Below are 144,179 nucleotides of genomic sequence, written 5' to 3'. Positions count from 1 at the left end.
TCCATGAGGGTCCAGAATAATACAAAAATATAATCATGATATTGAAGTCTCAGGAAAATGAAAATTATACTCTTAATAAGGTGGCTAGAGAAGCCTGCTTTAGTGGGTAATGTTTTTATAGTTCAACTCTAGATTGGATAGCAGTTGGGATTATAGAACAGCGAAGACGATTTTGGAAAGTCTTATTTTCAGCACCTTGGCAACCTCAAAGCTTCATAATAACAAAGATTTTGTTATTGTGAAAAATGATGTTTTTTCACACACTTTCCACCTTTTAAGAGCTACATGTATATTTCTCAAGTAATTTTCTCTGGTCATGAAAAAAATTCTACATTTGAATTGTGTTTACTCACAGCTTTTGTCTCTATTGCTTACATTTGTTTAATGTTTTTTATGTAAAATCCACGCTTTAAAATCTTTTTCCTGTGCTTGTCCACATTGTACACGTCCTAAAATTGAAAAATGGAAGTGGTGTATAAATCAGAATATCTGAGCTTCAGAGTCAGGGAGCAAACATTTTGTTTCTTATCTAAGGATTACCTATTTATTTCTTTAAGTATCATCACATTTAGGAATTTGTCTTTTTATTGAAAGTTAAATCAGTTGGGCTTCAAGATATTTGTTAGTTCATACAGCAATCTATAAATTACAAGTTAGAGAGGTCAGATATCAAAATTTGCTCATGTTTTGGTGATGGTCAAGAATGATGACTTGGATTCAACTCAATGTTGCTTTTATTCTTATTTATTCTAAAAGTAGCTAATAAGTGCAAAGAATTGATATCGGATAAAGAGGTAAATGAGTGGGCATGAGAACCATTACTTCCTTTGTGTTCCCATGGGAACACATCTAATGCTGCTGGTCTTGGCAGCCTGGATGGAGGGAGATGTCCAGAAGGTCAAAGGAGTATAGCACCATGTCCATTATATCCTGGGTATATCAACACCCAGAAATAACTGATAAAGCAATCAATCTACTACTCAGAATGCTACCTAGGCTGCATACCCAGGCTCCAAGACGAAATGTTTGCCATGCCGACACTGCACAGTCTCCTCTTACCTGCATCTATAAGTTAGGACCCAAGAATGCTTTATTTATGTCACTGATGACTCTTTACAGGCAAGTCTAGCCAAGGCTTTCCATCACAAGCAACTAATTATTTCTCCTTTCTCAGATACTGATTCTCAAGAAAAAGGAGTAAAAATGGATCACTATGAAGTAGAGTATGTCAGTTTGATTTATTTTTGCCTTTGTTTCCCTTGCCTTTGGAATTAGATTTAAAGCATCATCACTAACATAAATTTCAAAGCACTTACCATCTATGTTTTCTTCTGGGAATTTTACAATTTCAGGTCTTACATTCATGTCTTTCATCTATTTTGAGTTAATTTTTGTTTATGGTGTAAGATAGTGATCCAGCTTCATTCTTTTGCATGAAGTCACCCCTTTTTCCAAATACCATTCATTGAAGAGACTGTCCTTTCCCCTTTGTACATTCTTGGCTCCTTTGTTGTAAATTAATCTGTCATATAAGGATGGGCTCTTTCTTCTGTTCATTTGATCTGTGGGCCTATTTCTATGCCAACATCCATACTATTTTCATCACTATAGCTTTGTGGTATAGTTTGAAAATTGGAAACCTCCAGGTTTATTCTTCTTTCACAAGATTGTTTTAGGCTATTGAGGTCTTTTGTGGTTCCATACAAATATTATAATTACTTGTTCTAGTTCTATGAAAACTGCCACTGGGATTTTGATAGGGAATGCATTTAATTTGTAGATTGCTTTGGGTAGTTTGGACATTTTAACAATGTTGATTCTTCTAATCCATGAACATGAAATATCTTTCCATTTATTTGCGTCTTTAATTTCTTCTATCACTGTCTCATAGTTTTCAAACTAAAAAGTTCATCAGAGCAAAGGCCACTAATAAAATGAAAAGGTAATCTACTGAATGAGGGAAGATATTTGCAAATCACAGTAAAGGGTTAATACCTAAAATATATAAAGAATTCATACAGTTCAACAACAGCAACAAAACAAACAACCCAATTAAAAAGTGGGCAGAGGATCTTAATAACCATGAAGAAGACAAATAGATAAAGACAATAGACAAAGAAGAAGACAAATAGACAAAGAAGACATATAGATGGCCAAAAGGCCCATAGAAAGATGTTCAACACCACTAATTATCAGGGAAACACAAATCAAAACCATAATGAGCTATCACCCCACACTTTTTTGAATGGCTATTATCGAAAAGACAGAAATTACAAGCATTAGAGAGGATATGGAGAAAAAGAAACTTAAATTGGTACAGCCACTATGGAAAACTGGATGGAAATTGCTCAAAAAATTAAGAATAAAACTATCATATGATTCAACTATTCAGTTATGGATATTTAACCAAAGAATACAAAAACACTAATTCAAAAAATATATACATACCCTTATGCTCACTGCAGCATTATTTACAAGAGCCAAGATATGGAGACAACCTAAGTGTCCATCAGTGGATGAATGGATGAAGAAGATGTGATATATATGTGGTATATATGTGTGTATACTGGAATACCACTCAGTAATAAAAAAAAAAGGAAATCTTGCCATTTGCAGCAACATGGATGGAACTTGAAGGTATTCTGCTAAGTAAAGCAAATCAAACAGAGAAAGAAAAATACTATATGATTTCATTTACATGTGAAATCTAAAAAACCAACCAAACCACGCCCTCCCAAAAACAAAAAAAAACAAAAAAAAAATCATAGATACAGAAGTCAGATTGGTGGTTATCATAGAAGAAGGGGGCTAAAGAGTGGGTAAAATGGGCAAAATAGTCCAAGTGATTGGTGATGAATTATAACTAGACCTATTATGGTGATCACTTTATACTGTATATGAATATCAAATTATGATGTTATATATCTGAAATTTATATAATGTTATATATAAATTTCACTTCAATTTTAAAAAGTAGAGTATGACAGTTTTCTCTTAAATATTCTGCATTTTGTATCATCCCTAGTTCCTTTAACTTGGTGGTATGAAGGCAAATCTAAGATTTGATTCTGGAATTCATCAAGTAAACACTCTATCTTCTTCATTTGAGTAGAACATTGTTTCTTTAACCATAAGCTGAAACTACCTTTTATCTACAGAAGAATGGAAACACATACTCATGTCTGCTGCTCAAGGTTTAATGGCAACATTTTTAGTAGTAACCACAAAATGGATCACAACCCAAAAGTGGAAAATGTTTAGGAAGCATTGTTTCAGATATATGTTATATTCCAAACAGAAGGCTTATTTGTCTGGCTTATGGACAGGGCCCAGTATTGAGTTCCCATCCAAAGGAACTGTGCCAAAAACTAGGATTTAGGACTCAGAAATCAAGTGAAACTAACCTATTTAGACTGAAATTCTATCTCACAGGGCTGAGGGGTTTTGAATAGGCTAATCCAGCAAAGCAATTTTCATAAATACCAGTGGTTTCATCTCAACGTTTCTATCTTTATGTGAGTTTGAAGCAATGTCAAATTGTAACTAAATGAAACTGGATATTAAAGCATGAAATGTAAAAGCTTTTATCAAAAATGACTTAAAGTGTTCATGGAATAAAGAGAAATTTGACATTCAGTTATATCTTTGAGATGTCCTAAAAAATATACAATTTTCTCTCAACCACCAAGCATAGGACCTAGCCTAAAAGAACATAACGGAATATAAACACATTTCTAAAACTGTTCATCTGCAATCTCACAGACATTTTGATTGATAATAAAGCTAAGTTCTGTCTTGCAAATAGGAAGACTGTAACCCTTCTAGCTTGAATAACGGAGGTGTACAATCTATCGGGATCATGGCAAAAATGATTGTGATGGACACCGAGGCTCCTTCCACAGTTTGGCTATTTGTGGACATTGCTGCTATAAACATTGGAGTGCAGGTGTTCTGCCGTTTCACTGCATCTGTATCTTTGGGGTAAATCCCCAGCAGTGCAATTGCTGGGTCATAGGGCAGATCTATTTTTAACTCTTTGAGGAACCTCCACACAGTTTTCCAGAGTGGCTGCACCAGTTCACATTCCCATTAGAAATGACACATACCCACCATTTGCTTCAACATGGATGGAACTGGAGGGTATTATGTTGAGTGAAGTAAGTTGATCAGAGAAGGACAAACATTATATGGTCACATTCATTTGGGGAATATAAAAAATAGTGCAAGGGAATAAAGGGGAAAGGAGAGAAAATGAGTGGGAAATATCAGAGAGGGAGAAAGAACATGAGAGACCCCTAACTCTGGGAAACAAACAAGGGGTGGTGGAAAGGGAGGTGGGGGGGATGGGGTGACTGGGTGAGGGGCACTGAGGGGGGCACTTGACAAGATGAGCACTGGCTGATATGCTCTATGTTGGCAGATCGAACTCCAATAAAAAATATACAAAAAATAATAAAAAATAAAAAACAAATGGTGATGAGCTGGCATACTTTATGATAAGTGATAAAAATAACCCATAGCTTACTCCTAGGGCCTAAAACAAGTAAAAAGAAAGAAAAAGAAAAAAGAAAACTTCCCTAGTGAAAAGGAGTTAATTGGTCTGCAGAGAAAATTATTATGGCTACAGGGGTTGAACTCCATGTGGGAATAGAGAATGCAATATATTAGTTATTAGTTATTGTCAAATGTTTCCGTTCTTGAACTGGCTTTGGAATAAACAAACACAGTTTTAAATCTCATTCTATGATTTATAGGTATGTGATCAGGAACTATATCCTCTCTGAGCCCATATTTCTGCTTAGATCTATAAAAAAAAAAAAAGCACTGAAATCTGTGGGGTTCTGTAAGGAGAACATTAGGTAAAATAGTAAAGGCCTAAATTAGTGTCTGGTCCATTATAGATGCTCATTACAAAGAAGCTGTTACTATTTTTCTTACTATTTATTTAAATCTTGCAGTGTTAGAGACAACACAAAGAAATAGACTGATAAGCAGCGTTCAGGTCAGCATAGTTTTATTATTTCATTCCTGTCTGAAAAAAATAACATTTAATGGTTCTGTATAGAACCTGCAAGAGCCTGTAAGTTAAACTTCAGTCATCCCCACCCTGGCATCCACCACAGAGCTCCTCTACCCTGATGTCCTGCGTACCTATTCCAAAAATGCCGCCCCTACAGGTTTCTCCAGTAGACTGGACCTTGGAAAATGTCTTCCTCATCTTCTCCGTATTCCAGCTTTCCCCCACAGATCAGCTGCTCTCACCAAAACAAAGGCAGTTTCAGTGGGCTCTCCGCCAAATGCATGAGCAAGGAGGACTTCCTTTTCCAGTGTGAGAACTGCAAGCCAGCACATCATACTGCAGCTCACGGCCCTATAGGATGGTTCTGGATTTTCTACCACAAACATCCCTTTTCCTATAATTGTCACCAAGGGTATCACTAAACTTCATCTCAGTTTCAGGGCCCAAATAAAATATTCATTGTATTCAATGTCAAAATCATGCTGGTGACAACTTGGTAGAAAACATAATTAAAGTACAGTGCAAATGTAGCCACTCTGTCTCTAGTATCCTATGAAAGTGCCACAGACTTAAAGAAATCTTGCATGGTTCAGGCTGGATGTTAGGATCTCTCTCTCTCTTTTTTAAGGTTTTACTTATTTATTCATGAGAGATACAGAGAAAGAGAGAAACAGAGACACAGGCAGAGGGAGAAGCAGGCTCCATGCAGGGAGTCTGATGTGGGACTCGATCCCGGGATTCCAGGATCACGCTCTGGGCCAAAGGCAGGAGCTAAACCGTTGAGCCACCCAGGGGTCCCCTGGATGCTAGGATCTCTTATGGTAATAAATAAATTCCTGAGGTTAAGCTATTTCCTATGTGCAAGTTGCTATGTTCCACACCACTGGTTATCCCTAAGTGAACTGTGAATTACAACAAACTCTACATACAGGAATCAAATTGTTAGGGCTCCAATCTGCATCTACTGCCTGAAATTCCAGGTGAGAACTTGTCTTTCCAAATCTGTTTTATCATATCTAAAACCAATGTATTAACAGTATTGATTTCAAAGCATTATCAAAGGCATTTTAATGAAATGATGTATATAGAGCATCTGATAGAGTCACTATGCACTAGAAGGCAGAGGAATGATTTAATAATTCTTTAATAATGTTATTACTAGAATAATAGTCTATTAAACACTGTGTTAGTACATGAAATATGTACTACACTGTCCAAAGTGCCACCACAAACTTAGCCAAGGTTAAGAATGTCTGTATAGAATATGAATATATATATGTACATATATATATTCCTATATGTAAATGAATATATATTTATTTATATACATATATAAATGTGTGTATATATATATATATATATATATACACATTTTATACAGTTATTTATGAAAAATACAGGGAAGGTAGGACAATCACACATACCAAACTATAGAATTGTGGTAGTTGGTTTGGGATGCTCTAACAGGATACCACAGACTGGGTGGCTTAAAAAACAGACCTTTATCTCTCATGGTTCTAGAGGGTGGGAAGTCAAAGACCAAGGTGTTGGAAAATCTGATTCTTGGTGAGGACTCTTCCTGACTTGCAAAGGGCCGCCTTCTGCATCTTCACGTGACAGAAAGAGATGGAGACAGAGAGCTAGGAGCTCTGGTCTTTCTTCTGAGAACACTAATCCCATCATGACCCATCTAAACCTACTATCTCCCAAAGGCTCCACCCCCAAATACCACCATGTTGGGGATTAGGCCTTCAGCATATAAATTTTGGAGGAACACAAACATTCAGTACATAACATGTATGCTGAAAAGTCCATTTGCTCTGAATTGTTTCTATGGCAGCTTTTGGGCTGCAGAAAAGTAAAATGATCAAGCTAGGGATCCACTCTCATTTCTTTCAAAGGCTAAGCATGAAGAAATATGCAAATAAAATAAGAGTAGATATGGAGACAAAAGGTGGCACTAAGAAATGGAGAGGAAAAAGAGGAAAACAAAGTTAGGAGATTGTTTGCACATTAAGAAACACAGTAGGACAGGGGTGCCTGGGTGGCTCAGTCCATTAAGTGTCTGCCTTGGGCTCAAGGTCATGATTCCAGGTCCTGGGACGGAGCCCCACCTCCAGCTCCCTGCTCAGTAGGAAGCCTGCTTCTCCCTCTCCCCACCGCCCTCCCCCGACCCCATGCTCTCTCTTGCTCTCTCAAATAAATAAAAATCTTTAAAAAAAAAAAGAAACATGGTAGGATTCAATATGACTTGCTAGCTAAAGGCTCAGACTTGAAGAGAACTTTCAAGCAGACACCCCACAGAATTCTTCCTATTCTGAAAAGGAGTTCATTATCTTAGTATCAGATAATTATATTTGGATATCTATAAAGATACATTTATAACAATCAAAATAAATGCAATTGACCTAAGTCTGACAGATTCTAGAAAGGTTTGCCTTTCTCTTTTCACCAAATCTGATCTGCCTGAAATACTCTCACATCAGGATTATTCTGTTTAGACAAGGCTCTCAGACCTTTTAAGGTACCTTTGTTTCAACCAGTAACTTTAGCAAAAGCTATACTCACACCCAGGCTCTGTACCTATTAGCACTAGAGACAGTGCACTGAACTCTATATGCTTTAACTTATCTGAATAATGAGGTTATAAATACTTAGCTCAGGGGACCGTGAGAATTTCTTAAAGTCTATGAATATGAAATAAGGTGCACACTCTAAAGTTACGCCAGTTACTAAGTCCAAATACCCCTGGAATAGGTGACACTTGAAACAGCCCTTATTCTTTTAGGCAGAGGCAATATACAAGGCAGATTCTTTTGTCAGAGCAGGTTTTCACTGTACATGGCAGCCTGAGCAGGAAGGATTAAGGAGGAGGATGTTAACAAGGGGAAACTGGGACAAAAGACCCCATTATAAGAAGAAATTCCACTGGCTCAGAATTGTGTGTTGGTAAAAGTATACTTTTCCTCTGGGCTCGGATTCTTGGGGTGGGTAGAGAAGAAAAAAAGGAGTAGAAAAAAATTAGACTTGGTTGAGGTCAAGACAGGTCAAGATGTCAGTAGATTTGAAAGGGGACAGATTTCCCACTAGAGTAACATTTTCAAACTGCATGGCCACCTATGTTTACATCACTAACTGCATCAGGGGAAACTCATGGGTTGTTTACATTTCTACTTAAGAAGTTAATCCAGGCCCAGTGTGTGGACTCTATCTTACGGAAATGCTAAAAAATAATGTGGTCCAGTGTGAACTTTTATGTTGTCCTCTAGAACCAGAAAGCATGATTGATCTTGCTTCTATTATAATTCACATGAAGGTTTTTAGCCTTGAAATGACTGTGAGTAATTTGTTCATTTTATTAGTTTTTAAACATATTAATTGGATTTATTATTTTTTAGAATATACTTATTGAATTAGTAATAAGTAGACACTTTTTATAGTCTGGGATACAATTATTAAAGTCCCTTTGGGTCATGGTAAGAGTTGTACAAATCTTACTACTTGTAGAGTTTTTCTGCTTTGTTTTCTGTTTATTTGGGGAAATTTAAGCTACAGAACTAGGCTCTTCTTGTACCACTCATGACTGCAGAGCATTAGGTCTCCAGTTTAAACCTTTTTTATCACTTGAGAGACTTGACTGGAATAATGAGATATTTTTTAAAAACTATGAAATTTCATAAAGTACCTGTAATATATATGCTATCTATTGCAAGAGGAGGTTGGAGGTGGAAAATGAGGAGATAACAGAGATGATGAATAAGTTTCAGGAATTTTAGGCATTCCCAGAATCATTATATATGATAGTGAGCAAGTGATATCAAGTACCATTCCCATCCACCAAAGGAAGCTGATAGTACACTGGTCCCTATATATAGTAGCATTCCATTCAAGACTTCACTGTCTCATCACAAGCTTAGCTAAGAATCCTCTGGCACAATCCAAAGCACATTGAAAGAGTGGAATGCAATTTTTCAGAATAGACATGTTGCTGGTTGAAAATATATACCAGTGGAATACTTTCATGATCAAGTACATCATAGATGGATCAGTAGAGGACAGTTAACTTAAAGGATGTGATTTTTTTAATGAGCTAAAAATTTCTTTCAATAAATTTGCACTGAAGCTTAATGTTAAGAAAAAATGAGTTTCCTTATGAGAAAGCTGAACACATAGGGGAATCCCCAGCCACAAAATTATAGCATAGATAAGGAAAGTTTGTTTTGTTTTGTTTTGTTTTTAAGACTCGACAGTTATTCCAATCAAAGCAAAGATATTAGGATGGAATAAGTAGTTGTCTCCCTTCTGATGTTAAATATTTAAGACAGGAGCAAGGAATTGAAAATAGGAATTTGAGGAGAAAAGTTTCTATTACTTGGGACATTAAGGAACTTCATCCTAGCAATGACCAGTTTCAACATAGGAGAAAATTTTAAAACCGAGCAGGATGACAGAGAGAGGCACCAAATCTCACTGTACAGATAGAATAGAAGGAGCTGGAGCTTGTGAGGGCGCAAGGCAAAGTGGTCAGAGCCTCTGTAAGAAGGTTCACCAGCTCTTCAGAGGTGGGGGTGCAAAATGCAGTAGGACAACAGGGAGCAAGACTGTGTGAAAGAAATTGGCTTCTGGGGTGACTCAACATGGTAGGTGGAAAGTGGTCCGAATGTAGAAGCAGACTTGGCTTTTGGACTTGGAAAGTATCAGATTGCTATAATTGATTTAAAGTAAAAATTACATATTGGGATGGGCTTACAAAAAAGGGGGACTTCATTGCACTTCAGTATGTATTATAAAACCTGCAAATCTGATTTTTAAGACTCTCCATGAGATAGCACGATCACAAGCTCATAATGGAAATGTTTTCTATGGGATGATACAATTGTAGTATCTCTTGGCCAATTTAGAACAAACATACTAAAAACAGCAACATTACTTCAAAGAAATAGAGGATGAAGTTGGAGTGAACATCTTTTCTTACTTTTCTTTTAGAATTTTGTGCTTTTTCATCCTAAGTGTGAGTACATTAGAAAACAAAATTATTTATATGTTTTCCATGTTGATACAATTTACACACACAATTCTCCAAGACAAAAAAAAATATTTCTATGCATTTTTAAAAAGTAGAGACAATGTATTACAATGCTGAAAATTACCTATGAGTAGTATATTAATGGGGTGGGTTTTTGTATGTCTTCTATGTAAATTACTGTATTTTCCAAGTTCTTTGAAACAAACCTTTATTACTTTTATAATCAGAGGAAAGAGAAGTTGTTATAAAAGGAAGTTCTTTTTTAAAACCACTTTATTGAGGTATGATCAAAATACAAAAAGCTGTACTTATAAAATGTACACAATTTCATGAGTTTGGAGATAAGCATACCGCAGTGCATGCCATAAATATATCCATCACCTCCAGAAGTTTCCTCCCACTCTTAAAAGTTCTTTTGCCATATATACTAATTAGCAACTATTTTAAAAATTCCCATTAATCATTAAATATACCCCATAGTTGGAACCCTCTTGCACCATTGGTGGGAATGTGAACTGGTGCAGCCACTCTGGAAAATGGTGTGGAGGTTCCTCAAAGAGTTACAAATAGACCTGCCCTATGACCCAGCAATTGCCCTGCTGGGGATTTACCCCAAAGATACAGATGCAGTGAAACGCCAGGACACCTGCACCCCAATGTTTATAGCAGCAATGTCCACAATAGCCAAACTGTGGAAGGAGCCTCGGTGTCCATCGAAAGATAAATGGATAAAGAAGATGTGGTCTATGTATACAATGGAGTATTACTCAGTCATTAGAAACGACAAATACCCACCATTTGCTTCAACGTGGAGGGACCTGGAGGGTATTGTGCTGAGTGAAAGAAGTCAATCGGAGAAGGACAAACATTATATGGTCTCATTCATTTGGGGAATATAAAATTAGTGAAAGGGAATAAAGGGAAAGGAGAGAAAATGAGTGAAAATATCAGTGAGGGTGAAAAAACATGAGAGACACCTAACTCTGGGAAATGAACAGGGGTGGTGGAAAAGGAAGTGGGTAGGGAGTTGGGGTGACTGGGTGATGAGCACTGAGGGGGGCACTTGGCGGGATGAGCACTGGATGTTATGTTATATGTTGGCAAATTGAACTCCAATAAAAAATTAAAATTAAAAATTAAAAAATAATAAATAAATAAACCCCATAGTTGAATATATTTTAATATCATACCAAGAGAAAGAATATTCTGATTTTTGATCAACAGCAGAATATTCTGTGAAATAAAAGATGGATTTAAATAATCTCTGGGGCACCTGTGTCTCAGCTGGTTAACCATCTAACTCTTGATTTCAGCTCAAGTCATATCTCAAGGGTCCTGAGAGCGAGAACCCCATCAAGAATGAGCCCAGCTGCTGGGCTCCGCACTGAGCATGGAGCCCACTAAAGATTCTCTCTCTCCCACCCCCCTGCTTCTTCCCCTCCCCCACGCATAATCCCCATGCTCTCCATAAACAAAACAAAGAAAGAAAAAGAAATAATCTTTCTTTCTGATTAACCTAATATAGTTAAGAGCTGTTTTGAGTAGGCCTTTGATTCTGTGTTTTAAGTATTCCAGGCCCACTCTCTTCTTAGACTTCAAATCCTGTGCAAGTTATTCTGCATACACATAGCTTTAGTCTATATGCCAGATTTCATTACAGCTTCAAAGATAGTAGTGTGGGCATAGGGTAAACTCAAGGACACCAGAAACAATTTTTCCATAGGTTATATAAATAAGTATTAAGAGAGATTGTTTGGTCTCCTTCTGTATCTTTACATACAGTGCTCTTATAATAAATGCACGCATAATTCAATGCATTTAACTTCATCATACACAGCCCCCCCAAATTTATTATGTTAATAAACACAATTTGATCCTCACTGATTTTAATCAAGCCCCTTGTTTACTTCCCTAACTTTACCCAATCTTGCCGGTAAGTTCCGCTGAGAAGGGATCAGCAAGGTTAAGAACTTTCTCCAAAAGCATTTCGTATTTCTCTGATTACAGAGAAGAGAATAGAACTGGCTGAAGTATGGAGAATGCTTCCACGAGCCCAAATTCATCCTCAAAGGTGTGGTTTAATTCTTCTCTGCTTTGTCACTGCATACCTAGGGAGGATTTAATCCCCAGATCCAGACACATTAACAGCTCCCTAAGCACTCATTCTATATACAGTGTTGGGTCAGTAAAACCTCTTGACACTTCACTCCACGGGTCAGCACTGTGCTTGTTTGCAGTCATGTCTGCACACTGTCCTAAAGGGAAGGACAGCTTATACTCTTCTGAGAAAAATTAAAATTCAAATATAAACAATAGCGGATCAGTTGCACTGTTTTTGGGAGCTATTGCCAAATCCATCTTGCTTTCCAGTTCTAATATGAAATAAGGCTGTGTTAGCGTTTTCCAGAGAAAACGAATATATATATTCTTTATATTTATATATATATAAACTATATTTATATAAAGTTTATGTGTATATATATATATATATACATATAAACTACTGGCTCATGTGACTATGGGGCTGAGAAGGCCTTCAGTCTGTAGTCTGCAGGGTGGAAATGCAGGAAAGCCAGTGGTGTCACTCCAAGGTCTGTGCCAGAGTGTTGCTGGTATAAATTCCAGCCTGAATCTGAAGGCCTGAGAACCAGGACTGCAGAGGTCAGGGGAGATAGCTCAGGTCAGCCAGGCAGAAAGTATGAATCCAATCCAACCTTCCTTTGCCATTCCCCACCACACCCCCCCTCCCCCCCACCAGTTAAGGCCCTCAACAGATTGGACGACACCTACCCACATCAGTGAGGATAATCTGCTTACTGGGTCCATCCATTTAAATGATATTCTCTTCCAGAAACACCCTCATAGACACACTAAAAAACATTTAATCAGATATGGGCATCCCATGGCCCAGTCAAGCTAACAGACAAAATTAACCTCACTAGCGTTTTTTTTTTTTTTAAGATTTTATTTATTTATTCATGACACACACAGAGAAAGAGAGAGAGAGAGGCAGAGACAGAAGCAGGCTCCATGCAGGGAGCCTGACACAGGACTCGATCCTGGGTCTCCAGGATCAGGCCCTGGGCTGAAGATGGCACTAAACCTCTGAACCACCTGGACTGTCCAACCTCATGGGGTGTTATATTAAGCTAAGCTTTTGTTTGAAGGACTAGTTATGAAGAGGTGATGAGCGGGTTTTTTGACTAACTTCTCTTGATTTTTTAAGGAAACCCTGAAATCCTGGCCAGCTGACTTTAGTCTTATTGTTCTCCTCCCATCACAGCAGATGTGCTCCTATCTTTGGGACATTTACTAGCATTCCAGCTGCCTGCACCGCTCTATCTCCAAGGATCCGTAGGGCTAACTCCCTCACCTCCTTTCCATCACTGATCAAAGAGGAGCTTTCCCAAGAGGCCTATGCTGACCTTCCCATGTAAAATCACAACTACCCCTACACCTGATTCCCTTTACTTTGATCTCTTTATTTCTCCATCGTATCTATCACACGTGACATAGCTGTTTCTCATTTACAATCAAAATTTTAAAATTCAGGCCACTTAAGTACAGAATGCCAAGCATCTGGCTCTCTGACCAGATTGGCTGGCTTTTCAATTTTTAACTAAATAGTTGGGGTAGCAGAGTTCTATCCACCTACTTGTTGTGTGTCTGAAAGGTAGGAAGACTTGTAAATCTCAAGAAGGAAAAATACCTTGTCAACTGCCTTGTCTGAAAAAAAGTATAGCACCTGCCAATGTTGCCCAGGATTTTGGAGGCTGCCATCATAAAGTTAATTGAATGAGTATCAGGCTTAATCTACAACAGGCCTATTGACCGCTCCTACATCCTACACCCACAAATCGTAACTAGATTCTATACCTGGCATTCTTGCTGGAAAGGTATTTCTGTGCCATGCTATCGTGGATATATGAACTGTTCAAGTTTAAGTGTACTGGTTAGGAAATAGAGCAGGATGAAGTCTCTTTTCATAGGACTACAGTTTAATTTTTCATATGGAAGGAACACCATCCCCAGAATTATTCTTTTTTAGTACCTGTGAAATTACCAAACATTACCTCAGTGTAAAGGTTTTTGGTGGGTATTTATACAGAACTTCCCTTTTCATTTGAAATAATTAGAGTTGCCAAAGATGTTATCAAAGGATTGCATTTGCTGGTTGTTCATTTTTCAGATGATGACATTTGCTTTAGGGATAACTAAAATATACTGAATAAGCTACTTTAAAATATAGAAAGAAAAAAATATTAAGTATTGCATTCAACCCTTTGCGAGGTAAGTTTAAAAACGTTTAATCAATTAGACAATCAACCTCCTTCCCTTAAAAAAAGACCTGGGGCTTCCAATTCACTGTGCTATGGTCAAATGGAATGCTTTATAGGTAGAACCTCATAAATAGCAACAATTCTCAAACTAAAATCCAGATTTGTTTTTGCAATTTGAGATATTTTGAAAAGACACATTTCTATTTATTTGAAACTTACCTACCTTTAAAGATGTAATCAGATCTCAGTGGTAATATCCAGATCACAAAGAAGACAGTTTAATCTTAGCCTCAAATATATCCTGTAAGCTTCATATTAAACTCTGTCGTGACCGTCAAAACTTGGCACAGTTGCAGAAAAACTCAGCTTTGTAACTTCCCACATAAGCAATATATGCCTAATACATTATTCTGGCTCTCCAGAACTAAGTGTCAAATTACACTTGCAGCTGTTGTTTCGCTGGTAAGTCAACAGCCTCAGGATGATGACATTTAAAACACAGTTGAATTATTAAGATGGAGACTTATCCAGAACAAATGAGATGAACTAAAATGCTTCGGGATGTGGAGTCAGAGGGAGGCAATGGCTCCCATGCTGTTGTCACCACTTTTTCAGCTGCCTAACCTCAATGGAGTTATTTGAGTTTTCTGACCCGAATGTCCCTATCAGGAAAATGAAGAGGATAAAACTTACCTTGTAAGATATTGGGGGACTTAACCGAAATGAGGGAGATAATTCACCTGGCGTGGGAGCAGGGACTTACAGGTTCTCAGGAAGTGGTGACTGTTACACATAGAAGAGGAAGCTGAGACTGATGGGAAGGAACAGAGGAAGAGGCTGGTCAATCAGAATTGAGGCCAGCTTCCTCACCCCTCATGGGGCTCCAGCCGCTTGCCCGTGCAGGCTAGAGCTTCTGAGAAGCCACATGGCACTGAAGTTAAGCACTCCTGCAAGCCTACCTAGCTCAGCACCAAGCATTTGAAGTGCTTTTGATCCTTCCCCACCAAACCGGGAGCATTCATTCTGCATATGATCAGAATACCATGTATTCATGTGGTCTCAGCCATCTGTGGTCAGCCTGGGCATGCCTGCAGAACTCCGTAACAGTTGACTAATGACAAAGCATGTTCCATTTGTCAAGCTGCAGTGATGAAAATACCAATCATGCTCCAGCTTGTAGGATGGCCTCCGACTGTGGAGGTGAACTGCCCCTCCAGGCATACCGACTTCCATCTATCCTCCCTTCAAGCCACCTGGAGAATTCCTACTCATCCTCCACATGTAACACAAATGCTACTTTCTTTCCGTAGCCTTCTCTGACCTCTGTGTCACAGACAATGGTGAAAACTCCACCCATTAGCTCATGATACTGTGCATAGCTCTATTATATGGCACTCCTAGTGCAGTCTTCAAATTACCTGCTTACATAACTGTCAGCCTCTGCAACGGTTGTTAGCTTTTTCTCTTACATCAACTTTAAGGATTGTTTGAAATCTTGGGTTTTGCTCGCTAAAGTGCACATGCACACACAGGTGCACACACACACAAACACACCCCTAAGAGGATTATATACACCTTTAAAAAAAAGTCAATCGTAGGGATTCACCATTGATCCGATGTTAGGAACTCCCATTTCAAGACCTTGTGCATCTCCATTTATGTTTTCCTTGCAAGTCACAGTGACCAACACATTGTAGGCATCTGATAAATGAAGCAACGAGTGAACGAGTAAGCATCTACCTAAAGGAAAGGCAAGATTTTTCCTAGAAGCATACACAAAAAATTCACAACTATTTCAGATAAATCTAGATGTTAGAGAGTCTCTGGAGAAGTTTGGATTGCCTCATGCAAACCTTTCTAGACTTCCTGAACTAACCCTATTTTGATTCTCTTTCTTATGCCGCTGTATAGTGAAAACTATGGTGGAGAGCAAAATTAGTCACACTTGGTTTCTGAAATCCAAGCTACAGCAATTTTTCACAGGGGCACAGGTTAAATGAGGGGAGATTTTTTTCCCCTTTTGGCCTCCTGTTTCTATTATAGACCATTCAAAGGCAAATGGAGATGCATGTGTTTTGCCCTTTTGGGAAAATGGTGAAACCTCATCTACCAGCCTTGCCTTACTCCTCCCATGGCTGTTGCGTGGGGTCACAGCCACAGGCTCCCCACTGAAGGTGGCGAGCACCTAGGAGAAGGCTACCTAAGGATTGTAGGAAAACACTGGGGCATGGTGGGGTATGAAGGGTATTTTGTTCAGCTTCATAATAATGCCCTGCTTCTCACTGCCTGTAAGAGGCACTCATCCTTTCTCATACCTGACAGGGGAGGCTCTCATCTGCCAAAACCTGAGCCTGGCTTCCAAGTGTCAGTGTGGACAACTCCTTGGAGAAGGTGCTTTCCTACCTAGAAAAATTTCTTATTTTGTCATTTCTATGGCATTTCTTTAAGACACATTCTTTCCTCTTCAATCTTTTCACAATATGCCTGCTTGAACAAATCTCAGTTTGTTCAAGAAAAAAGAAATGAGAGCAAGAACAAGATAATCCAGAAGTATTTTTCTTTGAGGGTGCACTTCACCTTCTCCCAGGGGCCACTGGCAAACCACCTCTACCCCTTGTGGAGGAACACGCGTTGGTGAGAACAGCTGCTCCCCAGCCCTCCTGTGAGCAGCTGGAGGTCTCTAGTGGAAATCCAGAGCAATCACAGCCTTCTCAGGTATGCTCCCTATGGCAGACTGGGAGGGTCCTGATAGCTAAAGCCCATGGCCAACAAGAACTGCTGGCAGAGGCCGCTTTCCAAATACATAAATATGCGGGTTGACTAGAATTCCATTGGCCACATGTCTCCAGCTTCAAAGGTCCTTGGGATTTTAGAGAGCTGATTGGGATCAGACTTTGAAGAAAGAACAAAAGGTGAAGCCAGTCCTTGCTTCTTTCTCTTCCTTATCTGCTTGGAAACTGTTTCTAGTTACAAAGGTTATAATTCCAGGAGCTGTGCAAGTATATTACAAAGGTGAGATCTGTTCTGCCACAAATTGGGAGCAGTGTGAGACTATGTAAATTGCCACAAGGGCAGCCTGGTGGCCCAGCAGTTTGGCACCTGCCTTCAGCCCAGGGCGTGATCCTGGAGTCCTGGGATGATCGAGTCCTGGGACGGGCTTCCTGCGTGGAGCCTGCTTCTCCCTCTGCCTGTGTCTCTGCCTTGCCTCTCTCTCTCTCTCTCTCTGTCTCTGTGTGTGTGTGTGTGTGTGTGTCTCATGAACAAATAAATAAATCTAAAAAAGAAATTTAAAAAAAATTGCCACAAATTTGTCAAGAGCAAGAGGCTTGTAAATACCCTCACTCCAGAACAGCAGCATAAGGATGAGAACTTTTCCCTACACACAAGATGCCTAAGTGTTGCAGATTCTCCTTATCAGGCAGCACGACATTTTAACATCTTTTTTATTCTTTTCTGTTTTCAAGTACAGGAGAGCCACATGAGTCTTTTGACAGAGAAAAGACAACCATGAATACATGAAAAAAAAGCCCATTACTGGACTAGCATTCATTTGCGTAGCCAAGTTCCAGTTCAGGGAGAAAGGTGCTCCTCACACATAAGTCAGTGATAGCTTTTAAATCTACCCTTGGCTGTTTGGAAAGAAAGTCTATTCTAATGAATAATGTAAGAGTCTTTCTGTTTTCCGTCTTTGGGGATAGAATGTGATTTACTTCAGTTAAAAAAAAAAAAAAGAAAAAGTAAGTTGGAGACATCTGGCCCACCGGGTGCTGATAAAGTCATGGTGAAGAAAGCGTGGGTAATTTGGAAACCAGGTGGTTTGATCTTGTCAGTTTTGACTGCACTTACCAAATCTAAAACCTGCTCTTGCCCTATAATGGCTGTGGGCCTCGAAAGTGTGGAGATTGGGTTTTGTCACCTCCATTGGCAAGACTGAAGTGTACCACAATAATGAATAAAAGTATATTTCACAGCCTAAATTAGGAAATGAAACCATCCCCTAGAATAGGTAAAGAAAAAACATCAATGAAATGGGAGGATTTTCGTAGCAACCACAGCAACAAATGCCTCTAAGCATTATTCTGGGCTTCAGAATGTTTAGATTCTCTTGAGCCTCCCCTGTAGGCTCCTCCACAATACTGCGTAGTTCTTTTTTTGTGCTACTAACAAGTCTTGTGATTGCCTGTTAAATGTGTATGTTCCTCACTAGAATCCATACTCTGCTGTGTGTGGGAGTGTCAGCCCTGTGTACCTCCATGTCTGGGATGCCTGGTACACTGTAACACTCCTTAAATATTTGTGAACTGCATTCATAGTAAATACATGACCGTAACACACCGATTACCAGAAAGGACACCATCCATTTTAATAGGTAGGCCCCAAAGAAATTTGATCAAACTGTTTATATCAGATCGATGCTTTTATATTCAGGGACCATAAAGGCTAGAAACAAAAGGAGAATGGATTATAGTAGAAATATTTAATGGAAACAGAAAGAAAATAAAAAGAAATTTCCAGGAAATTCCTCATTCTTTTAATGGGCAGATATTATCCATTGCTCCCATCAGTCCATGAAGGAAAAGGTTTCCCCCATTTTTATTTATTTTTTTTAATATTTTATGTATTTATTCATGGAGACATGCAGAGAGAGGCAGAGACACAGACAGAGGGAGAAACAGGCTCCCTCCAGGAGACCTGATGCAGGACTTGATCCCAGGATCCCAGGATCATGACCTGAGCCAAAGGCAGATGCTCAATCACTGAGCCACCCAGGCACCCCTCCCCCATTTTAAAGAAGAGAAGAGACAAAAGGATTTCATGAAGCAAGACCAGTATAATTCTAATCCATGTGACCCAAATAACAAATACAATCATCAAGCTTTATTTAAGGGGGAAGGTGAAGGTAGTTTACATCAGACAAAATGTATTCTCGAAGGGTCTGAAGAACAGGTAGGGTGTGAGATATGGAATAAGGAGGGAATAAAAGGCCTCATTGCAAACAATGGGAAACATGCTGTAGAATGTGCAAGAGAATGCAGCTGTGCTAGATTCTTACTTCAAAACAAGACTTACCCTGGCCACATCCCAGGAAGCTGTGAGAATTTACATCATTATTTGGGAGACCAATGGTCGAAGCTTCCACTGAATCTCGGGAATCAGCATTTTTTATTTTTTTTTTTAGCATTTTTAATTTCAAAGTAAATAAAGACCTGTTAAAATATGAACATAATTACAAATGTATATCTTGTTGCTCTTTGAAGGCAGGCCTGTCCTTCTAGTAAAGACATTTCAATAGATAACTGCAAGTCAGAACTCTTGTGCTCAGAGCCTTGCAAAAACTTTAAGGCTCCCAGAACTAAAGACTCAGCTTAGCCCCACAGGAGTGACACCCCCATCCCATTTCATCTCTACCTCATCACCTTCCACCCTCCTCCACACTTGGTCTGCTCTAGCCCCAACTGGTCTCCTCACAGGTCTTAGAACTTTGTCCACGGGTCACATATCTTTATGTATATACCCACTTTGGTAATCCATCCCTTCCTGTAGGTCTCTTCCTTGGCAACGCTAAAATTGCATACATTCATCCTGCCTCACTCCCCCTAACCCCATCACTTTACCATCTCCTGCCTTGCTATAGGGTTTTCCCCTTAGTGCTCCTCGCTATCTAACATGAGAAGGTTGCTTATTTATCTTGATAATTGTCTCTCTCCCTTACCGAAATGTAAGCTCTGTCAAGGTTGGCATTTGTATAAGTTTTTCTTAGATGTGTGCCTCCCAACAATGCCCAATGCGGTGCTCGAACGTTCTGCTTGAGTGGGTGGCTGCAGCGCAGAGGAACTTGTTGTGTTTCCTTCTCAGAGTCCAGAGAAGCACATGCAGAGGTTGAATTGCATCTCTATACCCCCAGAGGTTCCAGGAGGCAGGAAATTACCTTCCCAGGTTCTGAGATTGCAGGCTTTATGACAAGCTGACACATCCAGGACAAATGAGAGAGCGAGCTTGAGAGGTGTGTTCATTGCAGAAACTTCCTTTATGAAATTTGCTTTTTCACTGCAGACTGAGGCTTTCTAGGAGAACTCCATTATTTTGTCTGAATTAATTTTCACAGCAGACTCCTTATGTGCCCAGAGAGAGCTATATCACTTCTTTCCAATCCATACCAGCTTCTTACGAATGGCCACCACAAGCCCCAGGGTAGGGGCGGGGGGTGGCACACCGATGCGATATCTCAGGTCTAGCTTGGAGGATGACAGAGGTTTGGTAGGGCTGTTGCAGTCATGAGGATGCCCGCCCTGGCAGAGATGGAGAAAGGCCACAGACAAGATTGCCTGCCGAGAATGAGAGAAATCTTGAATGCACTGATGTTTTCGGGGATGGCTTTTCTTTCAGACAAATCTTAAAAACATAATGCTACATTTATCTTTGAAAGTATACATTTAGCCATCTTTATTACCAGCGTGCCTCTTTTGAAGGCTTCTGTTGGATAACAGGAACAAGGACGTTGATATTCATTATCAACCATTTTCCTATCAATGAATTTCTTTATAGCAACTATGGTTTATTTGAAAACCAAAGCTTTTCAAGGGAAGTTTGCTATATTTTAAACAGAGAAATACAATTATTTATGTTTCTTAACTGTTAAATCATCTGTAGGCCTAGCTTAGATATTCATGTTAGAAGAAAAACAAACACATGTTTTTCATATTTAAAATCATTCTTTAAATGGCAATGCACTGGGGCAGCTGGGTGGCTCAGGTGGTTAAGCATCTCAGGGTCATGAGTTTAAGCCCCATGTTGGACTTCATGCTGCATGGAGCCTACTTAAAAAAAAATTAATTAATTAAAAAATATAATAAAACAAGGGCATTGAACATGTAAGTGGTTGTTCTGGCACCTAGGAACTATCTCCAATGCATCAAGTGCTTGAAACATATTGGCTTAATGCATCCATTTTGAAACACCTAGGCTCATTTCAATACTATAAAACCTTCCAAAATTTGAATAATAAAAAAATTATACACCTACCTTTCTGAAATATTTCCTAGTGTCTATGAATATGCTCAAACCTATACTCCCTCAGCCCTTTATACATACCTGCACTGTAGCAATTGGCACATTTTATTTTTTTAATTTTTTTTTAAGATTTTATTTATTCATGAGAGACACAGAGACAGAGAGAGGCAGAGACACAGGCAGATGGAGAAGTACGCTCCTCCACATCAGCAGGTAGCCTGATGTGGGACTCGATCCCGGGACCTCAGGATAATGCCCTGGGCCAAAGGCAGGTGCCAAACTGCCTGAGCCACCCAGGGATCCCCAATTGGCACATTTTAATTATCAATTCCTCCATGTTCTCCTACACTAGAACATAAGCCCTTGAAGTCTCACTCGTCTTTTCTCCCACCCCTGCCCCACCCAGAATTTTACTTGGTAAATTCAATAAATTCATTCTTTTCTTTACTCATTCATTCATTCACCACATAGGGGCTGATATAGGTCAGACACTCTGCTAGAGACTGGGGATATAATGATCAGGACTCCCTGTTGGTCCCAGTTGCTCCCGCAGAGAGCTCAGAACACAGAAGCTGGGTATAAAGGAAGGAAATCAATTATCAAACAATTACCCAAAGGATGAAGTAAGATACACATATTTTTTTTAAGTAAGCACTCATGACTTTAAGATCAAGACTTGAACAGAGATCAACAGTCAGACTCTTAACCAACTGAGCCACCCAGGTGCCCCTAAGATACACACTTCAGAAAAACAATAAAGAGACCAATATATTCTCAAGATTTGGCAAGTCTCCCCAGAAGAAATGGCATTTATACTAAGATCAAAAGTATGGGGATCCCTGGGTGGCGCAGCAGTTTAGTGCCTGCCTTTGGCCCAGGGCGTGATCCTGGAGACCCGGGATCGAATCCCACGTCGGGCTCCCGGTGCATGGAGCCTGCATCTCCCTCTGCCTGTGTCTCTGCCTCTCTCTCTCTCTCTGTGACTATCATAAATAAATAAAGAAAAAATATTTAAAAAAAAAAAAAGTATGGATAGAAGTTAGCCAGGAAGGGCAGTGGGGAAGAGTATTTTAGATAGAGAGAACACCATATAACAAGATCTGGTGTCTCCATGTTCGTGACACAGAGTCTTCTTTAAGATTTGGTAATGAGAAATTCAAATTCCCAGAAATTCTTGGAAATTCCCAAGTCATAAGTATATTTTTAACATAATAGTAAATGACCACAGCACTAAGCAGTGAACAACAAAGAGTAAATCATTTTCAGTGGTAGAGTTGCAACTAGAAGCTTCAAAGGCATTCTGTAACTTCATTCGCACAAAGTGGAACAATCTTGGAAGCTCTATATAAATAGGGCTTAATGAATTTTTCAAAGAATGCCCTTAAGACATTAGGTATTCCTGTTGAGAAACAAAACCAAAGAGAATAAAAGAGAGACCTGCCAAAGAAATCATTACTACAACTATCATTAGAACTTAGGTTTCAGTGGCTCCTATTTGTGAACTCACTCTCCACTTCTCTCTTTAAGTAACTAAGATCCACAAGTGGCTCAGCGCTTCTGCCACTGAGGTAAAATGATCAAAATGCCCAAAGAGCATGAGATGAAAACTACCTGAAATCTATGTTTTTATTTCCATAGGTTTAGAACTTGAAATCATAAAATAGTTTACCAACTGCTGAAGAAGGATTTCCCAGGAAGCTGCAGACAATGTTAGTGCTTAGAAGGACACTAAATGGCTATCCTAGTCATTCATCCACTTAGACACTATCCCAGAGAAAGAGAAATATGCCCTACTTCCAGATTCTTTTATACAGATTCAACAATCTCTCCTGGGAAATAATTCCAACAGTTAAATGGCCTTTGTTGCAAAGAAATGTGGTATTTAGATAAGGTAATATATTTCTCACTAAAATTGTAGTCTCATCCATTCCACCTATTTGGGCAAAGCAGCTTTACTCTGGATGAATGAGCTCAGGTCTTAGCACATTTTAATGCTCGCCTAGCAAAGCCACCAGAAGACACATTAGTCCTGACCACACAGTGCTAGGGAGGAGGGCCTTCCCTGACAGCCACTAGCTTGGAGATTGCAGGTAATGCAAGCCAAATGGAAATGGAAATGCCAGCAAACATTTCTGAAACTTCAAAAGGAGAGAATCAGTAACATTACCCTGTTTCTTCCCCTTATCCTGGAAGTTCTTAGTGGTGTTAGGAGAAGAGTGGGAGAAAAATCAGGTAATAAGGTAAATCATCTAAAGTAATTTGTATGAGTATGCGTACATGTGTACATGTGTGCATGTGCTTTTGCAAATTTGCATGTTTATGCGTTCGTATATGTGTGTATTCACATCTGTTCGCAAGCACACTTGCATGCATCATGTATTTGAGTAATTGTGTATCTGCATATATGTATATGTGCTTGTGTGCATATATATGTATATGTACACATGGTTGTATGTGTAGTTGAGTGTATATGTGTGTGTTTGTGTGTGTGCATATGTATGGATATGTATGTGCAGCAAAGAAGCTGAAGATTGAGGATCTGAAAACAGCAGTAATGACCAAACTAACAGAGGGGAAAACAGAATGACACAGGCTTATAGACTCCAAACCCAAGAAAAAAAAGGTGGTAAAATTTGGAAGGATATTTGGGGAAAACTATGCAAAGACTATTTCTCTAGAGTCAAGAGCTATTGCTCACTTCCCTTTAACAAAGCAAGATAGCCTTCAGCCTTCATAACTATCAATGCCCCTGCCTTGGCCCATGAGGACCCTGCCTGCTTAGACCTTCTAGTTCCCTGAATAGGCTGGGATGGATCTGAGCTGGAAGGAACTCAATGTCAGGTCAAGAACTCAAAGAACTTAAAAAAAAAAAAAAAAAAAAAAAAAACTCAAAGAACTTCATCAAATTCTTGCCACCTTGATTTTGAGGAATAAGTGTATGATTCCTATAGGGGAATTCCAAATTTATAGGATTTACTATTCCAAATTTATAAGATTAAAAAAAGGAGACAACAAACAGCCAAAGATGTCTCACAGATTTTATTTACTGCTCCAGATCAGTAATAAAATGATGGATTGGCCAAATACATTTAGGCTTTATGTTGAAATTTTATTCTTTTTTGAAGCCAAACATTTTTTGGGGAACTGAGATACACTACAGTGTGTGACAATACTATAAACAATTGCAGCTTAATGTTGATAATGATATCACTATTGACATTCAAACAACTTCATGAAAGTATGTGTTGATATGATAGGAGGTTACTGAGCATCTACAATGTATTGGGGAAAACAAGAATAAAACATAATAATCCCTGTCCTTAAGGAGACACAGTTCTGGGAGTCCACAGACCTGTAAACAGATAATTACTAACTAAAGAGCCGAAGCAGCCGTCTGCCTGTGGAAAGCGCAGGGAAGCAGGAAGTGAGAAGGATTGCTTGGGAGGACTAGAGAAGCTGTACAGAGAGGTGCTATTCCACCCATGTCTTTCTTAAAGGATGAATAGAAAAGTGCACAAATGGAAAGGAGTCTTGCATACATATTACCCAACATTATATGTATATAAAACCAGAATTAGTACTATATATATATATTAGAGAACATCAGTATATATAATATATAATACCAATTATATATACATTGTAAATATATAACTCCCTCCCCAAATATTTTAATACCAGTCTACCTTCACTTCATTTATAGCTATTTCTATGTTGTTGCTCCTTATGGTTCTTAATTACTCCCCCTATCGAGCACTTGATGGGATGAGCACTGGGTGTTATTCTATATGTTGGCAAACTGAACACCAATAAAAAATAAATTTATTAAAAAAAAACTAAATAAATAAAATTAAATTAAAAAAAAAATTACTCCCCCTATCTACCCCTACTCCATACTGAAGAGAAAAACAAAATATCAAAGGCATCCTTACTCATGAGAGTATTAATTATAGACAAAAATTATTAGCAGGAAATATAAGCTCTTAATTGGAACATCTCAGAGTTACCACTAAGCCAGCCCCTGCATTTATTTGGAAGCCTGCCCAAAATTCTTAAACTTTTTATGAGAATTCAGCTGAACTATTTGTCAGTCCCTAAATGGATCCACTTTACAGAAAGGGAAAAAGTTCTTGCCCAACTTTTGGATCTACCTGAAATTAAACTGAATTGCAATCTTTGGAGATTGGAGAGCTATTTCAAGCTGCCAGGAAGGAGAAGAATTGCAAGAAAATGCATGGCACACATCTGTGAAGAAACCAGGGGGTCGAGGGCCCCGGTCAAGAGCAGGGTATTCTGTTTGCCGTATCACATGAGCTCCAGTGGGTTTGGCACATCGGTGGAGGGAAAAGAGGCAGCAAGAATGCACTTGTCCAAGAATGGGGGAAAGAGGACATTTGGTGCCATCCCCCTCACACATTTTTGCTCAGCCTTTGCACTTGAAATGCAGTACCTTTCACAGTTGGGAAGAAAGAAAAGCTATGCCAGTGACAAAACTGGAACACTGAGGGAAAATTAATAACACTTTGCACTTCAGGCTTCCTGGGAGGATGTGCCACACATATTAAGTAAGCATGACACAATTTAACAGCAATAGCCTGGCTGGGCTCAAGCTGTTCATTTAAAGTTCCAGGTACTATAAGGAAGAATCAATTTGAGAGAGAGAGAGAGAGAGACTGTAAAGACTTCTGGGGCGAGGGAAGATGAAGAGACACACTCTTTCAGAGAAGAGCTAAAATCAGAAGAGCTCACAAAGAAAGATTCTCCTGTGCACTTAGAGGGCACTCGTGGGGATTCTGAATGGCATTTCAGAGTGGGGAATTTTTGCAGAATTGTGATCACACTGGAGTTAGGGTTTGTACTGGAATTAAGAGGCAAAGAAAGCACTAGAGTAGGTGATGCTGTTTAGGAAAATCTGGACATTTAGCAAATATACATTAAGAGCCTGCAGATTCTGCTGTGCAACATGGTCATTATCCACACAAGCTTCAGTGTGATGCAGACCTAGATTTTCCTTTCTGGCTCTGCCCCTGGCTAACTGTGGGAACCTGGGCCAGTTACCTCCTTTCTGGGAACCTCAGTGTCCTCATATGTCAGATAATGGCACTCATCTCACAGGGAAGTTAGGACAATTAAATTGGGTGGCACATATAAAGAATCTGCTCTAGTGGCTGGCAGATGGCAGTGAATAAAAGCCAAGCTAGACAAGTAGCACTACTTTCCTCTTTGCTGTGTTTGTATTATTTTACTTCTAAGGTGATAGCAGTAGAAGTACAGGTACTATTGGTCAGAGTAATAGTACTCTTCATAGTTAAGAGACCTGCTAACTAGTACTGATAGTACTAGTTATGATACTAGTATGATAGTACTAGTATCTAGTATACTAGTACTAGTATGATAGGTAAGTGGTGACATACTTACCATACTGAGTGGTGACATATTAAGATATTGTATTCTAAGCTTTATCTAAAGTATTTCTTTTAATATTCACACCTCCAATAACAGAAGAGGTTATTTTTCTTTCACTTATGCAGATTATCAGACTTGGAGAGATGAAGGACTTATTTGAAGAAACACAGGGCTAGTAAAATGCTGAGCTCAAATTTAAATCCAGGTCTGTCTTACTCTGAAGCTCAGAACGTCCATTAGGTGATTCTAACTATGAGAAAAAAACACAGCTGGGATTAGTATGGCTTCTGACCAAGGGAGCTCAGAAAGTCTGGACAGAAGAGACAATATTTGAACAGAGTCTTAGAGGATGAAGAGCTTTTTCAGAATGTGGAAGGGCTGGGGGTACCTGGGTGGCTCAGTCAGTTAAGAGTTTGCCTTTGATTCAGGTCATGGTCCCGGGGTCCTGGGATCCAGCCCAGCATTGGGCTCCTTGCTCAATGGGGGCCTGCTTCTCCCTCTCTCTCTCTACCCCTCCCACCGCTTGTGCTCTCTCTCTCTCTCTCTCACATAAATAAAATCTTCAAAAAAAAAAAAAAAAAAAAGATGGAGAAGGATCTCCCAGACAGAAAGAACCACCTCAACAACTAACAACAGCATGTGCCATGTGTGGAGGTCCAGGCCTGTCAGAGGGAGTGGAGTGAGGGCCTTCCAAAGAAGTGTCAAAGCAACCAGCAGAGTGTCACAGGATACTGAATGTGACTCTGCTGCTCTGGAATTGCAGCAGAGATGCAAAAGTCAAGAACACAACAATAGGTAGCATATATCTACAAAGTCTAAAGTAAGGTAAGGTGCTAAATCACCTCAACAAAATTAGAAGAGGACCGTCCCCAGGCCGGTGCTGCCAGAACTAGGTGATGACCCTCTCCAACCATGTAAAAGGTTGATGTTGAAAAGCAATCAAAAGAGACATTTCTTTGGAAAAAATTGTTGAGTATTTTACTTCTCCCTGGATGAAGGTAGAAAAGAGCTGCAGCCTCACTTCAAACATAATATAACAGGGTGAAAAGAGACTAATGGAAAAGTGTGACATGTGCCTCCAGGAATCTGGGGGACACAGGGACTAGTGTTTGATGGATGTTGGAAAAATTCAAAGGTGAAAGACCAGACAGCGAAAAGGGAGAAAGAAAGACTTTGTTCTTTCATAACGAAGAAAAAGAGAGCTGTGTGGGAAGGGAGAGGTTGCTCTACCCATGACATGGCAAAGGGGCTTTTACTCCCCTGTTTCTAGCTGTGGATCCTGGAGAGGAGGGGGGAAAGCCTCTCTGACCCAACCCAAAACAGACTCTTTACAAGAGGAACAGATGAGGATATATTGTGTCCCCTACAGTGAAGAGGTCCCTGAGAAGCCCAGTGGATGAGGTAGACAGCTGTAAGTGGTCAGCAGGTGAGAGTTCCTATTCATAAATTTACTATCTGAGATCGTCACCAGAGGAACTCTGAGGATCCCACAAAAATATCCCCAAGGGAAACAGCCAACAGTAGACAGTCCCTCGTCCAGAGGCAGAAATACAGATGGCAACTGTGGTAACCTCCCTCACGTCTCCCCACTATCTGATTGCTCTTTCTGATGCCTCCATGCCCAAGACCTGCTTTTTAACTGAAGTTTTTAGTTATTGACTAAAACTAGACAACTGGACTTTTTTAATTAAGCGTGTCTTGGAAAGCTCTTCCATCCAGTCTTGGAGAACAATAGTTTTAACAACATGTACAGTGAGAAGCAGTGAGAAAACATGAAGATGCTTTCAGGCATGTGTCCTACTGAGACCAGCTGATGGAGGAAAAATCAACCAGAACTGTAGTAACAATAATAACGACAATAATAAGTCTACACAGATTCTTCACCTATCACAAATTCTCACTCATCCTTTTATCTGGTCTCCTCACCACCCCACAGGGGCTTTGAGTTTTGTCCTTACTCTCTCTTCTTGTTAGGTTCTAGAATCTGGTGAGCCACGTAGATTTTTCTCTTTCATCACACTGGTTTGTTTCTGCCAAATCAGTACTAGTGTTTGAATGGCAGGAAGTAGAAAGTGTTTCTAGGTGAAGGGCTAATCCATGAAATCTGAAAACTAGAGTAGGTCTTTATTTTGAAGGGACATGAATGCCATGCTACTAAGTCCATCTCTCTCTCTCTCTCTCTCTCTCTCTCTCTCTCGAAGAGCTAATGAGATACTGAAGGATTTTAATCTGGGTGGTGACATAGTTATATTTTGGGGTTTTCATCTTTAATTATTTTTGGCAGCAAATGTGGGGAATAGATTGAATGAGGAAGAAACTGGAGATAGGAAAATCAAGAGGTAACCCTGATATAAATAACCTATATATAGTTAATGGAAGAAAAAAGTAAAACTTTCTCATGACCCTTTCTAAAGGCAGGTACTGAAGCGCAGTAAGCACGTAAACACTGGAGGAGCAGACTAATAAATCAAGCTGGATAATCATCTGAAAATAAGGAATTTGATGCCAGCTGAAGACTGTGTATTGATTGATAAATTAGGACTCTGGTTTTCTCACAATCACAAGTTTTATTTTCATGCATTATCCTGGAGTCTTGGATTATAAATGTCATGAGATTTTCTGCCTTGTGGACTTAATTACATGGATCTTCCTGCATGGTTAGGAACGGGAAAATGGCTTCATGTCTCCTAAACATCTGCTGTCCTTAGACAAAAAGAAAATGATCCTGCCCCTCCCTCTCAAGTATTTCTTCTATCTAAATGGCAAATACATTTTTTTTTACAAAGTAGGTTTTTATTATTATTATTATTAAGCAAAATGGTATTTGTATTTCACTTCCAGCCCATCTGGAATTATTGTTTTATTTTACATTAGCTTTACTTTGGTCTTATTATTTTCACAAACATTTTTAAAACTTCTTTGAAAATAACGTTAAATTCTTTGGGGCTTCAGCCAAATGCAATTCCCTGAGACACATCAAAAGAAAAGCTGGACTCACCGAGAACAATTTCCCATTATAAAATACCAAAGTAACAATAAAATTTTTGTTAGAGAAAAGGCATGATAATAGTCTGTGCCAATTTACATACCCTGATTTCTCCTGTAATTAATGTGCCACACATTCCTGCCTCCGTCCCTAAGAGCCATCTGGTCACACACTTGACCCCTTTTCTTTTTTTTTTTTAATTTTTTTTAATTTATTTATGATAGTCACACACACACACACACACACACACACACACACAGAGGCAGAGACACAGGCAGAGGGAGAAGCAGGCTCCATGCACCGGGAGCCCGATGTGGGATTCGATCCCGGGTCTCCAGGATGGTGCCCTGGGCCAAAGGCAGGCACCAAACCACTGCGCCACCCAGGGATCCCTTGACCCCTTTTCATCTCGTTTCTCTAGTCACAAATACTGGAGGACTCAGCCTGTATCTATTTTATTTTGGACATACTCTGTCTTTTCTATCCTTTTCATATCTTCATATCTATTATCAGTTTTTGTCAGAATCATTCCCTCCTAAACACAAGGAATCATTCAAATCATAGCATCCATTTACTGAATGCTTACCATATGCCAGGTGTCACATTCAGGATTTTCATACATTATCTCCATTTATTTGCACAAGTCCAGGATACAGAAATACGATTTCCATTTTACCAATAATAAAACAAACTGAAAGAGGTTAAGTCATCTGCCCAAAGTCATACAACTGATGAATGAGCTTGAAATACCAGAAAACCTTCCAATAGTTAAGAATAGAAATAAATGGGGAAGGGGCACCTGGATGGCTCAGCTGGTTAAGCATCTGCCTTGGCTCAGGTCATGATCCCAGGGGCCTGGGATGGAGCCTAGTATCAGGCTCCCTCCTCAGCAGGAGCTCTGTTTTCCCTCTGCCCCTCTGTTCATGCTCCCTCCCTCTCTCTCTATCAAATAAATAAATATAATATGAAAGAAAGAAAGGAAAGAAGAAAGAAAGATGAAAGAAAGAAAGAAAGAAAGAAAGAAAGAAAGAAAGAAAGAAAGAAAGAAAGAAAGAAAGAAAGAAGAAAGAAAGAAAGAAGAAAGAAAGAAGAAAGAAAGAAAGAAAGAAAGAAAGAAGAAAGAAAGAAAGAAAGAAAGAAAGAAAGAAAGAAAGAAAGAAAGAAAGAAAGAAAGAAAGAAAGAAAGAAAGAGGCACCAGAAAACATAAGCCCCTGGAATTCCACCCTTGAATATTAGGAGTCAGTGATGTTTACCTGGTACCTTCCATCTTTGAAATCATAGAATGCTAATTAGCTTTAGATGAAAAGCTTTTGATTGGGCCCTGGAAACACTAAACCCCCTTCCTGACACTGACTCATTTTGTGTCCTATGCAAGTCACATAACCTTGATGAACCTCATTTTCTTCACTTGCAAAATGGAAATAATAATATGTATGGTACAGGGGTGTTGTGGAGTTTAATTAGCGTTTCTAAGTTACTTTGAGATGATCAGATGAAAGGTGTATTTTAAATTTACAACATTAATTATTATTTTTATTGTACATAATCATTTGAAAATACAAGAAGCTCTTGGATGTTATTTTACCACAACATATATTACAGCACAAGACTTCTGAAAACTGTGCTCTTATGGTTAATGTGTTCTTATGGCTCATTCATAGATTGTTCCCGAAGAAATCAACTTGGGAACAATATGCAAAATAGGGTAACTAACAGAAACAGGGAAAAGTATATCAGGTTGGTATTGGTTTGACCAGTTAGAGTAGACACACCTGTTGAAGTAAACACAGCAGCGGTAGCAATAATTGAAGGAAATGAAGATAGAGCTTGATTGCAAAACAATATAATGGTGCCTCTATTTGAAGTGTGCTTTTCTTGTTAGGAACCCAAAGCAATTTACCAATATTATCTCCATAAAGAGGAGAGCAAAGAGGAGTCCACTTTAAAGACAGATGAATGGAGACTTAGTGACTAAGTGGTTTGCCCAAGGTCACTGAGTCCGTTGCTAGCAGCAAGGCTCAGGCTGTCCTCTTCCTTGATGAGGTCACAGAGTTTCTTACAGGTGGAGCTGGAAATGGAACTCAGATGTTTTGTATCTAATAACTGGGTGATGTTACCTCTCTTCAAACAAATGGGTACAGTCTGAGGATAAAGGCATCTTTAAAGAGTCCTCTGCTATATCTAAATAAAAGCTCTATTTATGCTTAGAGGCTCTAGTGACATTGAATAGGTCTCTCCTTAGATTAACAGCACCTGGGAAAGAATGCCTCCTATTCCGTGGTTTAATTGCTGCAATTTCTGTTTCCATTGGTGATAGTAAAGATCCCAAAGGGGTTTTATTTCTTATGGTGCATTTCCCATCACTGGGGAAAAAATAGGCTTCTACAAAGGGTGATGAAGACCTCAAAACTTGTTCAATGGATTATTTATTTCATATCAGGAAATTTTCGAAATCTTTGATCCCATCCTAAGTCTCAGGAAGCACTAGCGTGTATTTATCTCAGATAAATCAGATCTTAAAACTCAAGTGTCCACTTTTTGGCTTCATAAACATCCTTAATATAATTCTCACATAAGCTTACAAGAAATAGAATATGAGAGAAATGTCCCTGATATTTGACTTGTGTGTCTCACAATATCTGAGACTATTCAACTATCAAAAAATCTCCAAAAATGCCACTACTAGGTTTTATTTTATGTTAACTTGACTGGAGTTATTAGCAAGCATCTTTTACGTGATTAAGATCCATCATGAGATAACATCTGGATGATATTTCTGCAGATCAGTCCAGTATTTCTCACTGATGTTCTGTTTACAAATTTAAGAAATTTCTTTCTTTCTCTTGAAAAATGCATACTATAAATTGTTTCATGCGGAGACTCAGAAAATATAAATACAAAAACAGAGGATAAAAGAAAAAAAGCATGAAGTACCAACTTACTGAAAACTTCCTAGCAAAACAATGTATGAAAAACTTCCCTGATAAGGCCAAACAAACTGGTGAGACAAAGGTGAGATGAGAAATTTGATAAGGTCTAAGAAATTATCACACTGAGGATGTGTTTACTCACTTGCAAGTTGATACAAATAATAACTCTCAAAATTCCTTCAGTTTAATTCTTTATTATTTATTTGGTATATATTATTGTATGCATCTGTAAATATAATTGTGTTGAGTGGCAGTATCTTTAAGCAAAAATCTGTTCCAAACTTTTGAATCATTTTTTTTTGTGTGTGTGTGCAGCATCTAGATCCCAAATGGTGGTTGCCTTACATCTAGAACAGTCTTACAGACCAATTCTACCTGTTTGGATGTATCTGACTCACTCACTCTGGTTCACAGGATTCTAATTAATTAGTGAGGCAAGTTTCTACCCTGCATTATTTATCACACAATCTCCAGCTTTAAGACTTGTATCAACTCTCTGGGCCAAACAATACAACATACAGCAACTTGTGAAGAGTTATTTTCACATAAACTGAGCTTCAAAATAACCAACACCCACACTAGTCTGCAATAGTTAGTCCTCTAATGCCCAACACATCATCAAACAGTAGAGCAATGATATAACTCAGAGCGAATAATCCAATAGCTGCTTTCCCTTGGGATAAGTAAAAAGTATGTTTGGATGACTCTGATTTTCCCATTAATATCGAGGAACCCAGAAAAGGTATTACACATTAAGCTTTTTTAAAAAAGTCTCTTTAACTAAATTTTCTTGGCCAAAAGGATAAGTTGTATTAATTGCCAAACACTCAGAATCTTCCTTCCTTCTGCCAAGTAGCATTGCTTTGGATTTTTCTGTGACAGTCCAGAACAGTGACATCAGCAAATGCTGGCGAGGTTGTGGAGCAACAGGAATTCATTGCTGGTGGGAATTAAAAAAAAAAAAAATGTTCAGCCATGTTGGAAGATAGTTTGATAGTTTTTTATAAAATGAAACATATGTTCCCATGTGATCTGGCAATCATGGTCCTTGGTATTTACCCAAATAAACTGACGACTTATGCCTACACAAAAAACAGCACACAGATGTTTACAGCAGTTTTGTTTATAGTTACCAAAACTTGGAAGCAACCAAGATGCTCTTCAGTCGCTGAATGACAAATAGACTGTGGTATATCCAACAATGGGATAATATTCATTGCTAAAAAGAAATAAGCTATAAGGCCATGAAAAGGAGGAAACTGAAATGCATATTACTAAGTGAAAGAGGCCACTCTGAAAAGGCTACCTAGTATATGATTCCAACAAGATGATGTTCTGAGAAGGCAAACTATGTAGACTTTACAAGGTTCAGCAACTGCCAGGGGTTGGGAGTGAAGGGTGGGATGACTAAACAGGGTACACAGGATTTTAGGACAGTGAAAGTACTGTTTAATACCATAGTGCTGGATACATGTCAATATACATTTCTACAAACCCATAGGATGAACAACCCCAAGAGTGAACCCTCAGCTAAACTACAGACTTTGCATGATGAGAATCTATCCATGTAAATTCATCCATTGTAACAAATGTACCCCTATGAGGGGGAGGATATTGATAATGAGGGAGGCCATGTATATGTGGGGGCAAGAGACATATATGGAAAATCTCTGTGCCTTTCTCTTAATTTGCTGTGAATCTAAAACTCCTCTTTAAAAATAAAGCATTTAAACACATACACGCATATATACTCCTTACTCTATTTAAACTGAGTTAGAGAACCCAGTGGTTGAGAACAGCATAGCAAGGCCAGAATTCAGTCCACATGTATGAGAAACCCAAAAATGTACTAGATGGAATCAGCATGAGCTTCAGTTCCAGAGGAATAATGATGCCACTATGTTGGTAAAATCCTACCTGAAACAGGATGTTCTGTTTTATTCACTTGTCTTAAAAAGTTACTTATGGTGAGTTTGGAAATGGGATACAGGTACCCCAATATGATTTCAAGGGTCCTCATACAAGGTCTGAAATACAATCTGCTCTACCTGCAACATGTTGCGTGGACTGCTTCTAGGAGCTGCAGCTAAGATATTTAAAATTTTGTAAGTAAAGACAACTTTTCTGGGAGGTGATGAAAGTGTACCATATCATCATGAGAGGAGTTAGGGGTGCAGTTGGAATGTATTTGCAATAAAGAACAATGACTGGATTATAACAGGTTGAACAGCAGCAAGCTCTTACGGAGAGGTGTCCTTGGCTTCCTTCCTCATTGATTCAACACAGCCTTCCTAGGTTTCTTGGATAAAGTTGCATAAACCTCATTCTCAACCTTTCTTTCATTTCCTTAATTTCCAAACATGAGTAGAGCCAGGGCCATAAGATGACTGCCTCTTTACTTATAAATGCCCTCCTCCTGGTTCAGAAGATCACACCCAGTTCTACACTAATTCAGCAACTTAAAAGCCAAGCAAAAGGAATCCCAAGCCGATCTCTCTCACTCCCTGCAAATCTGCTTTGGTTCAGCTGGGTGTCCAGTGGACTGAGTCATGTAATTACCCCATGGGAAACAGAGAATGGGACTGCATTTAAATGCCATGGACTGATCCCATAAGCTCCATTATTTATTTTAATAAAACATGGTTGTGCTTGTTTGGTGTTTGTATTTTTTAATAGTAATCAAGATTATATGGACTCTCATTTTCCATGAATGCATCTTAATCATACAGCAAGTGTAATTAATAAGGCAGCCTCTTGCCTCCTGCTCCACCATTTCAGACTAGGAAGGTATTTAAATTGTCTTAGCCTTTATTCCCTCAGCAGACATTAAAACTGGGGCCTGTGTGGCCTCCTACAATGAAAAAACAAAAGGAAACACTTATCATTCTATCACTTGCACGCAATTAAGGATCCTAATATGAAGGTCTCTTGTGACTGTCCACTTGGGTTTATCAAACATAGCTTATAACTCATTCCAACCAAAGCACCGAGAGGCTTAGTCTAAGCCCTACTGTTACATGTGTTCATGATTTAGTGCTATGTGGGCAGAAGCTTTCACTCTCTGAGGACTTCTTGGCTTAGATATTAAATCATGATCAAGCACACACACTGGGTGACATTTTCCTCTTCTTAATTCCCACATAAAACTCCCACTGAAGTGATGGGGAAGATTCGTGTGTGTGGGAGGCTGACTTGGTATTCACATAGGTTCCCAACCAGCAAAGAGGAGCTGCATTTCGTCTGCTCACAATGCATTAATCCATGTCATAATCTCCCCTCCTGGCATCAACGACCCAATTTCAGTTCAGAAACTAGAATGGTAAGTATTGCACAGGCTCCAGAATACAGGCATAGAGCCTCTATTAAAAAACATTTGGCTTTTCTAGAACTTAACAGCACAACTCTATTAATGTGAACCGTGCTCAATATGGCAAATCCTACGCAGCTTGAAAACTCAGTGTTAGAGGAGTTGAAGTCAGCCTGCCCAGCTGACAAGTGACTCAATACTGAAGTTTAATTGTCTTTGCTGTTTGCCAGTAACTGTAAGCCGGTACTTATCTTGGCCTCACTGTGCTGGTTCACCAGCATTTTTCAGTTGGGAAAGTAACTACGTGAACTACAGTGGTTGTGCTAGATGAAAATAGGTGTATTATCATTGGCATTTTGGACAAGCCTTTGGCATTTCATTGCTCTGGCACAGCACACGAGAGCATTACATTGTGTATGAAGAGATCAGCCAAGATGATGAAATGTTGGCTCTCCTCCAAAATTTCAAGTGGTTTACACCCAGTATCGGCTAGGAAGGCATTTGTTCACACATAGGTTGACATTCTCAGCTTAGAAAAGCCTGGGAACTTACCTTCTTTCGCTCACTCATCCACTTTCACACATTTACAAATACAAAACTTGATGTCTGAAACTTATAATGCTTCTAACAAATATAAATCATGAAATAAACTCATAGACTGGAGATGAGTGATTTATATGAGTGAATAAGCTTCAGCATTTGAATTTTGAGTCATGAAATATTGGAGCTTTTGCAAGATAAGAGTGCCAATGAATTTGCAGTTAAGTTTTCAATTTTGTGTATGTTCTTAATATTTCAGAACAAATAAAATCTACAGGTAGTCACCAAACATCATTTCAATCTTTCCACCCACCCTTTCTGCACACAAACCTCCCACCACAGCACTAACAGGTGGAAGAATGATGATGTGTTTTATCTCCCTTAGTTTTCTCTCCTCCCAAGAACTAACTATGAACAGGGAAATGAACTAACAGTGACTGGAAAGAGCCATAAGATCACTGACCCCCTGAGTAATCCAGAGCAAGTTGTCCTTCTCAAGAGGTGGTGGTGGATGAGGAGGATGCTATTTTCTACACAGCCCTTCTTGATTACAAGGAACTCTGTTCTGTGAACAAGCCTGATAACCCATAAGCATTATAGTATGAGAAACCACTTCTGGTGATCAGTGGCCATGGGAAAACCACTTGACACTTTGGACCTCAGTTTCCTCAATAGTAAAAAACAAACAAACAACAAAAAAACTTGGCCTAATTATTTTTAAAGATCCTAATCTATCTGGATTCTCCATGACGACCTTTGGAGTGCCATTCATACAATGACTTCACTATTCTACTTTACTGGAAGAATGAGGGAATTAAATTCTCTCTTGATTTTCTCCTTGATTCTCTACCAATGTGAAAATATATTATTGTCACATGCAACGGTGGAGCAAAGATGGTACTTATGCCTCTATATGCTGCCTTCAGAAAGAGAAATGCATTTTCATTCCAGTCTTTCCACATCACTGAACTCTCTTCGGGCTTTCAGAATCACCAAAGAATATCTCTGATATGACAAATGTATAGAAATATATATGTCATTACTAATAAATGACTGGACAGCACGGTCATTCCCTACCACTCCAGTTCTTTGCACCCATAGAAGATGCCACAGCTATATATTATGTTTGAGGTATTATTTTGTGTGAAGTGAGCTAAGAAGATAATTTTTAGTCTTTAGCAATGCAGAAATGCCTTGATGTTTCTTGTCATGTTCTAGGTTCATAAAGAAAAAAACAGTTATCCACTAAAGGAGAGCATCTCCTCATGATCCTCACCTTACACCCAAGCACAGTCAATGACCACTTAACTGTACTTTTCAAAGAAGTCTTCTTTAACCTTAGGTTAAAGAAGGTTAAAGATGGCCACGAAACAACAGTTGTCTAAAGCCTTTAAGTCCTGATGGGCTTTCTTATCTCCGATCACCAAAGTCTTTTCATTTTCAAAATAAATCATATCTACAATAAGGAAAGAAAACTCATTGCAGGAGACCATTACTATAAAGGAGTAGAATCCTCTAGCACCAAAGAATAACATACTAATTAACATAGGTCAAAGGATCTCAGAACCGCAATAGTAGTTACTTGTTTACACAAGCACTATGTCTTTAGCTCCGGCCAACTTATTCTGTGGCCAAATAAAAACAAGCATTAAATGGCCCACGTTGATTCACGGGCAATATCCTGGACCTGCTGGTTTTCTTTCTCAAGGATGCTTAATTTATTTAGGAATTTTGGCTCCAGACACTTGTTGTTTGGGTGCACTCTGATGCTAACCTCAGTTTTCACCTCTGGATGCAACTAGACACTCAATTCAAGCCTCATTCTACCTTAGATCACTAGGAAAGGGGGAAAGGGGTTTTTCTCAACTAACTCCAGCCCCAGAGCCTACAGCAATGACATATCCTTTGTCTTCTGGTTTGGCAATATCTGACTGGGCCTACTGCCGGGGGGTTGGCCCCTGGGAAACAGTCCACAAGCTATGAGACCAGTCAGCCCATAAAGGCTATAGCTGGCACTGGGCTAAACCTATGGACTCAGTACAAGGCAGAGGCAAGAGTATAGTCTGGCTGAGGATTTATGAACCAGTTATGTCAACTCACCTACTGTGCATTTGGCATATAGTTAAAAAAGAAAAGAAAGTTGTACCTGGGTGGCTCAGTCAGTTGAGCATCTGCCTTCGGCTCAGGTTATGATGCTAGGGTCCTCGGATCGAGCCCTGCATCAGGCTCCACTGCTCAGTGGGGAGACTGCTTCTCCCTCTGACTCTCCTCCTCGCCATACTCAGTATCTACAATAGGAATTGTAGAAAAAAGAAAGAAAAGAAAGGTATCCCAAAGGTAAATGGATTCATATCTGCTCTTTTAGTAAATATTTACCAGCCCAGAAATCACCCAGGAATTGTAGAAAAATATCTGCTCTTTCAGTAAATATTCACCAATCCAGAAATCACCAGGAATTGTAGAAAAAAGAAAGAAAAGAAAAGTATCCCAAAGGTAAACGGATTCATAGCTGCTCTTTTAGTAAATATTTACCAATCCAGAAATATTGGTGGTTCTTAACTTTCATTACACATTGAAACCTGAAGAGTTTTAAAATTACTGATGCCTGGAACCCCACCTACAGATTCTTATTTGTTTAGGAAGCAGCCCAGATACAGGAATATGTAAATACGAAACTCTAGAATTCAATGCTTATCAATACTTAGTTGATTAAGAATCACCTGGTAATCTTGTTAAAATGTATATTTTAACACAGCAGTGAAGACTGAGATTTCACATTTCTAATAAACTTCCAGGTGTTCATGATTCTATTGGATCATGAACAACACTTTGAGCAGCAAGATGGAAACTAATATCTAACACTTCAGAAGCAACTCACCATATTTGCTAAGTTGATTTTTCCATCTGCCTGAGATTGGCTCATAACAACAAAAGCCAGGAAGACCCACTTTCTCCATTCTCTACTGCAGTTTTATGAGCTAAGACACATAAGTTACAGAATTTAGACTCATCCTGACTTATAATTACTGTTACCTACCCATCCTTCTCCATGAGAGCCATCTCACTGTTCCACACTCCATTAGAGAATATCCATAGCAGCAAACCCCCTCACTGCTCCTCCACAAACAGAACATCCACCAAAGCCATGTGGAAATAAACCACAAATATTTATTGTGTAAAGGACTATGGGAAAATGCAAAGCAAGATAAGAAAGACATCATCACTGCCCATACTCCTCACCTAGTGATGAGGCATTTATTTATTTACTAAATAAATAAAGAGCTTACAACTCAAGGTAGAAATGTTCAGTGGTATTGAAGGGCAGTGCTGTGTGAAAAGAGAGCTGAAAAACATTTCTGGGTAATGGAGCATATGGGAGCCTCACACAAGAGAACTCACACAACTCAAGACAGACAGGAAGCGAGCAAATGGGAAGGATCCCAGAACCATCACAGAGAGGATTAAGCCGGCACTACCATAGGACAGAGGCAGGAGAATCAAGGTTGGGACCAAGGATACTGAGAAAACCACTTCCATAGGACTAGAGGGATATCTTTCCACTAGAAAGGTAAAATAGAATTTACTAAATTTTAATATGTTGACGCCTACACTTCTGTAGGGCTGGTACTTGCAATGTGCCGTCGTGTTGAAGAATAAAGGGATACCACAGATATTCATAGCTTTTAAGTCTACACAAATTAGGATTTTGTATAATAATAGGAACACCTACTTGTCATTATGTACTTTCTATATGTCAGGCACTGTTTAAAGTGCTTTATGTTTAAAGACCTAATCAATCCTCACCACAACACTAAAATAGGTATTATTATCATCATTACTAGAACATAAGGTACATATAAAAACAGGGGTTTTATCATTTTGCTTGTTACTATAATCTCCAATGTCAAAACAGTGAACTGAATCAACAAATCCTGATTCTGCTGTTCAGAATGGGAACACAGAGAGATTAAATAATGTGCATTAAGTCAGAGAATCAATAAGCAGCAGAGAGGGACTCACACTCAGGTGGCTCATGACACTCCATCATGCCACAGTGTATCCAGTTTAAGAACAGATCTGAGGAGACAAATTTTAAAAATATGTTTCTATAGCTGATGTCAAAGAAATTACTGCCTATATTTTCTTCTAGTAATTTTATGGTTTCAAGTCTTGCATTTGGGTCTTTAATCCATTTTGAGTTTATTTTTATGTATGGTGTATGAAAGTGGTCATTATATTCTTCTGCAAGTGGTTGTCCAATTTCCCCAAAACTATTTATTGAAGATACTAGAATGTCTTTTCTTCATTGTATATGCTAGTCTCCTTTGTCATAGATAAATCAACCATTTAACTGTGGGTTTTTTTATGGACTCTCTATTCTGTTCCATTCACCTATGTGTCTATTTTGTCCTAGTACCATACTGATTTGATTACTACAGCTTTGTAATATAGTTTAAAATATAGGATTGTGACACCTCCAGCTTTGTTCTTCTTTCTCAAGATTGCTTTGGTTATTTGGGGTCTTTCATGATACCATACACATTTTATGATTATTTTTCTAGGTCTGTGAAAAATGTTGTTGCTATTTTGATAGAGACTGCATTAAATCTGTACACTGCTTTAGATAGCATAGACATTTTTTTTAACAATGCTGGATTGTAGAAATATTTTTCTAGCTCTATCTCCTAAGGCAAGGGAAATAAAAGTAAACTATTGAGACTACACCAAAATAAAAAGCTTTTACATACTGAGAGAGACCATCAACAAATGACAAGGCAACTTACGGAATTAGAGAAGATATTTGCAAATAATATATCCAAGAAGGGATTAATAGTCAAAACATATAAAGAACTTCTACACCTGAATACCAAAAGAACAAATAATCCAATTAAAAATGGGCAGAGGATCTGAATAGACATTTTTCCAAAGAAGACAAAAAGACAGCCAACAGACACATGAAAAGATGCTTAACATCAGCAATTATCAGCAACATACAAATCAAAACCGCAATGAGATATCAAGTTACATCTGTCAGAATGGCTTGAATCAAAGACAGGAAATAATAAGTATTGGTGAGGATGTGAAGAAAAATGAACCCTCCCTCGTGCACTGTTGGTGGAAATGTAAACTGGTGTAGCCACTGTGGAAAACAGTACGGAGGTTCCTCAAAAAATTAAAAATAGAACTACCATATGATCCATTAATTCCACTACTGGATTTTACCCAAAGAAAACAAAAACACTAATTCAAAAAGATATATCCATCCCTATGTTTATTGTAGTATTATTGACAATAGCCAAGATATGACACAAGAAATCCAGGTGTTCATAACTGGATGAATAGATAAAGCTGTGAGATACATAATATGAATATTATATATATATATATGAATATTACTGAGTCATAAAATATGAGAGCATGCCATTTGCAATGACATAGATATACCTAGAGTATATAATGCTAAGTGAAATAAGTCAGACAAAGAAAGACAAATACCATATGACTTCACCCATCTGTGGAATTTAAGAAACAAAACAAACAAATAAATGGAAAGAGACAGAACAACGAAGACAGATTCTTAAATACAGAGAGCAAACTGGTGGTTGTCAGAGGGCAGGGGGTGAAATAGAAAAAGGAGATTAAGATAACAGTTATCATGATGAGTACCGAGCAATGTATAGAATTGCTGAATAATTACATTGAACACTTAAAACTAATATGATGCTCTGTGTTAATTATACTTCAATTAAAAATACATATACATATTATTTAGAGAAAAAGAGTGTGCGTGCAGGGTCGGGGAAGAGGCAGAAGAAGAGGCAGAGAGAGAATCTTAAGCAGGCTCCACACTCAGTGCAGAGCCTGACTCGGGGCTTGATCTCACAACCCTGAGATCATGACCTGAGCCAAAAACCAAGAGTCAGACATTTAACCAATTGAGCCACCCAGGTGCCCCCAAAATGCATATACTTTTAAATAAATAAATACAAATGTTTAAGAAGTAAATAAAACAGATCTTTTAAAATTAACCATCTTTACCATGTTAAGTTTAGTTCTTCCCTCCATGGATATGGCTATAATTAACACACAGCTATAATTAATTCAACAACAAAAGTTCAGTAACAATTGAGTGCGAAGACCTGGATCTAGTACAGAAATGTAAGTTCACAAATGTCAGTTTTCATTCTCGCCATGATGCTAAGTGTATGTGTAAGTGAGCTAAGCAAGGTTCACCATGGGTCAAATCACAAAGCTCATACCTGACTTAGAGGGCTTGAATTCAAGTCCACAGATTCCACTTCTAGTAATTTTTCATCTTAAACCCACCTCTTTAAGATACAAATCTCTCTTTCTTGAATTCCTGACAACTTGCTTATTTATTTAAAACTATTGTTAGGATACTTCGCCATTTCATTCATATCTGAATATACATATTTTATGCCAGTTACCATTATGAGACCTGGGGACAAAGGGCCCAAAATCTAGGCTGGATAACTGATATATTAACAAACAAAAAACAAGATGATGACCCCATAGCATGATCACTGAGGCCCATGAAACAAGCAAGAATTCTTCTTGCAAGATCTGGGAAGGTTTTTCAGGTAACATGTCTAGTGATGCCTTCATAACACCAAAGTGCGGATACATGTGGCTGCCTTCTTTTCCCACACCCCATCTATCCTATGTTCTGGTTACACAATTTAGAGTCCTTCATTTTTCTTAATCTTTAGAGCTTCTGCTCATCCTGGATGCTCTTCAGTTTCTCATCTGCCTGGATCACACTGACTTCTATACAATCATTGTCTCTTTAATGAAGGCCCTCTTGACCACCACAATTATTCCTTCCTTTGCACCCATACAATATCCCATCTCATTCTTATATTTACAGGACACCTATAATATGTTATTTCTCCTATATTGTTACATGTTTGTTTCCTTCTAGAATACTAGCAGTTTCCTACAGTTATAAACTATATATCTGTCATCCTTTTATACTTTATGGCTAGCCTTTGGCTATTCTGGGCTGTTCTTTTAGAGGTAATAGTTTTCAGTGCCTTATTCGTTCACCAATTTCTAAACACACATATAGACTAACTGTCCAAAATTGAAGAGAACAGAGCAGATACATCATAGCAACAGTAGAGTGCGTGTCTGTGATTAACCTAGAGGGTTACAACAGTAAATGAAACATTTATAGGCAGCAGTGTAGGTGAACACTGGCCACTGGTGAAGAAAGTGATAGGGAAATAAACAGTAATCACTCCTGGTATTCATATAGCCCTTTTAGTACCCAAAATTATTTCACATGTTTTATTTTCCTTTATCTTTATAATAATGATATACTGTAGGGAGAGCATATTTCTCTCTCCTAGTTCTCTCAGATGGTAGAACTGAGATATAGCGAGATTGAATAACGTATCTATTGTCTATTTATAACCAAATAAGAACTCAAGTTGGATCTCTTGACTCTAGCCCTATGTCCTTATACTGACATGAATGATAGTATTTTGAGTGCATTTATTTACTTAATATATATGATATATGAAAGGCACCATACTCATTCTGATCCTTGTGTATACAGAAATAAAAGAAAAATTATAACCCTCAAGAAACTTATAGTCCAAAAAGTAAAGGAATGAAATGTATAGTCCAAGGTAAAATATAAGCAGGTAACTATATAATTACACTTCAATGTATTAAGTGTTGATGTTATGTACTAAATGTTTTGTCTCCTCAACCCCCAGAAGAATTCACACGTTAAAACCTAGTCCCCAACAATGATGGTATCTGGACATGGGACATGGGGCCTTTGTGAGGTGATTATGTCATGAGAGTGGAGCCCTTACAAATGGAATCCATGCCCTTATTAAAGAGATCCCAGAAGGCTCCCTCTCCCCTCTCGCTATGTAAGGACACAGCAAGAAGACTGTCATCTATGGACCAGGAAGTCAGTCCTCAAGCAGCTGATGCCTTAATCTTAGTCTTCTCAGCTACCAGAAATTTGAGACATAAATTTCTGTTGTTTATAAGCCACCCAGTCTATGGTATTCTGTTAAAGTAGCTAAACAGACTAATATAGTTAACAGAAAAACATGTTATGAATGTCATAGAGGCTCATTAGAACATTTAACCAGCCAGAGAGTTTGTTAGGCAAGTAGACTGGACACTGAGGATGATGAGAAAGAAAATTTGGTCAGCAAATCTTCCCTGGGAAACCAGTGCTTGAAGAACATGTCCCAGTTGGCTAAAAAAGGAGTGAGGAGTAGGCGAAAGATCATTTGGGAGAGAAACAGCAGAATGTACAAAGGCACAGCCATGTAGAAAAATGGCACATTTTTACTGTAAATTACTCTCGTGTCCAGATCCCTCTTCAATAGAGGACTTGTTAATCCCACTGCTCAGAGAGATGTCAGGTAGCTTTTAGCTGTCAGCACCTTTAAGAAGTGCCTCAGCTGTCTGTAGAGCTTTCACCCAAGATCATGCCCTCTCCTAAGGACACCCATATCCAATATCTCCTCAATGAAGGGGCATAAAAACCTGACCACCTTGGCCCATCTCAAGATGCTTATTAAGGGCCATTTTAGCCCACAAGGTCCCTGTGATGTTGGCTGAGGCTGCAGTTGAGCCTGCATTTTAGCTCCTAATTAAGACATATCTTCCTTCCCAAGATCAGGACCCTGGCTAGGAAAGAACAGGACATTGACATAGCAGATAGGTTATCTAGGTTGTCTAAAGTAGAAGTCCACAAGAATCCTAAATCTTTAGATTCCCAAAACCCTATATAGCTTCTGAAGTGCCCCCTACTATCAACAGCTAATGCACTCCCCTTTTTCAAGAAGAAAATACAGAGGCTTCCCTCTGCAAGATATATCCTGCTTCTCTCAGGATATACCCCTATCTCCAATTCTGGCCACTTGTCTATATAGCTATGGTTAACTTCCAGCATAACCAAGCCAAGGCCATAGGGGGTCTATAAGAAAAGAAAGATAGTATACTTTCCCAGCATACAGGATTTAGAATCCTAACAAGGACTCCAAGAGATAGCACAAAGTCACTTATATGCACCTGGCCATCTACTTTAGGTAGAAAGAGAAGTGATGCAAAATGGGAATATAGATAGACAGACAGACAGATAGATAGATTCATGGACAGTGACAGTTGGCTTGGCAGGCTGATCAGAGTCTGGAAAGAAGAAATATGAGAAAACCAGAGACAAGGAAATCCAGGGTATATGTATGTACATGAACATATGGAAGTGGACACAAATTATAAAATTCTTTGTATCATATGATCAAGCCCACCAGACAGCATTCAACACAGAAGAGGTACTAAACAACCATGGAAATAGAACATTGGAATATCCTTCCAAAGGCACAGCTGAAATTCCAGCTTTGGAATTTCACCAATGACTTACTAGGATGGAGTATCATCCTCTAAGGCTAGTAGACTCTTTGAACGAAAGGCCTTCATATAGGTCATATTCCCAAAAGGATAAATACATGGTTCTAGGTACTAAGAAGTAGGAACAAAAGTGGCTCCATCTCTCATCTTTACCAGTGACCTGTTTGAATCATGTGTGCATCCTTTTTCTGCAATTCTGAGTTCTATGTACATAAGCACCCTGGTTCTCAAAGGGAAAACACTTTGGCTAATGAATACAGTGTAATCCCAATGTATCATAAACTCTGACTGTAGACTGGGTATTCAGGCTCCATGTGCCCAGGGACCAGGTGGCAATAGGAGCAGTAATAGTTTTGGCAGAGTAATTGACCTATCATTAGGTAGTAGGGCTGCTATCTACTTAGTGATCCACTTGGGCACCTCTTAGTCCTCCCTTGCCTAAGTATGATGACAAATGGGCAAGTGCAGAAATTCTGGTTTGAGAAGGACACTGTGACCAGGGGCTGAGACTACTTAAGGCAAAGGGTATGGGATGGGTCATGCCATCAGGTAAGCAACTGAGACCAACAGAAATGCAAGGTGAGAATATATAGAGAATCAATAGTGAAGGCAGGAGGCCATAAGTATAAGTGGTCAGCCTAAGGCCACCTATAGCATTGGGCTATAGTGTGTCTCACTAACGTGCTGTTTATAATTTAACCCAGGGAGAGAAGTCAACAGAATCCTAAAGAGCTGCTTCCTAGATGTATTGAAATTTGCATCTCAATGGAGCAAGGGGCAGGTTCTGGCAGACATTGTGCACCACCCAGATCTCGTTCCTTCCTATTCCAGCTACTTGGAACGTTGCCAGCAGACATCTATCAGCTGTCAGCCCCTCAGGATTGCCTCAGCTTTGGAGAGCCCTCTTGTCTATGGGATGCCCTTGCTAAGGAGGCCCATATCTGATGATTAATTGACGTAAGAATATAGAGATCTGCCATCTTGGCCCAACCCAGAGTAACCCTGAGGGGCCATTCTAGTTCTGGAGATCCCTGTAGAATTGACTGAGGCTTGGGTGTGTGTCTTAGCTCAACATATCCTCCTTTTCAATCCTGTTGTTTTTGCCAGCCCACCAGAATGCTGGTCCCAAGGACACTCCATAATAATTACTCTACCCTCAAAACTCCATTTCGGAATTTCTCTACATAACACACTCAACAATGGATGAGAACATCTAGAAAAATAAACAAATTATAAGTCATTTGAATAGAGGGGAAAAATACTTTTTTTATTGGAATACTTTTTATTTCTGAAAGTAGTATTGTAGTAGGGTATTAAGGCGTCAAGAACAGAATTATTTAATGGAAACAAAGAGGGAGTGAAGCTACCCAAGCTTTGTTCCTCTACTTAGAAGTTCTATCGATATGTAGGGGATGAGGAGTGGCATGGAGGTAACAGAAAAGAGAAAAAATGGCCATGTGACCAACCTTGTATGTTTTGTAGATCTATTGATTGCTCTCATGAAGAAGGCTGCCCTACCACCCAAGTCTCTGGGTTTCTGCCAAAACAAGATTTGGCAAGAGGCTTTTACTTGGTATAGAGAAGAGGTTCCTCTGGGTCAGCTCCGAAGTAAGTCCTGCTATTTAGATAGAAATGACATAAATATGTTCTTTCCTCCCTGCTCATAGCTCTCAGAGGCAGCAATTGACCCAAGAGGCCCCAGAGACTCAGGGAATCACAAGATCATGAATAAGCAAGTGCAGGAAAGAGTGCAGCCACCAGTGCCTTAATAGAGATCACAAATGGCCAAATTTCCAGCCCAAATGACCATAACCTTGGCAGACAAATAGAATTCTGAGGGCAGAAGGAAATCTTCAAATGTTTATGTAATTTTCTACAGGGGAAGAGTTTGCTGATTCTAGGAAGGGCGGGCCCTCCAGGCTAGCCACCACACTCCGGTAATTACTCTGAGCCTTAACACTTTGGAAATTCACCTTTAAAATTTCTCGTCTGAGTTTTAAGGCACAATAGGCAATTCATTCATTTCCTCCCAGCAGACCTGGCACATGTGACTGTCTCCTGAGAAAAACATTTATCACCTCAAGGTGGTCTGCCTGCAACAGCCTTCTCTAATACTTGATTTAGAGGAAGTGAGCCCATATGACTGTCTCAGGAGACTAATCACAAGATTGGGAAATAAAGCATTGTGAATAATTTTTACAATATGCCTTTCAGTGAAGTGCACACACAACTTAGAACCTGGAAAATGTTTTCCTAAATTTTATCATTTTCACTCATTATTTTCATCAAAATTTCTCAGCCAATGGAGTTTCTCTCATTTTGCTAAGATCATCTTTAAACTCATTTCTTTGAAAGCTGAAATTATAATTATTTTCTATTATATAATGCACACCTATCCAAACTCAGGTGGCTCCTACCAAAAGACATATCCTCAATTTGCAAGATAGGATATAGACGCTATATTAGTGCTTAATAGGGACATTCAAGTGGTGGGCCAGGGATTGAGAGAATATGGCTCAGAGCTTTTTCTTTAGAGGCAATAATCCCATTTCTGCCCATCTTCTTTTCATATGATTCTACTGCAGGGCTGCCTCCTGCACAAAGTACTCTTCACCAATTCAATCAACCATCTAGTGTATCTGTTGCTCAAGACAGTTGTTTTTTTTTCTTTTGTCTTAGCACTTAATGGATACTGCCTATCCATGACCATCTCTTCACTTCTTCAAAGATAAGGACCATTCTTCTATGTCTTTCTTATATGAGACTTAGAGTGACTTTCATATATTAAGCACCATATACGTATTGTTGAAGTGAGTCAAAACAATGCAATTGTGTTATAGGAATAGTTCCTCCAAAAGATAGAAGAGTGAAGAAGAGGAAGACAAATTATACTCTGTTTTAAGATAAGATTTAAACTAGCTCTCCAGATTCCTGTCTACTCACTGGCTGTAAGCCATTGGCCTTTACTACAATTTTTTATCTCAAAATTGAATGCTTGTTTTCTATCTATGTTTTTTTAATAGAGATAACATGAAAGATGAAAGTGATATTGTTTGTGAGATGTTCTAAGATCCTTTCACAAAAGTCTTCAGAAATTGTTTCTTTATTGGGAATAAAAATCAGTTTCTCTGAAGGACATTCACATCTACAGAAGCAAATGGAAAGATGCGGTTATGGTGGAGTTGCTGTGTTGATGATAAATCAAATAAGACTGAACTAGACAACATGTTAGGGAAATATAAAAGGCCAGATAAAACAAGAGATTAGCTAAAGAAACTTGTTGCATATCTGTGTAGGTGGGAAGCACACAAACAGCAAAGGGCATCCTGGGGGACAGCAGGAAAGCAGTGCTGAACATTATAGAACAAAGAGAAGCATTCAAGTTAAGAAATACAATAACCATGGAAATTAAAAATGCACAAAGTGAGCCAAGAACAATTCCAAGGAAGCTAAGTGTAGGTGAAGCATCCAGGTGGGACAAAAAAAAAAAAAAAAACTCTGAGAGAAGAAGAAGAGGTAGAGAGAGGCTTAGGTAAACATTAGTCAACTCAGGAGAGTGAGCCCTGCCTATGGAAGACAACGACTGCTGTTCATCTCTCCACCTGCTGAGTTCCTCCCAATAAGGATGCAATATGGAAACCTCTTTTCACGCAAGTCAACTTCACCCAGCCTTTGCAAACAGTGTTAAGTCCTAGAGGGAGACAAGGAAATACCATTCAGCTGTCTTGAGGAAAAGGCAAATAAAGCTACTGCTGATTTTCATAAAAAACAAAATTTATGGTGTCCAGTGGTAGAAATGGAAGAGAAAAACTTGCCTTACCTTGAATTGGAATCCTAGCTAATTATACTTATATGAGGCCCCAAACCCATGTGATGATGACAGTTTCTGCAGGATGTTTTGTCATTTCCATCTGATGGTATGAATCCATTCCTGCCCACTGCATCTCACTGCAACTTGTACTTCCTCTTATCAGTCTGGGCCTGAACCACAAATAAGGCTCAAAAAGCAGGGACCCTCACAGTCTCTCCAAATCCCAGCTTGTTGCTGTTCTCTTAAGCATCGGAGGCATCAGAACCTGGAAGACGGCAGCTAAGGACAGAAAAGAGACTCGAAGGGTTAGATTCTCAAAGGCCCAAGCAAACTCTCCCAATTTTGAACTGCTGAGATATATAAAGAGGTAATGATTTTCCAAAGTTCATGGTAATAAATCTGTGATTACAGAGAGGATCAAAATGAATGACTTTCAACCCCAGGTTCTACATTCTCCTTGGTAAGCCCCTGGGCTTGGCCTACCAGGAATATCTCATGTCATAGAAATGAAAGCATGATGAGACCAGTATCAGGGAATATTTGGTATCCAGTAAACTAAACCCATTACTGACCCATTAGTGTTATGAAGTCTAAGGACACTAAAATACATTTACTTTCCAAAATGGTAGTGTCACTGTGCCTTTATATTTTTGTCCAAATTTTTGTTCCAAGTTATCTGGAATGAGGATCACAGCAGGTAAGGTAATTCACAGACTTATAGTGATATCATTTCATTTGACATGTTTGATAAGTGCTTAAACTAATTGGTGTAAAGTATTTAAAAAGCCAAAAAGGTGAAGAAAAAGAATGGCAAAGTCTAGACTCTGAGATTTGCTATTTAATGTTTTACACAGTGTATAAAACTGATTTTACTTCCTCTTCCCAGATCTGACACCCAGATGGTCCTGAGTTAAGAATCTTAAGCATGTTAACCACACCACACATCAAAGAAACAATTATTCAGTATTACAGGGCTCCTTCCCACTGACTCAGCAAGCTAATTATCCTCACCTATCTCAGGATCCAGCTACTACCAGGTTGAAGGCACAGGAATTAAAGAGGAAAGCATCTAAAAAGTTGACCACCAATGATTTCACTACCTGGAAATACGCCATGTGAAAAGATTTCAAATGTCACAAGCTTCCTGATTTCAATAGATAATAACTTGAATGATTTTGAATAAAGTTATGTTTCCTAATTTCCCATGTACCTCAAAAGAGAGAGCTTCATTATTTTTATTGTTTTTATTTTTTTTGTTGACTGCTTGAAATTGGAATGGAGTTCTCTCTTAAAAATCACATCCTATTCTTTATTAAGGAAGCCTAATTATTGTTTAAATCCTTGGATTTAGAAAATTTAGAGATCAATGAAAAACAAAATATTTTCTTTCTTTTTTTAATCTTTTCACTTATAAAGAAGTTCTGCTCTGAACCTGATTCTGTTGGGCACCACAAGTGCATTCAAAACAATAATCATTAGCACATAAAGTAAAAGCTTAATTTTAATCAATGAATTAGTTTAGTGGAGAATAATTAATTAAAATACCATAAAATGGAAGAGAAGGAAAGAAATACCTTGGGGTATTGATTTAACCTTAGATTCCATTCTCTATAGCAAAAGGATGGAAAACCAATTGCTGGAGGGAGAAAGAAATCATTGTACCTTCAGAACCAGTGTCCATTGCCTGATGTAGTCAGTAAGTACTATAAGAAGAGAAATATGTTTGTTCAGCTTACCAATATATTCTCAGCTCCTCATACATAGTAAATGCTCCAAATTTTTTGAAAGTCTATATATTGTAGACGGTCCCTTTGTCAAGATATTAGCTGTAATTATATTGTAAGTAGTGATACTTCCATATAATACATTTATAACTATGTATCTTATATAGTATGTAATATCTATGTGTATTAATATATAAACCTAAAAAGACAAAAAATATGATTATCTCACTGAATTAAGTAACAATGAATTATATATGTGATAATAGGAATTATCCATTTATCCATTCATTAAATATTTATGTACTATCATGTGTTAGAATCTATTTTCAGTGATAGATTATGGACTTGCCAAAAGCAAAATATGTACAGTTCACAAGACTGAAGTTAGCACATTCTTTCAAATTAGTCTTCTGGAATTGAATTTAAAGCCGTTTAACTGTGTTTGAAATGAGTTATCTCTGAACAAGATTTGGTCTGCTCCATGAACCAATGGTTAGGAAATTCCTAAATTGGACATTTGGGATGAACATTGTAAAGAACATCATCAGAAGGAGAGCTAATGGATTGTGACTCCATTTCCCCAGGAAAGTAGTAAAAAGGCCCTGAAAATAATTGTAACCCTCACACCAGGCAAGAATACCCTCCTGGCAGAGACTCAAAGAGTTATTCCAATTGGGTCATTAAGAAAATACTTAGATCAAAAGTTGCCATTGAAATTGTTCTTTAGAAGAGTTCTGCTGTCAGCAGGAAGAAATGGACCATGAAATGTTTGATGCTTTTGCATTTAAAAATAGAAGGAGTAAAGTACAGGCAGCATGTTGCAGGGGAAGAATTCCACAATACATTTGAACTAGATGACCTGCTAAATCTTTACCATCTCTCATTTCTGTAATTCAACCCTACTGCACTTAAGTACACCATAAAAATAAAGCCATGTGGGAACATGACCGTCAGTAACAACAAAAATAATAACACTCTGAGCTCCTTCCTTAGATGAAAGGCTCCATGCTTTCACAAAACACTTTGCAAACATTATCTTTCTAATTCTCACAACACTCACAGTGTGTGGGAGGAAAGTATTATTATCCCATTTTGCAAATGGAGAAGTTGAGGTTCACGGAGTTTGACTGGCCCATAGCCACAAAACAGGACAACAAGAGAACTGAATCTATTGACTCTCAGAAGTGAGCTGCTAGAAAACAAGATGCCCTGACAAAATTTGAGGGGGGGGTCAAGGTAAAGTCTGCTCCTGGTATGTAACAATGATATAAATAATAAAATTGGAATAAAATTGCAATTAGAATTAAAGGAATTAAAAAAAAGATGAGGTGAGGTTTCACAAAGGTTAAAACACATCAAAAGGAAATGAATTAGAGCCCTTACCCTAGTGATGGCTTTACAGAGGATAAATAAGAAACAGTCAGACTTCTGAATTATGACATTATTCAGAAAAAAACAAATAAATATAAGAAAAGCCAGTTGTCTCAAATTCAATTGCAATAATAATCAGACTAGGGGTGCCTAGGTGGCTCAGTCAGTTGGACGTCTGCCTTCAGCTCAGGTCATGATTCCAGGGTCCTAGGATCAAGTCCCAAGTCGGGCTCCCTGCTCAGCATGGAGTCTGCTTCTCCCTCTGCCCCCTCCCCCTGCTCATGATCTCTCTCTCTCTCTCTCTCTCTCTCTCTCTAATAAATAAAATCTTTGAGATAATAATAATAATATCAGACTAATTGGAATTCTGTTATCCTAAATATCCAGATCTAAATTCTCAAACAATATTCAGTGTGTATGACACCAGTTCTGTACTTCAGCCTTACAGCAATTAACTGCAGTATCTGGCCACAAAACAAAACAGTTACTTACCTATAAATGAATGAACAAATGAACAAATGACTGAATTAATGGACAAAATAAAATTTTTTAAAAAACATATTTGTCTCATCCACATCTTTTAGGCGTGACTAAGACTTCCTAGATAGATAATAGCTAAATGAGACCTAACTCGTTATCCAAAAGGACAGGAAACAACTAATGGAAGAAAAATGTCAACAACAAAGGTGACTGTCATTTTAGGAGGGCCAACATTTTCCAGGTTGCCTTGGGCAGCCATATGTCCTAATTCAACACACAGTTCAGCTCATTCTAGGCAAGCACTCCATACAATGCAGCTCTACTTGAACAAACTGAAGCCACTTGCCCTTTCAATCATTGTGAGCAAGTTACACATACCCTTCAGGCATCCGCTATTAGGGACTGTGCTTCAAGGAACCACAGAGATCCTAAGTACTCTTGATTCAGCCTGCTGAGTCAGTGGCAGGGATGGGCAGAGGGAAGAAGACAGTATGGCAGCCTCACAAGCTACTAAACCTCAAATGGAAGAATATATTAGGCCTCTCTTTTTTGCCTTGGATGTTTGAGGATTCTCTGCATTTATTGACTGTGGTTAGAGATCTGCCTTCTCAGACTTCTAATAGAACCATTAGTTGATGGGAATAGCTGAAATAGGAAGAAGTTGACTAAGTAAATAGAGGCAGAGCCAATGCAATTTCTGAGGAATTCATATTTATCTTCTATATTTTTTAAAAGATTTTACCTATTTATTTATTTGAGAGAGAGAGCACAAGGGGAGGAGCAGAGGGAGAGGGACAAGCAGACTTCACACTCAGGGTGGAGCCTGAGGTGGGGCTCTATCCCACGACTCTGAGATAATGACCTGGGCTGAACCCAAGAGCTGGATGCCCAACCCTAACTGAATGAGCCACCCAAGTGCCCTCATGCTATCTTTTAAAAAAATTTTGACTATATAATGATTCTTTTGTTTGTTTGTTTGTTTGTTTCCACTTACATGTACTGGTCTTCAAAAGAAGCAAATGTGTAAAAACAAAGCCAATAAGCCTAGCACCATTCTCCGTATGTAGTATACATCACTTGACAGACTATAGCATTCTTATTATTGGTGCAGTAATAATATACCGTGTGGTGGTAAGAACATGAGAGTCTCAAGAAATCATGCATTTCTGCTCCCTTTTGAACCAGAGAAGGGTACCCTGCATTTTCCATCTGTAGGCACTATATTTATCGCCAAATGTATTAATTCTTTGAAGACAAGCTTTCATCCTAATCCAGGTAGTTAAAGGCTTTATAATTTGTACAATAAATATATATTTTATAATTATATGAAGTATTTAGTTATATATTATATATTTATATATTTTACCATGTCTTCTATATTCAATACATATATATGGTTATTGTATATACACAGATTTATGAAGAATTACATTTGTCAGGGCGCCTAGGTGGCTCAGTGGTTGACTGGCTACCTTCGGATCAGGTCGTGGTCCTGGGATCCCAGGATCAAGTCCCACATCAGGCTCCCTATTGGGAACCTGTTTCTCCCTCTGCCTATGTCTCTGCCTCTCTCTGTGTGTCTCTCATGAATAAATAAAGAAAATCTTAAAAAAAAAAAAAAGAATTACATTTGTCATTGTGCTGCATGTTGTGAGGTACTGCCCAGATGCCCCTTCAGGAATGAAGGACATATTTTCCCAGCTACTGAGAGTGGTACCAGGAAACAGCCCTCAGCTGAAAGTCTTGCTTTGGGATTCCCTGACCTGAAGAAAAAAACTTCACATGAGACTATGCCTCCTTCTGGTAACGGGTCTTTCACACTCAGGAACTGATCAACATGGCGAGCCCCATTTACCCAACTTAGAATAATAGAGCACCATCACAGCTCCAGAGCTGCCAGTGAGCTTGCTAGACCCTTAATCATATTAAATCACAGATCAACTTTTTTTCTCAGTCAAATTCTGCTTCCTGGCCCTGTCTTCCACAGGGCTGGTTCCCAAGAGCACTTCCTGACAAATGCCCCAAACACTTATCTCCATCCCCACATCTGCTGAGGACTGCTCCCAACATACAACTCAAAGACTCAAAATGATAAGATAATAAATATATTAGTTCAAAGACTGAGGAGATCAAGGATGCCACGATTTTTCCTGAATTTTGAGAGATGTAGGGTCAAGGGTCCTTATAACTCAATAAGAAAATAAACTTTTGAAAGGAATTCCACATTTTTTAGAAACCTGTATATAGGATTTTAGAGTGATTCTCTTTGGAAATACATCCAAGTGTTATTTTAACTTTCCTGGTGAGAAAGCTGAATACTAAGTTATTCTTACTTGCACTCATCATGAGGGTTGCTTAGTGACAGGTGAAAACTGTGGCAAAGTAGATGGAGACCTGTATTTAAATATAAATGCCTGCACTTGATATGCAGCCATGGGCAAGTCTCTTAGCCTCCCTGAGCCTCATTTCCTTCATCTGTAATGGGAAAATTATGACAAAATAAAATATATTATGTAACCTGCCCAGTTCCATGCTTGGCACATTGTGTTACTCAATAAATGTTTGGTTACCCTTGATGATAAAGGGTAGCATCACCTTTTAATTGCACGATAAGAGAGGTTCACATCACAGCAAGACTAGAGGGAAATGCCAAATGGCTATAGGTATGTATGGCATAAACTAGATATTTTTAAGCATCTAGAAGTTAGAGAAACTTCACTGAAACTTTCTCTGAAGTCCCAAACCCATACTTGCTACCTTCTGTCTTCTGCACATCTTCTAGAGCTCAGTCACTCCCTACTAGGCTCCTGTATGTTAATTTCTTTTTTTTTATTGAGCACCCATGACAGATAAATAGCCTAAAGTGCCTATCAGAAATGAGCCCCTCGTCTTCATTCATTTTGCTAGAGATCTTCTGATGACAGATGAACTTTAGTAGTAATAGCCTGAGCAACATTTTCAGACATTCAATCTATTCTCAAGCAAACATAAACTCAATTTCCTCCAACTTAACCCATCAGAAGGATTTCATCAAGAATCACTCAAATCTCACTGACTCATGCTCCCATTAGCTGACACCCCTCAAGGCTCTTCAGCTTCTCCTCTCATTTGTTTCCCAGGAGCCTCTAAAGCCACTAAAGCCTTACACACCCTCATGTGCTCTCACTTGGAGTCTTTTTCCATGCTCCAAGCTGCCTCATGTGCTCCAGAAGCCACTTAACAGTGTCACCTAGGACTGCTGTTCCTGCCATTCTCTCCATGACAACCCTGATTCCAGGCCAGGGAACCTCTCCGAAGGTCCACAAAGCAACCAGCACTCAAGCAGCCAACACCACTCTGTGTCGCCAGCAATGAGGTTGTGTCATGTGCTGAGCTGTGGGAAATGAGGCTGGAAAGGGGGTGCCAAGGAGCCAGACAATGCCTCATCCTAAGCTTGGGCTTAGCCTACAGTCAGCAAGAAGTCATCTAAGGGTTTAAATGGGGACTTGACATATATATATATAATTCACCAACATTGCTAGTTCAAGTAGAGGATGAATTGCAGGGAGACAGACTGCAGTCAAGGGAATGGTTAAAAAGATCCTGTAATGGTGCCAGGCTGTGATGGAGGGTCCTTGATCTCGGCAGTGTCTCTGTACTGGGTGGAAGGACGGCTGACTTCTCTGGGCTACATTTACTGGGCTTCCCTTTCGCCCAGTTCCTAATTAGTTTGGGCCAGTAGTTACCAGCAGGAGACTGGAAAATAGGAAGATAGAAAAATCCAGTGTGTTTCACCCTCTCTCTCTGTTGCCTCTCCTCCTTGGCACGTGCACACATGCCACTGTTCTGGCTTCTGCCCAAAGATCCCACCCACCCAGGGCTCTGGGAACCCCACTTCCTCCTTTTGTCCCTCCCGCCCAGGGTTGATTGTGGCTTCCTGCTATTGCTAACATCGGAGTTGCTGCGTTGTCTCATTTGGCTTCTCATCTCTTCCATCACCTGTGTAACTGATCCCTTGTATAAAACTCTCTCTTTTAAATATCTGAAGTTTTTCTTTTTGTGGTTGGACTCTGATACAGGAGAGAATACATTTGAGAAATATTTAAGAGGCAGAAGCATGGGGACTTTAAGAAGGTAACCCTTATAGCCTTGCTCAAAGTTATTCTCACTCTTTTGTACTTTCTGAACTGAATTGATGTTTATTATATTGGTTCCTCGGCCAGCTGGCTATACCCTCTTCCACGAGATGCTATTTGCAGCATGGCAGATTGGGAGTGCTCAAACCCCATATAACAATAATAAAATATGAAAAAACAAACAAACAAACTGTATGCTGCATGTGTGGGCCAGACAAGCCTCTGCGGGTGCCCATCTTCCCCAAGAGTCACTCACTGCTCAGGTCTCCCAGGCTTCAGACTGCCAGCTTCCACAAACCTGGAACGAGAACCCTGCTAGGGAAGACCAAAGCTGAGGCCCCAGGTATCAGTACTTGATTTAGAACCTGACACATGAAGACCCAACAAAGTTGTTAAGATATGACTTCGTTGGATGGAATCAGATAAGAATGTAAGGCCCCAGTGACTAAGAAGAAAAAAGACAAGGAGCTGATGCTGAGACATGGACATCTAGCTTAGAGAGGATGGCAGGCACGAATGTAGAGCATGCCTGGCCTGGCCTGGCCTGGCCTGGAAACAAATGCACACAGATGCTCTGAGCACAGCTGAAGACACCATGCTGCCTAAGTAGTGGAGGGAGGATGTCAAGGAGGCACCTCTATCCTAGAAAACTGATTAGTTCTAATAAAGAGTTTATTAGACTAATAAAGGTTTAGTGGGTGTTGGCCAGACTAATACATATTTTGTTTTATTTTATTTTATACTGTTTTATTTTTAAAGATTTATTTGTTCATTTGAGACAAAGAGAGAGAACATGAGCAAGGGAAAGGGCCGAGGGAGACAGAGAATTTCAAGCAGATTCCATGCTGAGCATGGAGCCTGATGTGGGATCCTGAGATCGTGACCTGAGCCAGGATCAAGAGTCAGATGCTCAATCAACTAAACCACCCAGGCACCCCTATTATTTTTTTTAATTTTATTTATTTATTTATTCATGACAGACACACAGAGAAGCAGAGACTTGAGCAGAGGGAGAAGCAGGCTCCATGCAGGGAGCTTGACGTGGGACTCGATCTGGGGTCTCCAGGACCATGCCCTGGGCTGAAGGCAGGCGCTAAACCACTGAGTCACCTGGGCTGCCCCCTATTTTATTTTTTGATTAAGTAAACTTATTTTTGAATACTTTCAGATTTTGAGAAAAGCTGCAAAGAGAGTACAGAGAGACCCTAAGTACCCTTCACCCATTTTCCCCTGTTACCAGCTTTCATTCGTGGTACAAGTGTCATTGAAACCAACCTTGGTACATTACTGCAAACTAAACTCCACACTATTGCTAGTTTTTTCCTAATATCTCCCCCTGTGATCCCATTACATTACATTTAGAGACATTTTATTTTTACTCTCAATCTATCTTACTTCTTAAGGAGAAAAATATCTGTCCTCATTTATTTTATTAAAGGAGCACATAAATAAATTATCCATATGTAATATGTATTTATAAGCATACTGTTCCAAACTTTAATAAATTTTCCCAAGGAAAATTCCCAGGCTAAATTCTCTTCCTTAGGAGAGTGTATTTAGGCATAAAGTACAGGATTCAAACCATATGGGTTCAAATCCCAGTCTGGTCTTTTTCCATCTGTGCAGCCTTGGGAAAAGTTCTTCCATGTTTAATCCTTTGGGATTAGTTTCCTAATCTACAAAATAGAAAGAGTGATGGTATTACCTTACTTCTCAGGTGGAATATGGGGATTAAAATTAATAGTACATATAAATCACTTGGACCAATAAGCAATGAATTAATCTTAGTTGCTATTACTATTACTATTGTAATAGTAATAATTAGGTGTTTCATACCAGTCTTTATTCCTCAACTGGAATATTCATGGGTTTAAGGACATTCCTAACTCAAAGTAGGTACTCAGGAAATAATCACTCGTTTTACATGCTGAATGAAGGGCCATCCACCTACCACATGAAATCACAAAATATAAAAGTTTGGTGGATGAGAAAATGAATGAGATGCAGGTAGATGCAGGATACATACAAACATGCATAGGTCAGGTGGAGGCAAAAATACTGAAGTTTTGTTTCTAAGACATCAGTATATGACATCCTGTGCCCACTTCCATTTCAGCTCAATTTCTCTTCACATGCTACATGATATGAAAGGGCATGTCTTTTTCTGACATTAACAATTAAAAAGTTCAACAGGAGGACACTGCTCCTTCAAGCATTGGTAATGAACGGCAGAGGGAATCCTGGATATGATTCCTAGCTACGGCCTTCGGATAAAGTTGGCCTAGGTAGTGCGCTTGAGATGAACACGTATTATAGTCAAATGGTCTCAGTATTCAAGTGCCTTGCCAAAAGCCCGAAACACCGAGTGCTCCTTGTATCAATGCACACCTGGGCTGTGGGAACCCCAGACACAGATGCCTGTCAGGCCACATATATTTCTGCCATAAATACAACTTTCAAATGTGCTCCACTCTTATCCAGACCTCCAGACAAGGAAGCCGTTAAATGATTTTTTTCCCTTCTTTCCTGTAAGCTGCCTTTGCCTTTGAACTGCTGCTAAGCAGTTGTCCCACAGGGTGGAGGTGGAATTAGCAGCTGCAGCATGTCTTTCAGCGTCATCGCATCGGTATGTTGCTTCCTTTCACTCTCCGGTTGGGGAAGATCCCACCCCTCCTTTGCATTCCTCCTGAGCAAGTTGTGTCAAGGCAAGGCAAGAGAGGAAGCTATTCCCATCCTCCAGGGTGTAATCAAAAAGGAAGGTTTTAATTAGTTTCTCAGGATGTTCTCAGTTTCTGCACAGAGCAGCCCTTCCCTTCCTTGGCATCAGAGCACTTCCTGGATTCTTCAAGAAACACACAGTTTTACTGTCTCAGGTGTGAGACTCTATTGAAATGTAACAAGGAGTCCTGTCTTTGCTAGCCTTACCACAAGTGCAGTCCTCTATTTATTTGTATAATTAGATGATTGGGGATTGTCTCTCTCTCTCATTTTGCTGAGGATTCTATGCAGGTGGGGGCATGTCTGATTTGGGTCTCTATGATCTGAGCACCAGCAGCATGTCTGGCACATACCACATACTCGATGGATGGTTGCAAAATAAAATGATGTACATGTGATTGAAGAAGCTTCCCCTATGACAAACAAGATAGCACCTGAAGCATATGTGGCCCCCAGGGATTGCTTCTTCATGATCTTCCTGGAAGGTGTACTGTTGATGACGGTGTCTTTTCTATGTTCCAGACACTTCTCTTTGCAGAAGTGTACACCTTGTGCATCTCATTTACTATAGCTATTAACTCAATCCTTATAACAACACTGTGAATAGATTCTGTGATTATCCCCATTTTACAGGTGAGAAATATGAGACAGGGAGAGAGAAATGTCCTGAGGTCACAGAGAAGCTACTGGAAGAGCCTGGAACAGAACAAGCCCAATTGGCTCCAGAGTCTGTACACCAACTCACTATGTGATTCAGCCTCCTGGGAGGCTACATAAATAGTGCTTTCCATCCACCAAGTACATGTAGCCTGAGTGATAATCATCCTAACTGGCCAAAAAGAAAAAAAAAGAGTAATTCAGGTCTAGGCAGATACGCATAAATTTATAAACCATTTTTCATATTTAGGGACCCCCATAAACAAATACACACTTCAGATTTAACAGGATCAAGGACTGTGTATCATCACAGGCAAAAATAAACCCGGGCAAAAATTATCCCTTGAATCCCTTGATGTCAAGTACACTCTTACACATCTAGTGAATCAAAAGTCTGCCTCTTTCTTTCCTTTTTTTTCTTTTTCTTCTTTTCTTTTCTTTTTTTTTACAATATCACTTGAAGGATAGTTATGTGAATGTACAAATTAACTGTTCACTCCACTCCACAGACTTCATGGAATCCCAAGCGGCTAAAGGATAGAGGTTAAATCCCATTAAATTAGGATTTCTGTATGAAGAAATGTTCCTGCGGTACCGAAAGGCATATACTTCATTCCAGTATAAGTAGAATTTAGACACAAAGAAGTGGGCAGGAAAACATTTCTCCCTCCTCTAAATCCCCAGTGCACATTGGACCATTCTTCTTGTTCTTGACATTTAGTGGATTGTAGTCTGATGTCTGCACTCATCTCCCTACAAAAACTATCAACTCCTTAAAACAGGAACTGTGTCTTGCAGTAAAAGGCAGTGTTCTGGAAAGAGCAAGATTTCTATTGGTAAGTGCAATTACCCCTTGCTATTTGCACTACCTTGGGCAAGTTCCTTAACTTCTCGCATCCTTGCTTTATTCATCTATAATATGAGGTTAATAGTGGTACGTGTAGTATTACCAGCTAGAATTTTAAGATTATTTGGGACTTTGTTTTCTCATTGAAATTGATATGCTTTAGTCTGGGAACACATTAAGATTTCAGTAAATAAATTAAAAACAAACAGGCAAACACCTTCTTAAACCCATAAAGGCAAAGAAAACAAGGGAAGAGAGATAAGATAGAAAAACACACATCCGTACTGAAAGCCGTGGACTGATGTGTGATCTGATTTGGCAGATGGTCAAACACGGAAACCCTCTGGTGAATGAAGGCACAGAGAAGGGGAGAAGGCTCATTTGCATTTCAGAATCTCAGAAAGGCTCCGGAGTTGGGAGACAGGAGGCACTTTGGAAGTGGGTGTTGGTGGGATGAAAGCAAGAATGCCACTGAAGGTCTTCGTAAGGACTGGTGAAACCCTGGGGTCCTTTCCATTCCCCACACAAGGCCAGGTGCCTGCACGGCTTAACTGTGAGTAATGCTTATGTACACAAAGCACTAGGCAGAGAGAATATTAATATGACCAAAAATTGTTATTTAAATTACATTAGAAAAACAGAGAAAGAAGTGTGTGTTTGAGGTGAGAGGAGGTACTTGAGGAGGCTAAATCCTTGTCTTCCATTGTTCGGGACAATATCTAAAAATCAACAAATTAAAAAGCCAGCAATAGAGCACATTATATAAAACAATGAAGGCAAATACCCAGAAGAAACAGCTAAAAGGATTAAAAGGTGATTTCCTCTAAGGGATGAGAATTGAAGTTGCCTGGGTGAGACAGGGGCTAATATTTTGTATTATAAGCCTAGAAGAGTGATTTGACTTTTATATCTCTGTACGTTTTTAATCTTGAAAAAAAGTTTTTAAATGAAGGGTGGGCTACAGAAGGCATCAATAAACATCACTGCCAGGTCTCTTAATCCCTGCTCATTTTTATTTTACCCCCTGTTCATTTCATTTATTTATGCTCATATTTATTGCTCTGTAAGTTCTCCTTAAATGTTTACTAAATGACTGAGAAAAAAAAAACATATAAATAAGTAAATAAATAAATAAATAAATAAATAAATAAATAAGCAAATGAACCATGAAGATTCACAAACTGAGTCACCAACGTCTTCAGAAGTGGGAAAAAGGAAGGGACACATTTATTACCTTAGATTTTATAATGTAAAAAAATGAACAGTCACCTAGGAACAAAGTTTTGAACAATGAATGATCAGTGTCCTTGGCACTTTTTATGGGAGGGACAGAGAGAAACTGCTATAAATAGGAAATCAGGTATCTGTTCCAAAGGCATGACCTGAGAAATATGAGAATTATGTTTAACTTAAAAAAACTCCCTTAAAGTACCATACTCGACCTAAAATATGACTGGTAAATTAATCTGACAGTGTCAACTCTTAGGTTGACCTTTGCCATTACCACTGCTACATGGGCTCGCATGTCTCCGCACCTCCCCTTCAGCTCCACAAGCATGGCGGTGATTGATTTAGCACTAGTGTTCACCAGGTCACATTTACCGTTGGGGAGCTTGGCACACGTTAGCATATTCACACACACACTCAGGACTTCACAGGACTTCACATGGCACAAATAAGCAACTATCACCTTGACTAACCCGTGTCACAGTTTGGTTTTGTATGTACTCTTCTCTCCAGGAGGAGTCTCCTCCCTAGAGTTTCCATCCTTGCAGTTTTCCCCTCTTGCATTCTTTCATCAGGATGAACCAGAAGAGATTAGGTAAAAAGAAGATCCACTTCAGTGAGTTGTTTACTCCTCTTACACTCAGCTGTTTCATTTCTTTTGTGACCCCTGCCTGCCAAGGCTACAACTTCTTCACTGAAGCACAAATCAATGAAGATCAAAGGTCTGACCTCAACCAAGGAGAAATGTGATGGGCCTATCACTTGGTTTGCATGTTTGCTTGTTTGTTGAGATGCATGAAGGAAAAATAGCAGGAGAGGACCGCATAGATCTTTTCTTCTCCAAGAAAATTGCTTCTGAAAATCCAGATGACATGTATTTTTGAGGATTTTTTAAAAATTATATTTCCAATAGTAAAAATAAATTAAACTCTCTCTCCCAACACCCACACATACTGCTCAGCAGAGCTGGTGATTTATGATTTAATAATCCCCTCAGAAATACAAAACCCAGTCAAACAACAAAGGTTCAGATTAAACCCAAGCGAAATCAACAGATGCCTGGCACCATGTACTAACTACCACCAACTGGAGGGTCCCATGGAATGCATGAAGGAGGGAATTCCAGAGACACTGAGTCAGTCCTGGAGCCAACGTGCCACTCTTGGCAATGACTAGGGACAAAGGAAAGTCCCAGGTGAAGAGTTCAAGTTTTATTGAATCCATTTCATTACTGAAAATCTCCAGTGATGTAAGATTTCTAAGCTTGAAGTCATTATCTGAATGCTGGGCTATATCTTTCATAAGAATTAAATATCAAAAGAGGATAACAAAGGTGGTCCAAAGGACACTAGTAGATTTGTAACTATGGGAAACTGTCAGTGAATATGTGCAATGAATTAACCTTGGCCAATTTTGCTGATCCTAATTATTAGTTTCTTTTTAGTACATAGGTCCTATAGTAAGAAGTATGTGAGTGTCTTGTCTCCTCCCCACAACCTCGCTACCACCGATGATAGCAAGTCTCAGACTGAGTTCTGCTGTATCAACACTATCAAACAGTCACAAAAAGCAAAGCATAGACAGTACTGTAAGCTTTATATAGTTCCAGGTTTCTGAACTTTTTTAGGTGTTTGAACCACATTCTGCATGAAAAGTTCCCTCAAAGCAAATGCAATAGTATTTCAGCAGAAGGTTTTAGCTACATTCAGGCAAGTAAGTACTCGGAATCAGGAAGCTTATTGGAGAGTTATGCCTTGGCACCACCCTGCAGGGCACAGATTACATGGGTTGCTCCATTTTTATGTTTCATTCATGCAAGGGTGAGGGCTGTGTCTTAAACATTTCTAGCTAGTCCACATCCAAACACCTAATATCATGAATAAAAAACCTATTTATTACATTTGCTAAGCTACTTTACAAACTCTCATATTCAGTTGGGTGCTGAATTTCTTGCCATAGCTAACTCTGGAGCAGGATCTTCCAGTTAGATGCTAACTAATAAACCATGTACAAAGGTGAAGAGTATCCCCCCAAAGGAATTTGTGAATGTGACCTTATTTGGAAATAGGGTCTTTGTACAAGTAATCAAGTTCAGACAGGGTCATAGTGGATTGGAATATGCTCTAATCCAACAACTAGTATCCTTATAAGTGGAGGGAAATTTGAGCACAGACATATACAGAGGGAAGAACACTTTGCAAAGATGGGAGAAGAGAATGAATTGATGCATCTAGAAGCCAAGGAACATCAAAGATTGCTGGCAACCACCAGAAATTATGAGGAAGGGATGGACTGAGTTTTCTCTCAGAGCCTCCAGAAGGAATCAGCCCTATTGGCACCTCAGTGTTGGACTACTAGCCTCCAAAATTGTGAAAGAATAAACTTCTCTTGCTTAAGCCTGTCTGCACTAATTTGTTAGGACAGTATCAGGAAACTAATACACCAAGGAATATGGAATATGTATTTCCAAGTAGGACCGCTAACAACTCCAGGGGATAGAAACTAACCACTACACACATCACAATGCTAACAATGCTGAAGCATCCAAAAGTAAATTGTAGGCAACATGACAACATGCTAGTAGGATTGCCATATGTATGTTTTTAACAATTATATTTTGAACAGCTGTACAAAGCAGCTAAAAGCCACATAAGACACAGATCACCTTTATATCCTTGGATCTGTAGATCCATTCCAGTTTTTTTAGACTTAGAAGACAGAGTAGTTTCTGTCTCATCTTTCCCAAGGACTTTTGGAGCCTTTGTAGGGCATGGCTCATTCACAGGCTCAGTTTGCTATTGATTAATAGACATCATGTGTGCCAACAGATGAAGCCAAATCCCATATATAAAACATCACCCATCTTGACCAGAAATTTTGGTTTTTGAGGTGAAAAGACAAAAATTTATTTGAAAGAATCTTTTGTGATTTTTTTCTAATGCAGGAGCTCTATAAAAGGAAATAAAAGAGAATCATTGTGTGGATAACAAGGGATGAATATGATTTATTGCAATTTATTCAAATTACTTGTACATATACATTTTATTCAAATCCTCATATTTTTGTGACTGTCGACTCACTGGTGCTAAATCATCCTGAGTAAAAATCCTTGTTCTGAAACTTATTGTCTGTGTAAACTGGAGAGAGCCTTTATTTGTACAAACCACAATAATGTACACCTCACAAGCTTGTAATGAGGATCCAGTGAAACTATATATGTCACATATGAATTGCACAATGCTAGATAAATATTTGCTTCTTTCCTCCATTGACAAAGATCTTGCATTTTTTTTGTAAGAAGTCAGTTGTTCCAGTATGGAACCCACTATTTTGTTATGAAATCTAGGCATAAGTGATAGTCATAGAAGTCCACTTGCTCCTTCAGGTTTGCCTATAGACTTCAGAGTGCTATGGACCAGAAACAGGCAGGCCCCTGCAGAGAGGAGCATCACTGTGCCTTTAGCTCCAGGTGCTTCCGCCTACAGATTGACAGTGGCCAGAAGCTGAGTTTCATCCCCAAAGTACACCCCTACACCACCACCACCCCAACAGTATTCCTCTAGCTTCACTTTTTGGACCCACACTGGAATGAGTTGAATGTGCTACAAGCATAAGATGGGCCACCATGTATATTAATGGGCACAGCACTGTCCTGCCTCAGGGGAAAGCACATGAATTTGGGACCATGAGAGAGTGATTTTGAATTGAGGAGCCACCTTTTACTACCCGGCACACCTTAGGAAACTTACTTTAACTTCCTCAGCCTCAACGTCTCATCTGGAAACATGGAGCTCTTATTTCCCCTGTTGTTGACTTGCAGTGAAGATCAAATAAGATAATATGCAAAAAGTTCTTTGCACAGTGCCCAACTCATACCTGACTTCCAACCAACAGACCCCCCACACACACACCCTATATATACTCTGTTCACTGTGCCTTCCCTCCTCTTTTGCTCTCACAGAAATATTGTTCTTCATTAATGGCTGGCTTCTCACAACTTCTTCCTATCCCTCATGCTCAGTGAATCTCCCTAAAGTACTTCTGCTCTTATTTCCAATAGTAACTTAGAGATCCCAGGTTTTGTAGCCTTACTCTGTGCCAAGAGCTCCATAAATACTCTCAGATTGTCACCACAACTCTCCAACATAGGTCATACTTCCCCTAATTTACATAAAAGGAGATCAAGGCCAGGAGAGATTACACTTAACCTAACAAGTGAGTGAATCAAAATCCAGTGTGTCTAACTATGCAACCCCTACATGGCATTGTCTAGAAGACTTACTGGCCCATACTACCAGTCACATTTTAGGCATGCAATCCATGTACCAAGTGACAACATGCATGAAGACAGTTTTAACACAATGTTTAAGTTCATAGTAAATGCGGAATAAAAGTTAGTTAATTATTACTACAAATAGTTAATTGGTAATTAATTGATGATAGTTAAATAATTGTGAATATGTTTATTATCCTATAGACGTTCTCAGGCAAAAGGAATTCCTGAAAAAGAAAGACTTCTTTCTATTTCCTAAGAAAAGAGGATTTTTGAAAGGTTATGGATTAAGGCAGAATCCAATCATTAAAAAAAAAAAAAAAAGGCTCAAAGAAAATTAGGAAAACTTGGGTCCATCCCATAATGAGGCTCTTCCTTAGCATAACATTCAACAATATTTTTAAAGGTGCTGTGGTGACGTGTTGACAGTTGTTAAGGCTATGATGAAAAGATCAAAGGGAGAATAGTGAATACAAGACCATGAGCCATGTAGAGCTGGTAATCAAGGGACAGCCCAGTTTTACATACTTGCTCATCTCCCTGACTAACAGTGAAGGCCCCACCCCAGCCCCCCTCACCCCATGTTAGAATCTAACTACACCATAGTCGAGAGTTAGAGTAACACAAAAGTAATTCTGTAATGATGAGAATCAGATTCCTTCAACTCAAGTTATGACAGACTTCTTACTATCCACCAATTTCCGCAAGACTACTTTAAACTGATTTTGTTATCTGTATCCTGAGAATTTGGCCTGGTGTCCTAATTCAAGTAGGGATTGCTAATTACTCACACTCAGTTTTAAAGACCAAGTTGCCAACAGTGGAGTAAAGTATTATCTCTGCCTCAGATCCTATAGAGGAGCTCCACTGGGTCAGTGCCCAGGACACCTGCCATGTCAATAAAGAAAAGCCCACATGAGAAAGGAGTTGGTTATTTTGATAAGACCCTTAGCAGTAATTTCCTGAGAATGGAAAAGTGAGATCGAATGTGTCTGGCAGAGCTACTGATGGTGAGTGGTCGTACACCGTTGTTATTGTTTTGTTTCGTTTCCCCGAAGGAGGAGGTGAACACATGTTTTAGCTTTATATCTGGCACCCAGCCCTTTCTAAGGAAGAACTTCTGACTCTTGCCAGCAATAGACTTAACTGCTTTCGACTGGATTTTATTAATCTGGATGGTCATGCATCCAAATCACAAACAGAAAGGAGGTTTTCCCCAAGCCAGGGCCAGGTGCAGAAGAACCGCACACTGACCCTCACTGTAATGTGTGCTGATGATATTCTGAAACAGCCGTGACTTAGGTCCATTGGGAGCAAGATACAACTCTATTATCATGGTTACAACTGGACTTTCCCAGGTTTCCCAAGTTTGTAGATCCAATAATACTGAAGGCAATTCCTGCTGAGCACAATCATTAAAAACAAGAAAATAAAATTTCAAAGACCTACTATGACCTAACGACCATTATCTCATAAAATAAGGATATTTTAACAATAAAAGAAGTAAGACACTCATAATCTCAGAATAAAGGAGTCTTCTAAGTTACTAATTTAGAATTACATTTTTCAAAAGTATTCTGATGATTCTTATGAAACTACTAACCAATGAAAATATAAAAATGAAAAAAAAAAACAGAATGTTTCTCATTTTCTGGAAAAATCCTTAAATATGACTAACTGGTCCTGGAGGAGCATATCTCATCGATTACCTAAGGTATAAATATAGGAATTTTGTGTGTGTGTGGGGGGGGGGTTGTTTTGTTTTGTTTCGTTTTACATATAGGAATTTTGCTAGAATTCATGAATGCGTAAATTGGGTTAATGGAATCCTGGAAAAAACCTGATGAAATCCTGGAGACAGATTTGTGGCTGAGACCACAACTGAGCCTCAGCCCTTCTATTGTGCCATCATGATGCCTCTAGTCACACTGCTCACTTTTGCCTCAAAACTCTCCCATGGGGCCATGATTAGCCACACCACTTGGCATTTAATCCCACATCTTTGATATTGACAGCTCACAGCACTTACTTGGCTACATTACATTCCATACATATTTTCTAGATGAATAGAATTTCTTCCACATCCAAGGGCAAGAAAGTCCCTGGCAAAATGTAGGACTAAAATATAAATACAGTAGCCTCTGTAATAAGATTAGTCATTTCAAATACCCACATGGGCAGGAAGATAACATGAACATTGAAATTCTGTAGGCATATAAAGTCCAATTTAAAAAAGAAAAAACTACTGAGGCATCTAAAAACAAATTCTGGGAGTTAAAACCTGATTTCCCAGGTATCTTATTTTTGCTTAAGCCCCTTTTTCCACCATTCCTTTACTTAAGAAGGCTTAGCCTTTCTTCTTTTCAAGTGTACCTTTCTTCTCAGAAGTCTTTCCAACTATCCCATCCTTGCGTGATTTTTCCCACCTATGAGTTCCTGGAGTGTTTGTTATCTCTTCTCTTCTCCCTCAAAGCAAAAAAATTAAGAGTGTTATAGGCGCAATGAGGGCTAAATAACAGATCTTTTTCCACCCTACTAAGCAAGATATTCCCACCCTACCTTCCACAAACCAGGGAAATTCTAATCACCCCTCAAGGTCACATCAGCAGAGTTGCTTCCTTCTCCTTATACCAGCCTGGGGTCTCTTCCCTTCTACCCTAATTAACTATTTCCTCTTCCAAGATTCCATGTAAACTTTTTCCATTGAGCAAAAAGAGTACATGTGTTATGGTGAAATTACTGAGATTAAAAGTCAAATGGCCCACTAATACTGCCTCACATAGTCTTCAGTTGCTTAATCCAATCTGCAACGACTAATTAAAACTTCTCTCCCTTCAATCTTCTAAAAACAGTCTCATTCTTCTTAGTTTTAGCATATAAACTTGCCTCTGAAATGGAAGATAGAGAGCACCTGATGAGAAATCCCAAACATCAAATATTTCCCTAATATTACCTATATCAAACAACCCACACTGAACCCTTACTATCTTCCGCCATCTTGTTACAGTGAAGGATATGCCCCTTCTTCTGAGAGTAACCTCTTCAGATCCCACTATTTTTCATCTTTTCATAAACTATAAATACTTGTTATCCCTTTTTCCTCTTTGTGTAGTCAAACTCTCAACTGGATTCTATCACTTGGCTCTTTCTGTGGTCTGAATGTACAAGTTCCCTGAAAAATTCTTATGTTGAAATCCTAATGCCCATGTGACGGTACTGAAATGTGGGGCCTCTGGGAGGTATTTAGGTCATAGGATGGAACAGACTAAGACATCTCTTAAACATAGATAAATCTCTCTCCCACCTCAAAAACAAATATGCATCCTCAATGAAACCTTCATTCCTCCATTCCCACCCCAACTCCTGCAGCATCTCTTTTTAACCTTTTATAGCTAACCTGCCATAGGGCTACCTATACATGCTGTCACCATTTCCACATCTCCCATAAAAAAGTAGCCTCTCCATAGTTCCTTCCCAGCACCTTACTTCATGAGTCCCCTCCATAAAGTTGTAAAATCTAGCCAGTAAAACTAAAGGATGCTCAAATAAATTTGAATCTCAAATAATAATAATAATAATAATAATAATTTTAGCAGATTTTTAGATGTAGTACAGGGCATACTTATACTAAAAAAAGTGCTTTGTTTTTTGTTTTTTGTTTTTTTTTTTTTTAATTTGAGAGAGAAAGAGAGAGAGAGCATGAGCAGGGGGAGATTCTGAGGGAGTGGGAAAAGCAGACTCCCCACTGAGTGGGATGCCCTACACTGGGCTCCATTCCAGGATTCCAAGATCATGACCTGAGCCGAAGGTAGCCACTTAACCAACTAAGCCACCCAGATGCCCCAAGAAATACTTGTTGTTTATCTGAAACTCAAACTAGTTGCCCATATTTTATCCAGCAACCCTGTCTTTCCCACATAATACAATCCAACTTGGATATATTCTGGTCCTTTGATTTGGAATGTTTTGCATTGCTGTTTTTACAAATGCTAAGTGTATTCATTGCCTAAGCCTGATGTAAAAAAGAGCCACCGACTCGGCGGTTTAAAACCAGAGAAATGTATGATCTCATAATTCTGGGGTTAGAAGTCCAAATTCAAGATGCTGGCAGGGCTATCCCATTCTTTTCACCTTCCTTCTGGGAGCCCCAGATGATTTTTGGTTTATGGCAGGATAACTTTGATCCAGATCTGGCTCAGTCTTCACATATTCATCTTTCCTTTCTGTGTCTTCTCCTCCTCTTGTAAGGACACCTGTCATATTGCGCTAAGGGCCCACCTTATTCCAGTATGACCTCAGATTAATTAATTACATTGATAATGACCAAATTTCCAAGAAAGATTAAATACTGAGGACTGATGACTAGGATTTCAACATATCTTTTGGGTTGACACAAGTCAACCCTCACACTATTTCTTCTGCTAGGAACGTGCTGTTTTCTCTTTTCCCTAGGGTCTCCTATTTACTTCTACCCACACTTTAAATTTCAACTTAGCAAACAACTCTTTGACTTTCTTAAGTTAATCCCATCCCCTAATTCTGTACTTTTAAAGGACCATATTCTTCTCTTCATTGCACTTTTAGAGTCTGTGTGATAATTCTACATGCACCAGCTTGATAATGTGATGAATGTCTTTGTTTTGCTTTGGACTGCACTCCATGAAGGCAAGAACCAGGCCTGTTTGGCTCATTAGTATTTGCTGGGCTGTGAGCCTTACACTTGGAAGGTACTTAATGAAGACTTGTCCTATTAATGAATAAATCAATCATGATTTTGATGAATTATTTTACAGCATAAATGCCTTAAGGGCAGAATGGAATCTTTATATTCACAAAGCCTAGAAGAGGCTTGATAGAAAACCTGTGTTCAATTAGAGATTTCTGAATAATTAATTAGTTGTTTTCATTCTTACTCTTTTGTGGCTTTTATCCTAAAAAGAATATCAGGGGACGCCTGGGTGGCTTAGCGATTTAGTGCCTGCCTTCAGCCTAGGGCCTGATCCTGGAGTCCCAGGATCGAGTCCCACATCGGGCTCCCTGCATGGAGTCTGCTTCTCCCTCTGCCTGTGTCTCTGCCTTTCTCTCTGTGTGTCTCTCACGAATAAATAAATAAAATCTAAAAAAAAAAAAAAAAAAAAAAAAAAGAACATCAGGGAGGGAGACAATTACCAGGTAAGATAGATAAGATAGAGATAGGTGTTTGTGTATTAAATGCATAAAACACTTAATTCATTTTAAGTATTTCATTTAGTATTTCATTTAGTTTCAAATGTTCAACAAAATCATTCAATTTTATTCATGAGAGACACACACAGAGATAGAGAGAGGCAGAGACACAGGCAGAGGGAGAAGCAGGCTCTGTGTCAGGAGCCTGACGTGGGACTCAATCCCAGGTCTCCAGGATCAGGTCCCAGGCTGAAGGCGGCACTAAACCACTGAGCCACCCGGGCTGCCCCAAATAGACCCATATTTGTCACCAAAAGACCATCCCTGACCTGCGTTCGAATGACAACAGTAAAAATTGATTCAATTTTGAATACTTATAGGAAAAGTTATCCCCAAAGACTTCGTTAAAACATGTTTACTGAGCTTTATAATGTTCTTCAATTTTATGCAATTCTACTTCTAAGTTTATGAAATAGCAAAACACAAAAACGTCTCTGGATATCTCAACTTTTACTTTTTCTCTTCTAAGCTATGAATGACAAAGACAGTGTCAGAGTACCAAAAAGGGCACTTTCTTAGGATTATATGTGTGCTTAAAAAATAAAACTAGCCCCAGGAAATAAGAAGCTTTTGAGATTGGACTCAGAAGCAAAGCTCATTCATTGCTTGCATCCTCCTCTGCTAATTTCTTCAAATAAGTAATGCATCAATAAGTCAGAGTCAGTGGAATGTCTTAGCTATGTATTTTTAATGATGGTGAACAAGAGGATTTTGCCAATGCCTATGGAGATAGAGGAAGATTTATTGAAAGCACATCTAGCATTGATACTGCACCAGTTTGGATTTTAGGTTGGTTTCCATTGGCCCTTGGTTCCTTAGGAACTTACCTTAGATTACTTTTTGAGCTACAGAGAACTGAAATGAACAAAAATTGTGTCTTCTAAGAATTTGTACAGCTTGGATAAATCAATGTTAAAAGTTGAACTTGTTGGGACACCTGGGTGGCTCAGTAATTGAGTGCCTCCTTTCAGCACAGGAAGTGATCCTGGAGTCCTGGTATCGAGTCCCACATCAGGCTCCCTGAATGGAGCCTGCTTCTCTCTCTGTCTGTGTCTCTGCCTCTCTCTCTCTGAGTCTCTCATGAATAAATAAATTTTTTTTTTTTAAAAAAGGAAGTTCAACTTGTTAAACATCTACGTAAGTAAAAGATATAATCAACTTTGCTCTAAAAGAACGAAAATAGAGTTTAAATATTTTTAATGTAGTCTGATTCTTTGATATGCTCCAGAGCTGTTGATTTCAAGTATGTTTAACAGACACTTGTTAGCTTCCTACTATTTATGATAACATGCTATTGTACGTTTAGTGATTTGATAGGTTAGTAGGGAAAGGCCATTTTTTCCTTTTTTATCTCATTTACTCTCACACTACTACCACATTCCCAACACTTCTGACACCAGATGTGTGCATTTTCCCCACTCCAAGCCATTCTGTGACATCAGCTGGGTATCTTATAATTTAATTCAATCCTGACATCATCTACCTGGAGATAGCATCTGATCCCACAGGTCAACGGCTCAGCCCCAGAACACTGCTCACCACTTAGATGTCAGTCACAACTAGTAGGTCCCAGGTTACCCATGACTTCAGTCCAACTAGGCTACAAAATGGAGGCTCCCATGCCCCTTCCTCAGGTTTGGTTAATTTGCTGGAGTGGCTCACAGAACTCAGAAAAACTTTTACTTACATTTGCCAGTTTATTAAAGGAAACTGAAGAAGGATATAGATAAAGCGTGAGATGAAGAGATGCATATGGTAAGGTCTGGGAGGCTTCCTAGTATAGGAGCTTCCATCCCCATGAAATTGGGGCATGTCAGTCTGCCAGTATGTGGATATGTCCATGAGCCTGGAAGCTCCCGGAACCCCATACTACTGGAATTTTATGGAGGCTTCCTTTACTCCATTTCCAACTTTTCTCCCCTATCTAGAGATAGTGAGAGTGAGAGAAAGGTCTGAAAATTCTAAGCTTCTAGTCATGGCTTGGTCTTTCTCATGAACAGTCTGCATCTGACAGCCTACCCAGAGTCACCTCATTAGAACAAAAAATGTTCCTAGAGCTCTTATCACTTAGGAATTTACGAGGGCTTTAGGAGTTCTCTGTCAAGGACAGGGTCAAAGACCAAATGTTAGAACAAGAGATGCTCCTAGTGTTATTATCACTTAGGAATTTACAAGAGCTTTAGAAGTTTCATGTCAGGAACTGAAGGGGCAAAGACCAATATACATACTTTCTATTATCTCACAGAATGAGAAAGTAAATCTTTTAAGTGGACCTCCTTATGTATGTATCCACTTTTACAACAGGATTAGCCCAATCATTCTATACCCCTACAAGAATTTCATGATGAGTCAGGTTTTCTCTCAAATGCCTTCACTTGAAGAACACCCCAGGATTTGCTTTGTTATATGGGTCTTTAAATAATATCCACATTTTAAAACAAATATCATTGTTTTGTCCATTTTCCACTTGTACTTTGTTAACTAATCTAGCTCATTCTGATTCATCTACATTTTCAATACATTTCAGTAGTAGTCCAAATTGTTTTCAGATGAACAGAGTAAGTTACTTCAATTTGTTTTCCCTTTGTTTATAAACAAGATGTTTCAACTTTAAAGGTATTTAAAAGTTCTTTATTAAATCATATGATGTAAAAATTATCCCATTTGCACCACAGTAGAGGGGGAAAGAAATATTTGCAATGACATTTGTCTTAAAATCTTACTTCTATCTAGAAAGCCTCTGGGTGAAGCCTGGGGTGATAATGCTTATCCACATGGTCTCTCAAGGAGAGCCCAGACCCCTAAACAGTTGTTGAAAAAAAAATGTGTAAATCAAACTGCAAATAGAAGCAAATATTAGAGTATCTAGAATTAGAGCATCTAAGAAGATAAAACTTTAAGTAGACAAACAGACAATACTATTTGATAAGACGTTCTAAAGAAAGATGTTCTCTCCAAATATTGTTCTATTCTTTCTTACTTTTTTAATGAAAATAGGAGATTGTGGGTTAGAGAATAAAAAAGGGTGTGACTAACCTCAAGGATGCATAGTCCTGAGAAGTTTTAAGATGAGGTTAGGCTGTCAACTTGCTTTCTCACATATGACATAAAGAGATGCAAATGGATACAGAGCTGAAGGTGGCATTCAGTTTTGGCCTAGGCAGAGAAAAATGGCAACAACTACCCTAATGCCCATTTACCAAAGCATAGTGAACTCAAGGAGGTCCAGGATACTTACCTTATTCAATGTTTTAGCAGCATCACAATATAATGGGCCTCAAATTAAATTCAAATAGCACAGGCACTATTATTCATGAATAGCATCACCAAACTATGAATGGAGTAAGGTCCTCTTCAGATTGTTGAAGAAGCCTTGATAAAAGACTACAGCTACCCAGCTAGAACCACCATTTCTCAGTTCTCCTCACACAGAACCCTGGGGAGGGCCTAGTTGATCTCTGAATGCAAACTATATAGACAAATGCATAAATGTGGGTTCCTGCATGAAGCACCTGAAGGTGGAATATGTTTAAACTCCAGGCAGAAGTGTCTCTGACATGAGACTAGCAAATTTGACACAAGTATGGATTTACTCTATTGTATGGATGCAGACAGATGACAGGAAGGCTAAGTGGTTATCAGAGAGCTTCCTCTGGAATATAGTTCACTAGTTCTCTGGGCTCAAGGGAAGAAGGGTTGGAACATCTGCTTTGCTTCTAACCCTTTCATTTGATTGGAAACATTGATCATTAAATACTACATTGTGATAAAGTAGTTATCAGGAAGCAACATGTAGATTATTAGCTCATGCAGTTTATGAGCCACGGGGTAAACAAGACAGACAGGAATGAGTCCAAGAGAGCTTGGGGAAGCACTCTAGGCACAGCAATGTGTGGGCTATGCAGTCCAACCAAAGTGGGGTCTTGGTTCTACCACCTACTAGCTGAATGACCTATAGCAAACTGTTCAGCTCTCTGAAGTTCCCCTTCTATATCAGTCAAATGGGAGTTAAAATATCTTCTATAAAGACTATTGATGTGGATAAATGAGATAAGTAATGCCTATTATCTGAGGGCAGAGGTCTACCCATGTGAAAAGAAATGCAGTTGATGAAGCAAGCAAATATGCAGTGGTTGGACTAAATACCTGTATCAGTTCCTGAGAATGGAAATAGTTGTAAAACGACCCATTTCAGCAGACTCACCAGCAACTGGTTTTAAACTTCTAAAAACTCTATTTTGTTATGTATTCATGAGATATGCTAAAATCATTAGCAAGCCATACCTAACTAACAATTGTGGAGAAAAGGGATTGGTAAGAAATCGCTTTTGTATGTATGCCCTCATCTTTTCCCAAGTGTTTTGTCACCAGTACGAGTATTTCTTGCTACTTTTTTTGTTTGTGTTTACATTTAACAGTGTTGAACTGATACCAAACGTAGGAGGAGAAGTTGGTAGGAGCGTGGTTTTTCCTCATGCTCTGTCCTCTCCATACACACACACACACACACACACACACCCCTCAGAGACAGTATCATGGACATACACACATAGATACATACAACTACCTATGAGACTGTCTTAACCCAACACATAATTTCATTTAAATTATTAAGAGCTACAAGGGATTCCAAATGATTTCCATAAGAATATCAGCTATACTTGATTTTTAAAAATTACAGATCAAATTTTTCTTAAGTATTTGGAAACAATTTTTGGAATCCCGCTATGCTTTTGTTTCTATTTGACATTAGATTGTACTGCTTTACACACCAAAAAGCATCATGGATATCATGCAGTTTACTTGATTCAAATTTGGTAAATTTTTATAGCTATCAGGACAGTCAATATGAGACTGTTCAAAACCGGATACTTGTCAATTCATTTCAATAAAACAATAGATCTGTAACTATTTCTATAGCTGGATAGCATACAGACTGTTACAAAGAGGTGGGGGAAATCTGCATTTCATCTGTGATCTAAGACAGTGAAAATATGGCAGGGAAACAAACAAGACAGAGAACTCTCCTTATATAGAGAATAGAAGCAATGGAATGAGGCAGTGATGATAATGACTGAGTGAGCAATCTATGACAGAATGACTCCCAAGCGAATCACACCAAAAAGGCAGCAGCCCGCTGATTGGAGAGCACCACCTTGAACCACAAAGCTTGCATATTTCCATAGTGAGAAAGAATCAAGACATGAAGACAGAACCTGAAAAGACTAAACACAGAAATATAAGAGTTATTCCAATACCATGTATTGTATCTGACTCATGAGTTTATAAACGTGTGAGGAAAGTCCCATCCCTGCATTTGACTGCCATCATACGTACACAGAGAGAAGAGCACACTTGTGAACATTCTGGAGAAAATATTGTTCTGTTGACTCCTATTCTGTCTTCTTCTCCTGACTCCACAATGATCTTTGTCCTTGCTGTAATTATGTCCCCAAATGTTGTACATGCTGCCTTCCTTAGTGCATAGCTCCACACGATTTCTCTCTAATGCTGCAAGGAGAAATTTATTCCACTTCCCTCAGTTGTTAAATTATGTGGAAAGCTCCACTGTTGATGGTGAACATAGGAAAGACTGGCAACTGGAAATGATCTTATGGACCAAGCAGGAGCTCTGGGCCAAAATCAACATGTTGGGAGGATTAAATGAGATAATGTCTGTGAAAGTGCTTGTAAACTGGAGTACACTAACAAGTGTTCAGAAGATACAGTAGGTGAAACCTAATAGATGCAAATTCTTACATGCATATTACAATAAATTCATTGTGTGAGTGTCAAGTGAGAGAGACCTGGCTAGAGACCATTTTGATAGAAACCAGGAGTCTGACTCGGCTGCTGGAAAGTCTTACATCATCTGCAATTACAGGTAAGTAGATCACACCTGGCTATGGTGTTTATTTCTGGGAGTCACATTTTTATTGCATATGGACAAACTGGACCCTGTCCCCCTCACAGACCAGAGTTCAAGTAAATGGGAGGTTGGAAACTTTGTCATTTGAGAAATGGTTGAAAGAGATGGAAATAAAGATTTCTTCTCAAATGTTTGAAGAGAACAGTTAGAGTGGAGTATGAGAAAACAGAGCAAGATGGGAGTAAAAGTTACATGGAGGCAGATTTCAGCTCAATATAAAAAAATATACACTCCAATCATGAGAACTTTCTACAACTATGTAATGGATTACCCTTTTCCTTATTTCCTTAATTACTACATTGACCTTTCAGAGAAGATTCTAAGTAGCTACTATGTCATGAAAAGTACTTCCTCCACAGAACTGCCATGTTCTACAGCACATGCCCCATTGGCCATGGATGATTGGAATAGGGATGGGCATCTAACCCAAAGGTTCCAACTAGTGAGGTACCTGAGCCTGAAATACCAGTCTAATGGGGCCCTCTATTTAGGATAATGGTTAATAAAACTGATCAGATCCTTTCTCTTTGAAAATTTGATGTCTATAGTTACATAAAAATACCTGCCAGCTGATAGGAAGAAGAATAACAGCAGAAAAAAATGAGAACAAAAGGAGAGAAAGATAAAGAGCAAGAGAAAAGCTGAGACCACTGGGGCCTAGGTAGAGGGGGAAAGTCACAATCAGTGACCCAGAGCACCCACTGAAAAACCATTGGGTTAATCTTGTATGTTAGTGGATGCTAGAGCTGGGCTGTGTTGGGACTACTATTTGATTGTCTGATGAGGAAGCCTGGCTGCAGTGTTGACTGTATCACCCATGGTTCAGCTGATAAGACTTTCCTCTTCTCTCTCTTTCTGAGTTCTTATACTCGGTCCTAGACATGAGCATGTTTCAGAGTAACTTTTCAACTCAGGAAGCCTAACATTATTACAGTATAGTAGTATCAACAAAGAAAAGGAAGAAAAAAATCATCAAAAATCTACCCTAGATTAAAAAAAAAAAAACTGTTAGAATTTGCCATGTGTGCCCTTAGGCCTTTATACACGTGTGTATGTATTGCTTCATGCAGGACTCACAAATGCAAACACACACATATGCATTTACAAAGGGGTCATATGATGCATACAGTCTAGAATGTGACATTTTTTACTCAAGTTAACATTATAATCTTTCTTTACCTTGAAATGTGTCTTTTTAAATAATTGTATAGTATTTCCTTATATCATTGTATCACAATTTTTTCTATCTTTTCTTTTTTCTTGAGTATAGTTAACACACAATGTTATATTAGTTTACACAAGATGTACAACTTAGTGATTTGACAAGTTTATACATTGTGCTATGTTCACCACAAGTTAGCTACTACCTGTCCTGTTATATCCCTATTATAATACAAATGACTGTGGCCCTTAGGTTGTGCCTTTTATTCCCATGTATCACAATTTACTTTTAAAATCTATTTTTTGTACATTTAAGTTGTTTCTAATTTTTCCTATCATAAAGCATTGTGTTGAATGTGTGCTTATAGTTCAACTTTGTGCACCCAGTGACAAGTTTTTAAGATGGTATCAAAAGATATGAGTATGTTTAAGATATTGGATTCAGACTGCCAAATCTCCCTTTAAAATCTTTTATCAATTTCCACTTCCAGCTGTAGGTGTTCTTGGACTAGAGAGTACTCCTGACTTAAAAAAAAAAAAAAAAAAAAAAAAAGGCTAAAGTGATGATCATGTTTTAGAAAAATTTTGGAAATTTTTTTCTGAATTTGCATGATGGGTTGATATAATTAATATCTAACATTAAATACTATGTCACACAGCTAAAAATATGATTTAAAATATCACCAATGACTAAGTTCATAATTTTTCAGTAATATTTTACAAGTAATGAACTTCAGTCTTGATATTCCAGAGTTCTCTTATTAATACTTAAGATTTTTTTGAGTTTTTTTTTACTTATTTATTCATGACAGACACAGAGAACGAGGCAAAGACTTAGGCAGAGGGCGAAGCAGGCTCCCCATGGGGAGCCTGATGTAGGACTCGATCCCAGGATCGTGGGATCATGAGCTAAGCCAAAGGCAGACACTCAACCACTGAGCCACCCAGGCATCCCCAATACTTAAGATGTCAACACTATAATCATCTGAGAATAGAATTCAGATTAGATTGCCTTGTATCAGTGAGTTTTTGAGCCTTGTAGCAATGTTTCACAGGGACAATTCTATTATTGAACAAATCATTATAATAGAAGTCTCAGCTGAGATTCTGATTGACCCGAACACATTGTTAACAAATAGTTACAAACAGTAATGAAAATTTATATCCAAGATCATGCATGTATCACAATAAGTAATCAATAAGCACATACTGAATACATGGATGATTAAATTAGTATTATTACTTGAGATGTGGGAGGTGTGTGCATGTAATGATTATATATTTTTTGCTAGTAACAAAAAGTCTCTAGTGTATAAAATAAGATAAAATATATTTATCTTTGATTACATTCCACAAAAACTAAGGTGGTGGTTTAGCTATCTGAGTAAATTTAAAAGACAATCTAACTATTTACTAATAGGCAAACAAGAGTTGTCCTTCCTTTGAGATAATGAATGTTTTAAATTTGAAAGGAGAAAGCAAGAAATCACCTCTTTTGGAAGCATAGATGTAGAGAAATAAAAGAAGTTGTAGTCTCAAGGAAACAAAATTCAAAAGAGGTCTTTTCCTTATGCAAGAGCTATGATATTGATGAATTCATATAGGTAGAAATGCTTATTCTTCATATTTTCTAAATTCAAATTGATTTACTTTTATTTCTGGATTTACTCTTCATCCTGAAATATCCAAAGAAATAAGGAAAAATGTTTGAAAAAATGGTTTACAAGACCTTGAGACATGGGAAATAAGCAAGATGAGACCAGCTTAGTATTTTGAGAGTTTCCAGACTCTGGTACAGGTAGAGTCTGGGATCTTTTATGCTGAAGGGATAGTGCACAAAGTCCTGGGATACCAAGAGGGCTAGAATCACAGAACAGAATACCAGAGAGGAGATAGCTATATGGGGAACCCTGCAGATCTATAAAGGTCTGCATTTGTGTATTCAACAAAGTGATGATGGTGGATCAAGTCTAGAAAAAGAATCAACTAAAAGGATTAAAAGGAATACTACCTTGAGCTTACATAGCATTGAGAATAGTAGCTTCTCCACAGGGTTAGAGTATTCACTGGGGTCTTGCCTCTACAGTGTGGGATAATTAGCACTAGACTCGATGCTGCCTCACTCATACCTAGCAAACCTTAAAAGCAAGACCAAAAACTGAACTAAACTAAAATTTTCCAAGTAACTTAACTGCATCTCAAAACAAAGCTTGAGGTATATAGAAATACAAAAAGATATAGCACTCAATAAGATCGAATTCAGTATATGTGGTATCTAATTAAAGATTACCAGGAATAAAAGAAGAAAGAATATGACCAATAATGAAGGGGTAGGGAGAAATAAATGATCAAAAGCAACCAAGAGCTAACACAGATGACAGAATTATCAGACAACTTTGTTAATACAAAGTAATTATAGCTCATCCTTTTTTAAACAGTCAAGTAGTGATATGGAAAATATAGAGTTCCAAACTTCTACAGTTGAAAACAATAATGAATGAGAAGAAAAATACATTGGGTAGGATTAACACATGATTAGTCATTATAGAAGAAAAAATTAGTATACTTGAAGACATAGCAATGGAGCAATTCTATACAATCTGAAAAATACATTAAACATTTATTTTAAAGATTTTATTTATTTATTCATGAGACACACAGAGAGAGAGAGAGAGAGAGAGAGAGAGAGGCAGAGACACAGGCAGAGGGAGAAGCAGGCTCCATGCAGGGAGCCCGATGTGGGACTAGATCTTGGGACTCCAGAATCATGCCCTGGGCGGAAGGCAGGCACCAAACCACTGAGCCACCCAGGCATCCCCCACATTAAAAAATTTAATTGAAAAATAACCATAAGTTTAATAATAAACTTACGGGCAATTTCAAGCAGTCTAATATAATGTAATTGGAATTCTCAAAGTAGAATTGAAAGGAGGCAGAAAAAAAAATTGAAGAAATAATGACCAAAACATCTACAAATTTTACACAAATGCTAGTTTTTTATTTTTAATTTAATTCCACTGTGGTCAGATAGCATACTATGACTGGGTAACTTTTATATTTATTGAAACTTATTTTATGGCCCACCCAGAATATGCCTTTCTAGGTAAATGTTTCAAGTGTATTCTAAAAGAATATGTGTTATGCTCTTTTGGGGTATAATATTCTATAAATGACAATTAGGTCAAGTTGTATTGACATTGTCTATATTTATTTGCAAGTGGTAACATCATCTTTGTAAAAAATCCAATGGAATCTACAAAAGGCTACTAGAACAAATAAGTGAATTTAAAAGAGTTGAAGGATACAAAATCAATATAAAATATACACTAGCAATATTTTTATACACTAGCAATGAACAATATGACATAAAAGTTTTAAAAGATACCACTGACAAGAGCATCAAAAATATGAGCTACTTAGGGATAAGATGGGCAAAATACATGTAAGATCTATTTCATGTATACATGAAATTGTAAAACATTGCTTAGAGAAATTTTAAAAGGCCTAAATAAATAAGAGAGATTATATCTTATTCATAAATGAACATACTTAATCGTTTTTTAAATGTCAGTTCTCCTCAAATACCTACAGAATCCATGAAGTCCTAGCAGGCCTTTCAGAAATGCCAAGTATCTAGAACAGCCAAAGCAACTTTGGAAAAAAAGAACAAAATTGTAGGACTCAAATGATCTGATTACAAGACTTATTATAAAGCTACAATAAAAAAGATAGTGTAGTATTGACATCAAAATGGCCAAGTAGATCAACGGAACAGAACAGAGAGTCCAGAAATACACTCATTCATATACATAGACAAATGACTTTTGACCACACTGCCAATGAAATTCTGTAGAAACAGAACAATCATTCCTGCTATGATGCCATTTTAAATGAGTACAGCTGTACAAAGTGTGTCAGATTCAAGCTAAAAGAATGTGATCGGCTTGCCATTCACACTGCTAGTCTTGGTTTGGGATTTTTTTGTCATCTAAAGGATAGTCTTTGCTGAAGAAAAACTTCCTAGCAGAACTAAGCTGCTGTTAAAATAGAGATCATTCTTCTGCATCTAGACATTTTATATGTGGAAGGAGAGAGCTTCCTTTGCATGTCTGAGCTATAAAGCTCACCATCTCTGTCTCCAAACTGCTATAAATGCTTTTAAGAGCATAGTATGGAATGGCCCCAAAGACAGCCAGGGCTAGTTTGTATTTGTTAGAAATTGTAATACCAGTTTTCCAAATGAACAACAGATTCACAAATTCTCTGTCCCTGAAAATGTTCCCATTTCTGCTTTGAAGGGATGTATCAGATCTAGCCCATAAGAAACAGAAGAGATTTGTGAAGAACAGCTTGGGTATAAAGGGAAGAATTGCCTTCCAATGCAGAAGTCTCCACTTCGGAGCCACAGAGTGCCTCATGTTGAAATACAATAGCCACACTGGAAATAGGTTACATATGGGAATATATTTTTTTCCAGAGCAATCTACTGCCTCCTCAAATTGACTCCAGAAGTGACATAGGCATCTGTTATTTCCTTTTTAACATCCTGTCCTCTTTGTTTTATGCCCAACTTCTAACCATGCTCTATAAAATGAAGGTGCTAGTGCTATTATAAATCTGCTAACCACAGAGACAATTGGAGAGACCCACTTTAATGATAATCCTTCCATGACATGTGATGTTACTGTTCAGTTGAAAAAAAAAAATCCCTGAGGGTGAAAGTGGGGTAAACTCAGGACATGGCAAGTAGTAAGTATGTCACAAGACACCACTTTACAGAGCTCTAGTATTAGAAATTTGAAGTATCGTGAATCTGTGCATCACTTGTAAAGTCAGGGACCATGAAGGCCATTTAAAAATCTATAATCTCTTTTTAATAGGAAAGCCAATTGACTAAGAAGTAGATAAATCCAACATTTTATTTGGCATGAATTTTGTTGGTCTTTTGGCACAGACTACAGTGTTTTGGTCAACTCTTAGCAAAAGTAGAAATTCATAGAATCACATTGTCCATTTTTGTGTAGGATTAATTTCCTGGTACATCTATCATCTACAACCAAGATTTGTTGCTCTCTTACTCCCCAGGTTCAACTCCATTTAGAGGCAGATTTTGATTGATTTGATTCCCCTTTTATTAGGAAAGCATTATATGATTTCTTAGCCATGCAGAAAAAGTGCTCATAGCAGTAAACAGAAATCTTGACCATATTTTTTTTCCTTTTATTTTTTTAAGACAAAGTGGTGCTTCTTGGATGCAGATTCCACTTTTGTGTCTTAAATGTCAGTACAATAGGCTTTCTCACTTATATTTTGAAGGAAACTAATTTTCAGGACAGTGTTTAAAATGAAACAGCCAGAAGTGGTTATAATTCTAACCATTCTAATATTGTAGAGGTAAACAATTACAGATTCTCTCTCCCTCCCCCTTCCTACCCTCCTCTGTCTGTACTAGATCCTAATCAATGAGCTCTACATTAATTAATGCATTTCATCCTTGGAACAATCCTTTTTGGTAGGTAGTCTGAATTTCTTCTTTTCTTCTTCTTCTTCTTCTTCTTCTTCTTCTTCTTCTTCTTCTTCTTCTTCTTCTTCTTCTTCTCCTTCTCCTTCTCCTTCTCCTTCTCCTTCTCCTTCTCCTTCTTCTTTCACATAATAAAATTGAAGCACTGAGAAGTTACGAAAACTATAAGGAGTCAAACAGCAACAAAGAATGATGTCACCTAAGCAGTCTGACTCCAGAAACCATACTTATAACTGGACACTATAGAGGCTCTTGCAGATGAGAAATCTTTTATTAGATATGTGATTTGTGAATATCATCTCCCATTCAATGGCTTATATTTACAATCTCCTAACAGAATCTTTCAAAGAGTAGCAGTTTTTAATTATGAAGAAGTCTGAATTATCATTTTTAAAATGTATTTTGGTTTTTGGTGTCATATATAAAAAAATCTTTCACTAATCCACGGTCACCAAAGTTTTTTCCTATTTTCTTCTAGCAGTTATATAGTTTTAGGTTTGAAAGCTTTGTGACTCATTTTTTTTTAAAGATTTATTTATTTTAGAGAGAGAGAGCATGTATGGAAAGTGCAAAAGGAGAGAGGGAATCTCAAGCAGACTCCACTCTGAGCATGGAGTTCCAGTCATGGCTCAATCCTGTGACTCTGAGATCATGACCTGAGCCAAAAGCAAGAGTCAGTGTCAACTGACTAAGACCCAGGCATCCAAGTTCTGTGACAAATTGTGAATAACTTGTTTATGTGGTGGGAGGTATTCATCAAAGTGTACTTCTATATTTTTTGCATATGGATATCCAATTGTTCAAGCATAATTTGTTGAAAAGACTGTTCTGGGGATGCCTGGGTGGCTCATTGGTTGAGCACCTGCCTTTGGCCCAGGTCATGATCCTGGGGTCTCAGGATTGAGTCCCACATCAGGCTCCCCACAGGGAGCCTGCTTCTCCCTCTGCCTGTGTCTCTGCCTCTCTCTCTCTGTCTCTCTCATGAATGAATAAATAAAACCTTTTTAAAAAAATAAAATAAAATGGCAACATAGCAAACATTTCTCATTTATTCAGTAAATCAACACATACTAAGTACTTACTAAGTACCTGGCACCATTCTTCAACAATGAATAGTACAGTGCTAACTCTTAAGGAGTTAATGATCAATGGCAGTGATTTTTAACAGTGGAACTTTTTCTGACTAATGGGGTTTATGTTATTCTTGAGGGTGTTAAAAGACAGAGAGGGAGAAAGAGAGAGAGAGAGAGAGAGAGAGAGATTGATAAAGAGGAAAGAGAGACCAGTTGTGAATCTTAGATCCCAAGAGAATGTCAATGGGTCTTTAAGATGGATAGGTAAGGCCAGCCCTAATCTGTCCATTCTCTATTTGAGAAATCCTCAGTCTACTCAAAGAGAAGGAGGGGCAGTGCCAAGGCTTTTTGAAAATTTCCATGTGGGTCAATCTCTACAGAGCTTTCCCACCTTCTTGCATAAACATACACAGAAGCCCTGTCCAGCCTTAAGTAACCAGGCACCTCTTCTTTGGGTGTGAGGACTGAAGTCAGTATTGTAGTGTCTCAGGAATTTTGAATTGGCAGAAATGGTCAGGGAAACCACCACAGAGATTTCACAGTTGCATGACTATTGCCAATGCAGTGACTCATTCACCTCAGAATGCATTGCAAATCATGAGGTCAACTTCAGAGCAGGCAATAGCAGTCAGCCAGAGAACCCATCAGTGGGAGATAAATCCTTCAGAGTGAATCTTTCCAGTGAAATGTAGTCAAAGAAAACTACAGCCAGAGAAAATATATCAGACCTTTACCACAGACTTATGAATAGAACCAACTTAGCTGGGATAGGCGAGCTCATATGGACTTTAAGAGCCTGAATAAAAATAAACATATTTGTTTTTTCCACTACAGATATAAATAAGTTTATAGGAGAAAAGCAAACACAGACATATAAAAGAAACTGAATGATCTTATGGAGAAACTTTGACTTTCTCTTATGCTCTGTAGTACAATTTGTTCCGCCATTCTAGCAATTGACATGTCTATTAGCGGGATCCATATGCTTTCTCAGTGCCATTGTTAAGTTATGTCCTTCAAATATTTCACCCTCTTAAATCTTCTGAATCAGCAAATCAAATGTCTGATGCCACCCTAGGGTCAATGCCACCCTGACTACTGGGAGACTCTACCTTATGGAAAATTGGGACGATATTTGACAGAAGACTCTTGAGGTTCTCCCAAGCTGTTTTTGAGATACTTCCTTAATTGATGAGTGACAATTTTTTTAAATAACCAAGATACAGAAAGATTTTATGATAAAATAATTTCAAGATAAAGTAATGTTTCCTGAGTTGTCAGATTGGGGGTGGCAAGCTAGGGAATGCTAGGGCCATGAACTTTTAGAAAAATAATGGAAATGGCCTCTATTATTTGAAGTTTGCTTTTCGTAACCAAATCTTGCTGGTACAGGCTCTTTGTGCGTACCAGGCAACATTACCAAGTAAGGAGACAAAAAATTTGCTGACTGTATGCTCCACCCACTAGAAGATGGATTTCATGTAGGCAGAGATTTTTATTGTTTCATTCACAGCCATACACTCAGTACCTGGAACAATGACAATGCATATTGCATGGTATGTACCCAATAAATATTTGTGAATGCACTGAATAAATTAAGTGGCAATTTGTATGTGATTCAATTTGCCAAAGAAATACGTAGAAGTTTAACTTCTGTCTAATTAATGCCTCTTTAAAATTTGAAGGACTCACAGATCCAAGCTGCTGTGACACAGGCTTTTTTCTGATATTTGCATGTTTCTTTTCAGTCATATGCCTGTAGGATTTTTATTACCAAGCTTGGAATGGAAAATAGTGTAGCCCAAGCTAAAAACACTCCTTGGGAATTTTAAATTGACTTCAGTAGGTCGCCAAGGGAAGCAAAATCAGAGGGAGGGTGTTTAATAAATTGAGGCTAGAAGTAAAGTCAGTAGAATCAAAATCATATCAGGATGGAGGCTGAAAGGTGAATTTGAGCTTTGTCTTTATAGAAGCCTTAGATCATTTGAGTTAAAGATGAGAGAGGACCTCTGGTTACTTCTCTATTGAGAGTAAGAGAACAGAGGGGCACCTGGGTGGCTTAGCAGTTGAGAGGTTGAGGGTCTACCTTCAGCTCAGGTCATGATCCCGGGGTCCTGGGATCGAGTCCCACATCAGGCTCCTTGCAGGGAGCCTGCTTCTCCCTCTGCCTGTGTCTCTCATGAATAAATAAATGAAATATTTAAAAAGAGAGAGAGAGAGAGAGAGTAAGAGAAGAGAGTAAAAGCTAGCCACTGATACTGGGGTGTGGGGCATAGCAATCCAGGTAAAATAATTACCTAATAGGAGCTGATGAAAAAACTCTGTGATTATTAGTTCAGCCTTTATTTTTTGCAGCCAGTGAGTCTTGGAAAAAAATCCTCATGCACGAATTTCAAGTTTTCTATTAGACCTAAATGCTTTGTAAGTAATGTATTCCACAAAAGTAGATAAATAAAATAAACATAAAACACACACACATACATGAAACCTGTAAATTCTACAAGGTAAATTCCCTCCAAGTTTGCGGCTTTTACTACGAGTGATCATTCATGCCAAGATTATCTTGGAGGCAAAAGTCCCCAGCTGTTGAAAAATCAGCTTGGGGATTTTCGACTAAAAGTTTGTGGTATGTCATCTAAGTGCCAACTCATTTACTCCCTGTGTGAAACCTTTACTCTTCTTTGGATCAGGCAAGGTCTCTATTCAGTTATATTTATTCGCGTTATCTTTTTAGTCCACTGACCAACTCTCAAACCCTCTTCCAAAGACTTCGAGGCAGAAAGTTAAAGGAGAAGAGATGAGAACTCTATGAAATGTGTCATATATATCTGCGAGTAATTCTACTAATTAGGAAATGCCTTCTTAACAGGGAAAAAAAAAAAACCCACAAAGAAATCCAAATCAAAACTGCTCTCCCCTTGCCCTCCATGGAGGATAGCTTTTAAAAACAGCATCTATTTGAAGTATCTACTTATAATTACTGTCAGTTATCAATTCTTAGTTGGTCCCCCTTAGCAACATTTTTGCCCTAGGTTAGCTGGAAATGCATCTTTAAGCACATGGATTAGAAAGTAGAACTACACAAAGCAACAATTAAATAGAAGTCATTTCATCAAATATAATTATTTTTTAAATAATCCTGGCAAATGATATAGACACCATATATATTTTTTTAAATTCAAACCAATAGTCATCCATTACCCTACTGCCCTTAAAAATTCACTCGCTGGTTTATATTTTTACTCCCAGAATTTTACATTCTTTTGAAAGCAAAATTGTCCCCCTGGCACTAACTATAATATTTTAAAATATTGAGTTAATCTTTGACCTTCACTCAGGGAGTGACGAAATAATCACAAAAATAGTATGTGGTTGTCTTATGAGATAGAAAAATGAATTCTTTATGTCATCTGAGCAATGGCATACTGTAATACTTTTCAGGGCTTTCTTTTCAAAACAGCAGGCTGCAACCTACATACATATATATATATTGATCTTTATCAATATAAACATATAAATATAGATATATAGATACATCTCCAACAGTAAAGAGAATCATTCAGAAAAGGATTTTGCAAAACTGTAGTCTCAAACCAGCCAGTGTTTTATCTTCTGTCCACAGAAATGACAACCGCTCAATTTTCTCAAGGCTCCCCTGGCTTTCCCCAGTACATTTATTTCATTTAATGATAGGCATGTAGGAAAGAAAGCTTGGTTCATATTGTGAATGGAAAACCACACATAGCTTTTTGAAAAATCATTTAAGTAAGCCGATAGCCCAGAGGCAAGACATTGATCAGATTTCCCATTGTAAACAAAAGCATCTGACTTCTTTCCAACTGTCTCCCAAAGAGTCCCATAACAAATAAGACACTCTGGATTCACACATAATATATCCTTCTAAATCTTTTCTGGATTTAAGAAGAGCTATATCATAAAGTGAAACATGAACCAGCTACCTTTCATTTCAGGAAATTATGTGAAGTGATTTCCAAGACAATTCCAACAGATGTAGGAGCCTCCAAACAATCTTCCTTAGTGGCAGCCACCCTTCCCTTTGAGCGTATCTACGTATTTCTCTTCATGGACAATGAGTCTCTTCCTCTTACTTTTTTTTTTTTTTCCCTTCAAGTCAATTCAGCCCAATTCTCAATTATTTATTAAGGCCTTAGGTATAAAACATACTTTAAGGATTTTAAATATTAATAAAGCATCATTTCCTCGCTGGAATTAAAGACCCTTCAGAAAGTGAATTCTGTGAATACAACAGAGATAGAAATGGAAAGGAGGCTTACGAGAGACTTTGAGAAGGTAGACTTTAGAGGATGAGCTCCCCAAGGATGGAGCCAGGATCTTCCTATTTGTTTATAGGGCCAGTGGCAAAACTATGAACACAGGCCCACATGTCATATGTCTGAATATATAAAAGTTAATAACTTGTACTCTCAAATGGAGATTTAATATACTAACTAAACTCTTACCTTGACATATTTACCTTTAAACAAAAAAATTGGAAAAAATAATGTTATGTTTTTATAACTCTAGGTTTATAAAACATAAAATTATATAGGTCTATAAAAACATAGGTATGTTTTTAAATGATTAAAAGTCAGCATAATTTAAAAGATAACTAAATTTGCTTGTTTTTGCATATACTGAGTAATTTAATGGACTAGCAATTAGATGAGTAATAAAGTATATATATATATAATTCAAAAACTAGTATATTTTTTTTATTTTTCTTGCCTTTATTTCAACAAGAATTATGTTGCTCGGGACACCTGGGTGGCTCAGCAGTTGAACGTAGGTCTACCTCAGATCTACCTGAGAGCATGATCCCAGAGTTCAGGGATTAATCCCACATCGGGCTCCCTGCAGGGACCCTGCTTCTCCCTTTGCCTGTCTCTGCCTCCCTCTGTATCTCTCATGAATAAATAAATAAAATCTTTAAAAAAAAAAAAAGAATTATGTTGCTCAAAAAACATCTTTTTTTTTCTTTTACATAATTTGTGTTCTATTGACATCAGTGGTCTAAAGGGTTAAAAATGTAAATACATAGGTTCCAAAATTTGAATGTATTTTTGTCAAAATTGCATATAACAGCAAATATAAATAAGTGAAGGTATTTCTCAGATATAATTTCATAAATATTATTTTTCTTATAAAATATTTAAAAGTATAGGTACTATAATTGATGAATATCAAATTTTAAATTATGATTATTTCAGTAAAACTAGAGATCCTCATTTAATTTAGAAAACAATGTAATTTATTCTTATAAAGGATTTTTATAAAAATATGACGATTGGAAATTTTAGTGATCAACCTTCATCTAGTTGCTAATGTAAAGAATTGGCTTCATATGTTATAGTGAGACCTATAAGTACACTCACCTAGGAGTAATATGAATTATTTAATATGATAAGATGATCTTCATTACCATATCCAACTGTGATAAATGATGTGTTAACTTAAGAGTATCTCCCAAACCATGAATTATAAATGATAAGAAGTGGAAAAATGGTTGCTCAGCACTAGTGGGAAAAAAACAGTTGGCTGTGTTAAAATTTATTGCATTCATGCCATCTGAGAAAAAAAATTATAAGTTAAAATAACTTGTATTTTTCATCTTTAAGAGCTTTCACTGCTCATATCCTCCCCATATGCCAAAAGAGTGTCCATATTCAACATGACAGGGACACAACCCAACAATTTTAGAGGCTTTGGAGCATTTTTTCCCTCAAGGCAATAGGGGCAAGATATATGAAGAAGCATTTCTTTGGGCCATAAAAACATCTGTGCAGGTGCTGAACTCTGGACCCCAAGTAAAAGAGATGCTTATGAACTTTAAAATAATTCAGAATGTGGATTTATGACATACAGGGTTCTCAAAAGCTTAAAGGCTCAAGGCAGAAATATCCTTAACCCAAATCCAAGGCATTACTATCTAGCACCTATCACACTGTCTCATACACATGGTAGGGTGTAATCAATGTAGTTGTTAAGGAATTTCATGACTAATTACACAGGCCTGGGGTGAGGAACACATAAAGGAATAAATTACAGTGGTGATGTTAACACCTGATGATAGGGAGGTTTCATAATTTCAGAAAAAATAGTATAGTAGAAAAGCTAAATATATCTCTAAACATTGTAAATTTGAGGTAGAGGTAAAATTTCTCAGAAGTTCTGTTAAGTAACTGGACATCTTGAGCTGGATCAAAATAAAATAATAAGGGCTGAATTATCAAGAATCATGTCTTCATTTTTTTTGGAAAAAATGAAAGTACAAAATATCCCAGTAAATAACACAAAGGATGCCCAATTTAATAATGTGGACAAAAGTGGGCATTTACTTCTTTTCTCTCTAAGATTGAGAATTAAAAATGAAATTAAAATTCTATTCTTAGTAAAAATGGTAAACATTAAATGTAGATCCACAGGGTAGTTTTAAGGGGTATTCACACGATGGGAATGAAGCAAAGGCACACACAGAGAATCAGGCAAGAGAAATTATGGCAGCAAGACTCAGGAAAAAGGGTACCTGGGTGGCTCAGTGGTTGAGCATCTACCTTTGGCTCAGGGAATAACTCCGGAGTCCTGAGATTGAGCCCACCATGGGGTTCCTCCCAGGGAGTCTGCTTCTCCTGCCTGTGTCTCTGCCTCTCTCTGTGTGTGTCTCTCATAAATAAATAAATAAAATCTTTAAAAAAAAAAAGACTCAGGAAAAAAACAGTAAAGATAGTTTTTTAAGAGAAAATAACTTGAGTTGTGACTGCTAAAGACTTTGTCTTTACCAGCAGGACAGCAGTACACACACTGCAGGAAGAACCAAGTAAGGGTGGACCTAAAAATGTTATTGCACGGACAAGTTCTATTTTCAGGAAGCTGTCTGTCTCCAAATCAACAAAGTGGAAGAGGGACCTTACGTTGTCAACAGTCTGAAACCTGGAGAGAAGTAATTGCTCTATGAACACCCCACAAACCCAAGGATGTTTAAACTAATCCCAGTTAGTCTGGAATATAATGACGACCCCTCCATCATACATATTTTCTACCGATACCAGGTGCGGGACAACATTACTTGCTTTAGAGGTGCAGAGTGAACATACTATATCAGACAGTATCTATATAAATGCCATGGAAATGCAGAAATAAAAATATGAAACAAAAGTGAAATAAAGGAAATCCACCAAAAAAATGGGACAAATAAAAATTAGCACAAAATCTTCTGTTAGGTATAGTCCCCCAAATTACTGAATTACACATCCCTATAAAAAAGATTGCATGTGTGTAAGGAGTAGCTGTTGACACTAAAGGAGACAATGTTTGTGAACTAAAAGCTCAGAAAGAGATTACACGCACAAAATAGATAAATGAAGACAAAAGTGGAAGCTACACGTAAGAGAATGGATATTATTTAAAAAATAATAATGGAAGGAGATAACTGATGTGAAAAATAAAAAGTAAATCATGATAGTTTAAAATTTGAGAGAAAAAGACAAGAGGGATAGATAAAGAGGCTTTAACATATACATAACTGGAATACCCCCCCAAAAAATATAAAAACAATTAAATGGCACATTTATATAATATTTCAAGAAAACATTTCTAAAATTCCAGTTCAGTACTGATGGGGGACATCATATTCTAGGGAACAGTGACCCAGGTAAGTCGACACGAGTTGTATCACAGATGAAATGTTTTCAGATATAAAGAAAGACTTCTTCACAAAGTCAAGAAAACAAACAAAAAATAACCAAATGATTATTAAGCGCATGAAAGTTTTCTCCTCTTAAGATAAGGGAAATCCAAATCAGAATTGCATTGGACATATAATTTCCCACTTACAACACTGGAGAAGAAATGGATAATGCACCCTGTTGGTGATGGTGCAGAGAAACATGAACACTTACATGTGTCCAACCAAGTGTAAATCAATATGCATACCACCTGGACACAACAATTTCTCTTCCTGGAATTTATCCTATAAATATAATTCTATAAATCGGTGATAACATATGTGTAAGTCATTCTTTTCAGCACTTATAACAGAAAACAAGACAACACACATACACACCCCATAATATACACACACATCATATAATTAAATACCATACAGTCACCAAAATGAATGAAGAAGCTCTTTATATACGAACATAAAATGATCTTCAAGACATATTGTGAAAAAAACTAAGGTGTGGAACAACTCATAAGGTCTGCTATCCTTTGATTGGAAATCAATGAAAGAAGATCTGTGTTTGCATACATGAGTGTGCTGTTTCTACCCTTGTGAACCTCAGGAAGTATACATACAACTGGTAATACAACTTGCCTCTGGAGAGAGGATCAGGGAAGAGCTAAAGAATAAATAGATGTGAGGTAGAAAATTTGGAAACCGCATTAAAACTTTTATATGCATGTTACTCAGATTTGGTAAGTAGTCATTTACTAGAGGAAATAAAAATTACAGCATCCTGAATAATTTAATGTGGATCAAGCAACAATCTATAGCTTAGAAAAAGTTGATTATACCAGCACTGCCCAGCAGAACTTTCTGCAATGACGGAAAGGTTCTATAATGCTGCATTGACCACCATGGCAACCACAAACCACATGTAGCTATAACTATTAAGCACTTGAAATTGGCTAGTGTAACCAAGGAACTGAATTTCTTCTTTAATTTTCTTTAATTTTAATTTCCACGGCTATATATGGCTAATGGCCAACATATTGCAGTGCGGAGCTTGAGACTAAAATGAAAACACTGAGCTCTAAGTACTAAAATACTAAGCTCTGAAGCCAAAAGCCATCGTTGACACAAACAATTTAGATTGTTTCCACTCTCTGTATAATAGCACAGTCTTTAGCCAGGTAGCTTTGTTTCAAACTCTTCTTTTTTCTTTTAAAAAGCTGACTTATTTATTTAAATAATCTCCACACCCAGCATGGGGCTTGAACTCACAATCGGAGATCAAGAGTCACTGGTTCCGCTGACAGTCCCAGCCAGGCACCCCTCAAACTCTTCTAATCCATAAAGCCTCAGCTGAACCACACATTATCTTTGTAGAAATCAGGAAAAGAGGACGGCTATACAGGCAGATGGCTTGGCCAATGATCACTGGTAGGAGAGGTGAGGCACCCAGACCCGTTCTCTGGGCAGTCACGGTGCCCTGCCCTGGCACGCAGCTCGGTGAGCAGAGCATGAGGTAGGTTCACCATCAACTAATGCCTTTGTGGGTCCTGCTCCTCTCATGCTGTGAAACACCTGTCTGTGATTATACATAGGGGCTCTGCCCATAATCTTTCTCAAAACTGAGGCATGGATGACTATTCAACCAATGAGGACAACCCAGATCAAATCCCTCTTATCACCCCTACTTGTGTTAACCCCTTAAAGTTACAACAGAAACATGACTCCACAATGTGAACTTTATTTCCTCCATAATTAATCTTTTGGTGAGAACCATGGTAATCCCTGCCTCAAGAGACCAGTTTGAAGGTTCCACAAGGTAATTTATGCATAGCACTGAACTACTGTCTAGCCTAGAACGTATGCACAGTAAATCTTAGTACTTCTTCCACATGGATGTGGTGGTTATTATGTTAAAAGGATACTAAATTCATGAGTTTGCCAACTGCCACCTAGGTGCTGAGTGAAGTGTGTACAAATCCCTGCTGACATCACGGGAAGTAGGGCCTGAGAATAACTGGAAGCCCATGGGTGCTCATGTATATGAATGGGGCAGGGGGAGTCCACTGACTTGCATTAACCATGACACAGGTTACAGCTGTACCTTCTGACTTTCCTTGTTTAGTCAGTAACACCAAAAAATTTCCATCAACCCACATGGTGCTTTTGCCTGACATCTGTGCCATGTTTAAATTAATCCCTTTTTAAAGAGGAGGAAATTGAGGCTGAAATTATTTAAGTGATTACCCAAAATCACACAGCTTGGGGCAGAAGCCAGTTCTTGTTACTCTAAGTTGAATATTTGTTTGGCCAACCTCCAGTTGTCTAAAAACAAGAAGCCAGTCTGTCATAATTAATACCACTGATCCAAACAGAGTACGAATTAGGAAGTTTGTCTTTAACTCAATCAGTCACCAAACTCCTCTCATTAGAATTTATTTTGAGACAAAACTTTACCCTCACAGACCTCCTGAACTCACAGTAGAAGAGGTCATAAAACCCACGCTGCTCAATTTACATGAGTGCGAGTGATTCATCCAGAATGAGTCATCATTTCCCTTGTTGGATCTTCTAATGACCAATGTCACACATGAGAAATAACTGGGCAAGCTACAGCTAAGGATTATTTCTTTATAGGAGAAATGGGAGACAAAACAAGTTTCTTAAAGGACAGATCCTTGGACCTCTCATTCAAATGCAAGGAAAGAAAGATGTATCTTTTGATATATTCCATTAAGTCCCACTGTCCCAAATAAAGCCACCAACACAGCACATCCACTGTTTGTTAATGCATATATAAATTATTATTTTGGTCTTTTTTGACTCAAACAAGGGAACTAAGAAGGTTGTCTAATCTATTTCAGGTCCTAAATTAAATATAACCAATTTAAAATTAATCAACGCAGAATTTATAAATAAAACAAGACTCAGTTGAGCTGGTAACACTTCCTCTCTGTCTCCCACTCTCTAAAGTGTTGAAAGCTAACCTTTAGGCCTAAAAATAGGGCAGGCTTGCTGAGTCACTAATAAATTTCAGCTCTACACCTCATAAAAAGACAAAATGCTCTACAACAATACTCAGGCTTCCTGAGTCCACACTCTTGTGAAACTAGACTCAAATGCCATGATGGTTCCAGAAAACTATTCCTGGCACATTGGAACAATGTCAGTGCCTTCAAGGCTCCCACTCACTTTGGCACAGAGAGGGGACTTTCCTCCTTATAGAAGTAGAAATGAGGTTGCTTACCTTAGCTCCATCAGTCACCATATCCCCCTTTTTAGTGATTTATTCTTATGGTTACTCAGAAATTCAGACTCAGGAAGTCTGGAAGGGACCCAGAAGTCAGAATATCCAGGTTCCTAATCATATACCTGAAAATAACAAATTCAGGACTGTCAACAACAGTCTCATATATAACTAGTAAAGTTTCCTTTTAACTGTCCCAGGTGTCTTTATCCTATAATTTCTCAACAGCATGGCAATATGAAATCCAGTAAATAATATAAAGTGGCATTATATTGCATGCATTCATTCATTTAAAAAATATTCAGCTCATTTGTGCAAGCTCTTGTTCTAGGTGCTGAGTATACAATAAGGAACACAATTGACATGCTTTCTGCCTTCTCAGGACTTAGTTTAGTGGGTCACACAAAAAATAAGAAAGGCAATTATTATTGTGTGATATTTATGTATGAGAGAAGTACAAGAGTGTTACAGAAAAACATGGGCAGGGAAATCATTAGAAAGGAGGAAGCAAAATCCCTAACCTTGATTTGGACATGAAGGAGAGCTTTCTAGAGAAAGCAATATCTAAACTATGACCTGAATGATGAGCTAAGAGTAATCTATTAATGGGGATGAGGGCAAAACAGAAGAGTTTCCCAAGCAAATTCAAAGACCTAGAAGTGAAATAAAACATATTGGATAAACCAAAGTCCATTCAGTCTAGCAGGAGACCGGATAGGCCAGGATAGCATGGAAAACCATCGGGTTAGAGAAGCAAGCAAGAATCAGATTATAAAATATAGTTATGAGCTGCATTAAAGAGTTTGGACTTTTGTCTAAGAGCTTTTAACAGAGAATTTTAACATCTAAGAAAGATCATTGAGATTACATTATGTGTGGGGAAAGAATTAGAAGAGACAAGATTTAAAGCAAGGATACCAGTTATGGAAGGGCAGCTCAGACATCCAGGAAAGTAATGCGGTCATCTGAATTAAAAGGGAATGCATTGGGAATGCATTGACAAGTACTTATGCACTTGAACAGAGAGAACTGTGTTTTTACCAGGGCAAACAGGAGTGTACCCAAGGACTTATTCCTCTCTTGCCCCATGGCCCATAAATTTGGGAGATCACAGACCAATCCATCAACAAGGCTCCCAGGATAAACCACTCAACCTCCAATGCTGTCGGGTTGGAGTCTTCTGAATTTATGAGATGAAGCCTAAAGAAGCCTTCCTCTCTCACTAGCATTCATCCTACAGTTATTTCCTGGGGGTCTGCTCTATTTCAAGCATTAATCCAGGTCTTTGGAATAGAAGTAAAAAGGACACAGTATCCACACTTAAAGATACCTGTATTATAGACAAGACAGATCTGTAAACAGGTAATTATAAAACAATGTCGTAAGTGAAGTGATAGTTGCTCTGACCGAGAATATGGAAACACATAATCCAACTAAGGAAATCATTAAAGTCTTCGTGGGTGGCTTCACTGAATGCTTCCAGGGCTGATTCATAAAAAAAAAAAAAAAAAAAAAAAAGTTTAAAAATAAAAAATAATAAAAAAGTAGGAATAGACAGAAGAAAAGGGGAGGAAGGAAAAATGGCATCAAAGATATAAGGCATGAAAGTAAAGAATAGCATGGCAACTGCACAAGGAATATAAGCAATAGAGTGCAAATGAAGCAAGAAATGAGAAACAGAGTTTTGTAGGATAAAGCTCAGGAAGTTCATAGGGAGGGCCTACTGGGCTATGGTAAGAAGCTGAGATTTTTATCCACTGGAAAATGGGGAGTCATTGAAAATAACAACAAGAACAAAAAACAAAAGAATCAGATTTATATTTCAGGTACTCATATTGTGGTATCTCTACAGACAGTGTCATTGGATGGAGCATATCTAAAGGCAAGGATGGAGGGTAGGAGGCTCTTCAAGTAGCCAGAAAGAGAAATGACAACAGTCCAACCAAGGCTGGTAACAATAAGGATGGAGAGCAAAATGAATGAGAGAACTGCCTAGAATAAAATATCAGCAAAATTTTGTAATGCATTAGATTGGAGTTGGTAAAATCACAGGAGAAAACAAAGGGCAATTAGTTTCTAACTATGTACAATTGAGATAGACAATACTGTAGACGTATTATTTTGCATACTGAGTTAGAATAGTCTAGGTAGCATATAAATGGAGAGATAGCATGTTGATTATATATATGAGTCCAGATCATCAACGTGATAGAGAATTTGCAGTTATTAGCATATGAGTGGCATTAAAAATCTTAAGAACAAATGGAAGCATCTATTGCTCTTTTATCAATTGGACCAAATACATATTAAGGGCTTTGTATGCATATAGTATCATTACATAGAGTGAGAAGAACTGAGAAGAACTGGGACAGGAACAGAGGAACACTGATAGCTAACAAGACTAACATTCAAGAAGTGAAAGAAGGCAGAGAATTCTGCAAATGAAACAGCGGAGAAACCATCAGGGCATTTTCAAGGAGAGACAAGGGCGTGGATATTACAGAGGTCAAGAGAGCAAAGATCAAGATCAGTAATTCCAGTAAAATAAGAACTAAAAATGATCTTTTACTTGACACTGTGAAACTTTTAGATGCTGCAGGTGAGAGAATTAACACAAGAGCAGTCATTGGCAGAAATAGGCCAGTCAGGCAGCCCGGTTGGCTCAGTGGTTTTGCACTGCCTTCAGCCCAGGGCCTGATCCTGGAGATCTGGGATCGAGTCCCACGTCGGGCTCCCTGCATGGAGCCTGCTTCTCCCTCTGCCTGTGTCTCTGCCTCTCTCTCTCTCTCTCTCTGTCTGTCTCTCATGAATAAATAAAATCTTTAAACAAGAAAGTATGAAAGAAAAGAAAGAAAGAAAGAAAGAAAGAAAGAAAGAAAGAAAGAAGAAAGAAAAAAAAGAAAGAAAGAAAGAAAGAAAGAAAGAGAAAGAAAGAAAGAAAGAAAGAAAGAAAGAAAGAAAGAAAGAAAGAAAAAGAAAGAAAAAAATAGGCCAGTCAAATCAGCCTCCAATGTACACCAATGGCTAATTACCTTAGAGCTCCCAGATGCTGGCCCCTGGTCTGCTACAACTACAACAAAGTATATTGGGTCATAAGCATTAGTTGTTACATGCCTTCTTCAGAAAGGTAAGTGTTTGAAGTAGATAAATGTTAAAAACTATGCTTAAAAGATTCTATGATTGTTAAAATGCATAATCTTCCCAGATCTGTCCTGTTACAAATCAAAGCAACCTCATTCTCCTCATTATTGAATCTAGTTGATGCAGGAGAAAGAATGGGAAAATAAGTTCAGATACCAACAGAATCTACAGAATTTATTCCTGCACTTTTAATAGCAAAAAGGGAGGAGTATGGATGGCAAGGGATACCAGCCCTATCTCAACAATTTTGTCTGAATCTGTTCAGTTCTTATGTTTGGAGAGAGTTTGTAGGATGAGAAATATCTATGTCATATTATGCCTTAAGTGTTCTCTTATACAATGCAAGAACTTAAATGAATAATTTTATTTGTCCTTTGAAGCCAGTCAAAATGAAGGAACTCTCCAAGGTAATGTTGAAGAAAAAGACACTCTCCTATAACATGGCAAGAGCACTGAACCAAGAGTAAAGAAAACAAGTCCTCGGCCGGTACTAACCTGTCTAGTAGTCTTAGGTAATCCATTTAACCCTCTGGATCTTAGATTTCTCATCTACAGATTCTGGTTGGACTAGATAACCTCTCAATCCTTCCATTAGTCATATGATTACAGGTGTGATTACACATTATGATATTCAAATCCATTATCTCATAGGACACCTCAAGGACTCCAGGAAGGCATGTGGCCTACTCTTATTTTGGAAAGTTTTGTAGTCCTTCAAGATAGGAAAGCAAAGTAAGACTAGGAACTTTTGTTTTCCTGCAAGATGAGAAAACTCATTTATAAATCTGAGCCAACACATGTCAGTCTCATAGTAAAGGGTCTCCTAGGAATTGACTTCATCTGGAAAATTAAAGATCCCCTGAGGAACACAGAACCTTTATCAAAAGTTTTGTTCTGAAATACCTAAGTCACTGTCATACTGTTTGAAATGCGTATCTCATTAAATCACAAACCCTGAGTTGGGCCTGAGAGAGATTTTCATGAGTGGAATTGCAATGTTCTGATAGCCCTTTGTTAGGAGACCTCAGAGAGTTTCAAATAATTAAAGCATTTACACTTCAGAAGCAGGAAATAGACTGAAAGACTTTCAAATATATCTTGTTTTCGCAGTCTTATCAGAAGGTTGACACAAAGCAGTGGAAGAACAAAAAGAGATAATTACCTAGAAACATTTGGACATAAAATTAAGGAACCCAATCATTCAGCATCTGGAAATTCTATTTTAAATTTTAATTTTCATGTACAAGTAACACCAGTGCATTTTAAAATACTGAGAAATAGAAGGGGGGCACTTTTTATCTCCCTTTTGCCCTTTCCCAAAAATCAGACAAATAACATGAAGGAGGGAATAGAAGAGGACAGAAAAGACTGTCATTTACTTGAAAAACATACCAAGGATGCATATAAGAGATACCATTTATGAAACACATCTTGTACCTGGAACTGGAAAACCCAATCATAACCCTTTCTAGATACAACCTAAAATAGTTCTAAGATCAAGTAAGCTTAGTCCATAATCTCCTCAGGCCTTCAGTGACTACCCAAAATATAAGTATTTGTTAAATGTTATAGGGAGACCTACATATCACAGGGGAAAGAGACAGAAGAATAAACATTAATATGAGCTATTCAAATTAGTATGAGAAAATGGGTCACTTTATGAAGGCTGTTGGAAAGAAATATCTGTAATACTGTAAGTTTTACTTTTTTTTTTTTTTTTTAGTTTATTTATTTGAGAGAGAGAAAGAGTAGAGGAGGAACACAAGGACAGGGAGAGACTCCCCTCGAGCCCAAGGTGGGGCTCAATCTCAAGACTCTGAGATCATGACCTGAGCTAAAATCAAGAGTCAGATACTCAACCGACTGAGCAATCCAAACCAAACGTTGGCAATCTTCTCATTATGTTCACAAACTGCTTTCCTACCTCATTTCTTTTGGAATTCTCCTATCATATCCTATCCCTCCCCATACTCCAACCACACAAAATTCCTTATTATTTTTCATTTCAGTCTAAGTGTCTGAAAAGGCCTTTACAACAGGGGATGTGAGAGGGGGCAGATGATTCAGCAGGATCCACAGGAGGCTGGGTAGGTATGTAGCAAAGTAGGACTAGGAAAGCAAAGAATCTCTAACAGGATGCAGTCCCCAGCAAGTAACCTTCCAAAGGTAACCGTTGCTCAGTTCCAGTGAGAATTTGGGAGAGAATATAAAACACAACTCAGGGTTATCACATTTGAAAAGTAGGGGGCTGGAGTATTTATTCTCCAGCCCCAACCATCATTGGTTGAAGGATGTTCCCAAAGGCATGAATTCCACTTGCTGGGTGGCCAGGTCAAGGGAAAGTCTTCAAGTAAATGTGCTTAGGAAAGCATAGAAAATGAGCTTATGTACTGACCTTTGGGTGCTGAGAGGATATGAATGGGCAAAGGCAATGTGATGCATTTCTCAAAAACACTACATACATTACAACTCTCATACCAATGTACATGCTGTTCCTTCTGCCTAAAGTATTGACATATTCTTCATTTTCCTCCTCCATCATTAAACACTAAGTGATTTATTTTTCAAAATTCAGTCTAAATGCCAAATCATTTTGTGACGTCAAGGTCATTTAACAGTTTTGCTCTATGGAAAAAGAATATAATAGCTAACATTCACTCAGTGCTTTTGAAGTACTTCAGCACCTTGGGAGGGGTGTACTACTAATACTTCCATTGTTCTGTGAAAAAACAAAGTAATGGTGCCTGAGATTTCAAAGATACCAGGTAATAGAGCCATAATTCAACTCAAGGTAGTCTGTTTCTAGAACTCATGATCTAAGACGCAATACCCCCGGAGACATAGAAGATGTAGCCAGCTGCCCTCAGAAAGTTTAGCATCTAGTTGGAAATATAGGTTATTCACATATAAAGATAAGGTGTATCTTTAACAAATGACAAATCAGTAAAATGCATACCAAGTGTTCTTTTGTACACCTCAGGAAAAAAAGATTGGAAGGAATGAACCAGAAAACAACAGTCTGAGATAAAGAGGTAGAAAATGTAAAAGAGAAATTAGGGGCAGAAATAAGAAACACTAACATGCAACAACCAGAAGTTGTGTAAAACAGAAAGCATTGGAAAAGGCACCACTCAAGCACAAAATGGTGGTTAATTTCATAAAATTGATTAAAGGCATATTTCTCTGATGAAGAAGCAAATTGGGTGCCAATAAAAAGAAAGAAATATAAATCCACACTCAGACACGTCTGCAGTAAAACTGGAGAACACCAAAGATGAAGAGATTTTTTTAAATAATCCGAGATCAAAGGCAGATTAAAAGGAACAAGAAGTAGACTGACAGCAGGCTTCCCAAGAACAATCACAGAAGTCAAAAGGCAAAGGGATATTTCAAAGTGCTGAGAGAAAATAACTGTCAATTTAAAATTAACTGCTCAGCTTAATTGTCATTTAGGGACATAGAAATACTTAAAAAAAGAAAGACAACACTAAACACTAAGTGGCCCTCTGTGAAAGAAATATTAAAAGTACAAAAATATTTTTTAAGTTTTCTTTATTTAAGTAATCTCTACACCCAATGTGGGGCATGAACTCACATCCCCAAGATCAACAGTCAGGCATTCTTCTGACTGAGTCAGCCAGGCACCCCAAAAGTATGAAATGTTTTTAAAGAAATTTAAAGGAAATGTAACACAGAAAGAAGGTGTGAATGAGGAAGTTAGCAAACATTTTAACAAATCTAAGCATGTGCTTAAACCACATAAAAATTAACATGGCAACTAATTTGGGGAATTAAATATTTGGTGATACCAAAATACTTGACAACATATAAGACAGAAGTTGTGAGAATGGTTAAGATATTCTAAATCTGACGAATTCAGAAAAGCTATTGATTACTTCCAAGAAATTGCAACAGAAAACTTTCAAACTGTTGTGTGCATAGAAGGAAGGGAAGGAGGGACGCTCGGATGGCTCAGTGGTTAAGAGTCTGCCTTTGGCTCAGGTTGGGATCCTGGGATTCTGGAATCCTGGGATAGAGTTCCCCATCAGGCTACCCGTGGGGAGCCTGCTTCTCCCTCTGCCTATGTCTCTGCCTCTCACTCTGTGTCCCTCATGAATAAATAAAGAAAATCTTAAAAAAAAAAAAAAAAAAAGAAGGGAAGGAATAAAGGAAATTCAGTGACTCCAATAAAATGTTGGAGAGGGAAAATCAAAAAGCCAATAAAATCTATAGAACAAATAAGATATTATAAGTAATGACAACTTTCAGTTACATGAAGCTTCTGTGTGCTAAGCACTGCTCTCAGTGTTTTACAAGTATCGATCCTTTATTCCTCCCAACAATCCCATCAAGTAAGTCAACCAATAATAAACCCTCATGTCACTGAGGAAAAAGGTGAAGCAGAGGAAGGTTAAGCAATTTGTTCAGCAGCTAGAGCTATGAAGTACTAGAGACTGAGTAAAAAGACACAAAGTATACACCAAAATAACTAAAATGTTTTGTTGCTTCCAGGAATGAATCCAAGCATGTTAGTAATTGCAATAAGTGAACTGCATTAAACCCCCAAAATAACAACAAATTCTCAGGCTATATTGTCTTTTTAAAAGGTCAATGAGATCAAAAGCTAGATGTTTGTAAGTATAACAGACAAACCTCAGTCAAGACTCTTCATGAAAAAGAGAAAGGATAAAGAAAATGAAAATAAAGAACATAAACAAGACAAACCTCAGATCACTATTAAAATGTACAAGTTTCAGCAAGGTTGCCAAATGGATAAAAAAAAATCAAAATCAATATAAAAAAACTATTGCCTTCATCCCAATATAATCCTGCAGGTGATTTAAAATATACTTTAAAAAAATACTATTTCTAATCACCCTCTAAACTGAAATGTCTAGGAATTAAATAATATACATTAATTTTTAAGAATAAAATGTAGAAATTTAAAAGACATCCAAGACAACTTTACCATATGAAGAGACACACAGTCCTTTGGATGGGGAGACTCGGTAAGGTAAAGATGACAACTATGCCCAAAGTAATCACTGATTTAATTAAATGCCTATAAAAATAAGTGGAATATTTTGGTGAAAAATTGCCAGCAATTGTAAAAATCATTTGAAGGGACAAGAATACTCAAGACAACTTTGAAAAGAAAGACTCATTTCATCATATAGCAAGGTTAATTAAACAGTATTAAGAATAGTAATAATAATAATGGAACTGTAGAACATAGGCTCCAGTCCTAATTTAGCCACAAAAGAATTTATGTGTCTTTGGATAATGTATTTAATTATCTTGGACCTTGGTTTCTCCATGTACCCCACATGAATGAAGATGCCCTTGCAGACACTAGAACTTCCCTGACTGTTCAACATAAAACATCCCCTCTACAGTAACTTACTTTGACATAGCCTTGTTTGGGAGAGGTTTTTTTTATGCACACTTGCTGTCTTTGAAATATTAGCCGTCATAAAATTATTGTCTCTCGCCCACCCAACCAAAAATAAAAATAAAGATGACACATAAACAAAACAAGCTTGAGAAAAACTATTAAAATATTTGTCTAACAAACCCCGAAGGGCATATGCATGGCTTAGAGTTTGAACTTTCCCTTCAAACAAGGTACAGAACAGAACATTGATCACTATCCCCAGGCCTATCACACAAATTCCAACTACAAAAGACCATATTCACTCCATCAAGATTATTCCATATGGAATTGCCTAAAAAACTGTTAAGATGAAAAAAGTTTATTGTTCAGAAATGTAAAAGAGAGCTGGGTTCAAACCCCAGCTCGCCTAGGTACCAGGTGAGCCAACATACATATCACTTATCTTAACCTTACTTCTTTGTGTATCAAATGTGGTCAATAGCAACCATTTCTTAAGGCTAATATGACAATTACATAAGATTACAAATTTATTATTGTAAAGACTTTAAAATAGCACTTGAAATCTCTTGGGTGCCAAATAAACTGTCTTCTTTCCAAGAAACAACAGGCAGAAACTGGTAGAACCAAAAGTAACTAATCTCAAAATAATAGGCAACACTAATATCATGGGTTTTAGAAATAACCACAACAGGGAAGAAGAAAGAAAGAGGATCCTGACTAGGAATTTTAATTATAAATACAGCCTTCTACTTCCCATAGCCCAGTGCTTGACAGGCATGGACATGTTTGTGGACTGGGGTACAGAGGAAGATATTTAAGGGTGAGGCAGTTGGTACACACACAAATTGTACTACAGGATGAAAGCCTTTAAGCATTCCCAATAATTTCTAGGGGTTGAGTACAATGTGATCGTCTGCAGAATGGTAGTAAAAGGATAGTTTTGTCACTGTGCACAGCTCTTTATTTTCAGCGAGAGAAGTGAAATAGGATTAGCAATGCAGGAGAATGCTTTGCTTTAGTATTTTAGACAGTCTTGTTTGCTCTATCATCAGAGTATAAATAAGTCAAAATGAATTCCATGTCCTGTGGATGAAATGAAATGGAGTCTCTAGGCTAATTTTCTCCAATATGAAGAGAGAACATCCTGTGATTGAAGGCTGTTGTCAATTTTCACAGATCCAACAATAATGTATTGAGTGCTAAGTCAGATGCTACTAAACTCTCATGTTGTATCACTTTATGTCCAGTTCTACCAGATGTATCAATTGGTCTAACTTATAAAGTTCTAACAGATACATCAATTAATTCTAGTCTCAGCTTTTTTTGAAGTTTACCTTCTCTATAATTCATTTTTTCAACCAACCAATTCTCGAAATCTCATATGCCACAAACTCAGATATTTATCTTCACAACTCAGTAAGGCTACCTGTCTCTCCCTGGGTTCTCCTACTCAAGTCTGTAGTTTGGACAATGCCCTGAGACGGAAAGTCTGGATAATCACAGAGTCAAACACTGCACTAGACATTAGAAGTCCAAGAAGGGGCAACAGGGATAGGCAGGTCTTTGCCCCATGGGGATTATATGTTAGTGGGGAAAAGAGAAAAAATAGATAAATTTATAAGTTACCAAAAGAAAACGATAAATTTCATGCAGGAAACAATGATATGTATATTCAACAATGATATATAAGAATGGATTAGGGTGACTTCCTTAGATGGGATGATCAGGGAATATAGCTCAGAGAAGGTAGTCTATAAACTGCAACTCTAAGGATAAGGAAGTACAGTATCGAGTATTGAAAAAATGCACTTTAGAAAGCAATTCATATGCAAAGGTCTTAAGATGACAAATAGCCTATGAATTACTACAAGGAGAACTGTATGGTCAGAACACCTTGAACAATGGTGATAATGGTGAGGCATTGGACTGGTATGATAGACTAGAGTTAGGTCTTTGCAGATTGCATTAAGGAGCTTGAACTTTATTCTGAGCGCAAAGGAAGACATTGAAAGTTTTAAATAGGATAATGATAGTATTCAATTTACATTCTAGAGAAGGTCACTCTTGCTGTTGTATGGAGAATGAATAAGAAGAGCAAAATTGGAAGATAGCAAATTGGTATAGAGGTTATTATAATAATGAGATGAGAGGTAATAATCCAAGTTGTTATCAGGCAAGATGATAAGAATTAGAGGGATATGAGAGAGGCATATCTCAGAAACAAAACTGATAGGATTGTTAATGAGCTGAATATGGTATGTGAAAGAAAAGGTGGAATTGATAGGACTTCCACGTTCCTGACTTGAATAATCTGGTAGAAGTTGGTGTCACTTAGTGAACAGTGAAGACACGAGAAATGATACTTTGAGTGAGGCTATGCTAAGGGTTCTGTTTGGGAGAATGTGAAGTTTGGGATATCTATTAAAGATCCAAGGAGAAACATGAATTAGCCAGTTGTATATGTACAACTAGAATTAAGAGATAAATTCCAAATTTCTAACCTTAATAACTAATTTTGCTCCAGTAAAAAAAAAAAAAAATGCAATTATTGACTTCTACTTCTGGCTTTAAGTGAGTACTAGTGGCTGGAATCACCATCTTATGATAAACTATCAACTATGCAAAAAGTATTTTTGGACCCTAGAAAGAGATAGCCCAGGACTTAGATAACTGAGAGAAGAAGGAAAAAATTAGATGAACTCTATTATCACCCACCTGGAGGCCAATTCCTGACTGTAACCCAGAGGGAGAATCTAAACAGAGACAGTGGTCTTATTCAATTGAAATGGATATGTGAGTTCAGGAAAGATGAAGTTTCTAGAGTCAGGGAGAGACAATTTCTGAGAACAGAAAGCAATATACAGAAAGAGGCTCAAAAGTCTGAATGGGAGTTCTCTTGACTCTTTGGCTGAGTATCAGCCATTACATGTTATGTGCAAAAACAATTTCTGAGAAAAGAATGAACACCAGGAGAACTATAGCAGAATTCTTAGTGGTCAATAGTACTGGAAATTGTTTAGCTTTGCTCCATCCAAAGTAGAGAGGCCTCACTGAATAAACATGGCAATCAGTAGACACAAAAAAAGTCCACACTCTTCAAGTAGGGATGAATCTCTTATAGAATAAAGGCCACTGTAGTCCAACTCTTAGAGATTTTAAAAATAAGTTCCAAAAAAAAAAAAAAAATCAAACTAATCTGTAATAACTTTCCACAAGAAACATGTTTAATACTCTTTAAAGATAAGTAACAATAATGAGCAATCAGTAATGTAAAATTCACAATGCCAGGCATTCAAAAAAAAAAAAAAAAGAGGAAGGAAGGAAAAAAAAGAAAGAAAGAAAGAAAGAAAGAAAGAAAGAAAGAAAGAAAGAAAGAAAGAAAGAAAGAAAGAAATGCTAGAATTCAAAGAAGCAGGAAAATATAGTCCATAACCAGGAGAAAAATCAGGCAAAAGAAAGAGGCCAGATGAGAAAATTAATAGGTAAGGACGTTAAAACCGTGATTATAAATGTTACACACAAAGATGTCAAAGATAACATGAACATAATGAGCAAAGAAATAGATATAAAGAAGAACAAAATATAACTTCTTGAGATAAAAATTTACACTAATATTTAATAGATTAGATTCTGTGAAAGAAAATATCAATAAACTTGAAGACAATAAAAAAACTATCCAAAATGAAGCATACAAGGAGAAAAGTACTAAAAGAAAAACATAAAATGAACAGAGTTCACAACCAGTATGATAGCACCAAGTGGCCTAACATATTGGAGTTCCAGAAGGAAAAAAAATGTGGCAAGGGAGTACAATTAGAACAGGAAAAATGAATGAAGATATTTGAAGGAATGATGGCCTAATGATCCATATCTGATGACAACTATAAACCTGTAGATCCAAAAAGCTCAATAAAACTCAAGCAAGATAAACACACACATGTATGTGTACATATACACATATGCAAAAATATACACACACCCCTATGCACTTCATAATATTGTTAAAATATAGGAAGAGAGAATTTTTAATTATTCAAAGAAAAAAATACATACTCATCAGAGAAACAAAGATAAAATTTAGTCTAGATTTATTATTCAAAACTATATTTGGGGTAAAAGACCAAAAACAATAAACAACAGAATAGCATCTTTATGCAGGGAGCAGGAAATAATTGTCAGCCTGAAATTCTTTCTCTAGTGAAAATATCTTTCCAACTAAAAGTCAATTGGAAATTGTTTCAGGCTAACTGAATTTGTAAACAAATTTTACTACAAGGAATCTTAAAGGAAATTCTTTAAACAAAAAGAAAAAAATAAACAACAGATAGAACACATAGAAAACAAACAGTAAGATGGTTTATACACTAGATCCATGAGCAACACAGGGATTGGGGTACTACCCCTGCTTCCAGGTAGTCAAATATCCTCCTATAACTCTCTCTCTTTTTTTTTAAAGACTTTATTTATTCATGAGAGACACACAGAGAGAGAGAGAAAGGCAGAGACACAGGCAGAGGGAGAAGCAGGCTCCACGTAGGAAGCCCGATGAGGGACTCGACCCTGGGACTCAAGGACCACGCTCTGGGCCAAAGGCAGGTGCTAAACCACTGAGCCACCCAGGAACCTTTCTTTTTTTTCTTTAAGCAGGCTCCATGCCCAGTTGGATCCTAACGTGGGGCTCAAACTCACAACTCTGAGATTAAGACCTAAGCTGAGATAAAAAGTCACATGGGCAAACTAGATATTTAGTCCCTATTTCAAACATCCTCCAAGATCTCAGCCTCCATTACCCAAAGCCTTTCACTGATATTTTACCCTGTTTTTCTTTTCATCTCATTCTTTTGATTCCATTCTCATAGGGACTCTCAAGGTAAAAGTCCTTTGATCCACATAATGTTTACCTAGTTTCAAAAGAAGTTCAGGTTTTTAGACTGGGAATTAGCCTGGGTGTCAGACTGGGGATTTCCCCCACACACACCCCAACGTTAATACAACTTCGAGAAGACAAAGAACATTTCACATTTCTTTAATTCTTAAGATCCTATATCGGATACAAGCTATTTCTACGAAGCAGACTATTCTATTGTGGCTCTCTGAGGTTATACACTAGGCTTCCTCAGATACATGACAAGGCAGCCTAAACCAATGAGTACTGGAATCAGTACAACTGACAGTTAAATCCATCAATCAATTGTACTTTTTCTTTTTTTTTTGAATTCCAGGCCTTTCGATTCCATTCTTTGGACTCTTTCAGAGTCTTCCCTTGCTATTTTAGTCAGTCAGGGGGAGGAAAAAATGTTGAATTCTAAAATGGTATACCGTCTTTTTGCCTTTCTTAGAAGCATACAAAAAAAATAATTTTTCAATACAATAAATTATATAATTATGATAAATATAATAATTTTCCATAATGGAAAGAGTGGATGTCTATGCTACTACCTCGAAAGAATTGCCAAGAAGGCAAGATCTGTGGTCTCTGCGCCTAATAATATAAGATCGACATGTTTAGCATTAACTAAACTATGTAAAAAACAATCTGCTGTGGTTAATTTTTAAGGTAATAGGCTTGTCTTAAAAAGCTATCACTTCAAGGAAATAAGGATCAAACAAATGTATCCATGTAAGTCACTCAATGAAAATTTCCTATGATTTCTAAAGAAGGAAAAATAAAATGAGTATCTTGGAGAAATGAGCAGTGGCGCATCTCATTAGTTACTGCAATTTTACATTAAGTGGGCTTTACTTATCTCTTTTCCAGATTAAATCTCTGATATGCTATAGTCATCAATCTATAAAATGACAGTAGGGCAGCCCTGGTGGCTCAGTGGTTTAGTGCCGCCTTCAGCCCAGGGCATGATCCTGGAGACCCAAGATCGAGTCCCACATCGGGCTCCCAGCATGGAGCCTGTTTCTCCTTCTGCGTGTGTCTCTGTCTCTGTCTCTCTCTCTCCATCTCTCTGATGAATAAATAAATAAAGTCTTTAAAAAATGACAGTATCCCCTCTAAAAGCTAGGGCAGCAAAACTTTGATGTTTCTCATAATGGAGTCAGAACAATCTCTCAAATTCATATTATTCTGTGCATTGGTCCCAAAACAGTGCTAATTTTTGTTCTCGAATTCTGCAAGAAAACATCTCCTCTCGCTTTTATTTGCAGCCTCTTCTGAACCTAGGACTCAGATATAAATCCATGCAAGGACAGCTAATGACAGAGTGACAAGCCATACTGTATTCATATTCACCCACCCTCCCCACCCTATTGCAGGAGAAAGCCATGTGTACCAGATATCATCTTGGTCTTTTATGCAAAGACACTCCTCCTGGCTCTTCCTTCCAATCTGTCAGATATGCCCGGGCATGTCTTCAGCCCAAAGCACACAGATGAGGCTTAAAATAAGCCATTACGCAGGGGAGAAGGGTCTGGACTCCTGCCACCCGATTTCCAGCACTGGAACCTTGTGATCCTTGCCTTCAGCTGCAGAATGTCTAAGCTTTTGGAACCACTCCTGTGTCATATTTAGGGGCACTTCTGCAGCAGCTCCAAGGATGGCATTTCAAGCCTTAGGACTAGGTGCTTTCGGCCTTTTGCCCTTACAAGGTTTCTGCTGTACTCCTGCAACCAAATCCCCACATTTTTACTGAGAGCAGGAAGCTGAACCTTAGTCCCTGCCTCAATAACCTATCTGGGAGACTCTGTGCCCCTAAGAACTGTACCTGCAAGCACCTCTTTGAACTCAGAGAACTCATCACATTCAGGTCTGACCCCTCCCAGAATGGCCTTGCTTAGCACCTACATAATTTTGAGCTTTTTCCTGACACCATTCTTCATGCAGCAGCAGGAAACCAGGCTGGATACTACCATAGACAGCTGTGAACTCCAGAGAGAGCAGCTCAGACTTGATTCAGTAGACAATAGGGAGTGAGGCTAAGCGCTTAAGCAGGAATGCAACACAAGACACAAATCAATGGAGACATTCTCACCACTTTTGCCTTATCTTGGATGCAAGCTCAAGCTCCCCCAGGCTTTTAACCCTGAAAGGGAACTAGAAATAAGGGTTCTTGAGAGCTGGTTATTCTTATTCTCACCAGGTTTCCTCTTCTTTTATATCACTTTACGTTTTAAAACAAAACAAAACAAAACAAAAAACCCTTGTTGCTATTGTGCCTACAATAATAAAACTTCTCTGGCAATGATGTACTTAGAAAACGTCCAGAATAAAATTGAAACCAACTTGGGCATTCTCAAGTATCTTAAGTGCCTTTCCAAATGTTTGAGTTCCCAAACAATTCAAAATGCATTTAGTAGGATGTTTTCCATTTCTTGCTTAAACCCAAGTGGGCTTTAAGGAAATCAGAAATCAAGCATTCCTTATCCCTTCACACTTTAGCAAGCCAAATGTGATTTGGAAAAAGCTACTCGATATCCAAGAAAATCTTTTTACTTTGTAAATGAGGGTTCCCCCCCCCCCCCTTAAAAGGGGTAATAAGAATTCTAAATGCAAACCAACTCAGAATTCTCTCCGTATAAGCTAGAAACTTAACCCATAAATGCTCAGTGTGTTTCTTTCCTAGTAATGTACTGATCTCCGTGGACGTTTTAAGAGCCATTTCACATCCTTGGTGTAATGCCCACCCTTAAATCTCGGTATCCATTTTCACGACCAAAGTGGAGTCCAGCTAAGCCACTGTATAATGGGCTTTCAAAGGACATTGTGAGCACACTGAAGGGTGTGTAGATTTTACCCCAGGTCCAAGAAAAGTGGAACCAACAGCCATGGGAGTGCTCCAGATAGATGGAAGAGCCTGAAACATATTGAAGGCCGGACAAGAGGGGAAAAAGGCCAGACTTCAAGCATAGAAGATAATATCGAGGGTTCCAAAGAAGCCCTAGAAATATCAGACACAGAGAAATAAATGGCTTTATGAATAGCCATGTAATCAATTCAGTAAGGAATAATCAGTCAGTATGCTGGCTACTAAGGCCTAGTTTGGAGAGGGAGAGAGGAAAAAGACCGAGTCCCTAAACACATAGTACGGATGTTCATTTTTAAAGGCTGATGAACATCACGGTAAAAATAAATATAACATTTTAGAAGCAAATAATGGAATGCGAAAACATGGGTAGCTGAGTAAGCAGAAAAATTCACTAAACCACTCAAAACTTAGTTTTCTCCAGTGGTTACAGAGATAATACTATTCACCTCACAGAAGAGTCTAAGAATAGGCCGTTCTAGAGTTTTTTTTCAGCATCAGTTTTCATCAGTTCTTTCTTTTTTCCCTTTGGAAATCAGAGACCTACAGATATTTTCTCCTTAGCACTTTCATAAGCAAAGACTGAGATGATCTAAAACAGCATTTGAAATTGGAAAGTGCAAAACAATTTTTTTTTTAAATGTTTTTTTTTTGTTTTTTTTGTTTTTAATTTTTATTTATTTATGAGAGAGAGAGAGAGAGAGAGGCGCAGAGACACAGGCAGAGGGAGAAGCAGGCTCCATGCACCGGGAGCCCGACGTGGGATTCGATCCCGGGTCTCCAGGATTGCACCCTGGGCCAAAGGCAGGCGCCAAACCGCTGCGCCACCCAGGGATCCCAAGGAAGTCATTGTGTTGAGAGAGATAGGATCACTGGGTGGGAAAGTAAAGGGAAATGCCCCAAGAAAGCAGAGACAAGACCGAAAACACCCAGACAACCTTGGTCCTCCTCACTCATCAGGTGAAATCAGACCTGGCTCAAGGATGCTAACTACCCCTGGAGACTGGTCCACAATGGCCCTGAATCTACAGATAGCTAAACCTATGTTATCCAAATATCCACCAAGCTTGCTTATCTGTATGGCTAGTTTGGCTTCATAAAGGACTTGGACCTGGGCTTTTGGAAGTTTCCTGGACTAGGAATTACCCAGCAAGCTTTAGCAAATTGCAAGAGAGCTTGCCTAGTTAGACTCTTCTAAACCAAACTAACACCTTAAACTTCTAGAAAACAACCCAGTCATTAAGAGCAGAGTTAGGATCCTTGCAGAAAACAGACGATCCACTCAGAGTGAATAATATAAAAAGAGTTTAATAAGGAGAACACTGTTCAAGTATGGGTAGGGAAACCAATGTGAGTGACAGGTCAGGGGAAAGAGGGAGCAGAATTACTGAAGAATTATTAAACCCAAACGTTTGAAGAAGCTCTTAAGGGTCCCCAAGAAGCAAAGAAATCTGTGTAAATATGATGCACTTACAGGACACAGCCAGATATGGTGACACCCTCCCATCCTCAGGGGGAGAAAAATACCCAACCCCTACTTTCCCTCCTCTTGCGTCCCATACCTTGCCATCAGCCAAGCCAACTGAAGCTGGAGGACAAGGGAGGATCCTGGTATGATCCACGTAGGCCTGACTCTCAGGTCACAGAGCAACACAGAGAAGGGATGCAGAGGTCACAGAGAAAATAAGCAACACAGAGAGATTTTTCTAGTTGCTCTGTATAGTGGGTTGAATTGTGCGCCCCCTCCCCCAAAGTTATGTTCAAGTCTGAATCCTCCAGTACCTCATCATGTGACATTATTAGGAAGTAGGATCCTTATAGAAGTGCAGGGAAAGAAGTCTTCCCTTTGTCCCTTCTGGAATCTTTGGCTGGTCTAATAATTAAATTGATGTAAGACACATTAAGAGGAGAAAAACAACAATTTAATAATAGGTAGACCTCCTGCATCATGGGAAAGACCCAGGAAAACTGAACAACTATGAAATACCTGCAGCATCACCTTTCATACCACCTTCCACTAAAGACAAAAGACGTTGAGGGTGGGGAGTTCATTAAGGGAAGTTACCGGGAAAACCATGGTAAACAAAGGTACAGTTGTTATGAAGATTGTAGCATTGCCTTCTTAATTGATAAGAGTTTCAAAAGACTGAGCCATCCTCTTCTTCCTGGAAGGGGAGGGACACACCATTAAAAGTGGAGATTTCCCTTATAAATGTACATGTGTACAAAAAGTTGACTTGCACTTGGTTTTCAGTGCTTCTCTAGTGTCTACACGTTCTTTAAAACAACCAGCTTAAGATACTCAGGATGCCAAAGAAGCCTATCTTTGGAGGGCAAACTGCTCCCCTTCTGAAGCTATCAAGGTAAAGCGAGGTCATTGTGGTGGGCCCTGATCCAATATGACTTGTGTTTTTACGAAAAGGAGAAACTAGGACACAGGCAGATACTCACAGAGGAAGGACACACATGGAGGAAACCACGATGTGACTCGAGGGAGGCATATACAAGCCAAGGAATGCCAGAAAACTCCAGAAGACAAATGAGAGAAGAAAGAATTCTTCCCTAGAGCCATCAGAGACCATGGCCTACTGACAGCATGATCTTGGGCTCCTAGGCTCCAGGACAGTGAGAATTTGTGGGGTTGTTTTTTGGCTTGCTTGCTTGTTTTTTTTTTTTTTAGCTGTTTTTGGTGAGGCTGTTCCAGTTGCCCCCAGGGGACTCACATGCCTACAAAGGTGCAAGTAGTCTCTGATGGAACAGATTTGATTTTTCAGAGTAGGTGTTTGCTTCAAAATGGACCTCAAAAAGGATTGCAACCAACACTTTAATAAGAAAAGGGAGATGTCAGAGAGACCTGCTCACAGTCACACCAGCAATAACCAAGATAAAACAGGAGAGTCCCAGGAAAGCTCCCTGTGCACCCTGCATTGACAGGAGGTGCAATCACTCTTAACCTAGCAGAGCTCAAACATTCTCCAACACTCTGAAATTTCCCCTAGGATATCATCTAAGTTGAAGTATTCTCCAGAATGAATGACAAGTGGCATCCTTTCCTGAGCTCCCATATCTCTGAAGTACTAGCAGCTTTTAAAGGGGTAGCTTTCAAAGGAGTTAAAGAATCCATTTCAGAAATGAAAATTCGCCTTTGTTCTTTTTTAGTGCTAAGGGATAAATCTAATAATCCTGAGAGAGAGCACCATCAACCCGCTAGGACACTGTTTTACTTCCTTGTGAATTAGCAATAAAAACAAGTTACCCCAAAAAACTTATTGTTTGAGGATTGACTCTTCCACATATTCAAAAAAAAAAAAAGTTAAGAAACTACAGAGTCAGCAATGTAGACTTTTAGGGGTGAGGGGTTGCGGGCGGGGAAAGGAGAGAAAGAAAGCAAGCTCCACCTAGAACAAATAGGTTTCCTACAGCGCTGTGAGGTTCCTTATCTAGAGGAAGCTTTTGTTTACTTGTCAATCAAGGCCAGCAGATCTTCTGAGGACTGGCCACACCTTGGGCTGGGGAATGCTCAGGAAGGAATGTGGAAAGCTGAGGGGAGAGGCTGTTTCCTGATGGCTCAGCTACTGGCAAGTGTTTGGACCCTGGGAAAGTCGCCATGTAGGAATTCCTCTCTGAGGAGAGGAGCGGGAGCAGCAGGAACAACGCTATGATCCCCTGGTGGTGACTCCCAGTCACAGGGCTTGAGCAACACAGGCCAACCGCAGGGAGCTGTGCCTCAACCCATCCTGGGCTCTCAGCTGCCTGTTGTCCACCACCCTGGTCCAGTACCACAGCCAACATGCAGCACCGTTCTCCAAGCAAGTTCTCTCTCAGGAAGACCATGAGCTTCACACAAGGTGGAAGTTTAGGGATGGGAGTAACTAAGAAAAGTCCAACTGGGATTTCCAACTTGCCAACTTCTCAGATGGCAGTTCTTTCAGATGAAAGATATGCTTGGACAAGACAAGTGATACCTTCGTGGGCAGTTCCTGATTTCTTCTGCAGAGATCTAAGTAGTTGGGACAGTGTCCTCCCACATAAGACAACTCAGAAATTATATAACAGCTAATTACAGGACCGCTTCCCCTGCTTCTCACCTCCCTGTGCCCGTGTTCTTTGAGCACAGCGAGCTGGGGAGACACATGGCGACTCCTCCCTGGCCAGGGCACCACTGAATGGAACATTCCTTTAATGGAAGCTCAAAGAGCTCATTTCTAAAACTGGTTTTCTCCATTTAGAAGTTTCTTCTCTGACGTCTAAAATTAAGCCATCCATGAGGAAGCATTTAACCATTCTAAGAGTTTCCTCCAGTTAGATCAAGAGAGCCAAAGTCAACCAAGAAAAATCAATATAAAATGTGCTATTCAAAACAAGATTTCCTATTTCTTAAGAGCCTAGCTGGAGAACAGCTGTTCTGATCATTTATTTGCCTTATTTTCTTCCACTCAGACATAAGCGGGACACTTAGCTTTCCCTAGGCATTTTGGAAACCTCCACGGCCTTCAACTCTGGTGCATTGGTGACCTCTAGAGGACATAATTTTGGTCGCGGTTCAATGTTAAGATTGAAAATCCATTGTTCGGGAAAGATGAATACATTATTAATTTTATAGCTGCAAAATAGGTTTTAGTCCACACAGCACAAGAGACTAAGAAGTTGTCTTCTTCCAGATAAAAACTCCAACATGTCAAATGATCCATTTTCCTGAGAGGAGTTTGTTGTTCATGAAAACCTCAGAAAAGATGGATTTGTTTTCTCGTTTTAGAGTTCATTTTCCTAAGATGGATTGGTTCTCTCTTTGTTTTAGAGTTCATTTTCCTAAGGACTCCCAACTCGGCTGAAATACTAGAGACTAGCCTAAGCGGGTGTCTTCAGCTCTTTTTTGTCTGCTCCCCATGCCTTTATGAACTACCCAGTTCAAAAAAGCATTCAAAGATCTTTGTTCTGTTCTTAAATACCTCTCAGCCCACAGGACTCAGCCCTTCCCAGAGTTCAGTGAACTCATTCACCACATGCCCCTCAATGACAGAGCTTCTCAGCCAGGTGAGGGCTCAGGGACATTCTCAAGCTCACAGAGGTTGGGTTGAGGCTAAATAATAAATAAATAAATAAATAAATAGATAGATAGATAGATAAATAAATAAATAAATGGCAATGGGGTTCTCCTTACCATTAGGGTTACCCTGAGGCCCTGGGATGGAGCTGCCTTTCTCAGCTCACTCACAGCCAGGAGCCTTGAATCACATCCTCTCTCGGAAGTGACAGAAATCAGCCTAATTGACGCAGGACCACTTAGGACCAGATCATAGGATCATGGGGGAAAAAAGTATTTAAAACCATCTGCATTCCAGGCACTTTGTCAAGGGCCTCTGTGTCCTCTCATGTTCACAACAGCCCTGCAAGGTAAATGTTCCCCTCCACAGTTCTCTGCACAGAAACTGAAACCCGGGCAGCTCGGGCTGACGAAACCACAAATGTCACTGGAAGTTGGCTTATGTGTGTGTAATTCCCACTCCATCACAAGGCTTCTAACTGCATCCAAAGTTAGAACCGAAAAAGCCAGTGGCACTCAGAGTTCAGGATGTTCACCCTACAAATCAAGAGGCAGGAAGTCCAATGACAGCCTGAGGCCAAACACTTCAGTGGCAAAGCTGGAGCTAACAGCAAGTCTTTGCATGGCCGGGCGTGTTGGGCCCCTACACACAGTCCACAACCACTGCCTTCTTGCCTTTGCAGGACCCAGAGAGGGTCACTAATACTGTCAACAGAAATACCAGGAACTACTTCTGTAGCCTGCCTTCTCCCGGTGGCCTGGTTTCCACAGCAAGGAGATCTATCTGAGACCCTCAAGGAACCCTGTGAGGCTCCCACCTCTGACCCTGAGGCTTTCCTCACCAATTTCTCTTCAAGGGTGGGTGTCCTTCCTGACACCCATACCGGGGAGAACGTTGGACTCTCCGGGCAGAAGCACACATCCATTAAAAGAAGAAAGAAGAGGAGCAGGCCTGAAAACCCAAGATTAGAAGGATGAGGATGGAACTTGGATCAGCAGAAGGCATTTCTAGAACTGGAAATTTTATTCTTCTCTAAGCAACCACTTAGCATGTGACTTCTGGAAAACCCCATTAATTTTTCAGCAAGGCAGTTTCCACCTCAATATCATGTGTAGTTCTGTAAAAAAAAAAAAAAAAGAAAAAGAAAAAGATATTCTTATCCCATTGAGCTGTATAAATAAATGATAAAACCATGGTATAGCATGGTATAAAGAATAAAGGAGAGCAGGCTGGATCACCAAGCTGTACAATCCATTGATTACACAACAATGGGGATTTAAACAATTTTTGCTTCTAGGCCTTCTTTCTCCTGCCCAGTTCTGGTCCCATCCCTCAACTTAACACTTCCTCAGAAAGGTCCCAGCTCCTTCAAAACTCTTGTCGGTGAAAGCTGATAGCATCTCTAACCAAGATTTGTTAAGTCAAGAGGCTACAGCAAGTGACAAAGCAGTGGCTGGGGGATTGTGTGGGAGTTTCACTGATCTCTGTTAGCAATGTCCCCCCACTGTGGCTGTTGACTGTTTTCAGTGACTCATCTTTGCAGTAAAAAGAAGAGGTTTCTGGGAACCACCCAGATCTTCAAGGCTATTTGTAAAAAAGTGACAAGCCTCCCTCATTAGGAATCAGGGGTGGAGGCGGGGAGGGGGCTTCCTCTCAAGCCTAAGGAACTTGACAAGTTAAATCTTATTAGTTTGGCCGGTAGCAATCATTCCAGAGAGTAGGTCAGGAAAAGTCCCATGTCAGTTGGCCAGTGAGCCGGAGCTCAGTGATGCTTTGGGGAAGTACAGGAAGACCATCACGCTCCATGGGGGGTTGCCCCACTGCAGGACCGTGAGGCTGTAGTATGGATACAGCTAAAGACTTCAGCTGCTTGAAAACTTTCCTCTGAGTTTTCACATCTGATCTGCCCTGTTCCAATCTCAAGGCCAGTTGTCCAATGGTCACTAGCACAGGCACTAATTAGAAAAGCCCTTTCAACCTTCTCCTCCATCTTTTTGCCATAATGGAGCCATTCATAACAGAACTACAGCAGGGGTCCTAGCAAGCAGGAAACTGCAGACTTTTTCCTGAGGAACCTGTGCTGTTCACCTTCTCCTAGTTCCTACCCCAGGAAGGATGGTTAATATAGCGTTATGAGGGGTTTTTCAAATTCAGCTATTATTTCTGTAGTGGCCACTTACTGATGTACTTCGAGGGCTGAGCAGAGTTCTGCAGCAAGGAAGATGCCCTGGCACCTTCAAATCTCCCAGGCCATACCATAAAGCAAATCCCCCCATCCCCCCCACCCCTTCTCACTAAGCAGATGCCTCATCACAATTAGAAGCACCGGCAAAGAGCTTTCAGCTGAGAAGTGCTTCAGGCAGTAAAATTGAGAAGAAGCACTTAAAAGTTTGAGATAATTGTCTGGATAAATGTAAGAAGCAAAATTTAATACTGAGCAAACATTCTCAGCAGGCTGCGAAGGCCAAACAGGTCTTCCTAGTATGACAAAAAAAAAAAAAAAAAAAAAACAGTAAAGAGAGATGAAACAAAGATCTGATTTACAGATAAAATACTGCTTTTCTATGTCTAAGAATATGGAACTGGGGGATTTTTAGTCCAGTTACAGATTGCTAGGGTCCTAGAGAAGAGAAAAGAGAGAATGAGTCACCAGAGAGCAAGCACAGTGACATCCAGGCTGATGGAGTTTCAGCTGGGAGAGGTAGTTTCATGGAGTAAATTTTGGTTTGTTTTTTTTTAATGCTTTACCAGAAGCAGGATGAATTCACTTCTTCTACAGCCCAGGAGGCAGAGTAGAGACACTCAAATAATGATGAGACTTATAAACAGAGACTATAGCTGTTCCCTAGTGCAAAGGGAGACCACCTCCTCAGAGAAAATACCATATAATCGTTGAGGTACCTGGATCATCTTGTTAGTGGTACCTATCACCTTTGAAAATCAAAGCTGGTTCTGTGTACATTTAGCAGTTGTTAGCAATGAAACAGAGGCTACTTTGTTTTATTCATGGTGTTCCTGGGCAAGTCTTGGTTGAACATTTCACTGTTTGCTTGTGCTCCATTTCTGGGAAACACTCCTCCTAGTGCCTTCCTGGTCCCAGGGCTGATAGATGCTCAAGACCTGTCTTTGAGGTGGTCCCTTCCTGGCTAGCCATTGGCTCCTCCAGAACTCCTGCCAGGGGCCAGCTAAATGCCAGGAGCCAGCAGAGCTTTTTGTAAGTAGTATCGCATTTAATTTTCACAACCACCCCCGGAAGGTAGGTAACTGCAGTAATCATTATTGCCTTTGGCTGATGAAGCATTATTGATTGCCTTTTTCTGGACAAGGTTGAGTCAACTGCACAAAATCAAGCAGTAAGTCAACACTAGAGAAGGGACCCTACAAAATCTTGACCTCAAAGTGTCTACTCTTGGCTCTTAACAGCAAGTGGTGCTGAATGGCCAGATCCTGGATCTAAGAGCAATTGTTCTGACCCCATCATTAGTTTTCTACTTTGCCAAGGCTGCTTCATAATACCACATAGCACCTTAGTTCTCAGGTGACTCTTCCTACTTTGAAGGTAGGGACACTGCCAGCCCAATGACTCATCTGTAGTAGACATTCAACTCTTAGTTGTCAATCATCTTTCATTTTCAGGAGAGAACATGATGGTTTAGAAATTGCCTAGGCTTTGGAATTTGGTTAATGTGCATTGAAATGGCTTAACAGTTTGAGCAACTAACTAGGTCTCTCTAGGGCTGGAGTTCCTCAGATATAACACAGTATTGCTGAGGGCCTACCTACCTGATGGGTTTTTATTTATTTTTTATTTTTTTGAAGATGGAACAAGTCAGTTTGTGACAGAAGGCTATGCAATAACCAACACATTTGGGGGGATTTAATGTATGTTCCTTCTCTTCCCTGGATATAACAGGACACAGACACTATCAGATTGAAACCTTTAAGAGAAAGCGAAGTCAACATAAAAATAATACTAACCATAAAATTAATAGTAAATAATGAAGAATAATACTAATCATAAAACACATTTTTAAAAAAACCACCAAACTTCATGAGCAAGGAATATCTCTCAATATGAAGACTTACTAAATTCTCATAGAAGCAAATGATTTAGCACACTGGTAAGTACACGTCTAGCAGGAATACTTACCATTCATCCTGGTAGAGCTGATTTTTTAAATTATAAAATCCAGTTGGGAGCTGAAACTCAGTACTCTGAAATTTGTAAGGTAACTAGTTGCTAGAATCTGAGCTGAAGAAGGAGCTATCTAAAACCATTACAACATGGGTATGTTTGTGGGGGTGGGAGTGTGTGGGCATGGGTGCCTAGCTCTCTTGAATCATAATGTCTTAGATCCAGATATGAATTGATAAATTATTTTAGTAGAGGTTTTATGACTCAAAATATTGTGGGTTTTTTCATGGTAAAAAATGTAGAACATGCTTCATCTAGTGTGGTTTAAAAGGGATTTTTTTTCCAACATGCATAAGTGAGGGCATTCATAAGTTTTTTTTTTTAAGATTTTATTTATTTATTCATGAGAGACACATAGAGGCAGAGAATCCTTCGTTGGGTAAACTACTCCTAGTTGGGTATTTTGTCAGAGTTGAAGTTACTCCCACTGTATATAAGGTAACTTCCAATTCCTGTTCCATAAGCTTTACATGAAAATATGTCTTATGTCTTAATATATTATTTTGGAGACTGTTCAGCATGGCCTTCTGGCGCTCCGGGTATGAAAGCTTTCCTTTAGATACCCAGATTGGCTTAAATATTAAATTACATTTCCTGTAAAAATCTTATAAATGGAAGCACTTGGGTGGCTCAGTGGTTGGGTGTCTGCCTTCAGCTCAGGTAGTGATCCCGGGGTCCTGGGATCAAGTCCCACATTGAGCTCTCCACAGGGAGCCTGCTTCTCCCTTTGCCTGTGTCTCTGCCTCTCTCTGTGTGTCTCTCATGAATAAATAAATAAAATATTTTTTAAAAACTGCAGCACTATGAACCCTAAGGGTAATTATTTTCTTTTCCTGAAGAAAAAATGCTGCCAAGTAATTATGAAACATCTTTTTAATACTTGAATTTTTACTAGACATAGATGTCTTCAGCTTGGATCTGTATCGTATCACCCCTGTGTGTTCCTTAAAATGTCAAATAAACTGGTTAAGAAATCTCTAAACTTGTACAAATTCAGAGTTTAACTTAACTCAGTAATTTTCAACTAAAAATTGCCAATGAGTTTTCTATTCTATATTGGTCTCTGTGCTATCAAGAGCAGAAGTGATTTACTCTTAAAATGGTCTTTGAAAGAATTAAATGCCACTGGTGCTGAGCTCTGAAGTTAACTTTTAAAGTAAGCAGATTTTCCCCTTAAAGAATGTTGCTAAAACCTACCATGTCCCCCATCTCCTCCCTTAGTTCTCAGAGATGAAAAATGTGCTCTGCTATTGTTAAGCTCCTGGCACATTCCTTATTCCAAAGATGGTAAAATACAAAAATAACTATGTACCTTAAAACTGAATATTGAAATAAGAAGTCTGAAGATAGAAAATCCATGGTAGATTCAATGAGGAGAATATGAAAGGGGCTCATTGTATCCTTCTGTTTCCCATGGCTTGTGCTCTCATGGTCACAAGATGGCTACTAGAGCACCACACATCATGTCTATGCTCAAAGGAGATAAAAAGAAGGACAGGATAGCAGTGGTCTAACAGCCATTTTATCTGAAAAGCTAATCTTTTTCAGAAGCCTCCTAGTAAGAGAATGTGATTTCTGACTAGCTTAACCTTATCTCAAATCATGAAATAAACCTATATAATTACTATTCCAAACAAAATTGAGGTTCTATTAACAATAAAGGAGGCAAAGAATAGTTCTTTGGGTGTTTCAGAGACAACCAACTGTATCTGTTGCATACTGTAAAAAAAAAAAAAAAAGACATTCCTTTAAAACTTTAGCTACTCTCCTTAAATTAGAAGTTGGAAAAAAATAAAAACCCTCAAATTTCTGTTATGCCAATATCATCTACCTAAGCAATAATAAAAATAAGATACTTCTACATGGAAAAAAAGAAAGAAAGTTGGAGAAAAGTCTCTGGTTTCAGACTAGAGAAATAAGCAAGTGTCTGATAGAGACTGGCATTTATAAAAGTCACTGACTTTTTTTTTAGTGATCTAGAACTCACTAATATACTTCACCACATTTTAATGCTATAAATTTCAAACTTTCAACTTCAAATCTTTTATTATGTGCTTCATCCCCCTTCCCTATCAAATGTTGGATATTTTCAATAAATTATCTGCCTATAGTATAATCAGTATCAAATAGATTAAATAGTCTGTTCGGTGTTTATAACATAGGCCCATTTCACTGGTATGATTAAATGACAGAACTTTGAAAGTGCCATTTAATAGGTATTTCAATTTCTGATAAGGATAATGAGGATAATTAGTGGAGTACCTTTCAGTGGCCCCAAATGTGCTGTTATCTACCCAATTCGTGGATCATTTTTATTAGCACCTACACACTCATCTCCTTCTGCAGTAAGTAATTAGTAATGGAGAAGAATGAACCTAACACGTTCTTCTGTGGGGCTTATTAAATAAATGCTAAAATTAAAGTAATACGAAATCCCCAATAAACAGCTAATCTTGCTGTGATGTGGACTTGCTTGAGAATAATATGAAAACAAATGCAATGAACACCTTTCTAAATTTTCTCAACTGCTCTTTAAGAGTAAATCCTCATCAAGACAAAACAGAGTCCTTTAGGGCAGAAAAAGAATCCTTTTATTCTTAGACCTAGTAGTCCATAACGTGCCAGGATTTTATGTAAACCTGATATGAGAAAAATCTAACTTATCCAGTAAGTTCAAGAGTCTCCAAGCCCAGCAGACAGAACCCTTACCAGCTCTATGACTTTAATCACTTAATTACACTTACTCTCTGAGTTTTCAATCACCTATCAGGGTTCCTACTCAGTGTAGATTTTCCAACAAATGGCTGATTCTAATTAGCATTAAAAATTAACCAGCCTCTATTTCAACAAGGTCAAACTTAGAAGGGGAGTTTCCCAGCTAGCTCCTGACCCCAAAACACGTGTCATCTGCCATGTGATTATGATGCAGTGATTCATGCACTTGGGTTAGGTTGAGGCAGCACTTCCCACAGACTATAAGGTCTCTAAGGGCAAAAGTGTATTGATCTTTGTAGCTACTCTTCTTATTTCTAGCATAGAATTTCTATTTTAATACAATAGGAATAAATGCTTATTGAAACAAACACACCTTTTTCACTTACTTGCAAGGTGTCCTTAGAATTATATGTATTTGAGTGAGGAAAAAGAAAGGAAAATAACAAAAACCTATCAGGTCCCTTTCAGAAGGAACAGAGAATGAAAGAGAAAGTAGAATGTGTCCCAAATGAGATAAACAGTGAGAAACTGTCACAGAGAACCTTTGTGGGATTACCTAGAGGCAGATAAAGCTTGTACCTAACACATCAACAAGACAGAAGCACCAGAAGAAGTTTCAGTAATTTATAGCTTCAGAAAAGAAAATTCCAATAAAATGTAGTCATCATGGAAAATATCAGGACTTATTTTTTCCATAAAAAATAAGTAGTAATTTATTCTTTTAAATTATAGGAGATGGGTCTTAAAATGTTTTCAGGGTTTCTGGTCTTTTAGTGTTTTAAACAGTTTTTTTTTTCCTGTTTTAATGTTTTAAAACATTAAACTGACCAACAACTGCCTCACCCCGGTGAACAAGGTTAGTGGAAAGAGAGGTAAACCATACTGATAGTATGTACCATACACAGCCATTGTGGTCCATGCCAACACGTTTGTGTAAACCCCTGCCAGAACTTGTCCATCTAGAGAAGACTGAGACACAGTTACCAACTCAAAGGCCTAGAGGGATGAAGCAGACATTTTTGTTCTTCCTTTCAACATCTCCCCTTCTAGTAGAATCACAACTGTGTTCAGATACACACCTTCCCCCAGGTACAGGCCAGGAATTTTTAGTGTATACCAAAGCTAGGCAACCATATACCTACTGCCAGAACATTTCCATCACCTCACAAGAAAGCCCATATTCATCAGTAGTGGTTCCCTATTCCTTTCTCCTCTTCCCCAGCAACCATTGATGCACTTTCTGTTTCCATACTTTTGCCTATTTCGGGTATGTCATATAAATAGGAGAAAAACACATGTGATTTCTTTCTCACTGGCCTCTTTCACTTTCCATACTGTCTTCCAGATTCTGGCATGTTTTAACAGTTACCAATACTTGGTTCCTTCGTGCTGCTGAATGACACTCCATTGTGCGGATAGACCACATTTTATTTGACCACTTAACAGTTAGTGAATGTTTGGATTATTTTTATATTTTGGCTATTGTGAATAATGCTGCTGCAAACATCTGTGTACACTTTTTATGTGAACACACCTTTAGTTCTCTTGGGTAGATCCTTAGGAGGATTTTGATTTTTACTCTGAGTAAGACTGGACATCATTGGAAAGTTCTGAGCCAAGTAACGATTTACATCTCTCAAAGACTATTCTCAATTCTATGGTTAAGATCAGACTGCATATGGAAGCAGACAGATCAATCTGAGGCTGCTATTTTTTTTTAAAGATTTTATTTATTTATTCCTGAGAGACACAGGGAGAGAGGCAGAGACACAGGCAGAGCGAGAAGCAGGCTGCATGCAGGAAGCCAGATGTGGGACTCGATCCCGGACTCCAGGATCATGCCCTGGGCCGAAGGCAGGTGCTAAACCGCTGAGCTACCCAGGGATCCCTGAGACTGTTCTTTTTTAATAGTGAAAGTGGCTAAGACTAGGAATGCAGCAGAGGTAGTCCTGAGAAGTGTTTATAGGGTAAATATACTGAAAGTAAAGCTTACTGGATTCCCAGATGAAAATCATACAGGGTACGAGGTAAAACAAAGTCAAGGAAGACCCCAAAATTTTTGTCCTGAAGAACTAAAGAAGTAGAGGTGCCATGTACTGAAAGAATAAATATTGCAGAACAAACTGAGGGAGAAGATCACAAGTTTGGGATTGCATGATCAAGATGCCCAAGTGGAGAACTAGGGTGTAGAGTTAGATTTGCAGTTTATAGAGAAATGCAAGATGCAAGTTTCAGAAGTCATTGTATGGGTGGTATTTAATATATAATCATCTCAGATTCTTTTAAACATAGGCAGCATCCCTACTTCCACCTTTTCAGCACTCTGTGGGTTCACCTTCTAATACCTCTGGCAAATTCCTCGTCTCTCCCTGGAAATGCCCACAAAGCATTATTCTATCTTATCTTGGCCAAAAATGAGGATATGGCCAGCAAAAACGCTATGGCCCCAAGTCTTTACTCCTGCCCAATAAAAAGGTATTTTATCCTTTCTACAAGCTTTATTTCAGTGTCAGCCCTGGGTAACACTGAGTTTTGTTAGTTATAAGATTACTTCACTGAACTCTTAACATGTCTACCAGTCTTATTAGTTTTCTGAGGACAGGAACTATCTATGGTCTGAGCAGTAGATTTCTATTGCTGTTGCAACTAACACAGACTTAGTGACTTAACACAATTGTATTATCTTACAGTTCTGGAGGTCAAAAACACAAAATTGATTTCTTTTTTTTAAAAGATTTTATTCATTTATTCATGAGAGACAGAGAGAGAGAGAGAGGAGAGAGGCAGAGGGAGAAGCAGGCTCCATGCAGGGAGCCTGACATGGGACTCGATCCCGGGTCTCCAGGACCAGGCCCTGGACCGAAGGCAGCGCTAAACTGTTGAGCCACCCGGGCTGCCCACAAAATTGGTTGCAATGGGCTGAAATTGAGGATCAATAGGATGCTGTTTCTTTCCAGAGTTTCCAGGGGAGAATCCACTTCTGTATCTTTTTCAGTTCTAAATACCACCTACACTCTTTGGCTCATGGTCTCATTCTTCCACCTTCAAAGCCAACAATGCTGGGATGAGATCTATTCATGCTTTGATCTTCTCATTCTCCTTCTTCTGCCTCCCTCTTCCACTAATAAGCACCCTGTGTTAGACTCACTTGGATGATGCAGGATACTCTCCCCATTTCACATCAGCTGACTGGCAACCCTAAAATATATGCCTTAAAGATTTTATTGAGAGAGAGCAAGAGAAGAGGTGAGGGGCAGAGGGAGAGGGAGAAGCAGTCTCCCCCCTCCCCCAGCAGGAAGCCCAAAGCAGAACTAGATCCTAGTAACACAGGATCATGACCTGAGCCGAAAGCAGATGCTTAACCAAGTGAACCACCCAGGCACCCCTCAATGGCACCTTAATTTCACCCTCTGTTTATATTCCCTTTTGTCATGAAACCTAACATATTTACCAGTTTCTGAACCAGGATGTGGGAATCTTTAGGGGCCATTTTTCTTCATATGGTGATCTGGAACCTATGGCTCCTAGCGTAATGCTTAGTGCATACCAGCACTGGTGAATGCAAGTGAAAGAATGAACTAAGAAATTAACACATCTCTGGGGACCTACAGCTGGATGTTTTCCTTCAAACCTGGAGAACAGGAAAAGTTCACTAAAATAACATACCTGCCCAATTCATTTTTAATGGAATTCAGGAGGAGAGATAGAAAGCAATTTTTGAAGGGTTTAAAATTAGCATCTCTTTAGTTGTCCATAGATCAAAGGAGTAGAAAACCTGGGATTCTGGGTGATTCAGTGGTTGAGCATCTGCCTTTAGCTCAGGGCATGATCCCAGGGTCCCAGGATCGAGTCCCGCATCGGGCTTCCTGCATGGAGCCTGCTTCTCCCTTCTCCCTCTGCCTGTGTCTCTGCCTCTCTCTGTGTGTCTCTTATGAATAAATAAATAAAATCTTTAAAAAACAAAAAGGGAGTAGAAAATCTTAAAGGAAACAAAACATTGTATTTCCGATCTTAAACATCTTACCTGTAATTTAGTGTATGGGCTATAGGTAAGATGTTTAAGATTGTGGGCTTGTGATTCTTAAGGATTCCAGAGAATTGAATTCAAATCAATCCAATACTCTGATCAACACTAACACTGAAAATAATTTTCAAGTACTTTGCCAAGATCCTATAAATGTCTCAAAGCCAGATTCTTTTTTTTATAAATTTATTTTTATTGGTGTTTAATTTGCCAACATACAGAATAACACCCAGTGCTCATCCCGTCAAGTGCCCCCCACAGTGCCCATCACCCAGTCACCCCCACCCCCTGCCCACCTCCCCTTCTACTACCCCTAGTTCTTTTCCCAGAGTTAGGAGTCTCTCATGTTCTGTCTCCCTTTCTGATATTTCCCACTCATTTTTTCTCACTTCCCCTTTATTCCTTTTCACTATTTTTTATATTCCCCAAATGAATGAGACCATATAATGTTTGTCCTTCTCCGATTGACTTATTTCACTCAGCATAATACCCTCCAGTTCCATCCATGTCGAAGCAAATGGTGGGTATTTGTCATTTCTAATGGCTGAGTAATATTCCATTGTATACATAGACCACATCTTCTTTATCCATTCATCTTTCGATGGACACCAAGGCTCCTTCCACAGTTTGGCTATTGCGGACATTGCTGCTATGAACATTGGGGTGCAGGTGTCCCGGCATTTCACTGCATCTGTATCTTTGGGGTAAATCCCAGCAGTGCAATTGCTGGGTCATAGGTCAAAGCCAGATTCTAAAGCAGTGAGAGCCAAGTAGCAAAATTTCTTAACCCACCTCCACTCCCACAGAACGGTCTACCCCCATTACACTTAATTTTTATTAGTTGTTTGTCTGTTTTTCCTACTAGTCCACAAAGTTCATGCCAATAGTGCTCATTTGCTAGCACTTGGCACATAGTAAATGTTCAATCAGCTATTGGTGAATGACTTTGTTGAATTACTACCCATGAAGTGCATATTGAATCAGAGGCAGCTTTGTCATCATCACTCCCCGCGTCCTGAGACCTTGGAGACTCAGACCTGTCAATGGTTCTCTTGGGACATCTGCCCTTTGACTCACTTTTTAAATACTGGTCTCTATATTGTCTTGAACAGACATTCATTTGTCAGTTAATCAGCAAGCTGTTCTGTTGAAATAAGAACATTGCATATCAAAAAAAAAAAAAAAAAGAACACTGCATATCAATACCCTGATTGTGTCACTGACAAAGTTACAGAAATGGAAATTTCCCTTCAGTGTATCATCAGGTTGAGTCTTCTCAAAAGAAACATTTTGTGGGTGTATATGAGAACATGCTGTAAGCAAAATAAAAGTTGGGTTTATTTGATTTTTTTTTTTTTTTTTTAGTTTTTCAAATCTAACTCCCTTGGATTTGTGAGTAATCTTATGCAATTATTAAAATGTGATTCATCCTGAGAATCGATTCCAAATACTTTATCCTTTCAAAGATGGGCTGTTTGTCATGATGAGTGAACAGATTATCAAGCAGTGGTTCAGGGAACCACAGAATTTCCTAGGGGTTGTTGGGAAGTCTACTTATAAAAAACATGTATAATGTATTTTATCAAATCCCGCCCCAACATGGCATACAGAACTTTGGTTCTAGAGACGAAACAAGTTTTCTAAAAATTTAAAAGTTAGAGCACAATGAAAGGAAAGAAAAGGGGCACCTGGGTGACTCAGTCAGTTAAGCATGTTGGTTTCAGCTCAGGTCATGATCTCAGGGTCCTTAAATCAATCATGGAGTCCTTGGGCTCCGCCATCATGAGGGAGTCTGCTTGACATTCTCACCTTCTCCCTCTGCCCCTACCCCTGATCAGACATTCTCTGTTTCTAAAATAAATAAAATCTTAAAAGAAAAGAAAAGAAAAGAAAAGAAAAGAAAGAAAAGAAAAGAAAAAAGAAAAGAAAAAAAAAGAAAAGGAAAGAAAAGAAAAGAAAAAAAGAAAAGAAAAGAAAGAAAAGAAAAGAAAAAAGAAAAGAAAAGAAAAAAAAAGAAAAGAAAGAAAAGAAAAGAAAAGAAAAGAAAAGAAAAGAAAAGAAAAGAAAAGAAAAAAGAAAAGAAAAGAAAGAAAAGAAAAAGGAAGAAAAGAACCTATTGTTGTGGAAGTGGACTCTCTCACCACTGAATTTTGCCGATTGCCAACTCCAATTCCAATCAGCATCAGAGTAGTTGCTTCAGATAATAGATCACTAAGCAAGTACAGACTTTAATGGTTTCATCCATAACCTTATATCCATCTGAGTATGGAAAGGGTGAAGGTATAGGCCAGGAGAGACAGGAGGCCCCTGACTAGGCTCTGAGGGTATTTCAGGTACGAAGATACTGACACAGAACAAAGACAGAGATCAGGAAAATTTAGACCATCCTTTCCCAATTACTAGGGTTAAAATGTTCTAATAATTCTATTATGAACACAGAAAATAAAAATAACTACAAACACTGATCCGGCATCAGAGGAAAATTTCACTATAAAGATTAGCCAGACTTAGAAATATCTACCTATAGATCATAGATGTCACAGAAACAAAAACTCTCACACAACGTATAAGGATCATGTCTTGTTCCAGACAACTGACCACTGGCAAGTTTCCTGATAAAGTCCTAATACAAGGCCCTCATTGGCAACCTGGTTAGGACTCCTCTCACTCCTGAGAGCTTTTTCAGTGTCCTTGATTAATAAAACTCTATCATTTCACTCACTCTTTTGTCCGCAAGATTCATTCTTCGGCTTCATGACACAAGAAACTTACTCTCCTTTTTCACATCCAGATTCTACTTAGGAGGGAAACAATATCTTATAAAAGAACATGGATCATCAAATCACACTTCCTGAGTCTGAATCCCAGTTTGTCCAGTTAGCAGCTTTGTGACCTTGAGACCAGTTTCTTAACTCTTTACCTCAGTATTCTCAACTATAAAATCATGTGATAATAATAGAAATGAATAGAAATGACCTCATTTTCATATATGTGGAATCATAGAGTATGTAACCTTTTAAGACTTGCTTATTTCATGCAGCATAATACCCTTGAGATACATCCAAGTTGTTGTGTCTATCGGTAGTTCACTTTCTTTAATTACTGAGTCATATGGATGTATCACAGTTGGTCTATCCTCTCACCTGTGAAGGATATGGGGTGTGTTTTAGGTTTGGGGATATTATAAATAAAGCTTCTCTGACCATTTGTGAACAAGTTTTTGTGTCAGCATAAGTTTTAATTGTTCTAAGAGACACAAGTAGGAGGGTAACTGCTAGATCCTATGGTAAATTTAATTTTGTTAAAAACTACCAAGCTGTTTGCTGCAGAGCAGCTGTTATATATTATATTCTCACCAGCAATGTATGAGAGATCCAGTTGCTCTGAATCCTCGCCAAAAGTTGAGATTGTCAGTATTTCTTATTTTAGCCTTTATAATAGGTGTGTGGTGATATCTAATTATGGCTTTAAGTAGCCAATTCCCTAATGGCTAACTATGATGAGCAGCTTACTGGCCATCTGTATATCATCTCTAGTGAAGTTCAAGATTTTTTGCCCATTTCTTAACTGGATTGTCTTTTTGCTATTGAGTTTAGAGAGCTCTTTATATATTCTGACCACAAACGAAATTTAAAATTTCAGATTTGCAAGTATTTCTCCCCATCTGGGAGGTGTCCTTTCATTCTCTTAAAAGGACCTTTCTCAGAACAAAAGTTTTAATTTTCATAAAGTCCAATTAATGGATTCTTCTTTTGTGGACTGTGCTTTTGGTATCACGTCTAAGAACTCTTTGCTAAACCCTAAGTCAAGAAGACTTTCTCCTATATTTTCTTCTAAAAGTTTTATATATGTAAACCCTAAGTCAAGAAGACTTTCTCCTTTATTTTCTTCTATAAGCTTTATACATTTACATGTTAACATTTCATGTTAATTACTATACAAGGTGTGAGCTTTAGGCTGAGGTTCATTTTTTGTGCCAATGGACATTCATTTGTTCTAATGTCATCTGTTGAAAAGACTGCCCTTTCCCTATTGAATCACTTTTGCACCTTTTGGCTATACCTGCATAGTTCTATTTCTAGACTTTATACTGTGTTCCATATCACACTGTGTTTTAATTGTTGAATTCCTTGTCTCTCTCTCTTTCTCCTCCACTGGACTTAAAAGTGATGACTGTGTTTTTCTCAACTCTGTTTCCAGAGCATTTGGCACAATGTCTAGCCTACGGTAAACATACAATGAATAAAAGTTTATTAAATGAATGAAAGAAACTTGGCTCTTTTGGTTTTTAAAAGTGATGAACCCCTAAGTCAGCTTGTATTTTTGAGAGGAAGTAAAAAGCATTTTCAGTGAATAATCTGTTATCCTCTCCAGCATTTTTTCAGCAGCCATCTGTTCACATCACTTAATAGCTTTTTGAATCAATCAAGACATTACTACATTTTGTGTAATATGTGCACAGATGTACTTACTCTAAGGGAACTACAATATGAAATACAGTCCTTACTCCTTAGGACTGGCATCTCACGATATGGCTTAAGAGTAATAGGAAGGACTTCATGGTCAAGCAATACTGGGATGGCTACTTAATAGCCTTGTGACTTTGGGCAGGTTATTTAATTTTTAAAGCCTCAGTTAGTCAATATGTTTAATGGTGATGATAACAGCACATATCTCATAGGGGTGTTGCAAAGATGAAACCTGAATATACAATTAAAGCCTTAGCACAGGGTCCTCCTAGCACTTAGTAAGGAGCTCTTTGAGGAAGACTTGCCCAGACTCTAGCAGAGTGAATTAAGAAAAGTCTCTTTCCATCTTGCAACCTAAGTCAAAATTATACATCTATTTTCAATTCCACTTACAGTCAGTGGTCCCTCTGGTTTCTAGCTACACCACCAAATCTGATATAAGTAAGCACGGGGCATTTTCAAATCAGCAGTAAGTGCATTTTTCAGAATTGCGTCAGTAGAGATAGAAGTATTCATTTAATAAAGAGTGAAAGTTGCTAACTTGGCAGGCCACATTTTGATTACAGAGGACTAGCCATCCCACAAAGTTAAATAAACTTTCTTCTGCTCTCAGGAAACCATTTATGCTTTACAGTAGAAATGACACTTATGTGAATATGATTCTCTTTGCAATCATTAATCGCATCTCTCTAAACATCCCAATGAGCTCGAGTGAATTGTCTAATTATTCTATGCTTTCTGAGAAGACATTACCCCAATTGCTAATTATAAACAAAAACAGAAACATTTGATGCTTTAACACATTTTTCACCCTTCATAAATACCCAATATATTTTATCATTTCTGTATGAACTTACATACTTCTCTTCTGCAGATAGATTGTAATGGGCGAAATGACAGGAAAATAAAATTCTAATGCCCCAAAGCTTTCATTACTATGGGGTCATGGGCCATGGGTAATTTGCAGAGGGCAGCTCTTCATTGGATTCTAAGACAGTTCTCAAGCAGAGATGTCTGTGTTCTGATGGTAGGTCCTCTACTGGGAAGTCCAAAAGCATCTTTAAACATTGGACCTTTCCATTAAGAAAACCCATATCATATCCGATAGTATCTGCTGTGTGACACTTTTGCAAAGACTATCTATTTATAAAACCCACTGGGGTCCACTGTGTCAACTACAGATTCCTTGAAAATATCACCCCAAATAACCCGTGGTTGAAGAAAAGACAATTTTATTGCTTCCTGCAGTAAGGAAGACTACTACCCTGACAGGGTCTTAGCATATTGGAGGGGAGCAGGAAAAGACAAGATTCCTAGGAGCTTTGGAGTCTAGCTTAAGGTGAATTTTTCACTGGCAAGAAGTGAGAGAGAGAGACATTGACTGGGACTGAACAAAGGTCATGACAAAATTGTTAGGATAGGTGGAACAAGGTGAGATTTGGAAGGGAGTCTTAAGGAGTGGCCAGTTATTAGCTGAATCTCACAGAGAGACCTAGTATGGAGAGGGCTACAGAGGTTAGCTGTGTGGCCTATCACATAGAAAAAAATGGATGTTCCATAAATTCTTGAGACAAGTAATAAAGTTATTTTTAACTTTATATTCCCAAGCAAGAATTTCTTGGAATAGCTGTGTCCTATTAATAAAGTGACAGTGAGCTGTGTGATTACAGCTGGTTTTGGTTCTCATGAAAGGGACACACATATGATTAGGTGTGTAAAGACCTCTTGGCCTCCCAATCTCAACATTGACACCTCTGGTTCAGAGATCTGCTCTTTGTTAATTCTTTTCATTGGGTTATGGCATTGATGCCTCCAGGATCTCTCTCTTTAAATAGAATTTCTCTAGAAAGTAGTAGAAAAATGAACTGTTAAAAGTATGAAGAAGTAATCAATAATTATAGATTACTAAATGATTAAATAAATTACCTTATGATTCAGTTATTAATCAAAAGTCATTCCCCTGAAAGGTCCTGAGGAAGAGGTACAGACATAAATTTTCTGAGGGGAGCTGTGTGTTCCCTGAAACTCAGGTCATGGCCTCAGGAGGATGGGCTACTGCTCTGAAGATGCTGTAGGCAGCTGGTATGTGTTAAAGTATGAGCATGGGGAGATACTGAAAAGACTACCTTCTTATCTTGACTCTGGAAGAAAACACTCCATAGCTCCTATTTAGGTTCTCAGAGGACTCTTCTCCAAGAGTTACCTCCTTTCCTCTTATAAAAGCATTTCCTGGGCTTTTCCCACAGTGCTTCCTACAGGATCACATGTGTACTCTGAGTTCATGTACCAGTGGTTTCCACTATGATAGAATTTTGGAACTCAAGTGATACAGAGATCAAATCCAAATATATATATGCATATAAGCCATAAGCCCATTTGTGTAATTCAACTCAAGTTTGCTTTTACTCTGTCTTTTCTAGATCATCGTTTTCCTATTTTATTTCGCTTCTGGTCAAAAGGCTAAATCCTTTATTGCCTTTTCTATGTAGTACTTTTTCTTTTACATCCCACCTATTTTTTCTCTTCATTTCTCTTTTATCTTTCCAATGAAATGAAGATACTTGACAGATTTATTAAATCTATATATTAATTAAACATTATAGATATATAAGTATGTTTCATATATGTAATATAATTATGTGTAATTATATATAATATAAATGTATTATATGTAAATATATAACAAATTTATATATAACTTATATATAATATAAATATGTTATATATAAATATATAACAAATTATATATTCTATAAATACATTATGTGTAAGTATATAAATAAAAATGTTGATGCTTCTTGGTATTTTGCTTCATGAGAAATGTATCCTGAGAAAGGGAAATTAGAAGAAGTTAGAAAGGGCCACATGAGGCCTCTATAAGCCATGTTAGGGGTGCAGGGATTTTGTCTAAAACAGATTCTAAAACAGATTAACTTGGTAATGATAATTTGCATTTTTCAAAGCTACCAGGTAATGAATACATTAAAGGGAGTTGAGAGTGAATATAGGAAAAAAAACTAGAAAACTTTCCAATAGTGGTCAAAGTGACAGAAAATGGTACTCTGGTTTCCAGGGGTGTCAGGGGACATAGAAAGAAGCCAAAGAATTAGAGGTAATTAGTGGATGTTACTAAGACTTGTGATGAGTTGCATTTTGAGCATGAGGGAGAGGAAATGCTAAAATGGATCCTTACCTATCTGACTTACAACACACATGATGGAAGGTATCACCACTCAGATAGGAAGCACTAGAAGGACACTGTCCATTATGGTAGACATTCGCTAGCCACACTTAAACTGATTAAAATTAAACAAAATTTAAAAATCAGTTCTTCATACTAGGCTCATTTCAAGTGCTCATTAGTCAAGTGTAGCCACTCTAGCTACATGTAGCCACTGGCTAAAACATGGACAAATGCAGATGCATTACTAGAGAAATTTCTACTGAGCAACATTGCACTAGAAGAGAACTATGTAATCGTGATGGCCAGGAGCTGTCACTCTGCCTACTTACCCTCTCAAGTTTCTTCCACTTATGATTACACCCAATGCCAAGAAACTCACATGTTTAATCTTCAGCCAAAGGGCACCAGCTCTCTTTGCTGTTATTTTTCCTTAATGCTTTGCCTAAAACGCAGTGTAAGGGTGCTGAATGGTCTCATCCATAGGAAATGTAATCAGCACACATTAACTGAGGGGAAGGAAAGCAGATCATCACAATGGGCTCTTGGTTCCCATACTGAAATGCCTTACCTTAGTCTGAGTGTTCCCAAAGTAAAAAGAATTTTGTGAAGATCATTTATTCTGGAGGTGATACCAAGAAGCACAAGGAGGGAGTGGGAAAGAGAGAGAGGAAATAGTAGAATAAAAGTGGGTTATTAGTGGGCAATGGGGTCCACACCCACAGTGAGACTCTGGGAGAATGTGAAAAATACAGCTCCAGATCCTCCTCCCAAGAGATGAGAAAGCTGGGATACTCATCCAACAACTCCAATTTCCTATTGATTGAGGGTTGCTCTGGATGTATTAAATCTCCAGTCCTCCTAGCCTCCTGCAGTACTGCAGAACATACCTTTGGATATAAAGAAAGTGGTCAGAGAGACAAAGGAAGTCTCAGCATATGTAGGAATCTTCTGCTGGTGACTTTTGGGGTCAGTGAGACTATGTCGATGGTACCAACAGCATCTGATCTTCTACTTCATCCTTTTCCAGGCTCAGAAAGCATTTCCACTAGCATTTCCTTCAGTGATCTGAAGGGAGTCTTATCCCACAATCCACATAAGCAGGAAGAACACACACCCAAAAGTTTCCCCCAGCTACAGGTAGAAATGGAGGGACAATCATAAATTCAGTTTTAGACATATTAGTTTTAGTTTGTCCTTGAGTCATTGAAGTGGAGATGCCATGTACACGGCTGAGTACACAAGAATGGAGCTCAGATGAAAGGGGGAAAATAGGCATCTATACGTCATTTACACGTAGGTATATACAAAGCCATGGAATTGGATGCTACTGCCAAGGGAAAAAATATGGTAGTAGGAGGAGATCTAGGCTTGAGCTTTGAGTCATTACTCAAATCAATGTCTAGGTGGAGGAAGCTGAGCCTAAGAAGAGGAGAAGAGGCGGAGCAGGAGCTCCAAGATGGGAAGGAAAACAACCAGGGCAGTAAGAGGCCTATGAAGCCAGGGAAGAGGGTCCCAAGTTCTCCATAGACTTAAACCAACAAAAGAACAGCACAGCAAAACCTGTAATACGCGGACGGCACTTTGCTATGGGAGATGATCAGAAGTAGTTTACTTATTTTACTTGAAATCTCCTAAAGGAGGGGTTGAGGGCTGTGTAATTTTCTTTGTTCACAGACTACAATGGTGCATATAAACCAGAGTCCAATTCAATATCAGGATGCTTTTTATATTTATGCAAATTGGGAATTGACAGAGTAATTGCAGAAAATTACTCCTTTTTTCCTAAAGAAAACTAAGAATTGTAGCACCAAGTGATTTATCCAATCTCTGTACATAGTGTTCTCTGAATTTATTTCCACAAACACTTTGAATATAATAACTTAAACTTTACTGTCTCATTGCAAATTTGAGTTAAAGAATAATGATAGCAACAGTATGGCAGAGAAAATTATTATAGAAGTTTCTCTGGTGTTTACAACAGAAAAAATATCAGGGGTGCCTGGCTGGCTCGGTTGATTAAGCATGCAATTCTTGATCTCAGGGTTGTAAGTTCAAGTCCCACATTGGGTATAGAGACTACTTAAAACCTTTTAGAATGAAATCTTGCTATTTGCAATGATGTGGATGGAACTAGAGGGTATTATGCTCAATGAAATAAGTCAATCAGAGACAAATATCATATGATATCACTCATATATGGAATTTAAGAAACAAAACAGATGAACATTGGAAAAATAGGAAAAAGGAAAAAAAGGAAAAATAAAATAAGATGAAAACAGACAGGGAGGCAAACCATAAGAGATCCTTAACTATAGGAAAAAAACAGAGTTTCTGGAGGGGGGTGGGTGAGGGAAGAGGTAACTGAGTGACAGGCATTAAGGGGGGCATGTGATGGAATGAGCACCAGGTATTATATGCCACTGATGAATAACTAAATTCTACCTCTGAAACCAATAATACCCTATATGTTAATTGATTGATTTTAAATTAAAAAAAATTTTTAAATAAAATCTTTAAAAAAATTAGATCAAGTCTGAGTCAGAGAAAACAAATTACATACGATCAACTAAATCCAATAAATACTAGGACAGCATAACTCCCAGATATCATAAAACATACAATTCTAGGCACACACAGGAGGAAGTTCTGAGAGGTTTGCCAAATCAATTAGAAACAAAGCTTTGGGATGCCTGAGTGGCTCAGCAGTTGAGCATCTGCCTTTGGCTCAAGGCGTGATCCCAGGATCTGGGATCCAGTCCCGCATCGGGCTCCTTGTGAGGACCCTGCTTCTCCCTCTGCCTGTGTCTCTGCCTCTGAATGTGTGTGTGTGTGTGTGTGTGTGTGTGTGTGTGTGTGTGTGTGTCTCATGAATAAATAAATAAAATCTTGGAAAAAAAAAGAAACAAAAGATTTCTGTATTTTGAGGGTAAAAAAAAATCTATCATGAGACCTGTAATGGAATGTTCTAGTCAATTACTTTGTGCTGTGTGGATCTGAGTTAGAACTCTTCTGGCCAAAGCCCTCCTTTAGATAAGTGTTTTAGAGAGACAGAGACAGAGACAAAGAGAGAGAGAGAGAGAGAGAGACCAATGTACTAAATAACAAGTAACACATACAGTTCCACCAGAGTTTTAATAATATAAAGTCATAGACAGGTAAGCAAATGAATGAAACACACCCAAGAAGGGAAACTAGAAACAAAAAACACAAATATAATGCATATGACAATACATGATTCCTTACTTCGTGAGAAGACTTCTAGCTATAGACACTAATACATAGTCCAGAATAAGGGGGATGGACTTTAGAGTAGCTTCTCACACTCAGTGTGCATATGAATCAACCGTGGAACTCTTTAAAAATGCAGAATCTGATATAGTGGGCCTGAGATTCTCATGTTTAATAAACTTAGGTGTTACTAATGTTGCTGGTCTTGGGGTCACATTTGAGTAACAGGGTTGGGACAAAACCTAAAAGTGGTAGTTTTATCCCAACAAGAATAAAAGGCTGAGTGAGTAGCTGAGATAAAAATGGAGGAGAAAACTCAAGGCCAACCATAGTGGGAGGAGAAAAAGGAAGATCACCAAATGTAGATGGCCAGAGGCAGGAGGGTGAATATAAGCACAAGCAGCCGGGTTCTCATGGAGGGCACATCATCTCCTTAGGGGAGGGTGAGAAGATCCCAAAGAGCAACCTAGAACATGAGCCAACTCTAGAAGCTCAACTGTATAAATAATAGACCTGAAAGGCTCAAATGAGGCAAGACGAGCAAGCAAGTATAATTAGCCATTACATAGACAACAGCCGAAGCTTTAAAAAATGTAGACTGAGGCAAAGAATCTTTGAGACGTTGTCTGTTTGGTGTTTATATAAATTTACAGAAATAAATCAAGGTTTCCCAGCTCACTGGAATAGATGCAGGGCATTGTACCAATAGACAATCACTAGTAGCAAAGTAAAGGAAACCCACCCCTTGGCTTAGTCCAGCAAAAGATGTCCCTTGGCCTAGGTTAGGGGCCTTTTGTAATACTGGTAACAATTCAATCCTCCTTTTTTATTCTTAAAGATTTTATTTATTTATTTGATACAGAGAGAGAGAGAGAGACAGAGAGAGAAAGAGAGAGCACAAGCTGGGGCGGGAGGCAGCAGGTAAAGGGAGAGAGAGAAAGAGAAGCAGAATCCCTGTGGAGCACAGAGCCCAACACACATGGGGCTCCAGCCCAGGACCCTGGGATCATGACCTAAGCCAAAACACAGATGCTTAACTGACTGAGCCACCTAGGCACCTCCATTTCAATCCTCTTTTATCTAGCAGGGCTAAGGCGAAGTGTCCACCAGTGTTATCAAAAAAAAGCAGGGGCTGGAAGGCTTTTCCATACCATAAAGTACAATTCCATTTCTTTGTATTCTCTGTGATACATTCAAATTCAGTGTGCTCAAACACAGTTGAATGAGCCTGCAGGAGAAATGACTTTCCCTATTTGTTTAAAATTCACCCTATTGGGATCCCTGGGTGGCTCAGTGGTTTAGTGCCTGCCTTCGGTGCAGGTCATGATTCTGGGGTCCTGGGATCAAGTCCCATGTCAGGCTCCCTGCATGGAGCCTGCTTCTCCTTCTGCCTATTTCTCTGCCTCTCTCTCTCTCTCTCTCTGTGCCTCTCATGAATAAATAAATAAAATCTTTAAAAAAAGAAAAAACCCTCTGTACTTTCACTAAAGGTTAGGGAAAGAATAAACCAAAGGTCAGGGATCCCTGGGTGGCGCAGTGGTTTGGCGCCTGCCTTTGGCCCAGGGCCGATCCTGGAGACTCAGGATCGAATCCCACGTCAGGCTCCCGGTGCATGGAGTCTGCTTCTCCCTCTGTCTGTGTCTCTGTCTCTCTCTCTCTCTGTGTGTGACTATCATAAATAAATAAAAATTAAAAAAAAATTAACAGGAGCTCTTTAAAAATAAATAAATAAATAAACCAAAGGTCAGTCTCCTTGGATCCATTTGCTAGGAGTCCCATTGGCCTTATACCCCTAGGCTTGAGGTAAACTTTTGGAATATGGCTGCATATGCATCCATAAAATGTTCATTGTAGCTTTTAATGCTTTCATACTTTATATAAATGGCATTAAATATCTTCATAAAATAGTGCTGACTAGAAACACTGAAACGGTATGAGTGAAACCTATAGATTTACCATTTATGTAAATTCAAAATACATGCCCACTCTATCAAGCATTGCCCTTGCTTAGATGCTCAGGCTGATGGACCTTCCACCATTTAGAATCATCAATGGTTACAGCAGTAGGGAGAAAGAAGTATGGTGAATCACACCCTGGCTCTCAAAGGCTTCCTCTCAGAAATGACACACACTAATTACACTGAGGTCTCATTGCCAAAACAAGTCACAGAGCCATGCCCAATCCCAAGGGAGCCAAGAAATGTGATCCTACCTGAAAGGAAGGAAACCAAAATACAAGCAAAGAGTCCTAATAACAACAACACACAAAATTTCAATTAAATTTTATAATACTTACAAATAAAATGATGAACATCAAGCACATTAAAATGGTTGCCTATAGAATTGAGAGGGATGAGGATGGAAGCAGTAATGAGGTAATGAGCCCCCACACCACAGGGCCCGATCTCACAGCCCTGAGATCACAACCAGCCACATACCCTGATAATCATAGTTTTAATGGGTTGTTATGATTTCAACTAATCACGGCCAGAGAGGAACTCAAACCCAGGTCTTCTGACTCCATGTCCATATCCCTTAAGTCCCTAGGTCTCAGGGCTTCATATTTTTAGCAGTAAAAAAAAATATTTAAATGATAATAGCTTCCAATCTACATGAGGATTTGAACAGGAGGCACCAATGTTTCTAAATTAGCATTTATTTATTTCATTTGGTATTTTAATCAAGAGCACACCATCACCTAAAATAAAGCTCATTTTATTCCTCCTTGATAAGCAGCATTAGTAGCATTTTGGAAAAAGCTAGGAGTTGAGAGTCAAGTGAACCTGAATTAAAATCCTGGCCTTGTCATATACCAACTTTACAACTTTTGACAAGTAATTTAATCCCTGTAAACATCAGTACCCTCATTTGTAAAGCATGGATAATACTACCTAACTAAAGGGGCCATCATGAAAATTAAACAAGAAGAGGACATATCACAGAGCCTGGCACATTTAACATTTCACTTTAGTGGCTTTTTGCCCCAATTTTTACAGATGATTTACACTGAATTGATAACCTGTGTTTTCTGCTGCAGCCTACCTGCTAGTCCCTGAAACTTCCTCTATTTTGCTCACACTGCTACTAGTGAAAGGTTAACCTTACCCCTTACCCAGGAAATTCACCACAAATACAATAAGCCAAAGTGAAAATGGGTCATGGAGGCCTTTAGATTGATGTTTTCAGTTCTGTATCTCTACAAAAAGGACTGTAGTACATAAATGTACCCTTGAAAAACATCCTGTGATGTTGCCTAAATTTGAGAAAAAAAATCAAAAGATAGGAAAATAAACTTTAAAGCCACTAAATTTTGGGTTAATTTGTCTGTCAGTGTTCCATGCCAGCCAGCCAGCCTAATGAATGAAGCTTTCTTCCTGCTTGCAAGAAAATGACCTAATGTAACCACCAGTATATTCTAAGAGATCAAAGAAAGCTTTAAGAAAAATATAGTTTAAAAATACATATAGTCTAAAATGATTGTTTTTCATTAGAGTTTTATTATATATTTATACATCTCCAAATGACATATTGGTACATTCCATGTGATTTTGAAATCTAAGCTAACATAAATGCTGTCATATTGTATACATTTTTTCTGCGCTTGCCCTTCATTCAACGGTGCATCTTTGAGAATCAGTCATGCTGATGTGTGAACCCAATAGTTCCCTCTTTTTCACTACTGTATGATTTCTACTTACAAATACACCACAACTTAGTTATCTAGGCTCCACCTTCAGAACAGTGGTCCCTCCTAACTAAGAGACAGAATATAGGCGGGGGAGATGTTTTATATGATTTATTTTCTTTTGTATTGATAAAATATTTTATAATTTCAAAAATTGAAAATGGGAATGGGAAGAGGATGTTGCTTTTTAATTTTTTTTCTAATCTGACCCAAATACATGGCCATTTCATCAAAGACAAAGCTTCACTATATACTGGCATGAATGTCACTGGGTGGTTTTTTTTTTAATTGCTTCTTTTTTAAGGATTGATTTATTTATTTTACAGAGAGAGCACTGCGAGTAGAGAGAAGAGCAGAGGGAGAGA

At 38.5% G+C, this 144,179-nt stretch overlaps 2 long non-coding RNA genes across 10 annotated transcripts; one reads left to right on the top strand and one right to left on the bottom strand.

Annotated features, from left to right (window-relative positions):
• Positions 1-31,216: 31,216 nt before the first annotated feature.
• LOC112660431 (uncharacterized) lies at positions 31,217-125,389 on the bottom strand. Of its 9 annotated transcripts, XR_004813865.2 has the most exons (7): positions 125,254-125,389; positions 96,983-97,107; positions 69,506-69,598; positions 49,730-49,999; positions 40,528-40,584; positions 38,654-38,795; positions 31,217-33,600 (listed from the first exon to the last, which is right to left on the bottom strand). It is a non-coding gene; the product is annotated as an uncharacterized LOC112660431 (long non-coding RNA). The 9 variants fall into 9 exon arrangements; XR_003136922.3 differs by lacking the exon at positions 40,528-40,584 and having other exon boundaries at positions 31,222-33,600; XR_003136925.3 differs by lacking the exons at positions 40,528-40,584; positions 49,730-49,999 and having other exon boundaries at positions 31,219-33,600.
• LOC112660432 (uncharacterized) lies at positions 47,121-50,918 on the top strand. Its single transcript, XR_003136927.3, has 2 exons — positions 47,121-47,517; positions 50,607-50,918. It is a non-coding gene; the product is annotated as an uncharacterized LOC112660432 (long non-coding RNA).
• Positions 125,390-144,179: the final 18,790 nt, after the last annotated feature.

Source organism: Canis lupus, chromosome 2, assembly GCF_003254725.2.
Source record: "Canis lupus dingo isolate Sandy chromosome 2, ASM325472v2, whole genome shotgun sequence".
NCBI classification, from domain to species: Eukaryota; Metazoa; Chordata; class Mammalia; order Carnivora; family Canidae; genus Canis; species Canis lupus.
Note: the sequence above shows the minus strand (reverse complement) of the source record. Positions and strands in the feature narration are given on the sequence as shown.